Source organism: Telopea speciosissima, chromosome 8 (assembly GCF_018873765.1).
Source record: "Telopea speciosissima isolate NSW1024214 ecotype Mountain lineage chromosome 8, Tspe_v1, whole genome shotgun sequence".
NCBI classification, from domain to species: Eukaryota; Viridiplantae; Streptophyta; class Magnoliopsida; order Proteales; family Proteaceae; genus Telopea; species Telopea speciosissima.
Window position 1 is genome coordinate 50,534,110 of NC_057923.1, and position 144,179 is coordinate 50,678,288.

The 144,179-nt window shown below is 40.2% G+C and overlaps 6 protein-coding genes across 13 annotated transcripts; 3 read left to right on the plus strand and 3 right to left on the minus strand.

Moving 5' to 3' along the window:
• Window positions 1–3,604: 3,604 nt before the first annotated feature.
• Window positions 3,605–58,198, minus strand: LOC122672759 (phosphoinositide phosphatase SAC8). 5 transcript variants are annotated; one of them, XM_043870238.1, is made up of 20 exons: window positions 57,930–58,198; window positions 24,713–24,787; window positions 22,881–23,008; window positions 22,700–22,791; window positions 22,492–22,549; window positions 22,128–22,184; window positions 22,009–22,042; window positions 21,549–21,629; window positions 21,341–21,447; window positions 15,909–15,995; window positions 15,751–15,828; window positions 9,475–9,539; window positions 5,422–5,520; window positions 5,210–5,309; window positions 4,744–4,852; window positions 4,577–4,649; window positions 4,259–4,352; window positions 4,085–4,171; window positions 3,926–3,992; window positions 3,605–3,843 (listed from the first exon to the last, which is right to left on the minus strand). In XM_043870238.1, exons 1-20 carry the CDS (start codon window positions 58,078–58,080, stop codon window positions 3,716–3,718), a joined length of 1,770 nt encoding a protein of 589 aa, XP_043726173.1. In that variant the 5' UTR covers window positions 58,081–58,198; the 3' UTR covers window positions 3,605–3,715. The 5 variants fall into 5 exon arrangements, 4 of the variants coding, with proteins under 4 accessions (XP_043726173.1, XP_043726172.1, XP_043726176.1 ...); XM_043870237.1 differs by lacking the exon at window positions 57,930–58,198 and adding an exon at window positions 43,557–43,851; XM_043870239.1 differs by lacking the exons at window positions 3,926–3,992; window positions 57,930–58,198 and adding an exon at window positions 43,557–43,852 and having other exon boundaries at window positions 3,630–3,843.
• LOC122672760 (gibberellin 2-beta-dioxygenase 8-like) lies at window positions 46,416–73,528 on the plus strand. 3 transcript variants are annotated; one of them, XM_043870244.1, is made up of 5 exons: window positions 46,416–46,892; window positions 63,697–64,018; window positions 64,142–64,349; window positions 72,613–72,622; window positions 73,518–73,528. In XM_043870244.1, coding segments are annotated over exons 1-5 (990 nt in total). In that variant the 5' UTR covers window positions 46,416–46,443; the 3' UTR covers window positions 73,519–73,528. The 3 variants fall into 3 exon arrangements, with proteins under 3 accessions (XP_043726179.1, XP_043726177.1, XP_043726178.1); XM_043870242.1 differs by lacking the exon at window positions 46,416–46,892 and adding an exon at window positions 60,769–61,283; XM_043870243.1 differs by lacking the exons at window positions 46,416–46,892; window positions 72,613–72,622; window positions 73,518–73,528 and adding an exon at window positions 60,769–61,283 and having other exon boundaries at window positions 64,142–64,360.
• A 16,025-nt stretch (window positions 73,529–89,553) lies between these two features.
• On the minus strand, window positions 89,554–91,701 carry LOC122672403 (pentatricopeptide repeat-containing protein At1g09820). The gene has a single exon (XM_043869884.1). It carries the CDS (start codon window positions 91,699–91,701, stop codon window positions 89,890–89,892), a length of 1,812 nt encoding a protein of 603 aa, XP_043725819.1. The 3' UTR covers window positions 89,554–89,889.
• A 12,325-nt stretch (window positions 91,702–104,026) lies between these two features.
• LOC122671078 (protein PMR5-like) lies at window positions 104,027–108,729 on the plus strand. The gene is made up of 5 exons (XM_043868174.1): window positions 104,027–104,405; window positions 104,493–104,664; window positions 104,750–104,928; window positions 105,715–105,873; window positions 108,395–108,729. Exons 1-5 carry the CDS (start codon window positions 104,065–104,067, stop codon window positions 108,696–108,698), a joined length of 1,155 nt encoding a protein of 384 aa, XP_043724109.1. The 5' UTR covers window positions 104,027–104,064; the 3' UTR covers window positions 108,699–108,729.
• Window positions 108,730–113,235: 4,506 nt separating this feature from the next.
• Window positions 113,236–115,491, plus strand: LOC122671077 (protein trichome birefringence-like 3). 2 transcript variants are annotated; one of them, XM_043868172.1, is made up of 6 exons: window positions 113,236–113,514; window positions 113,609–113,858; window positions 113,959–114,130; window positions 114,358–114,557; window positions 114,695–114,853; window positions 115,089–115,491. In XM_043868172.1, exons 1-6 carry the CDS (start codon window positions 113,334–113,336, stop codon window positions 115,420–115,422), a joined length of 1,296 nt encoding a protein of 431 aa, XP_043724107.1. In that variant the 5' UTR covers window positions 113,236–113,333; the 3' UTR covers window positions 115,423–115,491. The 2 variants fall into 2 exon arrangements, with proteins under 2 accessions (XP_043724107.1, XP_043724108.1); XM_043868173.1 differs by having other exon boundaries at window positions 113,357–113,514; window positions 113,617–113,858.
• On the minus strand, window positions 115,439–119,649 carry LOC122671076 (asparagine synthetase [glutamine-hydrolyzing]). The gene is made up of 13 exons (XM_043868171.1): window positions 119,536–119,649; window positions 118,938–119,076; window positions 118,733–118,828; window positions 118,155–118,296; window positions 117,875–118,065; window positions 117,327–117,488; window positions 117,151–117,231; window positions 116,807–117,028; window positions 116,522–116,656; window positions 116,317–116,397; window positions 116,151–116,237; window positions 115,955–116,062; window positions 115,439–115,872 (listed from the first exon to the last, which is right to left on the minus strand). Exons 1-13 carry the CDS (start codon window positions 119,613–119,615, stop codon window positions 115,624–115,626), a joined length of 1,773 nt encoding a protein of 590 aa, XP_043724106.1. The 5' UTR covers window positions 119,616–119,649; the 3' UTR covers window positions 115,439–115,623.
• Window positions 119,650–144,179: the final 24,530 nt, after the last annotated feature.

Sequence of the window (144,179 nt, forward strand, 5' to 3'; positions counted from 1 at the left end):
TGCGTTTTATTTTTTCATGTTTGCACATTCATCCCAACAATCCCCACGTGGCCACTAGTAAGAAAACCACGTTCATAAGGCTTCCTTTGGAAGGCAAAGATAGATCGTAGTTCGGGTGAGGCCCAAAATTTGTAGGCAGATAGATCTTAAGATCCCTTACTCAAATGTAAAGTTACAGCCCAATCGAAAATTTTTCAGGTGGCCAAAAATAGGTTTTGAAGAATCTATGATTACAAAAGAGTGCATAGTAATTAGAAATACCAATTTTAAGAAAAAGTGGAGTCATTTTTAGTAGAAATGCATCCATGGAAGTTAAAAATATGGTGTATTCTAGTTTGGGGGTTAAAGCTATTAGTGATGGACCAATTTATCTAGGTAGCCCTATATTTTTCAACATCATAAATCTAATACTTAGTACTTAGGATCAGATTCTTAAGAGTGTTAAATCTAAGTTAGGTATGTGGAAGATTCCTTTACTTTCTCAAGCGGGCTTTGGTGCCATGGTAGAGGTTGCTCCATTGTGACCAAGTGGTCACGGGTTCGAGTTTGGAAACAACCTCTCTATGAAAGCAGGGGTAAGGCTGCGTACATTGTGGCTCTCCCTAGACCCCGCAATGGCGGGAACCTCGTGCACTAGGTACAAAAAAAAAATTCTTCCTAATAAATTATGTGACATCTTAAACTTTATCATGACGATTTCTTACTAACCCCTCTGGTTTATTGGTTAGAATTTTGAAGGCTATGTATTTCCGGAATAATAGACTACTTGAGCCCTCTACTTTGATTAAAAAATGGTGTGTTGTTTCGAATAATTTATTTAGAGTGCTGGCAATCTTAAAGCAGTTGGTATGTTGAAGGGTTAAGGATGATTCTAATATTTCTACAGGGCATGATTCTAAGATGAGTGAGTTAATTCATAACGGTTACTCGAGCACCTTAACTGCTTCTTTCTTCCCTACTCAAGTTGCAAATGTTATCTAACTTATTCTTTCAAATGGGCAACCTTTCCAAGATTATTGGACATGTCCTTTTATTAGGAATTTGATAAATCATTCACTACTAGGGTGGCTACTAAATTGTTAACTCAATTCCAAAGGAATACAGTCAATCGATATCCTAGCCAATCGAAGGGGATATGGGGCCGGAATACTCCTAATAACCCCGGAAGATTTTTATCTCCCTTTTGCTTTCTGATTAGAATTCCCATGTACTAACAACATCGCAGAGTACGAAGCATGTGTTATTGGCCTGGAGGCCGCCATGGCATTGGGAATCAAGAAGTTGGAAGTTTATGGGGATTCGTCATTCGTAATCTGTCAAACTCAAGGGCAATGGAAAATGAAAGATGAAAAGCTGAAACCCTATCAGGAAAACTTGGAAGGGATAATAAGATTTTTTGAAGAAATCACATTTGAATATTTGCCAAGAGTCAACAACAGATTTGCAGACGCTTTGGCCACCCTCGCCTCAATGGTTGAATGCAACTCAGATACCTGGATCTGACCATTTCTAGTAGACAAAAGATGCGAGCCGGCGTATGAAGAATCAGTGAATGTCTTGACAGGCAATGGAAAACTATGGTTCACACCCATAATTGACTTCATCAGGTCTGGAATTTTATCTAGAATATGAAAATCCTCCTTATATTTAAAAAAAAATAAAAATTTGATGCAAGGTTCTTATTGGTGCTGTTAATATTAGAAAGAATCTATCTCATTTCATAAATTTGGATCCAATATGTATGTTTTATAATAAGGAATTAGAATTTGACTCGCATTTGTTTCTCTCATGTGAATTATCTATAAGAATATGGGCCGCATGGCCATTAGGAATTCGTTTGGAGTCTCTCTAAGGTTTTTCAATCTTTGGTCTAGTTGAATCTCTTTTACTTAATTTATTTATTTTTAACCCGAATATTACCTGGGACCCGGGCCAGCCCCTAGAATTTTATTAAAAAATAATCAATGAATAAAAAATACAAAAAGGGGGGGGGGATGTACCACCTTACCCCAACCCATAGGAGCAGAACTCTCACCTCAACTTTGAATCCGACCCCTACAAACCAAGAAACAATCAAAACAGAACCTACTTCCCTAAAACTGGCAGTCCTGTCCTGTCTTCTAGTAGATTTCGCTGCAGATCCCCAAGGAGCTGGTTGCCAACGTGGTAACTGATGGAAGAACAAGTATCACAGGCAAGGTTGGCCATCCAGTCCGCCACCCTGTTACTCTCCATGTTCACAAAGGTAATCACAGCCCGAGTAGAAGTAATTAAGGCCAAAACTTCCTAAAAACAATATCATTCCCTCTAGAGATTACACCTCTTATGGTTAACCATTCTGACAGTGGAAGCAGAGTTAGAATTAACCACAACATCAGCAAGGCCCAAATCAAGACACAACTTCAACCCATCTCTCAAAGCCCTCATTTCAGCCAAAGAATTAGTGCACTCACCATAGAAAACAGAGAAAACTGCCAAAGTAACACCCTCCTTGTCCCTGATGACCCCTCCATCTACAAGCACCATCCACATTAAACTTCACCGAGACGAATGGGGGGCAACAAAAAACAGGAATAGGTCGTTGCAGCCGGACTGGAGGAGCCGATAGACCAAAAATCTGCAGAATTAAGCCATCTCTATGGGAATTTGTCCTGCCAACAATCCCTTCCTTGGATGGCTCGCGGAATCACCTCGCAAGAGGTAGGTCTTAGGTTCAAGTTTTAGGGTTTGACTTCTCTTTTACTTAATTCATCCATGTCTAAATCTAAGAAACATATGATTATGTCCATTTCTGCTATCACATTTTAATTATATTTGGAAGTTCCATAATAAGTGTATTTTCCATCATGTTAAACCCAATCCTTTATCTATTGTTCATATTGTATCCAGAGGGGCTTATGACTTGAATATCTTAACCCCAGCTATGTCTGATCCATTTTGAAACCCTGGATGACCATGTCTTAACCCCAGTGTGTGTGGTTTATATTTTTGGGACAATTTCCTAGATCTACGAGATAAGAAAAAGAATTACAAAACCAGTAGGTTAGAAGACTAAGTGTAAAACAAAGTCAAACCTAGTTGGTTGGGGGAGGGGGGTTAATGCTGGCAGCAGAAGTGCTAGTTGCAAAGAAAGAGATCTGGCATGCTCACATTCAACAATATACTATATGATTATAAGACAATTTGATATTTTCCTAGATCTACGAGACACGAAAAAGAATTACAAAACCAGTAGGTTACAAGACTAAGTGTAAAACAAAGTCAAACCTAGTTGGTTGGGGGAGGGGGTTAATGCTGGCAGCAGAAGTGCTAGTTGCAAAGAAAGAGATCTGGCATGCTCAGATTCAACAATATACTATATGATTATAAGACAATTTGATATTTTCCTAGATCTACGAGATAAGAAAAAGAATTACAAAACCAGTAGGTTACAAGACTAAGTGTAAAACAAAGTCAAACCTAGTTGGTTGGGGGAGGGGGGTTATGTAATATTTTCTCTGTTTTTGTTTTTTGGTTGGGGAAGGGGGCTTAATGCTGGCAGCAGAAGTGCTAGTTGCAAAGAAAGAGATCTGGCATGCTCAGATTCAACAATATACTATATGAGTATAAGACAATTTGATATCATATGCTTTGTACACATTTGTAGTGATTATTTCTCAGTTCTAGATGATACATCTCACTTCAGATAACAGTTACAGTTAAATACCTAATTAATTCACAAAAGGCCACACAACCTAGGCCTGGAGCAGAGCTGCCTTCCATTAGCTTTAACCACAACCACCACTCCAGCCGTCAAACCAGCCCAAAGTACAGAAGATACAAAATGTTGCGCATTTCGCCCGCCTGAAAATTTAGAAAACGTGAAAACCTCGTTAATCAGTTACTAGCGTATAACATTTACGAAGATAACAGAGAACTACAATACCTTGATTAAGGGTGAAGGATGTCAGTGTAAGACCCCCAACTAATAAAGCTGATGCAACTGGGAGATACTGCAGTTTTGGTTCACCCATAAAAATTGATCAGGAGTAATGCAGTGGGGTACGGAAAGACCAACAAAATTTCAAACAAGGACATTTCATACCGAGAATGATTCAAATTCATTCATCTGGAATGGGGAAGGACCATTAAAATTGACAGTGTAGTGGCCGCTGATAAGATCCATTGCATCCTGTAAAACATTGGGCTATGGCTCATAAAAATAAAACTGAGATGTTTTGTAGGTAATAAAATATTGCATAATGTTCTGGAGACCTGCCTGTCGTATGCCATCATGAAAATTATTCAAGTAATATCGTGACAGACCAGTCATCCCATCTTTAATAAGCCCAAGCAGAGTCTGCCTGCCAAATCTGCAACATTACAGATTCAAGAGCTTAGTGAAAGGGTTAATCTGGCAGTACCCATTTTTTGATAGACTGATAGACAACAACAGAAAAATTCATCAAACTATAATGAACAAAAGAGGTATGAATCAAAATTGATGAACAAATTAATTCACAATCTATTCTACAAGAAATATGAGTGAATATTGCTGGAACTATATTAATAGTTATAAATGGATGATAAGGGTTACCTCACGAAGTCACTCTTCATGGCATGTGTCCCAGAATACTCCAGGCTTATCTCATCTCCTTGTTCAACCCATACTATTCGATTGAAATTTCCACAATAAGGTAGAAAGTGCAATTACAAAGGCAGCTTTTTTAATAGCATAAACCAAAAACTTGAAAGGTTGCTTACTTGTCTTGAACTTTTCATAAATTTCACAGAACTTGGATATGCACTCAGTGGAAGAAAGTGCACCTATCTTTCGCAGCTGTGAGTTTAGTGATTCTCGAGCTAGGTAAATCTGGGGAAGTGTTTAGGTGACATGTGTAAGATGATCCGACGAAAGTACAGATACAGCATACCTCACTTCAAAATGAAATTGCAATCTTAAAAGAGTAATATAAAACCCTTGCCAGGTAGACTACTGTTTTACAAATGATGTTCCCTAAGCCAGAGATTAACCAAATGAGATAATTGTACCATCTGACTAGTGTCTAGTTTGGACAATTTCAAGTCTACCAATGGTTGGATGCCCCATATATTGATACATAAACACATAATGTTGTCCTTATAGAGGTTTGGATAGAAGAATTCACATGAAAACAGAAGGATCAAAGAATAATAAATCCATAAAATTGCAGAAGATAATAAAGAATACCTGGGTAACATTGGTTCGATCCAGGCAATCTATACAGTTAACCCTAACAATTCCTTTCTGCTCAGCTAGTATTTCTCCTTCTGAGTCAACAAGGCAGTATCTGCACAGCTCAAACATTAGTAAATTAAAAGCAGCATTATTCATAACAATTATACCTCACCTATTGCCATTTAACACACAGGAAATGCTAAAAAATTAGTTTCATATATTACCCTTGCTTTTCGAAGTCCTTGGAGATTTGATCATAGAGAAGTTGTAAATTATCAAGGTTTGAATTGCCGCAATGATGATGAAAGTCAAAAGAAACATATCTGCAAATGTAAGCTAAAAAAAAAACTAAGCTCTTTCAAATAATCCCCCGACTTCTGAGGGAGAAAACAGGACAAATAGAATCCAAAATGTTAGTTTGATTTTGTAATAGTGCAACAAAAATTAATTTACATCCTTATGTCAAAATTATTTAATAGGTAAAACAAAGAATGGAAAACTGAGAACTGCCATGAAATTCTACAGTTTGTATTGTTTCAAATAATTAACAGGATCATGCTTGGGAGGAGGAATAGAAACCACCTGAACCCTTCTCCACCCAGGGCCTACCCAGGGCCTCCTTCTCCCTATCCCTGAACCTAAGCCTTGGTCTTCCCTCTTCTCATCCCAAAACCCCTCCTCCCGTGACAGCTTTCCCCTTCATTTTGTCCCTCCTACTTTCATCAATGGCTCCAAGGCAGCCCACTACGAAGCTGAACTCCTCCTTCACGAAGCTAAGAAATGGGATCATTGTCTAGTGGGACACTTTATGGGTACTCGACCCCCCTTCCCCCTTGTAAAAGCTTCTATTTCGAAGCAATGGAAAACTAAGGGTCGTTTTGATACATACCTGCTAGACAATGGGTTCTTTATCTTCAAGTTTGCTGAAGACGAAGACAAAAACAGAGTTTTGGCTGGAGGTCCCTAGAACGTTGGAAGAAAACCCCTCTTTCTCCGGCAATGGAACCGCTATCTCTAGCTGAATCGACTCGACCTCAGCTCTCTTCCGCTCTGGATCTCTCTCCCTGGGCTCCCATTGCATTTCTGGCGTGAGGAAGGTCTTAGTGTAATTGGCTCGGTCCTTGGAAACCCTCTCTATTCCGATGGCAGGGCAAAACTCCAGGATTGCCTCGCTTTCTCTAGAATCTGTGTGGAAGTTCCGGCGGATTTTCCCCTGCCAGCTTCCTTCCTTGTTGTTGACGATGAAGGGTTCTCCTTCAACCAGGCTGTTCACTAGACTGGACTCCCCTGCAGTGCTTATCTTGCAAGGTCTTTGGCCACTTGACCGGAAAATGCCCTGATGCTGGGAGTGAAGCCAATGCTGAAGCTTATGCTGATCTGCCTTCTTCCATCAAAGGTCCAACCCCTGCCATGGAGCTGCAAAATCCTCCAGTCGAAGCCTCTGCTTCTCTTCCGGCAGTTTCCGAGCACCGCAGCCCTAGTCGTGGCCGGAGAAGAAGGCGCCATCAAAATTCTCGCCGGAAGAAGCTCCCGGCTTCGATCTCTCCCTGTCGTCCTATTCCCACTGAGCAATTGGTCTCCCCTGCTACCGCAGTCTCAAACCGATTCTCTCTCCTCCAGACTGCCTCCCTCTGCATTGATGCAGCCTTCCCCTCCCCCGATGAGCTAGCCTCTTCCCTGCTGGTCTCCTCTGACCCTTCGCCTGCTGTGCAAGTCTCCATTGCCGAGCCTGCTGAGCCTACTGCCCCAAAGTCTGTCCCTTTACACCTCGGTATCTCCTCCTTCCTAAAATCGAAGTCTAAAGGATTCTTAACCCTTACACCTTCTCTCCCCTCGATTCCCCCTTCCAACGTCGTGATCCCCACTTTATCCACTCCCTCTCCTTTATCCATTACCTCTACAGCCCAGCCCATCTCCTGTCCCTCTTCAGTTGGCCCATTTGGTTCTAATGGGCTAGCTCCCTTTCCTGTATCCTCTTCCTCTCTGGTTCTAATGGGCCAGCTCCCTTCATGCTTTCCGTCGCCATAACCCCAGCTCCCGTCCTTTCCCTAAGAAGCGTCCCTACCTTTCTTACTCCCTGCCTGTCCGGAGTTGAATTCACCTTTCAAGTTGGATATCAGAAATTCCGCTCTTAGTGGTGAGCCTATTGACCCAAGTTAGTTGGCCTTCTTTGAGCTGGGCTTGGTTCCTTGGATTGCCTAACGTGTTTTCCTTTTGTGCGCTTTTTGGGTAGGGCTTTGGCCCTTTGTATTGTCCCTGCTTTTTGGTAGGACTTAGTATTGGATTTTGGCTTGTATCTTCCCCCCCCCCCCCCCCCTTTTCTTTCTTTGGTAATTGAATTATTTATTCATCCAAAAAATATTTTTAATTGACAGCTCCCAGGCCTACAATTTTTTAAAACCACTGAATGAAATTGCTTGTTGGTGGAGATACGAGAGTGATCAAATCATGCATCCATGCCCTACAGTGACTCCAATCATTGACACTTTGGAGTTCAAGATAAAGACAAATGCAAACAGGTTAACGAGGCTGAGAGCAGCCACTTTGTGCAAAAATGCTAAGGGTTAGGACCATCTTCAAACCACGACTCCCAGGATGCTGTAAAAGTGGGAATTGCACAATGTTGTGGCCTTCTGTATCATCTATGAAATGAATTCAACAGTTGGTTTCTGTTGAAATTTTGTATCTTTTGGATTGATGTCCTCAACTTAGTAGCCTTAAATGAAGATTCTGATTGTGCTTGACAGCACTATTCATACAGAGAATCTGTTCAAATACTTTCCATGTTTTACGATCAGGATTAAGTCCCTCACAGGAATAAATTAGGCTCCGATCACCATACCCCTATCATCTCTGAATGCAACAACGATTCCTCAAGGACCAGAGTTACCAAGTGAACCACCATCAAACTTGAGCTTCACAAACTTGGGTCTCCACTAAGAAACACTATCATGCACAAGATGGTAGGAAACACGGAGGGACACTGTTGATGTATACATTTACGCTGCCCTTCCCTAACAGTTCCGAGCTTTTAGGTGAAACAGTAGCAAACATGGTATCGGAGCAGGGAGGTCTAGTGTTCGACTCCTGGGAAGTGCATCAGAAGAGTTTTCCTGACATTTCTTCTCCCACGGAGCAGCGCGAAGGAAATGCCATGTGAGTGGTCCATGTGCAAGGACCATGGGATCTTGGCCTACGCATGCGGGGGAGTGTTTCTGTATACATATGTGCTGCCCTTCCCCAACAGTTCGAACTTTTAGGTGAAACGGTAGCGAACAGACACTAATCATGATGAATAAGCTAAGCAGAAACCTCTCTAAACAACACATCAGCACCTAGCCAAGGTGTCCACTGAGCTGAAATCTAACCAATCACATGAGAAGTCATGCTCACCCTGTCGTGGAACAGTCTAGGCTTCTGGTCCTCCCCAAAAGTCCAAAAACATGGTAACAAGAAAACACCTCCATTTAGTATATGCCCCTCAACCCAACAAGAGGAACTTGCCAAATCCACATTATAGAAACAACTTAAATAGTAAACTGATCCAGATAAACAAAGGAAACATCGATGCTCAAAGAAAAATAAAAAGAGAAGCAGATGGTCAACTAATTTCATGGTCCTCTTTGACAGGAGACTGACAGAAGGAAGAAGACACTAATCCAAACATTTCACTGGAGAATATCACAAGTATCAACCTTCTTGTAAGCCCCTTACAAAGTGAGTGAGTTTCCCACTACTCTTTTGATGTTTAAACTCATGATGAAAGAGGTAAGAAAATAAGAATCGCTTTGCAAACTCTCATGACCTTTGGGATTGATAAGCGAGACCAATCAACTGGTGATGCTGATGACCCCAATGGATCCAAGGTTTTCTTTTGGTTCATCCTGTTTCTGTGGTTGTACGTACATTCTCTATCAACCTATACCAGACTTTGTATGACATTCCTCATCACCTAAAGCTTTTCAAATGCATTAACATGACTCTCACCAAGGGCAGCCCAGCTCGGTTTATCCGTTTGAATGTTTAGTAAATATGCTGATAAAAAAAAAGGCAAACCCAGAGTCCCACACAAATATGAAGCAACTCCATCAAGTCAGGACCAACTAGTACCACCATCAAAACCTTGACATTCAATACCAATAACAAACTCTTTAGTCCTATGAATATTACCCATATCGTGTTACCCAACACTGAGATGAAACTAATAAATAAAAATAGAGAGAGAGACGAGAGAGAGAGAATGAAACATGCACCTAAGTATGTACATGAAAATTCACCTCACACGGGGAAGCTTTTGCACCTCAGCAGAAAACGCCATACTTAATTGACCTTCATCACCATGCTACAGTAGTAAGAAAATAATGAAAGATAAAAGATTAACAAGAAAAGAAAAATAATGGTGTGAAAATCAATCAAGAAAATTATGATAAAAGCTCATCAAAGCAAAAATTCAATTTAATCTAACAAGTAATCTCGAACAGCCACAAAAAATAGTACTTATAGACTAAGCAAAAGCACATATAAAGCTTGGTCCTGACATAAACCCCAACAATGAGGATATTGCAATCAAAATCATGGTGACATGTTGACAATTTCATGGTGATACAAAGCTGGACAGAGTTGTGAGGATGAGTCACAAGTAAGGTTATAAAATTAGTGAAACTAATTAGAATCCCAAAATTGCAGTCTGTTAGTTATATGTCCAGAATACCGTAGGGGTATTCTGGACCTTTCTTCTTTCTTAGTTGTGTTTATTATTTCGTTTTAGTCCCACATTGATTTTGTAATCTTTTTTATTCATTCATTATGATTATAAATAGAAGTGCTTGGTGATCACATTGATTATCCAAGTCTTACCTTAATTCAGTCCTCTCTATATGGTATCAGAGCAGAATTCGAATTAGGGCCACCCATCATTAAATCTCAATCTCTCTTCTCTCTCCATCTCTCTCAGATTTCTCCTCTCCTTCCTCTCTCTTCTCCCTTGTTCTGTATTGTCACATAGGGCAGCACTGATGAGGTGATCATACGATCCAGCTGCTGCCCCCATTACCTCATGAATGATATTTAATTTTTCTCGATAAGAACCAGCCATTGCAGCCTGCAGAAATTGGAGCTTCAGTTTTTTTTTTGGGATTGCTTCTACTACTCATACAAGGAATCAACTCCACTTTTGAAGACCACAACCTGCTGGCAGTATTCCCTATTGGTTCAAGTTCTTATCTCAGTTTTACAGCACTGTTTCAAGACCTCCTAGGATCGATCTTCATCAAATCAGGGTTTTTTTTCACCCTGACAATTGTCGATCTAGGGGATTGGGCTCTCTATTAGTTCTGATTTTTTGCATGCTTCTTCTCCACTTATAAGGAGTCATTCGAATGCTCTTTGGGCCTCCACAGTTCTGGTTTTTTGTGAAGACTCCTTGAGATCGATTTCACCATCATCAGGGTTTTTTTCAAAACCCTGACAACTATCGATCTTAGGGATTGCTGCTGATTATTGGATCTGTTTGTTTTTAGGGTTATTTCCTCCATTCTAAGGGCTATATTGACTTCAGTTGGGGTTATAATTCTGCAGTTTGGTGCCTTCTTATTCCCTTCATCAATCTCAACAAATCAGGGTTTTTTTCAAAACCCTGACCAATATCAATATAGGGATCCTACCTTGCTGCTGTTTCTGATTTTTTGGGAGCTCATTCAGCCCAGTATTTGAAGACATTAGTGGACTTCTCTGCTGCCAGTATGGGTGATTCAGCCAACTCCACAGCTACTTCGGATCATGATGGCAACAACAAGACAGAATATCACAGTTTTCCACCTAACCCTATTAAACTGGATGGCTCAAATTACCTTCTATGGTCCAGATCACCCTCCATTGCCATTGCTGGCTGTGGTCTCACCGACCATATTGATGGCACTAGTGTGAAACCCAGTGATAAAGGCCCTGCTCAGACTAAGTGGCTTGCCAATAATGGTGTTCTCATGTCATACCTAATAGGCTCTATGACTTCAAAGTTACAGCATAATTTTCTTCTTTTAAATACTGCCGACCAGATTTGGGATGCTTGCAAGGAAACCTACGGGCAGCTTGGCAACGATGCCCAAGTCTATGAACTTCGACAGAAGGTACTTCACACTACTCAGGGAGATCTTTCTGTTTCCAAATACTATGCTACTCTCTGCAGTCTATGGCAACAGTTGGACCACTTCTCTGATTTTCACCCTACTACAATTGATGACATTGCTTCCTATAGGAAGCATGTGGATAAGATTAGGGTCTATGATTTTCTAGCTGGTTTGAATGTGGAATATGATCCCATTCGTGTTCAAGTGTTGGGCCATAAGCCTTTTCCCACACTTGAACAATCTTATGCATTGGTTTCATCTGAGGAGAACCGTAGGGCTGCCATGTTGCACCCTCCTATTACTGACAGATCTGCTCTCAAGGCTGCTGCTACTCCCACTCCTGCACTTAGTTATACTGCTTCTCTTGGTGATTCTACTACAGGGACTGTTGTTTGTGAGCACTATCACAAACCATATCACACCAAGGAGAAGTGTTGGAAACTTCATGGGAAACCAACTGACTTTGAAGCAAAAAGGGCTGCCAAGACCAAGACAAAGATAAAGACCAAGGCTCATCAGACTGAGACTATTACTACAGCCCCTACTACTGACACTGTCTATCCCAGGATGATCTACAGGCACTCCTACGTATGCTGAGGTCTTCCGCTGCTACTGCCTCTACTACATCTGCTACTGCCAATTCTTCCGCTCATTCAGGTTCACACTTTGCCCGGTCAGGTATTCCTTTTGGAGGTCATTGTGTTTCTATAGCCTCCCATCCTTGGATCATAAATTCTGGGGCTACAGATCATATGACCGGTTCCTCTAGTTTGTTTCATAGATATTCTCCTACTTCTAGGAAGGACAAGGTCAAGGTAGCTGATGGTTCCCTGTCATCTATTTCTGGAAAGGGAATCATCAACTGCACTTCCTCTCTTCCATTAACTTCTGTTTTGCACATTCCTAATTTTACTACTAACCTTCTTTCCATTAGTAGTATTACTCGTGATCTTAACTGCAAAGTTACTTTCTTTCCTTCTCATTGTGTGTTTCAGGATCTGGCCTCTGGGAAGACGATTGGATTGGGTAAAGTGCACGGTGGGCTGTACCTGCTTGATGATGGTCGCTTCTCTCCACCACCATTACCTTCTCCACTATACCAGAACTCCATGGTCTTTTCTGAACTCTACCAGTGGCACCCTAGGTTAGGTCACCCCCCTTTATGAATTTTAGCACATTTATTTCCTAGTTTGGTCACCCTACATACTAAGGATGACTTTTTTTGTGAAGCGTGTGTTCTGGCCAAACAGAAACGTTCAAATTATCCTATTTCAAATAAAAGAAGTTCTTCTTGTTTTCAGTTAGTGCATTCTGATGTTTGGGGCCTTAATCGTAAACCCTCTATTTCTGGCCATTAGTGGTTTGTATCTTTCATTGATTGTCATTCTAGGAACACATGGGTCTATCTCTTGCACACAAAAAATCAAGTTTTTTCATGCTTTCAACACTTTCATAAAATGGTCCAAACTCAGTTCCAAGCTACTCTCAAAATATTGAGAAGTGATAATGGAATAGAGTATAAAGAATCACAATTTCAAAAATATTTGGCTGACCATGGAATCATTCATCAGACTAGTTGTGTTGATACCCGTGCCCAGAATGGTGTGGCAGAAAGAAAAAACCACCACTTGTTAGAAATGGCCAGAGCATTAATGTTTGCGAGGAATGTCCCGTCCCAATATTGGGGGGATGCGGTTATCACGGCAGCCTATCTTATCAATAGGCTGCCATCTCGGGTACTTCACTCCCGTAGCCCCTCTGATGTTTTAATTGGTAATTCCTCCTTTATTGTGCCTCCCAAGGTGTTTGGTTGTGTGTGTTATGCTCGAGATACTAAATCTCCCAGCAAACTTGAACCTCGGGGACTCCGTTGTATTTTCTTGGGTTATTCTCCAAACCAGAAAGACTATGAATGTTACCACCCCCCCTTCCCGCCGTACCATGGTTAGCATGGATGTTGTTTTCCATGAGTCCCTTTCTTATTATTCTTCGCCACCTCTTCAGGGGGAGAATGCTGGTGAAGATGTGGCTTTCGAGATTCCTCTACCTGAGGAGCCTCTGGCTGCCCAACCCTCTTTACCACCCACGGCTGCTGTCCAGCCCCTTTTGGATGCTGCCCATCCTACTTTGGAGACTTCCCAACAACCTCTGGTTGTTCCTCCCTCACCTAATGGGAATCCTTTATAGGGGGAGACCATAGAAAATAGTGTTGTTAATATTCCTACTTAGGGGGAGCAGACTCCGGTCCAGAGAACTATTGGTGAATTTCAGAAGAGAATTGACAACTCCAACATGGTCACCTATACAAGGGGAAGATCCACAAGAAGGCATTGCATCCCACTATAGCACTAGTACCCATCCAATTGCCGGCTCCAGACACAGATCCTACATCTCCTGGTAATCCATCTCCTTCCGACCTACCTATTGCACTTCGCAAAGGTACTAAGACTTGCACTTTACATCTCATATTTCATTTTGTTTCGTATAACTCTCTTTCTCCCTCTTTTCGTGCATTTGTATCTTCTCTTTCCTCTGTTTCGGTTCCTAGAAATTGGCAGGAAGCTTCTATAGATGGAAAGTGGAAGACAACACTGTTGAAAGAAATGAGAGCACTACACAAAAATAATACGTGGGATCTTGTGGCTCTTCCTCCAGGGAAAAAACCAGTGGGTTGTAGATGGGTCTTCGTAGTTAAACAGAAGGATGATGGTTCGATGGACAGGTATAAGGCACGTTTGGTTGCAAAGGGGTTCACTCAAACTTATGGAATTGACTATCAGGAGACCTTTGCACCAGTGGCAAAGCTCAACACCGTCAAGGTGTTATTATCTTGTGCTGCAAATCTTGGGTGGGATCTTCAGCAGTTAGATGTCAAAAATGCCTTTCTCCATGGGGAGCTTGAGGAGGAGGTATATATGGACATTCCACTTGGTTTCTCTGATGACAGGACTAAGGGCAAGGTTTGTAAATTGAAGCGTGCCCTTTATGGCTTGAAGTAGTCACCCAGGGCCTGGTTTGGCAGATTTCATGAGACTATGATTTCAGCAGGTTACAAGCAGAGCAATGCTGATCACACTTTGTTTATCAGACGACTTGGTGATAAGGTTACTCTTCTCATAGTCTATGTGGATGATATTGTGATCACTGGTAATGATGATACTGCAATCAGGGATTTGAAAATTCTCCTTGGCCGTGAGTTTGAGGTCAAAGATCTTGGTCCCCTAAAATATCTTTTAGGGATAGAAGTTGCTCAATCTTCAAAGGGCATCTTTCTTTCTCAAAGAAAATATGTCCTTGATCTATTGACTGAGACAGGGCTACTTGGTTGTCATCCTTCAGATACTCCTATGGAAGCTACTACAAAACTTAGGGAGAAAGAGGGTGAGCCGGTTGACAAGGGTGCCTATCAACGGTTAGTTGGCAAACTAATCTACCTTTCCCACACACGCCCTGACATTGCAGTTGCTGTGAGTTTGGTGAGTCAGTTCATGCATGATCCATATTCCTCTCATATGGATGCGGTCCGTCGTATTTTGAGGTATTTGAAGTCTGCTCCAGGAAAGGGAATTCTTCTATCTGCCAATGGTCACTTGAAGGTTGAAGCCTATACGATGCCGATTGGGCTGGTTCTCCTGACAGAAATCTATCTCGCACTCTTGTTCCTTTGTGGGTGGATACCTTGTCACATGGCAGAGCAAAAAGCAGAATGTTGTGGCGAGGTCTAGTGCTGAAGCCGAGTTCCGCACAATGGCACAAGGAATTTGTGAACTTCTGTGGCTTAGAGGATTATTGCAGGATATTGGTGTTGCTGTCCATCTTCCAATGCACAATAAAGCAGTCATTAGCATTGCTCATAACCCTGTCCAGCATGATCGTACTAAACATGTGGAGGTTGACCGACATTTCATCAAGGAGAAGCCTGAAGCTGGCCTCGTCTGTGTTCCCTTTGTGAAGTCTACTGATCAGCTAGCTGATGTGTTCACTAAGGGATTCAGTAGCAAGCTGTTTCATCCTATCTTAGTCAAGTTGGGCATACATGATATATATGCTCCAACTTGAGGAGGAGTGTTAGTTATATGTCCAGAATACCGTAGGGGTATTCTGGACCTTTCTTCTTTCTTAGTTGTGTTTATTATTTCGTTTTAGTCCCACATTGATTTTGTAATCTTTTTTATTCATTCATTATGATTATAAATAGAAGTGCTTGGTGATCACATTGATTATCCAAGTCTTACCCTAATTCAATCCTCTCTACACAGTCCTTCACTGTAGAAACCATAGTCAGATGTCATTCCTTTTCTTCAAAAAAATTAGAAAATATGGAAAGGCTTGACATAGACAACATATGCACGTGAAAATATGATGAAATTTAAGGCCAGGTTTCTTGATGAAGTATGATGCAATTTAATACGGCAGACAGATCCTTACGTTATCAGTTAGATCCACAACCATGACTTCTCCATATCGTTGTGTAAGATCATGAAAATGGCGCTCCACAACCTTGGGCTAAAAGTGAAAGAAATGCATAAATATACTTGGATGATCATCATGAAAACCAGTGGACAAAGAGCTAGGAGTTTACATACTGTGTCTTCATGATTAATTATTTTAAGCCGTGGCTTATAGCTCAGATCCACAATTTGCTCCCAAAGAAGTGGAATTGAACCTCGAATCTGCAAACAGATAATCAAGCATTCAACATTAATTTTATATGAATGTAAACAAAACAGAATTTCAATCTGTATATACACTTGAAAAAAAAGTTGAATATGCAGCCGTTCTCAACTTCTCATTGGATAAAGTAGGCATGACATAATATCAGATCAAGCTTCACATATACGATTGGTGTGATCAAACCATACAAATAACGAAGACATGAAATATTACTATCAATAAAGAGATCATTTCAATTATGGTACAAATTCCAGATCAAAATTCAGAAAATTCTGTAGGTCAAAGTTTAAAAAATAGATTTATGAAGCAAATCAAGAATTATTAGTCTTGCTATCATTAATTGCACAAAATTATAAAAGGTTATTGTTTAAAGCAATCATAAAATCGACTTGAAACCCAGGAAAAAAAAAAAAAAAGGAAAGGAAAATGATGGATACTAAAGCAGTACTTTCTTGAAAATAGATCAGAGCAGTGTCAAAAGCTTTGAAGGAGACATCTGAAATGAACACCATTAAGCTACAAGACCACAATCCATGGACCATACATTAATCCAGAAGAAATAATTCAGAGCCAGATGAACTAAGCAAATTAATGCATTTATCTCATCCAGTAATGTAGCAGCCATGGACCAACGTGTTCCACCAAAAAAAAAAGGAGCACCAAATTGACAAAAAATAACCATACAAACAAACTTTCATAGCCATCTATGCTATCAATGTTATCAATGAATAAGGAAAATACATAGGACTGGAATTACTTCATCTGATTTAACCAAAAGCCACAATTTAACTTTCCAGCTCTCCAATGCGCATAAAAAGGAGATGAGATTCAATGATCTCCCTCCCTCCCTCTCTCCAAACACCTCTAAAGCTTGGAAACCACTTATTGTCAGTAACTAAACCAAATGCTTCTCCAGTAAAATTTGACATGCATTTTTGTGATTGGCAAGGGTATTTCAATCATCTATTGGGAATTTAGCAGGAAGGATTATGTCCCCCCCCCCCCCCCCCAAAACACCCACCCCCCCCCCCCCCCCCCCCCCCCCCCCCCCCCCCCCCCCCCCCCCCCCCCCCCCCCCCCCCCCCCCCCCCCCCCCCCCCCCCCCCCCCCCCCCCCCCCCCAACCCCACCCCCCCCCCCCCCCCCCCCCCCCCCCCCCCCCCCCCCCCCCCCCCCCCCCCCCCCCCCCCCCCCCACCCCCCCCCCCCCCCCCCACCCCCCCCCCCCCCCCCCCCCCCCCCCCCCCCCCCCCCCCCCCCCCCCCCCCCCCCCCCCCCCCCCCCCCCCCCCCCCCCCCCCCCCCCCCCCCCCCCCCCCCCCCCAACCCCCCCCCCCCCCCCCCCCCCCCCCCCCCCCCCCCCCCCCCCCCCCCCCCCCCCCCCCCCCCCCCCCCCCCCCCCCCCCCCCCCCCCCCCCCCCCCCCCCCCCCCCCACCCCCCACCCCCCCCCCCCCCCCCCCCCCCCCCCCCCCCCCCCCCCCCCCCCCCCCCCCCCCCCCCCCCCCCCCCCCCCCCCCCCCCCCCCCCCCCCCCCACCCCCCCCCCCCCCCCCCCCCCCCCCCCCCCCCCCCCCCCCCCCCCCCCCCCCCCCCCCCCCCCCCCCCCCCCCCCCCCCCCCCCCCCCCCCCCCCCCCCCCCCCCCCCCCCCCCCCCCCCCCCCCCCCCCCCCCCCCCCCCCCCCCCCCCCCCCCCCCCCCCCCCCCCCCCCCCCCCCCCCCCCCCCCCCCCCCCCCCCCCCCCCCCCCCCCCCCCCCCCCCCCCCCCCCCCCCCCCCCCCCCCCCCCCCCCCCCAGTCTCCATCATACTTGCAAACCAGTTATAGAAATTATGCAATAAACTGGGATGAAAATAACGCATTATAGTACTATTTGAAAGCAGTATTGATTTGGCTTTCAAAGTTGAGTTGGATTGAGCTTTTAAGGATAATATATTTTGGAAAGCAAGAGATATTGATAACAGAATCAGTCCTATCAGCTACATCATTGTAGCAGGAATTTGATATAAGAAATTTATAATTGCTGTTTGTTAAGAAGAAAATATTGCAGGGGTTATTTGCAATTAAAATTTATTGACAGGGGCTCATGTGCTAATAGTTTTAAGTCAGGGGTTCTACTTGTAGTTACTGGTTTTATTATATCTTATAAATATATATGGGGAATAGGATGCTAGCACATCTTGTACTAGGCGTGGTGACCACGCCTAGACATATAACCGCCTTGGGGCGCCTGGAATTTCTGCCTTTACATGGGGGCAAGGCAGTCATTTCCAGACACCCCAAGGCAGTTATGTGTCTAGGTGTGGTCACCACGCCTAGAGCATGACCGGGTAGCATTCTTTCATATATATATATATATATATGATTAGCAACGGATTTGGGCATTCTGAACCCTAACGATCTGCAGTCTTTCCCTCCTTATTTTCTTCTTCTTTTTCCTCTTCTTTCTTTCCCCTTTTGTGGTCCTAAATACTCTTCAAGTGTACCAGCGTCATTCTAAGGTGCCAGGTAAAGCTATGTCGTTGCAGTTCTGTCCACTGTCCGCTTCCTTATCTGGAGCTCCACCACCTCCTCTGTGACATGTTGTTTTACTTGTGTCTCTTTGCTACTCGCTCATGTACTCAAACATCATTTGTTTCTTATCCTATTGATAACTTTATCTGTATCCCATCTCCTATCTTCACTTTGTACATTTGCTTTGGCCTTGTCTATGGTTTCTGTTCTCAAAATCTATCAAGAGGCTCATTCTCAACCTGATGGAAGATACATATGGATGTTGAGATAGAGATACTCCAGTCATGAGACATAGGATCTGGTTGTGTTGCCTCCAGGTAAGGAACTTGTGACGTGTCATTGGGTGTATGACATTATGTATAATCCTGGTAGCACTATTAAGTGTTTCAAAGCTCGGCTGGTTGCCAAAGGATACGCTCAAACATATATTGATTATTTTGAGACTTTTTCTATTATTGTTTGTCTTCATTCTGTGGGTGTTCTTATCTCTCTTCTGGTGAATCTTGATTGGCCTTTATATTAGCTTGAGATCAAGAATGTGTTTCTTTATGGCGATTTGCATAAAGGGGTTTATATGAAGCAACCTTCTGATCAAGTTCCTCAGGAGAAGAATGCACAAAAAGTTTGTAAGCTTCACAAGGCCAGTCATGGTCTGAAGCAAAATTGAAAGGCCTGATTTGACAAATTTAGCAAAGTTGTTAGTTATGGGTTTACACAATGTTATTTTGACCATTCCATCTTTGTTCGTCACCAGAATTCCAAGATGATAGTGTTAGTTGTGTATGTTGATGACATATCATCTGTAGTAAAGACTTAGCAAGTAGTGAGCAAGTCAAAGTATATCTGTAGAAACACTTTCAGATGAAAGATTTGGGAGCTCTCAGATACTTTCAGAGAATTGAAGTTGTTTGAAGCATGATGGGTACCGGTTTATCTCAGAGGAAGTATGTGCTAGATCTCCTTGCTGAGACCAGAATGTTGGCTTCTAAACCTGATGATACTCCAATGGATCCTCACCTGAAGCTTAGGGTTTAATGATTTTGAAAGCACAGGTATCGAAGGTTGATTGGTAAGCTTATCTACATTACAGTCACCAGGGTTGACCTATCGTTTGCAGTTGAAGCTATAGTTAGTTTATGGAAAGTCCAAAGCAGATTCACTAGTAGCGTATTTTGAGGTGTAATGCCCCAAGAAAATTGCATAGTACCGGCCAGACTGGGAGATCAGTGAGGTGTCCTCACCAAGAGATGGCTTAGTATTAGTGGGTTTGGGAGATCGGTGAGGGGGATGCAAACTTAGTCCCACATCGGCTAGGGAGGGAGAACCTGTGCTATTGATAAAGAGTAGCCTCCTCTACTTGATATGACGTGTTTTAAAGCCGTGAGGCCCATTGGGCCAAAGCGGACAATATCACGCCAAGAGATGGGCTGGGTCGTTAGATGAGGTATCTCAAGGGTGCTCTAGGGAAGGTTTTGTTTACAAACCTCATTACACATTGATATTGTAGAATATTCTGATGTTGACTAGGATGGAGTTGAAAGTGATAGGAGGTCTATAACCTACTGTACTTTTATTGGTGGTAATCCGGTCACTTGGAGAAGTAAGAAGTATACTAAATTTAGAGCTGAAGTACTTTCTTGAAAACCATGCATAAGAGACAGTTGTTAGACAAAACAGTAGATTAGCTTAAAGCTATATTATATCTTTTTTCTGCCACAAGCAGGTTTTTCATTTTAATCTATAATATGACAAAGAAGAGAAATAGATTTTAAGGTTTTATTATTTCCATCTCTAAACAAGTCAAAAATGATTACGTTTAAGCTTTATAAACATTTTGCCACAACAAATGTTGGTTTCCATAGGATGCTAGGCATCCACTTTTATTTGCATTGAACCATCTAATGCAAACAATCATTTAACTAAAACAAGGAATCCAAATTGGAAGAAGCCAAAAAAAAAAAAAAATACAATAGCTTGATTCCCATGAAACTCCAAAGGTTAAAATTATGAAACCTGACCGCCTCACACAACTCTAAATAAGAATATACTAAACAAGTGTTACTAAATAGAGACCAAAATATCTATTGAAATCTGTTGCAAAATAGCAAATCCAAACATATCTAGGGGAAGGAATCAGTTCTGTTTTTTCAAATCTACTAAGAATCCAAAACCAAAATTGATAAAATAGATAACAATAAGAATGCAGTGGAAATTGTGGTATTAATTCATTCACCTTTTCATGGTAAAAAAGGATATATAATATATATTAAACCAATGTTCTAGATGATTACCAAGTAAGAGGTGCAACACATGCAAATTAGGCAGATGCTTGAAATTTCAGAAAGAAGCATGAAAATTATGAGACTGATTAAAGAAATAATTAGAAAGAATGCAGAAAATAGAATAAGAACGGGGAGGGGTTGCAGAGATTTCAATTTGTGTTTAACAATCCATCTATCTATCCATAAATGGATCTTAAATTCATGAATTGATTACAAGATAGATGTTACTTGTCATTATTAAGGTCAAGGCATAAATATATGCCAATTTTATATTGCAACCAAAATTAGGCTCTACTAAGTGTCACGAATGGTCTGCTATTTGTCTTTGACTTCATGTTTAAGATATACTGATTAAAGTTACATGCACCACTTCCCTAAGTATTGATATCGCATTCCAATATGCACAATCCTACCATAGATATAGTCAATCATAAGTACATTTCATATCTGTAATCAAGAAATTAGTAATAAAAGTTCCACTGCAGAGATTTTATTCTAAGGTAATAATATTAAAACATGAAAGTAACAAGTGGAAATCAGAAAATGCAATAATACCAGCAAAAACGAGGATTTGAAACCTTCCAACTCCAGCAATTGCTCAGTCTCAATAAAATTAGCAGCATCTCCTTCAAGGTTAGCTCCTCTTCTCCACATCCTTGTTCCTAAGTTCAACCATATCATGATATCAAAACAAACTCAAATTAGCTTCCAAAAAATAAGCATATTACAAAAACATGCATCAATTTTCCCTAGAGCATCATACCTAAACGCCGAGTACACCTTCTTGAGATCAAAGTAATTTTTGCTGGAGCATCTTTAAGCGTGAACTGTACAGTCTGAAAGCCTAAGGCTTGGTTAAGTGACAAAAATCCATATAATTGATGAAACTAAACAGCTTTTTGGATGTACTTCAGCCTCTGAATCAAATTTTAACTTCAGTCCCACGTTTGGTCATAGCTGAAACCACATATTTTATCTGATCTAGATTGAAATCATGTAATAGATATATATGATCTTAGTCAATTCCAGCTGATATCAATAAATATTTCACCTTTTATCAGTGCCAAAGCTCAAATATTTCAAGATTTTGAAATTTGTGGACATTTCTACCATTTTCTAAACAAAATAATATGTATGCAGATGCACCCACATGCGCGTGTGCCCTGTGCACCCACACACACACACACATAGAGAGAGAGAGAGAGAGAGGGGGGGTAGGATACTCCCTTGTACCAAAGGAATGATAAATGGATCAAGCTGCAGCAAGAAAAATCATGGCACATTAGTAATGGAAAAGGATTATCATATGTCAAATAATATATGCTCAAAAACAACATCTAACCTTACACTCAATAAGCTCTTCCAACAAATTTTTGTTCCAAACAAAGCGAGGGTCAGCCTGGAAGGTAAATATATATTTAGAACCTCAAAAATATGTAATGTACTCCAATCACAGAAAATGAAGTAAGCAATAGAAAAACATCTGACTCAAAATTAAGCATCCAAAAATTAAATGGGACATCAGACTACAAATTAAGCATAAGTATGCAGCAATTCAGAAAGACAAGAAAATTCTTAGTTAAGAAATACAAGAACATCATAACCCAACTTACCTGCTTAGCTAAGAGGTTTCACAGTGAAATGTGTTTTTTTTTTTTTAAAAAAAATGGGTTAAGAAATACAAGAAAAATCATCACCCAACTCACTCGCTTCCAAAGTGGTTTGTTTGCCCTCTCGTCAGTTAATTTGACTGTTCTTTGTATGCTGGTGGACATGATCAGAAGATCTTGACAACATTAGGCTTGACATAAAAATCAGCTTATCTCTCAGATAATAATCGCAGTAAAGCACAATATACTGTTCTATAAAGCATGATTTATTGCAAAAACCTTCTGCACAGGTACGGGTACTTACTTCAATGTTAGATCAATTTCATATGAATAATACAAGCCTGGAGTGGATTCCACAGTTCGCAACAGAGACATGAAGTAAGCCTCATCCCTTTTCTGCTCAAAATGATGCCAAGTTCACAGGCTGATAACTTAGAAAAAAAAATTTCGTGTTACACAAGTTTAATGGTTTGAAGAAACCTTACTTCTTGAGAAGTTGAAAGCTTCAAAGCCTCATTACAGGACAGAAACTTCATTGCCGTAATTCGGAAAATGGGGAAACCAAGATAAGTGCCAGCTTCCGTTCTAGAAGTAATTATAAGTACATATGTTCCTGTAACAAAAGTACTAGGATCAATCTCAGATGTTTCCATCTCTACAAATGATTTGAATCCCCATGAAGCAGAAGTTTTCCATAATATTCTGCCACCAGATTATCTCAAGCTGTGAAAGGATTTGGAAGCATCCAAATCCTACATAAACTCACCGATAAAGGTCAAAAACCATCTTTTATGGTAGAGACGCCTGCAGCGATTACCTCCTTGCTATGTTCCCGCCCAGACTATATTTATCAGAAGGAGGTGCATTTATTGCAACTACAGAAAACCCCATATCTTTCCCATCATAGTTGTCAAGGCATCGCCTAGGCGTCCAGGCGCCTTTGTCACGCCTTAAATTCTGGTGTCGCCTTGGTTTCTGACCCCCTCACTCGCCTAGGCGCCTTGACAACTATGTTTTCCATATCAACAGAGTAAAACTAATCACACAATTCTTGATTGGGAATTGAAGCCAAAAGGACATTCTTATTTTCTATATTGTTATTAGTTGATTTATTTTCGAATTTGGAAATTGCATTGAAATCATCAACAACCACCCCAATGGGACCTGTGTGATAAATCAAATCAAAATGCCATCACAAAAATTGGCCATGACAAAACTCCACTAAGCCTCTTCCCAACTAAATGAGTTGGCTACACGGACCTTGTTTTGCTATTCAACTCCACTCAAAGCCATATTTGTTTTCAAACCTCCATGATGCAAGTCCTTTTTTCACCAATTTTTTCCCAATTCATTTTAGGCCTTCAACTTGCTCATATAGCTCCATCACCAAATAATATCACTCTTCCTTCCTGGTGTATTCAGAGACCCTTATTGCACATGACCATGTCAGCTCAAACAGCTTTCACTCAATCTATCATGTATTGGAGGTTTAGAGCTACTCCTAAATTACCTCTAATGCGTTCGTTCCTTATTTTAATTTTCTAGTTTTACCACTCATCCATCTCAACATTCTCATCTTAGCTACATTAATTTTATTAATATGCTTTCCTTACCAAATAACATTCATCTCCATACATCACTAATGATCTTATAGCTGTCATGTAAAATTTCCTGTTAGTTTGAGGGGAATGCATCAAGTACACAACACTCTAGTAGCAGCTCTGCTTCATCCAGTTTGCTCTAATATTACTTAAAAGAGTCTACAATTGAGGTACATATTCCTAGCCCAGTTTGTCTAGCGGACCAGAACTAATGCACTTTAACCATCGTCCCCTGTATCCAGGCCAATTAAGCAGGTTTCAGTTTCACTTGTCCCTTCTAATGACCAAGTTAGGGTTTGTTATGTCGTCCATATAGGCATACAACTAGCTCAGCCTGTTCAAACACAATAAGATTGTATTTTTCAATGCAGCCACCTATTCTGCTCTAACCTAGCCCAATTAATAAAGAGAGTGGTAGTTTGCCTTTACTGGCCCATTTAAAAAACAGTGGGCAAGTGTTGGCTTATTACCTGTATTACCAAACCAGCCTACCCGCCACCCCCAGTTTACACTGAACTACTTTAAGGTATCATTCCATAATAAGGAGCATTACTATGTACTTACCATGAACATAAACAAAACACTTCCTTTTCCACAATACTTGCATTAAAAAGGTCAATTGAATTCCATACCAGAAGAAAACATACCATCATTCTTCTCTTAAATTGAAAACAGGGAAAGATTTACCTAATCTACTTCATCCCACAAAAATCTACCTGCAAGTAATTGTATTGTTCCGACCACACCATAAATTTTAGAAACTTTAGAAGGACTTCCAGAACATGAATCACCTGCATCAATTAATCAGAAGCCAATCAGTGCTTCCCATGACAAAGATACTAAAATTCTGTAGGCTTAAGTATTTAGGTTTCTAATGTGCTAAAATATGGAAAAAAGAATTCAAGAACAGTGCCCAGAATATTTGCATGGTGCAGTTAGATTGTTTCTACTTGAGATCTATTTTCATTGAGTAGTTTTGGTTCATTAAATCTGTTGACTAACTGTTTATGTTCACATTTGAAGTGCAAGTCAACAAAGTTCTATAAACTCAACAAACTTACAAGACAAAACTGCTTATAGTTTTGTACAAACTAGGACATGCTCTTGTGATTACATTTCTCATCTTACTATCCTTTTACCGCTTCTTTTAGTCATGCGGTGGGAAACTACAGGCTCTTTCAAGACTCCAAAAGGTGGATCACCTAAATCTCTTCACCAGGTGTAATCTCCTATTTCAGTCACATGAGGGGATGATGCGGCCAATACAGACCATGCACTAGACAGATTACCTTTGCATTGGCCGTTCCAGTTTCCCTCTCTTCAACTACATGCCACCATAGATTAGGCTTGTTAAGACTTCAGTTATATGTGTGGCAACATTTAGTATCTATGGCGACCCTTCACCATACTTGGTGATGTTTAGTATTCTTGAAGTGTATGGTGTAAAGTTAATATCAGTTTAATATTCTTGTAATTGTATTCTGAGTTATTGAATCATAACCTAATCAATATAAGTAAAGCTGTACCCTACCCATGATTGTACACACAAGGCATACTGTGGGATAGGGTTTTTATCTCCTATGGTTCTCTCTCTCTTTTCTCTTCTCCTTCTTCTTCACGTGCAGGTATTGATCTCATCTTGCTTGATATTGTCACTTGATATCAGAGCAGGTTTGATCGATACTTGTGCAATCCCTATTTTCTGTTTTGAGAGTTTCTTCAAGTTTCTTCTGTTTCTTGGTGGGCAGCACCCTATGCTGCAAGTCTGCAACTATCTTCTTAAATCCTTGTGGAGAACCATGGAAGAATGGGGTTTATATGTGATTACTGTTGCTGTTGAATACAAGCACCAATGGGTGCAGATCTTACATGTTGCAGCTCCCCTGTTTTGCGCAAAAACCTGCTGCTACAGTCGATGACTGGTTTCTACTACTGAAGAGTAATTCTGGCCTACTGGTTGTGTGATAAAAATTCCTGTGGCACCATCTGTGTTTGACTCCAGTGTGGTAATATCCTTCCATACTACAGGACCTATGCGCAATGTTCTTTCTGCAGGTTTACTACCTTGCAGGACTCTGTTTTGATGATTTTCTCACTGGTTATGGTGATCTTTGTTGATATCCTTATATGCTGTTGATGTTGATCAGTTGATAGCATTGCTGAATATACAATCACCCATCTGTTTCATGCCCTATTGGAGCTTCAGGCACCCCTGTTTTTGGGGTTGTTTTCTGCACCTGAAAATTGGAGCATCATTGAGATACTTTGCGGTTTATTTTACCTCCTTATACACGTATATATCATTGTTAGGTCTTCATATTCCCTTTTCTTTTTTTTTTTTTTTTTGACAAAAGACTGCATATTTAAAACAAAAAGGTTACATATTTTTGTACATATAAGTGGTAATGTCACACCACTTAATTGTTATATTAGTAAAGTTCCCAGCAAACTCAAAAAAACTAGTTATAATATTCCATGGGACTGGGGTTAGAGAACTAGGGCTGAACATATCATATAGGTTTTTGTTGCAGCACCAAACATCTTTTAAGAGTATATTTTCTTTCTTTGCTCTCCTCCATCCTTGTATGATACCATACATCTCCGCTTCCATAGCATCATGAGTTGGCAGCTGACCTGTATGTTAAGAATAGTTGTATCAGGGGTATATATGTACATAACCCCTACTTATGTACTCTATGTTTCATTTGTATTAGGCCAAGGGCCTCAGTGTAATTATACATTCTTTTCAATATAAGCTTGTTAGTCTCTAGTTTTGAGACATAACAGATTTACCCCAAGAATCGTGTTTGAACTCTTGGCTCTCTTGGAGTTTTTTCCTTTCTTCTTCATCTACTCTAAAACCTAACATGGTATCAGAGCTGTTTGTTCCTGGAGTTTGAAGGTGTTTGAAGGTTGCTTGGAAGGCTAGGGCTAGCCTTCATCTCCTGGTTTCTGCTGGTACTTGAAGGTAACCTTATGGTATCTTCACAAAGCTGTTTCTTGTTTGTTTGACATCCAAATGGAGAGCAACCAGAGGCTGTAGCTTCGTTTGAAAGTCCCTTTTCTTCTCTTTGGATCATCTCAAGCCTATTTGAAGCATCAAAGGGTAGAAGCTGAAGTTCGGCCAGACCTGTTCTGCAATTTTTTCCGTCAGCTGGGGTTCTTGAAGTGACAAAGCTCATCAGTAGAGCTTTGTTGGTTGTTTTTTCTGGGCTACTTGGCATCGTTTTTTGCTGAAGAAGGTTTGTCTTTGTCATTCCGCTGCAGTTTGATGATTGTTTGAAGTTTTACAGGCCTTTTTCAGTTCTTGCCTCTGTTTTTTGACTGCTGTATTTGAGGAGAGCTGTTGTTTGGACCCTTCAAGTGTTTGATTTGGGGTCAATATGGGTGACAAAAATGTTGAAACAGACCTGCCTTTATCTGCAGACCCTACGGCTGCATCCTCCCCAGTCCTTTCATATGAGAACCCCAATGTGCAGCTTCCCATTGTCAAGTTGGACAATACCAATTACCTTGATTGGTCCCGATCCATGAAATTGATTCTTCGTTGTAGGGGGAAGATGGGGTACATAAATGGTAGCATCAAAGTTCCCCTTCCTACCAAGCAAGGATATCCCAAATGGGACACTGAGAATTCTCTTGTGATGGCTTGGCTTCTTTTCTGCATGAAGCCTGAGATTGCCAGGAGGTTTATGGGCAAAGAGACTGCCAAGGCCATTTGGGATAGTGTGGCTCGTATCTTTGATAGAGTTGGGGACTCTACAAAGGTGTACCAACTTCTCCAACAGATTGTCAGCCTGCGTCAGGGTGATAGAAGCATTTCTGATTACTATAGTCTTGTCGTGGGCCTGTGGGCGGAGTATGATCATTATAGAGATCTTCAGTTGTGTCCTGAGGATGAGGTCAAGGTGCACCGGTTGTTTGAGAAAGAGAGGGTCCAATTTCTTCTTGGCGGCCTTAACTCTGAATTTGAACCTTTTAGAGTACAAATCCTTGGCCGACCAAGTCTTCCCTCACTGGAGGAGGTTTGTGGCTATCTACAGAGTGAGGAGACCCGTAGGGGTGCCATGGGGACTACTCCTAACTCCACTGTTGAGCATTCTGCTATTATTTCTTCCACCCCTCAGGACTCCATTAAGGGAGCTGATAAGGGGGCTGCTAAGGGCTCTACAAAGGGCCAATTCCTCTGTGGCCATTGTGGCAAATCTAGGCATACAAAGGATTTTTGCTGGGATCTTCATGGGAAGCCTTCTCCTGGTTCCTCAGGGGGACTGAAGGGACAGCGGAAGAAGGGGCCTAAGGCTCATGTTGGGGTCACTGAAGCTGATTCATCTTCCCTATCCAAAGAAGACATTGCTGCCTTTCGTCGAATTGTAGCTCACCTGGATGGGTCCTCTGCTACTCCTACTTCCACGGCCCTGTAGGCCTCTTCCTCCTCCGGCACCATACCTTGGGTCCTTCTCCTCTATCTCTGGTAAGGGAGATATCCGGGTTACACCTTGTTTACCCTTGAAGTCAGTCTTTCATGTTCCCAACTTTGCTACTAACCTTCTTTCAGTTAGCCAATTGACTAAATCCTAGAACTGCTTTGTCACCTTCATCCCTACTCATTGTCTCTTTCAGGATTTGGTGACGAGGAGGGTGATTGGCAGTGGTCGTGAAACTAATGGCTTATATATTTTGGAGACTGGTGCTTCCCCTGTTGTGCAAGCTCAATCCTATGTTTGTGGGCAAGGAGGTGGATGTACTCAGAAGGATATTTTGCTGTGGCATCGTCGTTTGGGCCACCCTTCTTTTTTTGTTATGAGGAAACTGTTGCCTCACTTATTTTCTTCTTTTCCTGTCACTCATGTTTTTCATTGTGAACCTTGTCTATTTGCCAAAAGTTGTAAAATCAGTTTATGCATGCACCCAAGATGGGACATCTTGATGTAGTTTATAGGATTCTTAGGTATTTGAAGTCATGTCCTGGAAAGGGTCTTCTCTTCTCTAGGAATAATCAATTAAGAATCGAAGTTTATACAGATGTTGATTGGGCCGGGTCTATTTCGGATAGAAGGTCCACTTCTGGATACTGTACTTTTGTTGGGGGAAACTTAGTCACCTGGAGAAGTAAGAAGCAACCTGTGGTAGCAAGGTCAAGTGCTGAAGCAGAGTTTAGAGCCTGGCTCATGGTGTGTGTGAAATCTTGTGGTTGAAGAAACTTGTTCAAGAATTGGGGTTTGAGACAACTAAGCCTATGAGTCTATACTGCGATAACAAGGCAGCCATCAGTATTGCTCACAATCCGGTTCAACATGACCGGACAAAGCATGTTGAGGTTGATAGACACTCTAGGATAAAAGGTCCATCTGGCTTTCATATTCTTTCTATTGAGGATTGTGCTAGTATCTTTTTTTGGGTGACTCTAAACCTGTTGTGGACAATGTTAATATCCAAAAAACTTCCATTAAGCTCAATGGAGCTTCTAATTACTTGTTTAGGCCCAGACAGTTAAGGTCTACATTAATACTACAAGCAAACTTAAGTATCTTACCCGCACCTCCATCTTCTAATTCAAAAGAGTGTGATGAATGGATGCGTGAAAACGACACCATTTTGGTATGGTTGTGAAAGATCTTCAATTCTAAGCAGGGAGACAAATATGTTGGTGAATATTATAGTGCCCTTAAAGGGATGTGGGAGCAACTTAACGTTTATCAACTTGTTGAAGACACAGAGAACTGAGTTTCAGGTTGCTAAATTCTTCTATGGGTTAAACTCTGATATACAATCTGTTAAAGATCAATTACTTGTTGGGGAGAAAGTACCTTCTATGAATGAGGTTTTTTGTCATATTCAGCATGTTGTCTCTCCCTCTCATACCAAAGTTGACTCCTCTTCCTCTTCTAAAGAAAGCTCTCAATTTGTTGCTGGTCGTGATCGTGGTAGCTTTCCTGAAAGAGGTCGTGGTTCAGGGGGAGAACGTGGACATGGTGGAGGATGTGTGATGGACAGCAGACAAACCAGACTGACGGTAGTGCACACATTGTGGCAAATCTAATCATACAGTTGACTATTGTAAGGCAAAACATGATAAATTAGCATGGACTCAACGATTGGCCAATACAGCAATGTTTGAGGGGAGTACTAATGTGGAGTCATCTGGCCACTTCATCTGGAGCTAATTCTTCAAGTTCTTTCTCTGGTGATGACTTGGTCACTCATTATTGAAATGTGCCCAGCAGCTTGAGTCATCCACCTCCACATCTATTACTAAACAGACACATAAAGGTACCACTGCACTTCTTACCACCTAATCTCCTATCTCTTAGGTCATTGATTCAGGTGCATCTAACCATATGATAGGCTAACCAAAAAACAAAAAACCATATGACAGGTAAGTCTAATTTGTTTTCTTCATTTTATAAGGCCCCTCATCCCTCACACATTATTCTTGCTAATGGGTCCTTTACCCAAGTAACCTGACATAGTGTAGCCTCACCTACTTCATCCATGTCTCTATCATCTGTTCTGCATGTACCCCAGTTACCTTTAAACCTTCTGTTTGTTAGTCAGCTCACAAAATCACTAGACTATTCTATTATTGAAAGAATAAGAACAGGTTTTGAATGTATGATAGACCAAGTCAGCGTATAATCAAAGGATAAGGAACACTCATTTGAACTAATTTGAATTCCTTATATCTCTCACCCAAACCTTATCCACCTGTAACAGTCCTACCTTATCTACTTGTAACAGTCTCTATCAGATTGTAACGTTTACTCTTGAATCTCTCTATAAATACAATACTATTGCTCACCGTAAAGGTAAGCTTTCACATTCAAAACCTGTTCTTATTCTTTCATGGTATCAGAGCGAGGTTTTGAATGTGAAAGCTTACCTCTACAGTGAGCAATAGTATTGTATTTATAGAGAGATTCAAGAGTAAACGTTACAAGCTGATAGAGACTGTTACAAGTAGATAAGGTAGGACTGTTACAGGTGGATAAGGTTTGGGTGAGAGATATAAGGAATTCAAATTAGTTCAAATGAGTGTTCCTTATCCTTTGATTATACGCTGACTTGGTCTATCAATTATTTTGTATCCTTCTCATTTTGTTTTCCACGATCTTCAGACAAAGAAGAAGAAAGGTAGAGGGCTTGAGAAGAATGGGTTGTACCATTTCGATGGTGATATGTCTTCTAAAGCTGCTGTTACTACTGCTAGTGGCATTCTCGATTGGGTCACTTGTCGTTGTCCAAACTTTAACAAATGGTTACTGGTTGCAAGTCGGTGTCTCATCTTGAATGTGAAGCCTAAGAATTCGGGAAGCATCATTTGTCCTTTCCTCCCTGTAGTGAATTTAGGAATCAATCTTTATTTTCTTTAGTGCACTCTAACATTAGGGGTCCTTGTCCTGTTCAAAGTCGGTCAAGGCATATGACAGGCTCGAATGGAGTTTCCTTTCCTCGGTGCTTGCTAGATTCGGGTTTGCAGAAGCATGGATTGACTTAGTAAGGAAAACAGTGGATAACTGCTGGTTCTCTGTAGTGCTGGGGGGTCAAGCAACGGGTTTTTTCAAGTCTACTAGGGGGGTGCGTCAGGGGGATCCCCTATCCCCGGCTCTGTTTATTCTCACTGAGGAGGTTCTTAGTAGGGGCATCTCAAAGCTGTTCTCTGAAGGCCGGGCTGTCTATTATTCGCTCCCACGGGGATGTCCTGGCATCTCCCACTATCTCTATGCGGATGACACCATTATCTTCACCAGGGGTTAAAATCTTCTCTTAAGCAGATCATTGGCTCTATTTCCAGTTATGAGGGTTCTTCTAGTGCAGCTAGTCAACAAGCAGAAAAGCTGTTTCGTGGAGGGGGACAAGGTTTCAGGGGCTAGAGCACGGTTGGTTGGTGCGGTCACGGATTTCCCTAGGCGAAGCTTCCCTCTAACCTACCTGGGGGCACCTCTTCACACGGGCCGGCTGAAGGGCTGTTTCTTTGATGATTTGATTGGGAAGTTGAGGAGAAGGGTGGCCGGGTGGAAGGCCAAGCTACTATCGTCGGGAGGGCGTGTCACTCTGCTTCGCCATATGTTGTCGTCTATTCCCCTTCATGTGCTTGCTACTTTGGCGCCTCCAAAGAAGGTTTTTCGACGGATCTATGGTATTCTCGTAGACTTCTTATGGGGTAACTCGGAATGGGGAAAACGAAGGCACTGGGTGAGTTGGAAGAAGGTGTGCAGACCACTGGAGGGTGGTTTAGGGATTAGATTGCTTGAAGAGGTTGGCCTTGCTCTTAGGCTGAAAGGCCTATGGAGGGTCATGTCGCAACACTTGCTTTGGAGGGAGTTTCTCACGGCCAAACTGTTGAAAAACTGTCATCTTGCTTTGGTTTTCTCTCATGGGGGAGGTTCAAAATCATGGAGGAATACCTTGGCTTGCAAGGACATCCTGCTGTCCAGGGCGAGGTGGCTCATTGGTACAGGAGATATTTTATTCTGGTTGGATGATTGGGCAGGAAAGGGGCCGCTGATGGATCATGTGGATAATGCGCTCCAGGTTGACACCTCCCTTCAAGTAAAGGATGTGTTGGGGGCGGACAGCAGCTGGAACCAAGCAGCCATTGGCCAGATTGATGCAGATGAGATTAGACAAGGGATACTCCAGGGCGGCTATATGATTTTAGGGAAGCCAGACAGGCTGGTTTGGACCCCTGCTAGTGATGGCGTCTTCTCTGTGAAATCTTTGTGGAACGAGCTGAGAGGACGCTCTCCCGAGTGTGGCTATTCCAGATGGATTTGGAATCAGACGCTGCCAACAAAAATTGGATTCTTTATGTGGCAGCTCTTTAATGGTGCGATTCCCACAGACGAATCGGTGAAGAAGGTTGGTATTCCTCTGGTGTCGAAGTGCAACTGCTGTGGGAGCCCAAGATGTGAGTCGACAGATCACTGCCTTGTATTTGGTGGGACTGCTACTAGGCTGTGGAGCTTTTTCTCGGGGATCTTTGATGTCCCAGTTGTTTTAGCACAGGATGTCAGAAGCCGGATTTTGTTGTGGCAAGAATCGGCTAGTTGTTATAGCCTTGTGGCCTACATTGCTGGGCTTCTGCCCTCTTTGATCGTGTGGGAACTTTGGAAGGAAAGGTGCAACAGAAGACACGGGGAACGGATGAGGTCAGCTAGGGGTGTCATTGGCGGCATTATGGCTTGGGTAAGATGTCTGCCTTTGCCCTCCAAGCTTGGCAAAAGCTCTTCGATGAGGGAACAGAAAATTCTTGCAATTCTTGGAATTGCAGCCCCACCAGCTAGGATTGGCAGGCCTATCCCGGTTTACCGGTGCCCCCCATTTGTGTCACTGAAGTTGAACGTGGATGGAGCATGTAGGGGTAATCCAGGCGAAGGGGGGGGAGGAGGAATCATAAGGGACAGCGAAGGGGTGGTCATAGCTGCCTTCGCTAATTTCTATGGTCCTTGTACGAACTAAATTGCTGAGCTACGGGCTATGAGAGATGGACTAAAGCTATGTCAAGAGCTGGGCCTTGCAGGAATGGCAATTAACTCAGACTCTATCTCCACCGTGCACATGTTTAATCTCAGAAGATGTGGATTATGGAAAGGGTGGTACTGGTTTCACGAGTCCATGGAGCTGATCGAGTTGATAAATCCTAGCATCTCTTTTGCTTATAGGGAAAGTAATACAGTTGCGGACTGGCTGGCAAACCATACGTGCAATGTCAGGCAGTCCTTCACTGTTGGTCAAGGCGATTTGCCACAGGGAGATTTGCTACGTATTTTAAGGGAGGATAGGGCTGGTTTGCCTGTGCTCAGGCAGTAGTGCATTTTGATTCTTTATTATTTTTGTTTTCTGGGTAAGGGGTAAGGCGGCATGTCCCCCCCCTTGGATTCATTTATTCTTTTTGGATCTTAATAAAATTCTAGGGGCTGCCCCGGGTCCCAGAGAATATTCGGGTTAAAAAAAAAAAAAAAAAAAAAAAGTCGGTCTAGTTTAAGGTATTTTGTTACTTTTATTGATGATCACTCTCACCTGACTTGGTTGTACTTACTGAAAGATCGTTCAAAATATTTATGTCTTTAAATCATTTTATAATGAAATAAAAACTCAATTTGATGCTTCTATTAAAATTTCCCGTTCAGATAATGCTTTGGAATTTACTCAAAATGCTATTTATTATTTTTGTTCTGATCATGGTATGATACATCAAACTAGTTGCACCTATATCCCTTAACAAAACGGTCTAGCTGAAAGAAAGAATAAGCATTTGTTAGAAGATGCTCGTTATTATTTCACATGAATGTTCCAAAATTTTTTTTTTTTTTTTTTTTTTGGGGGGGGGGGGGGGTTTGTCCTTTTAATTGCATGTTATCTAATTAATCACATGCCTTCATCTGTTTTAAATAATAAATCTCTTGTTGGTGTGGTTTTTCCACACTCACTATTCGAGATTGGGAAAAATATGGAATTGTGTCAAATACGACACAGACCCTCTTTATTTATAATATGGAGAGGAATATTCTAGAATAGGATACAAGATAGTTTTATCCCTACTAGGCAATTCTACCCTTGTACCCATTTACAATACTCCCCCTCAAGTTGGTGCATAGATATCACACATGCCCAACTTGGAAACAATTGAATGAAATATCCTAACACTAAGTCCCTTAGTAAATACATCAGCTAACTGATCATGAGAAGGGACAAAGGGAACACAAATAAGACCAGACTCAAGCTTCTCCTTGATGAAGTGATGGTCAATCTCCACATGTTTAGTCTTATCATGTTGAATTGGATTATGGGCAATGCTGATGGCAGATTTACTATCGCAGTAGAGCATCATAGGAAGAGTTACAAGGACAGCCAGATCAAGTAGAAGCCCATGGAGCCATAAGAGCTCACAAATGCCATGTGCCATAGCACGAAATTCTGTTTCAGTACTGGAATGAGCCACAACAGCCTGCTTCTTGCTTCTCCGAGTAACAAGGTTACCACCCACAAAGGTACCACAACCTGTGGTAGACCGACGATCATCAGGAGAGCCAACCCAATCAGCATTAGTAGAAGCCTCAACTCGAAGATGATGATGAGGAGAGAAAAGGATCCCACGGCCTAGAGCAGACTTCAAGTAACGGAGAATACGATGAACTACTTCCATATGTGTGGAATATAGATCATGCATATACTGATTGACCAAGCTGATAGCATAAGCAACGTTAGGACGGGTATAAGCAAGATAAATCAACCAACCAATCAAACGTTGATATCTTCCCTTATCCACAGGCTCACTTTCTTTGCTCAGGAGATGAACATTTTGTTGGAGTTGTTAGAATATCTTGTGTAGGGGTAGTTCTGTCATTGTCATGTTATAAGACATGACCACGTTGTATTTTTCTTGTTCTTATTTTATTTCCCTTTACCTCCCTAGGGAGGCCTGTGTAATTTGGAAGAGATTATTAATGAAGTAATATGTGTGTTGAGAATAACCAACACACAATCGATTCTCCCATCTTCTTCTTTTCCCTCCTTCTTCTTCTTGCTGTAAATCTCATCTCTCTTACTAGATTCGATCCATCTTTAAGTTCCAACTTGGTATCAAAGCAAAACAATCTGGTTTGAGAGTTGACTAAGCTTTGCTGTCTTGTTCTTCACCTCTCTTTGGAACCCTAAGAGGACAAAGGGGTTCCATTAGAGGCTGTACTATGTGAAGTATACACATACTACACTATTTGGTGGTTCATTCTTCAAACCCACACACCATGGATGGAGTTTAGTGGCTGTTGTTGAAGATTGAAGCTCTTACAGCCACCCAGTTTTTTCCGCTAGCTGAAGGAGTGGTTCTCCTATTTCTCCCTCATCTTCTCATCTTTTGGGAAGAGGTTTGCTGCTTATGGATCGCCTAGGGGTACTCTTTTAAACCCCCTACCACTCGGTTGAAGAAAGAACCTGTTTGAGGAGCATAGCTCCAAACTGTGACACTCTCAAGGTACCGCCAGCTCTGTTTTTTGTCTCTGGTTTGTTTTTTTTTTAAGCTCAGTATATTGGATGTATGTTGGTGTATACGAATGGAGATGTTTGTTCCTTTTACACCTATTGTTGCTATGGACTGAAGGTTATTGGGTATTAGAGCAGTTTGGTTGATGCTATCCAAGCCTTTACTCCCTATACACTTGCTGTTTTTTGGTATTGGTTCTCTGTTTGGTTGATTTGGCTGTTTGGGGACTTGTTTGCTGGTCTGCCTACTTTGTTTGGGTTGAGGGTACTCCCCATTTGAGCAGTCCACTATTGTTTGTTGAAGTGTCTGCCCATTATGTCTACTGTGTCTGGACAAGATTCTGAGGTCAGTGGACCAACTACAGCTGGCAGCCTAAGTAGTGGATTCCCAACCATGGCTTCCTTTGATAACCCCAACACCCAAATCTCTATTGTGAAGTTGGACAATACCAACTACTTGGATTGGTCTCGATCTGTGAAGTTGTCTCTACGCAGTAGGGGAAAGTTGGGCTACATTACTGGGTCTATCACAGCTCCTGCTACAATTGATCTAGGCTATCTCAAGTGGGAGACTGAGAACTCCACTGTCAGGACTTGGTTGATATTCTCCATGAAACCTGAGATAGGTAGGAGATTTATGAGTAAGGAGACTGCGAAAGATATTTGGGACAGTGTCTCCAAAGTTTTTGATAGAGTTGGAGATGCGACAAAGGTGTATCAAATTCTCCAAAAGATCATCCATATGAAAGAGGGTGATAGGAGTATATCTGAGTACTACAACTCTGTTATTAGGTTGTGGGAGGAATATGATCACTATAACAACCTCCAGTTGTCCAACTCTGATGATCAGGCAAAGGTCTATACGAGTCAAGAAAAGGAAAGGATCCTTATTTTGCTTGGAGGTCTTAACCCAGAGTATGAACCTCTTCGCCTACAAATCTTAGGAAGATATCCCTTTCCATCTCTGGATGAAGTGTGCAGCTACTTGCAAAATGAGGAAACCAAGAGAACCACTATGGATATTGCACCATCAACAGAGAGATCTGCTCTTGTTTCCAGTTCCCACAGAGACTGGAAAAGTGGGGGGAAAGGCCAAGGGCTACCTCGTGGAGATCACCGTGAGAGATACAAATGTGATCATTGTGGCAAGCTTGGACACACCAAGGACAGGTGTTGGGATCTTCATGGACAGCCCCCTGGTATGCGTGGTAGTTCATCTAGTGCCCGTGGAGGAAAGCGAGGGGGAGCTAGGGCTCACTCTGTGACATCTGAGTCTAGGCCACTTGGACACCAGCCGGCTCCTGATTCCCTCTCACAGGATGATATTGCAGCCCTCCGTCGGCTGATGTCTCACCTTGGAGCGTCTGCTACTGGTTCTACCTCTGGAGGATCTACTACTTCTGCCTCAGCTCTGCAGGTCTCATCTGCCCCTCCTACTGCACCCACTTAGATTATTGACTCTGGAGCCTCTGATCACATGACTGGTATGTAACAGTACTATGATTCCTACTCCATTTGCTCTGGCCGGGACAAGGTAAGGGTTGCTGATGGTTCCTTTTCTTTTGTCTCTGGTAAGGGTAATGTGCGAGTTACTCCTTCTATTTCCCTTGAGTCTGTCCTTCATGTTCCTGATTTTGCTACTAACCTATTATCAGTGAGTCACCTAACCAAATCCTTACATTGTTGTGTCACTTTCTTTCCTTCCTACTGTGTCTTTCAGGATTTGGAGACAAAGAGGGTTGGAGTCTGTAATGCTTTGGCATCAGCGTTTGGGTCATCCCTCTTTTGTTGTTATGAGGAGACAGTTACCCCACTTGTTTACTTCTTTCCCTTCATCTTATGTTTTTCAGTGTGAATCTTGTATTTTTGCTAAACATTGTCGCACATCTTATCCTTATCGTGGTAATAGATCTACTGCACCTTTTTCCCTTGTTCATACTGATGTTTGGGGGCCTTCTCCTACTACTTCTTTATCTAGATTTCGTTACTTTGTTTCATTTGTGGATGACTATTCTTGGTCTACTTGGACTGTTTTATTGAAACAAAAGAGTGATGTTTGTGATGCTTTTAAGGATTTTTATCAATTTATTAGTACTCAGTTTGGTACCCGCATTCAAATTGTTAGGTCTGATAAGGGGGGTGAGTACATGTATGGGGGGCTCCAACAGTTCTTTACTGATAATGGCATCCTCCATCAGCTGGCTTGTGTTGACACCCCACAACAAAATGGGGTGGCTGAGCACAAAAATCGCCATTTGCTGGAAATCACCAGGGGTCTTCTCTTTTGTATGCAAGTGCCAAAGACCTTCTGGGCTAATGCACTTCTTACCGTTGCATTTCTTATTAACCGGATGCCAACTTCACTCCTTGGCTCCAAATCTCCCTTGGCTCTTCTTTCTCCTCAATCCTCAACTTTCTCCTTGCCTCCGAGAGTCTTTGGTTGTGTTTGTTATGTTCATGTTAACAAATCAGCCCGTACCAAGCTTGACCCCAAAGCTCTCAAGTGCATCTTCTTGGGTTACTCTGATTCAACCAAAGGGTATAAGTGCTACCATCCTCCTTCCCGAAGGCGACTTCTCTCCAAAGATGCCAGCTTCTTTAAGTCTATCCCTTATTTTTCTTCCCCTCAACATTCTGCTGGGGAGAGTACTAGCATGAATGAATGCGATGTCATTCCCTTTCTATCTCCCTCGCCTACCTCCACTTCCCCATTCCTATTTGATATTGGAAAGTACAAAGAAGTGGATGTTGTTGATGATGCTGATGCTGATGGTGTTGTTGATATTGATGCTAGTAGTGGTGGTGATGCTAGCAGGCAAAAAGAATACAAGGGAATAAGATTCAAAGAAGATGGTGTATTCACAAGAGGTAAATGCTTGTTGAAGGGAAAAGGGAAGCAACCATGGTATAAGCAACCCTGCCAAAACTCCTCTTTGGATCCACATCCTCAGTCTCATCCTCCTCAGTCAGGTAAGTCCTCTCCTTCTGAATTAGATCTTCCCATTGCTATGAGAAAGGGGAAGAGAGCCTGTGCTAACCCCATAGCCCAGTTTGTTTCCTATGACTCCATTTCTCCTACAGGTATTGTTTTTTCCACTGTCCTTGAGTCTTCTTCTATTCCCAAAAATGTCACAGAAGCCTTATCTGATCCAAAATGGATGCAAGCAATGACTGAGGAAATGGTAGCTCTAGAGAAGAACAATACTTGGACACTAGTTGATCTTCCCAGGGGGAGAACTCCAGTTGGATGCAAATGGGTTTATACAGTCAAGTATAGATCCGATGGTACAGTGGAGAGGACAAAGCTAGGCTGGTTACAAAAGGGTATAGTCAGGTGTATGGCATTGACTACTAGGAGACTTTTGCCCCCGTAGCCAAGCATAACTCAATCAGGGTTCTTCTTTCAGTGGCAGCCAATAAAGATTGGCCAATGTACCAATTAGATGTGAAGAATTCATTTCTTCATGGAGATTTAGCAGAGGAAGTATACATGCAGCCTCCACCTGGTTTTAAGTGTCCCTCAGCTGAAGGGAAAGTGTGTCTCTTAAAGAAGGCTCTCTATGGCCTCAAGTAGTCTCCTGAGGCCTGGTTTGAGAGATTTAGACAAGCCATCCTGAAGAATGGGTATTATCAGAATCAAGCTGACCAAACCTTGTTTATCAGGAGAGGTAATGGTACAGTTACAACTCTCATTGTCTATGTTGATGACATTGTGGTGACTGGGAATGATGTTGCTAAGATAAACTGATTGAAGTCTTATCTAGCTAGGTAGTTTGAGTTCAAAGACCTTGGACTCTTGAAATACTTCTTGGGTATTGAAGTATCTAGATCAAGGAAAGGGATCAACATTTGCCAAAGGAAATTTGTCTTGGATCTTTTGAAAGAGACAGGGATGATGGGGTCCAAACCAGCCACTTCCCCCATTGATCCGAATCATAAACTTGGTGATGAATGTGGTTCTTCTCTTATAGATGCAAGCAAGTACCAAAGGTTAGTTGGGAAACTAATCTATCTCTCCTTGACTCGACCAGACATCTCTTATGCAGTTGGAGTGGTGAGTCAGTTCATGCATGCTCCCAGAAGTGGACATCTGGATGCCTTGTATCGCATCATTAGATACTTGAAATCCTGTCCAGGAAAATGTCTTCTATTTGCCAGGCATGACCATTTGCAGATTGAAGGCTACACAGATGCTGATTGGGCTAGTTCGGTTTCTGACAGGAGATCTACTTCTGGGTACTGTACCTTTGTGGGTGGTAATCTAGTTACCTGGAGGAGTAAGAAACAACCAGTTGTAGCTAGATCCAGCGCAGAGGCCGAGTTTAGAGCCATGGCCCATGGAGTATGTGAGCTTATATGGCTGAAAAGGCTTCTTCAAGACTTGAGCTTTGAAACTGAAGGGCTAATGAGACTTTATTGTGACAACAAAGCTGCCACAAGCATTGCCCATAATCCGGTTTAACATGATCGAACCAAGCATATTGAGGTTGATTGTCACTTCATCAAAGAGAAGCTGGATTCTAGGTGCATTTGTACTCCCTTTGTGAAGACAGGTGATCAAGTAGCAGATATCTTCACTAAGGTCTCACTCCTAGTCTATTTAGTACCCTATTGTGCAAGCTGGGAATGTATGACATTTATTCTCCAACTTGAGGGGGAGTGTTGAAGTTGTTAGAATATCTTGTGTAGGGGTAGTTCTGTCATTGTCATGTTATAAGACATGACCAAGTTGTATTTTTCTTGTTCTTATTTTATTTCCCTTTACCTCCCTAGGGAGGCCTGTGTAATTTGGAAGAGATTATTAATGAAGTAATATGTGTGTTGAGAATAACTCAACACACAATCGATTCTCCCATCCTCTTCTCTTCTTCTTCTCTTCTCTTCCCTCCTTCTTCTTCTTGTTGTAAATCTCATCTCTCTTACTAGATTCGATCCATCTTTAAGTTCCAACTCATTTGCATCAATAGGAGTGTCAGCCGGTTTGCAGCCCAAAAGTCTTGTCTCAGACAGAAGGTCAAGAGTATATTTCCTCTGAGACAAGAAGATACCTCGAGTAGACCTAGCTACCTCGATGCCAAGGAAATAACAAAGTTGTCCCAAGTTTTTGTTTTCAAATTCATTACCCAAGTAGCTCTTGAGGCAAGTAATCTCATCAACATCATCATCGGTGACAACAATATCATCAACATAAACAATCAAAACAGCAATCTTACCAGCAGATCGCTTGATGAACAGTATGTGGTCAGCATCCTTTGGGTGTAACCAACTGACACCATAGCCCAGTGAAACCTCCCAAACCAGGCACGAGATGACTGCTTCAATCCATATAAGGCACGTTTCAGCTTGCACACATTTCCCTGAGTCTTAGGAGAATCAAAAACTAGTGGGACATCCATATATGCCTCTTCTTTAATTTCCCTATGAAGAAAGGCATTTTTTACATCTAGTTGTTATAACAACAACAATTCACCCTTATCTCAACTAAATGGGGTCGGCTGCAAGGATCCTTGCAAAGACAAAATATCATTAAAAAAAAAAAGGAAAAGGAAAGGAGCACAACAACTCAACAATATCCCACCTAAATGGGGTCGGCTACATGGATCCTTGCCCTCCACTCAGCTCTATTCGAGATCATACTTGAGACAAGGCCTAAACTATACATATCTTTCCTCAGTACTTCTCCTAGAGTTATTTTAGGCCTGTCCCTAGCTCTTTTAGAACCTTCAATCTGAATCAAATCACTCCTCCATACTGGTGCATCCCAAGGCCTCCATTGAACATGGCCATATCACCTCAAACAACTATCACGGAACTTATCATGTATCGGGGCAACTCCCAAATTTGCTATAATAAGGCCATTCCTTACTTATATCCTTACTAGTCTTGCCACACATCCATCCCAACATCCTCATCTTTACTACACTTAGTTTATCTATATGACGCTTCTTAACTACCCAACATTCCGCCCCATACATTATAGCCAGTGATACGACTCTCCAATAGAATTTTCCTTTAAGCTTTAAAGGAATACGTTGATCACACAACACTTCGGATGCACCTCTCCACTTCATCCGGCCCACTTTAATTCTCTGTGAAACATCATACTCTATATCACATTATTTATTTATGGTTGACCCCAGAGATCTAAGACAATTACTTTGTTGTATCTCTCTCTCTCCTCAATTTTCAAGACTTTGTTATCTGTCTTAGTTGAACTAAAGTTACACACCATATATTCCGTCTTTGTTTTACTTATCTTAAAACTTCTTGATTTCAAGGTTGATCTCCATAACTCCAACTTACCGTTAATCCCTACATTTGTCTCATCTACCAAAACAATATCATTAGTAAAAAATATGCACCAAGGAACCTCATCTTGAATGTTCCTGGTTAAATCATCCATGATAAGCACAAACACCGAATTGTAATTGGGAATTCACTACACCACGTCATCATAAATATCTTTAATTATATCCACATACTTACTCGACACCCTTCGCTTCTCTAAAACGTGCCAAATGAACTCCCTAGGGATTCTGTCGTAGGCTTTTTCTAGATCAATAAAGACCATATGGAGACCCTTCGTGCAACCTCTAGGTCTTTCCATGAGCCTCTTAAGTAAGTAGATCATTTTTGTCGCTAACTACCTAACATAAAACCAAATTGGTTCTCTGAGATAGCAGTTCTCTTCTCGGATGGGCTTCAATAATCTTCTCTCATAATTTCATAGTATGACTCATTAGTTTTATGCCTCTATAGTTGTTGCAACTCTAAAGTTTGAACATCATCTTTACTTTTGTAGATTGGAACCACAATGCTTCTCCTCCATTCATCTGGCATCTTTCTTGTGCTCAAAATCTTGTTAAACAAATTGGTTAACCAAGATAAACCACATAATCCTAAGCTCTTCCACATTTCTATTGGAACCCCATCTGGGCCTGATGCCTTGCCTACTTTCATCTTTCTTATGGCTTCTTTAACTTCGGATATAGTAACCTTTCGGCAAGTGGTGTCATGATGAGTAATGCAGTCTTCCGAGCCACTATTACTTGAAATGACTAACTCATGTAGTCAGCGACATGATTTATTGTTATATATCTTTACATTGGTTGCAGATAAATTGACTATGTGTCTATGGGACGAGCCCTCATTTTGTACGTTGTTTGTTGTTTGTATACTTTAGATTCATGGGATGAGGTAGAAGGCAGTTATCGAGTTAGAACTGAGGGATACTTGAAAATCAAAAGGTATTTAACATAAGCCGAACTATAATGAAATATTGGAGCGAACTCGAGAGGCCTGATTCTTATGCAATACAATTCTCTGAATGATTATTACTTGAAATCACCATAGAAGACACCATCATATCACGAAGAGACACGAAAATTAGGAATAAAATATAAATCAGTTGAACTTGACGAGACATTCATGCGACTGAGATTCGACAATTATTCGAATTTGAAAGTTTCAGTTTCGAGATCGTATTCATTAGGGCAAAGATTGAATGTAGCACGCAATAAACGAAACCCAAAGAGAGAGAGAGAGAGATAGAGAAATATCAGACGAAGCTCTAACCAATTTGGGTGTCAATACTGCCATTAGAACGACCAATGGAGAAAGCTTGGTTGGTAGAATCCAAAGATCTAATCAAGAACTTATCAGGGAACTCCAGCAACTCCATCTGTTCGCATAGCTTGACTGTCCCTGAGGGCACTCGATTTTCCATTTCTCTCTTCCACGTCGTTGAATCACAGAAAGTAAATCAAAATCAGCTGAAAAACCTATCAAAAACTTTTGAACTCGAGCTCTGCAACAATTGTCAAACAAGGGAGGAGAACACTTGAACAACTCCAAGGATTCAATTCTAACGGTATTTTGTCTATACGACGTTAATAACCCTTAGGTCGTTTAACTAGTTTCTGTGTTGGTTGTTTGAATAACAGCCAAATCATCCTCTATTCATAAACAATTTATTTTCCCCTTTGTCAAAGGACAATTCAGTGAACAGTCAACCATTGATGATAACCTAATCAAGGTGGCTCATCTCATGTTTTTCATATGCTGTGATGATATGGCAAAGTCCGAGAGTTGGACAACTAGGGCCTGTATGGTATCCTTCTAAAAAAACATTTCTAATGTTTTTTGTGTTTCTGGGGACAGAAATGGAACAGATTATGTATGTGTTGTCTCATCCGTTTTTGTGTTTTTTTTTGTGGACGAACTGTGGTTCTAGCATGGTTTTGAGAAACACCAAAATGATGTCTGTATAATTGAGAATCATTTTTATTGGTAAACTTCTATGGTTGAGAATCAATTCTACCAAAACAAGGTGAAACAAAACACCGACTTAAGTAGCACAGGGGCATTGATGGAATTTACCATCAAAACATAACATGAGAGTAATACATAACCTAAATCGATAGGGAAAAAGTTCTCTGTCAGGGAGTGTGGCCTACGCCAGCACTCCCATGAGTCTATCTCTCTCCTCCCCATGTGAAAAGACACCTCTGCCCCCATGTTTTAAGGAGGAGAGAGATAGACACAAGGGAGTGCTGACGTAGGCCACACTCCCGTGCAGAAAACTACTTCCCAAATCGATATTTCTTTTTTGGAATCACACAAAAAGGGACTTCGCCCGACCTCTAAACCTCTCTCATAGCTTCACACAAAGTCCTCTGCAATCATCTTCTCTGGAATCTTACAACTGAGGGGTTCGGTCGACCTCTGCAACTCTGCTCCATCGACGGCGACTATCTGCTCCACCATTGGCAACTCTCTACAACCTTTTTCTTGTGACCTCTACAACTCTGGTCTTTGGAAACACGTCTACTCCACCATCAGCAACTCTCTACAACCTTTTTCTTGCAACCTCTACAACTTTGGTCTTTGGAAACACCTCTGCTCCACCATCAGCGACTCTCTACAATCTTCTTCTTGCGACCTCTGCAATTCTGGTCTTTGGAAACATCTCTGCTCCACTGTCAACGACTCTCTGCAACCTATCGACTCGTCCCCAAAGTGTGAAGTATAACACATTCTTCTCACAATTTTCTTACTTGGATTTAGGGTGTACGAACCCTATTCTGTCAATTTGGGAAATCAAAGGATTAATTTAGGGTTTAACAAACCTTACTTGATAATTTATCAATCCTTTAACCATCCCTTGATTTGGACCTCCTAAAACATGGATAAAAGGTGGATGGATCCCAAATTTGGGCCTAGGGACTAAAGGATGGCAAAAGGGGGCTCACACGTGGGGACACAAGCAAAGAGGAAAACTGAGCCCAAGATGCGTATCTCGAGATTAAGGGGTACTCTTTTCGAGGAAATAGAGGGACCCCAAATTTTTTGCGGCGCTGCGGATTTCTCCATACACCAAATCCGAAAATGGATCAGAATTTTGGGTTTTTTTTGGACTTTTTGGTCATTTTTCATAGGGTTTTTTTTTTAGGCTCTTTTCATGAATGAAGCTCCAATGTTGTTTGTGTCCAGTTGTCGTTATTGCCGTGGGTGGGTGATGATTTTCAACGTCCACAATACCCAAAAAATTGGTGATGGTGGTGCAGGTAGAGGCAGTAGTGGTGGCCGGTGGTGATGGTGGTGGTGGTGGTGGTGGTGGTGGAGGTGGAGGCGGTGGTGGAAGTGGTGGTGGAGGTGTTAGCAGTGGTAGTGGTGGAGGAGGTGGCGGCAGTGGTGATGGTGGTGGTTGAATTTCATTGGAGGTGGTGTTTTATTTTTCAACAAAAACAAAAGAGGTGTTTTATTTTGAACATGAAATTACTGCCCATCAAATTAACCATGGGTTCATTAAAGAACAACTCCCCTCTTATTTTTGAGATAGAAAAGCTTCAAATTGGAGTTTTTTTTTTTTTTTTTTCTTTCTCAGCAGCTTTTTTGTCCCGGTTTATTCTCTGGAACAAAAAAATGAATCAGTGTTAACAAACCGATATCTATTCTTTTTATTCCCAAGGAATTAAAAAAAATAGAGAAATTTCACTAAAAAAAATAAAAAAATAGAGAAATAGAAATGTTATCATGCAGGTTTATTATCTTCTGACTGATGTCACATAATATATGGAACTCTTTTTATATTTTTGAGCTTTTGAAATCATAGTCCCAAACAATTTCCTTCTTGGTGATTTCTCTGCTTAACAAGCTTGAAATCAAAGCAAGCAACCTTGAAAACAATATTTTATCTTTAGTTTAATGCTTAATTTTATCTTCTCTATGGTAATTATCGTTTTAGATGAGTTTGATCTATGACACTCATGTGGGACCCATGTAAGAGAAGGAGTGGGTCCCACAAAAATAACCGTCCAAATTTATACCCCTTTATAAAAGACCACAGAAGTCAGACCCAAGTCCATCAGACAGATCTTGCTCCGCTCCGTCGTCGTTGACATTTCATCCATATCCCCATCCCATCTCCGGCGAAAAAGAAGAAGAAGAAGAAGAGAGAAACATGTCGGAACAGGATTTCTCATCTTACCCTCCTTTCTTTATCCAGCCAAGCGAGTCAGCTCGAACAGTCGAACAGGCCGAATTGTTCCCACCGATCTTGGATGAGTCGGATCTTCTCCCCTGCATAGATCTACAGAAGCTGAACCCGGAGGAGATTGGAAAGGCTTGTAGGGACTGGGGCATGTTCCGATTGGTCAACCATGGAATCCCAATGGAGCTCACGGCCCAGCTTCAAGAGGAGTCGAAGAAGCTCTTCTCTCTCCCCTTTGCATCTAAGAAGGCCAGGATCCAAAGCCCATTGTCCTACTTTTGGGGTACACCTGCCCTTACTCCCAATGGAGTGGTCATAACAAAAGAAGTCCAGAACGTGAATAGGATGGAGGGTATCTTTACGATTCTGAACCAACTGCCTCAAATGCTAGGAGATGATCCTATGTTGCACTCTTTCAGGTATTTGGATTCTTAATTGTATCCCTAGCTATCATTTTCTTCTTTGGGGGGTGGGGGATGTTATTGTCATTTCCATGCACATGCACAACGGTTGTGCATACAAACTTTGGTTATTATATATTTGGGAAAAGGATCTGGACATCATCCGGCTGGGGAGGAGCTCAATCCACACGCCATTGCACTGGGATGCATGCTGCAGTGTGGATCGGAGCTCCCTAGCCACACGATGTGCGATGGACACCGTTCGGTGCACAAGTGCATTGGAGAGGAGCCAAAGGCTTCTTTTATGGGGCGCAGTTCTCTGTGCTGCAGTGCAGCCTATGCCTAGGCACATGGGGGTGGGTACAATGACCACACTGCCCCCTGCACAAACTGCCCATCTGCCTGGGCGCAGGCTGCACTGCGGCACAGAGAACATTCTCCCTTCTTTTATATCCTTCTCACATAATAAATAGTGAGGCCCCTAATTATGCAGGTCTCATGTGGACTAAATATTAATGATACCGTTTTCCAATCCTTCATTGGTGTAATGTGTAGATTCCTTTTACACTACCCTTGTAAGGAACCTTCTCCAAATACGTACCGCCCTTGTATAGATTCCTTTATACCCTTCTCACAATGTGCACATCTAGGCACATCATGTGACGATTGGAAAAATTCGCAAGATTGGAACTTGTCATTAATCTAATGGCCCTCCTTGAATGTGTGACTTTGCAACCAAGGATTGCTCAGTAGAGAACTAGAAAACATTGTTACACCTGAGCCCCCCATGAACCCTTAAATATAGAATCTTGAGTATAAAATTTGGTTTTAGTTTTTCTTCTTCGAAGGAATGATGATATGACTTTATGATTGGACTCCGGACGGAAAGAGTAAATGTTATCATTAACGTTCACCTCACCGTTATTGGTAAAGATCCAAAATATCTTTCTCCGACCAACTTTGAGGGTTAGATCTTGTAGAAGAAGAGATTCTCTCTTCACCATGAGTTAAGAGAAACAGGGTGATATCCCCATCATGAACTTGGATGAACGCTTCAATGAGCCAAGTCATTTTTTTTGTTTTTTGTGTGTGTGTATATATATATATATATGAGAGAGAGAGAGAGAGAGAGAGAGAGAGAGAGAGTTCTTTATGAAATGGATTGGCTCCTCACAAACAAACAATAGAGATCATTTAAGGAGTAGATAGGATGGGATGTTACATCCTATCTGCCATGAATATATGCTTAAAAATTGTATATGCATAAATAATATTAAGGTTTAAGGATCCAACAGGCATATAATTTGAAGGCTTTTCAATATACCTCTATAATTATCAGTTTAGCATATGATAATTGTATTCATGAACATGTTGATTACATTATCATTTAATCATGATTTAAATTAATTAAATTTTTTTATCCATGTGAATTTATAATGTCTTACAAATTGTTTGAAAATTTGATTTCCTCTTAGTTTTGTTAGTTCATTAGCATCAATTAGAGAGGAAAAGGGAAGAGGGTGAAAGTGGAGAATCCGGATCAGCTACCCACATGGGGACGGGTGGGGATAGATTTGACCCCTCCATGGGGTGTGGGTCCCACACCCCATGGAGGGTTCAGATCTGTCCCCACCCGTCTCCATGTGGGTAGTAGATTTGAACTCAAAGAGGATCAGAGATGCCATACATGGTGGGTTATATAAATTAACAAGATGCAACACCAAACTTGACATAGGATTTCCATCTTCAAAAGTTAATTATATATAGATAAGAACTGTAAAGGCTCAACCAAAAAAATAAAAAAACTATAAAGGCTTCTAGCTGGGCCTAAGTAGATGACTTTTCTAGTATAATATGGGAAAAAGATCTCTACTTGGTGCTATTTCCTACACCCTCTCAAATTAAGGATACCGTGAAATGATGTCTCTGCCGCCTTGGGTAGATACCCAGGCATACTCACCCATTGACCCAAACGCTTGTGTAGAGACCATGCGACCAAGAAGAGATCTCTTGTCCATATAATATTGATACATTTTCACAAAAAGATGTTTATTTGACTAGTGGATTAGAAATTCTTCATAGTTTACTGACCTTATTTTGCCAGGTGTTGCTAATTCAATTACTTTAACTGTTGGATAGATGAGATATCTTTTGAATTGACCTTATTTAACGCATTTACATTTGCTTGAAATTAAAAAAAATGTCAAATGTGTCCTATGTGCGGTTCACGTATATAGAGTATATACCGATAAGAGAGCATAATAATCCTACTTTCATGTGGTACATATCCTAATTAACGTATAACCATATAGAATCAATTGTTTATGTTGAAACAGTTCCTATGCAAAAAACTACAACCCCTTTCATTTCATGTTTATTCTTTATTATTATTATTATTTTGGGAAAAAGATCTCTACTTAATTGGTGGTGTTTCCTATGCCCTCTCACAGGGCGCCGTGAAACAACGCCTTTTACCCTTAAGTAGATACCCAAGCGTGCTCTCCCATTGGCCCAGATGCTTGTTTGTGTAGAGACCATAAGACCAAGTAGAGATCTCTTGCCTACTATTTTTCATTCAGAATTTTGTGCCATTTAAAACCCGAACTGTCTGTTTCTATTTTTTTGGCCGCTCTTTTTTTGAACTTACTACTTCCACCACAGCTGTTTATTGGAGGAATATGGGAGGCACATGGCTCGACTGGGTCGATGCCTATTCAAAGCTCTAAGGAAGAACGTGGGCATGGATCCAACATTATCTCAAACCTATCTATCCACTACCTTCAGTGCTCCGAACCCAACAAAGCAGAAGGGCTTGGTGCCCACACCGATAGTACTGTCCTCTCTATATTGAATCAGAATGAAGTTGGAGGCTTACAAATCTGCAAAGATGATAGGTGGATGGAATTAAGGCCAATCACCAACACCCTCATCGTTAACATTGGTGACATGTTTCAGGTGCGCTAGCTTAGATAAATCTCACACCACTTTTAAGAATAAAAAAAAGAATGTACCCAATGCACGAGGCTCACACCGCCTTTTAAGAATCTTGTAATGCAGGCGATGAGCAACGATGAAGATAAGAGTGCGAAGCATAAAGTGATGAACAAACGAGAGGAGAGGATCTCAATATTCTATTTCGTGTTCCCTGAGGGCGATGGTGTAATTCACAACACAAAATATAAGCCCTTCACTTACAAGGACTTTCGAGCACAGGTGCAAGAAGACTTGAAGACCATCATTGGTTTCAAGGTAGGGCTTCAGCGATTCAGTCTTACATAATGTAAGTAGAGCATGTATGTTCCGTGTCTAATGGGGTTCGATCTAGTGTATGAACGTTAGATTGGGTCAGCTTTGTATGGAATAGGTTAAAGGGCTTGATTTAACGTGTTTCATCAGCTCTGGAGCTTTTGACGTGTCAATCAAGTACCTAACAGAGTCTCAATTTATGTTTTTAGTAGCACATCACCCTCAATAAAGTAGGATTAAAGGGATAGCCATGGGAAATAAATCGACGCAAGATCTGTAAATTTGTGGTTGTCATCGGATTGGAATCTGATGGCCATGAAGCATTTCAACCATACTGAATGAATGGAGAATTAGCTGTAATTTCACCTATGATGGAGTTTCAAGTCCTTTGATGAAACGGTAAAGGTTGCTCCATTGGGATCAAGTGGTCATAGGTTTGTCTGAAAACAACCTTTTTGCGAAAGCAAGGGTAAAGCTGCGTAAATTATGACCCTCCACAGACTCCACAATGGCAAGAACCTTGTGCACAGGATACACTCTTTTTTTATTTAGTTTTGGAAAAATCATGTTGAATGTTGTAATCTATTAATTTTCTAGTGTTAGAAAAAGGGAAGTTCTTTATGTTTTGGCAAAGAAAAAGCAAAGTACGTTATTTTTCTTTTCATCTTTATGGATTCTTTTCTCATCCCACTTTAGAGTTTAGAGTGCAAATCCAATTTTGGGGGCTAACTGATACTATTCCATATAAGTGAGAAGTCATAAAAAAGCTGATAAGTTAGCTCCCAAGTAACCAACATATTTATATAAAAGGGTTGGAATTCTTCACATGTCCTCTTGGAACACGGGGGAGGTTCAACCGGTTCAACTGAATGGTCTAACCCGAATCTCAAGATCTTGGAGAAAACCCTAATATATAGGAAATGAAAAGGACAACTAGCTTCAAGTCCATACTCCATAGTAAGGATCCAGCAGGTTTAACGCATATATGGTTTCAAGTATTAGGATTAGATAGGAAAGATCAGGCAATCTTGATTGGGCTGGATTGGAATCGGCAGCGCCTGATCTGACCTGTGACACCAAGTTCTGAACATGGAAGGCAATAGCCAAACACATAACCCAATTTAGTTGTTAAGGGAAAAGAAAGCTGCCAAACTGCGTAACGCCAGACACAGGAAGGGCGACATGATCACTCCACAACCCACGTAAAATGAAAAATCCAATCCACATCAGCTGATCATGCACATATGGAATCCAAGCTAGAGAGCTGAGTGGATTCCAGATGTGCGTCAACTGGCATACGAGAAATGGTTCTTGTACGTATAAGAACCTGATCCAGTCTCTTTAAAAGGGAAAGGGAAACTAAAAGGGAAAAGGGGGTGGAGTCCGGATCAGGTCCCCCACATGGGGACGATGGGGGGACAGATCTAGACCCTCCATGGGGTGTGGGACCCACCTCTGGTGTGTAGGGCCCACACTCTCCATTGATCCAAACTCAAGCAAACGCCACATTGACATTGTGCATATCTTTATGAAATTCCCCAGCTGAAACCTTAATTAACTCATTCACTTGAGATTAATTTCTTTGATGGTTACAAAATTTTGAAGATGGAACTAAATTAGTGTTACCATCTGCAAATGCTTCTCAAATAACACCAAAACAATTAAATTGGTAATTAATAGGGGAACAATATTATCAAAAACTTGTCTTTATCTAATAGTCAGATTCTTAGTTATTGAAAAATCCCACATGAAGTAGGAAACCAAGAACTGGGAATGGATTGGAAATTCTCGAAGGATATCAGAACAATAATCCTTTTTGAGGAATTTGAATATGTGCTTGCTTACCACCGTTAGCTGACTTATAAAAACGACTAATATATTGTATTCTTCTTAAGAAGCCTCTAATTGCTTTCTAGTTTTAGGTGGTGGCATTCCATAATTGCCTTTATTTTAGTAGGCTATACGTATATTCCTATCCGACTCACCATGAATCCTAGAAGTTTTCCCACGATAGCGCCAAACAGACATTTTTGAGGATTTAATCTTACTTTCTACTCTTTTGATTCTTGCATAGAATTTTCTCAAAGCCTCTATGTGACATTCTCGCTCTTTGGATTTGACTATCATGCCATCCACATGTGCCTCCACTTCTTTGTGCCTAAGATCATGGATGATGGTAGTAGCTTCTCTCTATTAGGTTGCTCCTGCATTTTTCAAGCCAAAGGGTATTTCTTTATCCCACTGGGTGATATAGGACGTTTTTTTCATGCCCTTAGGAACTACTTTGATTAGATTATATCCCAAGAATCCGTCCATGAATGACAGGAGGGCATATCTTGTGGAAACAAATCCTAAGCTGCCTATATTAATAAGAGGTACAAGTAACAACACAATAGTTCGTGCTCACTCCCATAGCCTTAGGGCATAGTATCCGAATCAGTATTTGGTGGCAGTATCAATTACCACCGATACTAATCGTTAATGCTTTGAATTGGAACCGGATTGTCCCTATTCCTAATCATTTCTTCATATTCCAACATGAATTGGACCGATTTTTAAGCCAAATCCCGATTCCAAAGCTAATCCAATTTTCACATCAAAATAGCTTAGAAACAGAATCTTGAAATCTTGATTACTGTATCTATCTTGGAGAATCTACAACGGTAATATCCTTCGATCAAAAGCTGATAAGAAGAGGGCACCAGGAGCAGGTAACTCTTGGTTTCTATCTCTCTCTCTCTTTGGTTTTCGTTTTCTCTGTCTATTGTATTAGAAACTAGAATCGGACTACTCTCCCATCTGGTTTCATACATTCAAATTTCTGGGTTTGCATTCTCCAACTAGGATACTTCATGGGTTTCTGAGTTTGGTTTTCGATTTCTCTGTTCTTTGTGGTAGAAACAGAGGAGTGACGACGAAGCACTCAGTAGAGGAATCTAAGAAGAAGGAGAAGAAGCTGGTTTTAGCTTGTGAGAAGCGGCAAAAAGTTTCCTTTCTAAAGAGAACAGAGGGTTTGAAGAAGAAGCTGTGTGAGCTCATTGTACCTGAATCTCAACCTGGGAATGGTCAATGTTCTTCAGGTGAGCCCATTATTTGGCCGGAGAATCAGGGTGAAATTTTGCGTCTTATACAACCATACACTAGCATAGATCATGGGAAACGAAGGAAACACATTTCTTTCTATTATGTGTTTGAAGGAAGATCAAAAGAAGACAAGGTTTGGATAAAAAAAAAAAGAAGACAAGTAGCATAGAGAAGGGCCAAGCTACAAAGAAACCGAAATTCAATGTGGGGGAGCCTCCACGATTTACTTTATTTATAATATGGCTTTATGCCAAATCCTAATACAAATTAATGACTTCTCCTTCACAAAATCGTGGAAGGGAAGGAATTAAAACTAAAACTAATAACTTAAACAGTAAAAAGACCTATTTAACCTTACTAACTTAAGTTAAAAGACATCTAACTTAAAACAACTAATTTAAAAAAAGATTCCATACTAGCCAATAGGATTTAAGGACCTATTAACCAATAGGAACACTTCACTTAAATTAGACCAATTGAACCAACTGGGTGCAACCAATTCTAAACCGGTTCAATCTAAAAACAAAAAAAATAAACTAAGTATGGAGAATAACCAGCAAATAAACCTACTCTACGGCTCCCTAATCAAGCCCTAAGTTTAGGACTTCCTCTTCTTCTTCTTCTTCTTTCATCCTGCTTGGAGCTGCATCAACTCTCCCTGTCTTCAAAGCATTCATCTCTCATGAATGGTTGGAGATCACAGAATAGTCTTCCAAATTAGGATCAAGTTTCTTGAGTTCTTCTTCAGCGGATGGTTCAAGCTTGTATGCGGACAGCAGCTCTTTGACGAATGAAGAAGGCTGGAACTCTGGCTGGGCAACAGCCTCTTGAAGGATCACATGAACACCTCTAGGATCATTACCTTCGTCTTTAAGATAAGCAGCCACATCGTCATCATCATTAGGAGGAAGTTCAAGGAAATGAATTTCGCCCTGGTCTTCACCTTCACCTTGAACTCCTTCCTTTTCAGCAATGTTGACAGACTTCTTCTTGTGTGGGAAGTCCAAAGCAATATGCCCCTTGTCTTAATAGTAATAACAAGTGAAAGGGTCATTTCGGCCCATAGGAGCTTTGCCCTTATCATCCACACGTGGGGGAACAGCAGGGCGAGAGGTGCTGCTTATAAAGGAACCTTGTTTTGAGGTGCTAGTGTTGATGTAGGCCAGCTTGGAAGTAGAACCCGGTTGTTCACTTGAAGCTAATAGCTCCTCTGCTTTCAAGGCCTTCTCAAAACAATCTTGAATGTCTGCAACGTCAACCACCCCAATTGCCTGGTTGATCTCACTTGACAAACCCAACCTGAACCGAGAAAGCATTTGGATGCCCTCCTCCCTAATGCCAGTGTGAGAAGAAAGAGCATTGAATTGCCTCATGTACTCAGTTACAGTCATGGTTCCTTAGCAGAGGGAGTTGAATTGATCCTGTAGCTGAGATCTGAAGTGCCTTGGCAAGTATTGCTTAGTCAGGTCGTATTTCATGTCTTCCCAAGTGCGGGGTGTAGTACCATTAAAGTCCATCTGTCTTTCAATGGTTCTCCACCACTCGTGTACTAGCCCGACAAGTTTAGCATGGACTAACTTCATTTTCCTCTCTTCAGACAAATCATACCAGTCGAAGTAATCATCTATTGCAGCAAGCCAGTCATAAAATACCTGGGGGTCAGGGTGACCATTGAATTCTTTTAGCTCAAGCTTCACCTTTTGGTTGTCTGTATAGCACCGATTAGGGCCCTGGTCTCCAGTGAAGTAGGACCTCATATACTCCTCAAAAGTAGGCTAGCGAGCTCTGTCTCTGTCTTGGTTTTCTCTATCTCTATCTCTGTAGCCTCGGTGGTGATCTCTGTGTTCCAGGGAAGGCTCACAGGCATCTCTAGATCTGTCCCAACGATCTCTGTAATGATCTCTACCATCCCTGTCATCTTGGTCAGCTCTGAATCTGTCCCTGTGACCTATGTGTCCATCTCTATAACCCCTGTAGTCATCTCTGGGGCTCCCATCTCTGTCAGGCAGCCTCTGTACCACTGAATGGAGTTGGTACCTGTCTTCTTCCATGGGCAGGTTGCTGTCCCTATCAGGAGGGATTCTTCGTCCTTCCAAGTGTTGCAATCTGGTCATGATTGCATCAGTTGTAGCTTTTTGGTCAGCAGTAAATTTTTTGAACATCTCTAACATTGGTACCATAGGGTCGGGTGGTTGTGGCAGACCGGATTGCCATGTTCATCCATGGCCTTGATACCAAGTTAATGTAGCCCTAAATAGGAGACAAAATCCCACTAGAGGCCAAGCAATAGGATCTAATAAGGTTGCTTGTTGGTTGGGTAGAATTAGGGTTTTTAGGTTAAATTCTAGGGTTAGGTATGGGAAATGGGGCAATGTATATCTGATTTTAACAGGCAGGCTTTGGGAAAGATATTAAAACAGATTTTAATAATTTTTGAATCAAAATTCAATTTCCAAAATTTTTAGGGTTAGGGTTTGGGTTTTAGGGAAGCAGCCAAGTAGTCAAACTAGGGTTTATAAAGAGAATCTGACCTAGGGATTAGGGTCAAGTGCTCAGATGTGTAGGAGGGAGGTTCGAGTGAAAGGGGCTTGGATTTGAATGGCTGAAAGTATGAGATCGGGATTCTAGGGTTTGGGGTTTTAATAGGGTTTTATAGAACTACGGTTTGAGTGAGAATTTGGGACAACAGTTCAGTTCGAGTGCAGGACTGGTGGAGGGGAAGCTGTGATCAGAATTTGGTAAGATTCTAATAAGGGGTTGTTGTTGGATCAGGCTTAGATGATCTAGGGTTTTAAAAATTCAAACAAAAAATAAGAGGGATCGAATGGGGGGAAGAAGAATGGATGGAACAAAAAATTAAACTTCAAACTTATAGCAGGAATCCACCGACAGCAACTTGAAAATTGAGGGAACCTCCCGATCTTCTCGATGCAAGGAGTTGCAGGAATCCACCCATCCTATCCACCTTGAGATCCACAAGGATATCACTCACAAAGGAACAACAGCAGCAATCGGCAGCAGTAACAGTCTTTTTTTTTCAAAATTCAATGTGGGGGAGCCTCCACGATTTACTTTATTTATAATATGGCTTTATGCCAAATCCTAAAACATATTAATGACTTCTCCTTCACAAAATCGTGGAAGGGAAGGAATTAAAACTAAAACTAATAACTAAAACAGTAAAAAGACCTATTTAACCTACTAACTTAAGTTAAAAGACATCTAACTTAGAACAACTAATTTAAAAGAAGATTCCATACTAGCCAATAGGATTTAAGGACCTATTAACCAATAGGAACACTTCACTTAAATTAGACCAATTGAACCACTTGGGTGCAACCAATTCTAAACTGGTTCAATCTAAAAATAGGAAAATAAACTAAGAATGGAGAATAACCAACAAATAAACATACTCTACGGCTCCCTAATCAAGCCCTAAGTTCAGGACTTCTCCATCTTCTTCTTCCTACTTGGAGCTGCATCACTAACCCTAGAATTTAGCCTAAAAAACCTAATTCTGCCCATTCGAACCAGCAGTCCTTTTTTTATCCTATTGCTTGGCCTCTGGTGGGATTTTCCTCTTATCTAGAGCTACATTACCACGTCATAATAAATATCTTTAATTATATCCACATACTTACTCGACACCCTTCGCTTCTCTAAAATGTGCCAAATGAACTCCCTAGGGATTCTGTCGTAGGCTTTTTCTAGATCAATAAAGACCATATGGAGACCCTTCTTGCAACCTCTAGGTCTTTCCATGAGCCTCTTAAGTAAGTAGATAATTTCTGTCGCTAATCTACCTAACATAAAACCAAATTGGTTCTCTGAGATAGCAGTTCTCTTCTCGGATGGGCTTCAATAATCTTCTCCCATAATTTCATAGTATGACTCATTATTTTTATGCCTCTATAGTTGTTGCAACTCTGAAGTCTGAACATCATCTTTATTTTTGTAGATTGGAACCACAATGCTTCTCCTCCATTCATCTGGCATCTTTCTTGTGCTCAAAATCTTGTTAAACAGATTGGTTAACCAAGATGAACCACATAATCCCAAGCTCTTCCACATTTCTATTGGAACCCCATCTGGGCCTGATGCCTTGCCTACGTTCATCTTTCTTATTGCTTCTTTAACTTCGGATATAGTAACCTTTCGGCGAGTGGTGTCTTGATGAGTAATGCAGTCTTCCAAGCCACTATTACTTGAAATGACTAACTCATGTAGTCAGTGACATGATTTATTGTTATATATCTTTACATTGGTTGCAGATAAATTGACTATGTGTCTACGGGACGAGCCCTCATTTTGTACGTTGTTTGTTGTTTGTATACTTTAGATTCATGGGATGAGGTAGAAGGCAGTTATCAAGTTAGAACTGAGGAAGACTTGAAAATCAAAAGGTATTTAACATAAGCCGAACTATAATGAAATATTTGAGCGAACTCGAGAGGCTTGATTCTTATGCAATACAATTCTCTGAATGATTATTACTTGAAATTACCACAGAAGACACCATTATATCACGAAGAGACATGAAAATTAGGAATAAAATATATATCAGTTGAACTTGACGAGACATTCATGCGTCTGAGATTCAACAATTATGCGAATTTGAAAATTTCAGTTTCGAGATCGTATTCATTAGGGCAAAGATTGAATGTGGCATGCAATAAACGAAACCCAAAGAGAGAGAGAGAGAGAAATATCAAACGAAGCTCTAACCAATTTGGGTGTCAATACTGCCATTAGAACGACCAATGGAGAAAGCTTGGTTGGGAGAATCCAAAGATCTAATCAAGAACTTATCAGGGAACTCCAGCAACTCCATCTGTTCGCATAGCTTGGCTGTCCCTGAGGGCACTCGATTTTCCATTCTCTCTTCCACGTCGTTGAATCACAGAAAGTAAATCAAAATCAGCTGAAAAACCTAGCAGAAACTTTTGAACTCGAGCTCTGCAACAATTGTCAAACAAGGGAGGAGAGGACTTGAACAACTCCAAGGATTCAATTCTAACGGTATTTTGTCTATACGACGTTAATAACCCTTAGGTCGTTTAAATAGTTTCTGTGTTGGTTGTTTGAATAACAGCCAAATCATCCTCTATTCATAAACAAATTTTTTTTCCCTTTGTCAAAGGAAAATTCAGTGATCAGTCAACCATTGATGATAACCTTATCAAGGTGGCTCATCTCATTTTTTCATATGCTGTGATGATATGGCAAAGTCTGAGAGTTGGATAACTAGGGCTTGTATGGTATCCTTCTAAAAAAACATTTCTAATGTTTATTGTGTTTCTGGGGATAGAAATGGCACAGATTATGTATGTGTTGTCTCATCCGTTTTTGTGTTTTTTTTTGGACGAACTATGGTTCTAGCATGGTTTTGAGAAATACCAAAATGATGTTTGTATAATTGAGAATCATTTTTATTGGTAAACTTCTATAGTTGAGAATCAATTCTACCAAAACAAGGTGAAACAAAACACTGACTTAAGTAGCATAGGGGCATTGATGGAATTTACCATCAAAACATAACATGAGAGTAATACATAACCTAAATCGATATTTCTTTTTTGCAATCACACAAAAATGGACTTCGCCCGACCTCTGCAACTCTCTCATAGCTTCACACAAAGTTCTCTGCAATCATCTTCTCTGGAATCGTACAACTGAGGGGTTCGGTCGACCTCTGCAACTCTAGTCTTTGGAAAGACCTTTGCTCCACCGTCAGCAACTTTGCAATTGTCTTATTGTGACCTCTGCAACTCTGCTCCATCGTCGGTGACTATCTACTCCACCGTTGGCAACTCTCTACAACCTTTTTCTTGCGACCTCTGCAACTCTAGTCTTTGGAAACACTTCTACTCCACCGTCAGCGACTCTCTACAACCTTTTTCTTGCAACCTTAGCAACTCTAGTCTTTGGAAACACCTCTGCTCCACCATCAACGACTCTCTACAACCTTCTTCTTGCAACCTCTGCAACTCTGGTCTTTGGAAACATCTCTGCTCCACTGTCAATGACTCTTTGCAACCTTTCGACTTGTCCCCAAAGTATGAACTATAACACATTCTTCTCACGATTTTCTTACTTGGATTTAGGGTTTACGAACCATATTCTGTGGATTTGGGAAATCAGAGGATTAATTTAGGGTTCAACAAACCTTACTTGATAATTTATCAATCCCTTAACCATCCCTTGATTTGGACCTCCTAAAACATGGATAAAAGATGGATGGATCCCAAATTTGGGCCTAGGGACTAAAGGATGGCAAAAGGGGGCTCACACGTGGGGACACAAGCAAAGAGGAAAACGGAGCCCAAGATGCGTCTCTCGAGATTAAGCGGTACTCTTTTCGAGGTGGGGTCCCTCTATTTATTGGGGGACCCCAAATTTTTTGCGGCGTTGTGGATTTCTCCATACACCAAATCCGAAAATGGATCAGAATTTTGGGTTTTTTTGGGACTTTTTGGTTATTTTTCATAGGATTTTTTTTTTAGGCTCTTGTCATGAGTGAAGCTCCAATGTTGTCTGTGTCCAGTTGTCGTTATTACCGTGACTGGGTGATGATTTTTAGCGTCCACAATACCCAAAAAATTGGTGGTGGTGGTGGTGGTGGTGGTGCAGGTAGAGGTAGTGGTGGTGGTGGTGATGGTGATGGTGGAGGTGCAGGTAGAGGGTGGTGGTGGAGGTGTTAGCAGTGGCAGTGGTGGAGGAGGTGGCGGCGGTGGTGATGGTGGTGGTTGAATTTCATTGGAGGTGATGTTTTATTTTTCAACAAAAACAAAAAAGAGGTGTTTTATTTTGAACATGAAATTACTGTTTTGCCCATCAAATTAACCATGGGTTCATTAAAGAACAACTCCCTTCTTATTTCTGGGATAGAAAAACTTCAAATAAGATTTTTTTTTTAAATTTTTTATTTCTCAGCAACTTTTTTGTCTCGATTTATTCTCTGGAACAAAAAAATGATTCAATGTTAACAAATCGATATCTATTCTTTTTTTTTTTCCAAGGAATTAAAAAAGGGAAAAAGTTCTCTGTCCGGGAGTGCTGGCGTAGGGTCCGGGAGTGTGGCCTACGCCAGCACTCCCATGAGTCTATCTCTCTCCTCCCCTTGTGAAAAGACACCTCTACCCTTTTGTTTTAAGGAGGAGAGAGATAGACATATGGGAGTGCTGGCATAGGCCACACTCCCATACAGAAAACTGCTACCCATATAATAGAGAAATAGAAATGTTATCATGCAGGTTTATTATCGTCTGACCGACGTCACATAATATATGGAACTCTTTTTATATTTTTGAGCTTTTGAAATCATATTCCCAAACAATTTCCTTCTTGGTGATTTCTCTGCTTAACAAGCTTGCAATCAAAGCAAGCAACCTTGAAAACAATATTTTATCTTTAGTTTAATGCTTAATTTTATATTCTCTTTGGTAATTATCGTTTTAGATGAGTTTGATCTATGACACTCATGTGGGACCCAAATCTGAACTCCATAATAAAAGACCTCAGAATTCAGACCCCAAGTCCATCACACAGATCTTGCTCCGCTGTGTCGTCGTTGACATTCCATCCATATCCCCATCCCATCTCCGGCGAAAAAGAAGAAGAAGAGAGAAACATGTCTGGACAGGACCTCTCATCTTACCCTCTGCTCTTTTTCCAGCCAAGCGAGTCAGCTCAAACAGTCGAACCGGCCGAATCGTTCCCACCGATCTTGGATGAGTCGGATCTTCTCCCCTGCATAGATCTACAGAAGCTGAACCCGGTGGAGATTGGAAAGGCTTGTAGGGACTGGGGCATGTTCCGATTGGTCAACCATGGAATCCCAATGGAGCTCACGGCCCAGCTTCAAGAGGAGTCGAAGAAGCTCTTCTCTCTCCCCTTTGAATCTAAGAAGGCCAGGATCCAAAGCCCATTGTCCTACTTTTGGGGTACACCTGCCCTTACTCCCAATGGAGTGGTCATAACAAAAGAAGTCCAGAACGTGAATAGGATGGAGGGTATCTTTACGATTCTGAACCAACTGCCTCAAATGCTAGGAGATGATCCTGTGTTGCACTCTTTCAGGTATTTGGATTCTTAATTGTGTCCCTAGCTATCATTTTCTTCTTTTGGGGGTGGGGGATGTTATTGTCATTTCCATGCACATGCACAACGGTTGTGCATACAACCTTTGGGCATTATATATTTGGGAAAAGAAAGCATGCGCCGGCGCGCGGCCCTTTACATATTCTTTTAAGAGAATGTTTTCTGTGCAGCAGCGTTGGCTGCGCCCAGGCACATGGGTTTGCCACTCAGGGGGGCAGGGTGGTCATTGCACCCACCCCAATGTGTCTGGGCGCAGGCTGCGCTGCTGCACAGAAAACAACGCCCCTATTCTTGTATATCCTTCTAGTGAGGCCCCTAATTATGTATGTCCCATATATGTAGACTTCATATTAATGATACCATTTTCCAGTCCTTCATTGGTGTAACGTGTAGATTCGTTATACACTATCCTTGTTAGAAACCTTCTCCAAATACGCACTGTCCTTGTATAGATTCCTTTATATCCTTCTCACAATGTGCACATCTAGGCACATCATGTGACGATTGGAAAAATTCGCAAGATTGGAACTTGTCATTAATCTAATGGCCCTCCTTGAACGTGTGACTTTGCAACCAAGGATTGCTCAGTAGAGAACTAGAAAACATTGTTAAACCTGAGCTTGCACCCATGAACCCTTAAATATAGAATCTTGAGTATAAAATTTGGTTTTAGCTTTTCTTCTCGGAAGGAATGATGATATGATTTTATGATTGGACTCCGGAAGGAAAGAGTGAATGTTATCATTAACTTTCACCTCATCATTATTATTAAAGATCCAAAATATCTTTCTCCGACCAACTTTGAGGGTTAGATCTTGTAAAAGAAGAGATTCTCTCTTCACCATGGGTTAAGAGAAAAGGGGTGATATCCTCCATCATGAACTTAGTCAACGTGGATGAATGCTTCAATGAGCTAGGTCATTTTGTTTGTGTGTGTGTGTATGTATATATATAAGAGAGAGAAGAGAGAGAGAGAGAGAGAGAGAGTTCTTTATGAAATGGATTGTCGCCTCCTCACAAACAAACAATAGAGATAATTTAAGGAGTAGCTAGCTAGGATGGGATGTTACATCCTTTCTGCCATGAATATATGCTTAAAATTTGTATATGCATAAATAATATCAAGGTTTAAAGATCTGACACGCATAGAATTTGAAGGCTTTTCAATATACCTCTATAACTACCAGTTTAGCATATGATAATTGAATTCATGAACATGTTGATCACATTATCATTTAATCATGATTTAAATTAATTAAATTTTTTTATCCATGTGAATTTATAATGTCTTACAAATTGTTTGAAAAGGTGATTTCCTCTTAGTTTTGTTAGATCATTATCATCTATATAAAAAATATATATATATATATATATATTGTTCAATTTTGAAAAACAAGGACTTTTAGAGAGAAAAAGGAAAGAGGGTGAAAGAGGCTCAGAGATGCCATACATGGTGAGTTATATAAATTAACAAGATGCAACACCAAACTTAACATAGGATTCCCATCTCTTCAAAAGTTAATTATATATAGATAAGAACTGTAAAGGCTTCTAGCTGGGCCTAAGTAGATGACTTTTCTTATGTATATAATATGGGAAAAAGATCTCTACTTGGTGCTATTTTCTACACCCTCTCAAATTAAGGATATAGTGAAATGATGTCTCTGTCGCCCTGGGTAGATACCCAGGCATGCTCACCCATTGACCCAGATGCTTGTGTAGAGACCATGCGATCAAGTAGAGATCTCTTGTCCATATAATATTGGTACATTTTCACAAAAAGGTGTTTATTTGATTGGTGGATTAGAAAATCTTCATAGTTTACTGACCTTATTTTGCCACGTGTTGCTAATTCAATTACTTTAACTGTTGGATAGATGAGATATCTTTTGAATTGGCCTTATTTAACGCATTTACGTTTGTTTGAAATTAAAAAAAATGTCATATGTGTCCTATGTGCAGTTCACGTATATAGAGTATATACTGATAAGAAAGCATAATAATCCTACTTTCATGTGGTACATATCCTAATTAACGTATAACCATATAAAATCAATTGTTTATGTTGAAATAGTTCCTATGCAAAAAACTATAACCCCTTTCATTTCATGTTTATTCTTTATTATTATTATTTTGGGAAAAAGATCTTTACTTAATTGGTGGTGTTTCCTACACTCTCTCTCAAGGCACCATGAAAAAACGCCTTTACCCCCTAAGTAGACACCCAGGTGTGCTCTCCCATTGGCTCAGGTGCTTGTGTAGAAACCATGCAACCAAGTGGAGATCTCTTGCCTACGATTTTTCCTTCAGAATTTTGTGCCGTTTAAAACCCTAACCATTTGTTTCTATTTTTTTTGCCGCTCTTTTTTTTAACTTACTACTTCCACCACAGGAGTTTATTGGAGGAATATGGGAGGCACATGGCTCGACTGGGTCGATGCCTATTCGAAGCTCTAAGGAAGAACGTAGGCATGGATCCAACATTATCTCAATCGTATCTATCCGAATCCACTGGGACGTTTCGGGTTTACCGCTACCTTCAGTGCTCCGAACCCAACAAAGCAGAAGGACTTGGTGCCCACACCGATAGCACTGTCCTCTCTATATTGAATCAGAATGAAGTTGGAGGCTTACAGATCTGCAAAGATGATAGGTGGATGGAAATAAGGCCAATCACCAACACCCTCATCGTTAACATTGGTGACATGTTTCAGGTACGCTAGCTTAGATAAATTTCACACCACTTTTTAAAAATAAAAAAAGGACGTACCCAGTGCATGAGGCTCACACCACCTTTTAAGAATCTTGTAATTTATTTTTAAGTATCATGTGGGCAGGTGATGAGCAACGATGAATATAAGAGTGTGAAACATAGAGTGATGAACAAACGAGAGGAAAGGATCTCAATATGCTATTTCGTGTTCCCTGAGGGCGATGGTGTAATTCACAGCACAAAATATAAGCCCTTCACTTACAAGGACTTCAGAGCACAGGTGCAAGAAGACTTGAAGACCATTGGTTTCAAGGTAGGGCTCCAGCGATTCAGTCATACATAATGTAAGTAGAGCATGTACGTTCTATGTCTAATGGGGTTCGATCTAGTGTATGAGCGTCAGATTGGGTCAGCTTTATTTGGTATAGGTTAAAGGGCTTGGTTTAATGTGTTCCATCAGCTCTTGAGCTTTTGACGTGTCAATCAAGTACCTAACAAAGTCTCAATTTATGTTTTTAGTAGCACATCACCCTCAATAAAGTAGGATTAAAGGGATAGCCATGGGAAATAAATCGACGCAAGATCTATAAATTTGTGGTTGTCAACCATCGGATTGGAATCTGATGGCCATGAAGCATTTCAACCATACTGAATGGAGAATCAGCTGTAATTTCACCTATGATATATGGAGTTTCAAGTCCTTTGATGAAAAGGTAAAGGTTGCTCCATTGGGACCAAGTGGTCATAGGTTTGTCTGAAAATAGTCTTTCTGCAAAAGCAGGGATAAAGCTGCATAAATTATATATGATCCTCCATAGACCCCACAATGGCAAGAGCCTTGTGCACTGGATACACTCTTTTTTTATTTAGTTTTGGAAAAATCATGTTGTATGTTGTAATCTATTAAATTTTCTAGTGTTAGAAAAAGGGAAGTTCATGTTTTGGCAAAGAAAAACGCAAAGTACATTACTTTTCTTTTCATCTTTATGGATTCTTTTCTCATCCCACTTTAGAGTTTAGAGTGCAAGTCCAATTTTGGGGGCTAAATGATACTATTTCATATAAATGAGAAGTCATAAAAAGCTGATAAGTTAGCTCAAGTAACCAACATATTTATATAAAAAGGGTTGGAATTCTTCACATGTCCTCCTGGAACACAGGGGAGGTTCAACTGAATGGTCTAACTCGAATCTCAAAATCTTGGAGAGAACCCTAATATAGGAAACGAAAAGGACAGCTAGCTTCAAGTCCATACTCCATAGTAGTAAGGATCCAGCAGGTTTAATGCATATATGGTTTCAAGTATTAGGATTAGATAGGAAAGATCATCCAATCTAGATTGGGCCGGATTGGAATCGGCAGTGCCTGATCTGACTTGTGACACCAAGCTCTGAACATGGAAGGCAATAGCCAAACACATAACCCAATTTAATTGTGTTGGTGAGAAAAATCGTAATACTCACACACAGGGGCACATGCATGTGGTGCAAATAGCACGGGCGTGCCAGAACCTTTGCGCAAGTTCAAACGAGGCTGATACAGCCTGTCTTAGCTTCCAACCAGGACGAAACGACCTGCTCTAACTGACGAACCGGCCCGTTCTAACTTTCGACCAGGACGAAACGGCCTGTTCTAAATGACTAAATGGCCTGTTGTAACTTCCAGCCAGGCCAAAACAGCCTATTCTGACTTCTAACCAGGATGAGAAGGGGATCCTTCCGTGCCTGAGTAGCTCTAAGGTCTTTTGGGTAAAAGAAAATCGCGATGGACGAAGCAAAGGAAGAAGAATTGATAATCAAATTGCTTACTTGCAATCTATATCTGATTGGAGTCAGTACAACTTGTGAAATCCGACGTTGATGAGGTTTACAACTTGGTGTTTACACTACAACTATTCTACGACCAAATAGCATAATCTCCCAAAGACAGATTTGATGAAGCTTCCACAACTTTGCTAGCCATGGATTGATGGAGCTTGCAACTTGATGCTAATGGTCGTCTTCTGAAACACGGGCCAAAAGACAAGAATGCTAGAGTTATTCTCCAAGCATCTCCCAAAAATGGTTTCGATAAAGCTTCCACAACTCTGTCAGCCACGGACTGATGAAGCTTGCAACTTGATGATGATGGTTGTCTTTTAAAACACGGGCCAAAAGACATGGTTACTAGAGTTATTCTCCAAGCAAGACCTACATGAATGCCCCTTGAAACACAAGCTAATGAGGCATTGGTGGCTGGAAGCCAACTCCAACAAAAATTACAGGGAAAGATGAAAGACTACATCTTGAAACATAAAAACGGAAAAGATAAAATAAAGATAAAGACTCTTGTCTAAAGTGTGTTGTTGATCCGTTGGGTGTCCTTCTCTTTTGCTTGGCTTTTGTCTTATATAGAAGACATTCACTTGGTAATTCCCATAACCAACCCTTCCACCTCCTTCCTTGTATTGGGGCCACTTTCATTCCAAAGTGCTAATCTCTTGCGCCATGTGGCCATGTGGGGTTTGTAACCTCCCACCATCTATAGTCATGGCAGGTCCCACCTTTCCACTTTGTTATTCAAATTTAAAAGGGTAACTCTTTGATGGCAGCGTGCAATGCACGGCCCTATGGCACGTATAAACCCCGTTTCTCTCTGTCCCATACTTCCCAGCCTCAATCAATGCTTGCCATGTGTCCCATCAGGCCTGTATTACTTCTAACCGCCTGTAGCCATGGTGGGCCCCACCTCACACTGCGTTCTCACATCTCTTGGGCGATTTCCCTCTTCTTCCAGTATTCTCTGAGCACCTACCACGTGGTTCAGCCTCTGGGCGGATGAGGTAGGATCGTGCCCAAGTGGGTCACATCCATACAACTTCTAGCTTGGCTATCCATCTTGGATCCCCGATCCGGCCTAATCTGGGCTGACGGTTTTTAGGAGCAAACAAATTGCTAAGGGAAAAGAAAGCTGCCAAGCTGCATAACGCCCAGACACACACAGGAAGGGCGACATGACCACCCCACAGCCCACGTGAAATGAAAAATCCAATCCACGTCAGCTGATGCACATATGGAATCCAAGCTAGAGAGCGAGTGGATTCCATATGTGCGTCAACTGGCATACGAGAAATGGTTCTTGTACGTATGAGAACCTGATCCAACCTCTTTAAAAGGGGGAAGGCGGGAAACGAAAAGGGAAAAGGGGGTGGAGTCCGGATCAGGAGGTCCCCCACATAGGGGACGATGGGGGACAGATCTAAACCTTCCATGGGGTGTGGGACCCACCTTTGGTGTGTAGGGCCCACACTCTCCATTGATCCAAACTCAAGCAAACGCCACATTGACATTGTTTATATCTTTATGAAATTCCCCAGCTGAAACCTTAATTTTCTCATTCACATGAGATTTCTTAGATGGTCACAAATTTTTGAAGATGGAACTGAATTAGTGTTACCATCTGCAAATGCTTCTCAAATAACACAAAAAAAATTAAATTGGTAAATTAACAGGGGAACAATATATCAGAAACTTGTCTTTATCTAATGGTTGATCAGATTCTTAGTTACTGAAAAATCCCATATGAAGTAGGAAACCAAGAACTGGGAATGGATCAGAAATTCTCAAAGGATATCAAAACAGTAATCCTTTTTGAGGAACTTGAATATTGTATTCTTCCTAAGAAGCCTCTAAATTCCTTTCTAGTTTTAGGTGGTGGCATTCCATAATTGCCTTTATTTTAGCCAGTAGGTACTTATATTCCTATCCGACTCACCATGAATCCTAGAAGTTTTCCCACGATAGCACCAAATAGACATTTTTGAGGATTTAATCTTACTTTTTGCTCTTTTGATTCTTGTAAAGAATTTTTTTCAAAGCCTTTATGTGACATTCTCGTTCTTTGGATTTGACTATCATGCCATCCACATATGCCTCCACTTCCTTGTGCCTAAGATCATGGAGGATGGTAGTAGCTTCTCTCTATTAGGTTGCTCTTTTATTTTTCAAGCCAAAGGGCATTTCTTTATCCCACTGGGTGATACAGGACGTTTTCTTCATGTCCTTAAGAGCCACTTTGATTAGATTATATCCCAAGAATTTGTCCATGAATGACAGGATGGCATGCATGTCTTGTGGAGTTGTCCACCAAAGTTTCTATGTGTGGTAGGGGGAATTCGTCCTCAGACTTGCTTTGTTTAAGACCTTGAAGTTCACACACATCTTAGACAACCATCTTTTTTTGAAACACACACAATCTTGGCCAACCATTCTGGGTATTCAGTGACCTCTAAGAAGCCAACATTGAGTTGTTCCAGAAGTTTGATGGCTAAAGGAGTAAGACAATTAAGCATGGAGAGTTGAATTACATTAGCTAGACAAAAACAATTCCATGGAGAGCAACAAAGAGGAGGACCGAGTTCAACTTGGGGAGTATACCATTATACTATAAAGAACGGTGATCGGATGATCTGCAAGATTCAACAAACGTCTCTTATATAGACGAAGCCGGACTAGCCGGACTTAACAGCCTTTGAAATCCGCTAGACACAACTTACAAGGTTCGCTTACAACCACAAGATAAAAAAGCAAACTTACAAGAAAGCAAAAACTTACAACCACATAATAAAAAGTAAACAACTTTACTTTAGATAGCCAACCGACAGCTTGTCACAAGATATTGCAATGCTAATCCGAATCAGATGAGTGTGTACGAGCTTCTAGGTAATGATTTACTTTTTGTGTTCCACATGTTGCATCATGATATGGTGAATGACAGGATGGTGGAGATGATTGGAATTGACATCCCATGCTGTGTGAGTGGTATTGATAAGGATGGGAGGTATGGTGGCGGGGTCCACCTGGTATTCTGTGCACATGGTGTGCATGAAATGTTTCCATCGCTCTTTGGTGTCATCATTGGTGTCGCGGTGAGCGAATAGGTCATCATCAGAAGTTCTAAGAATGGAAAAGGTGGGGCTGTAGGCGATAAGATGATGGTCTAGGATGGGGGGTTCAACAAGAGCTGGATAGATATGATCAATAGGGCGGTGAAACAGGATGGTGACAAAGAGATGATCACGGGGTAGACTAGACAGGAGATTGATCCAATGAGGTATAGGAGCAAATAGCTGGAGAAATCTGGCGAAGTGGGATGGAACAACAAGATGAAAAAGGATATTGGTTTTGGATGGGACACGGTATACTGAAGAGGTTTGCCTGAGGTAATGGATGAGGGCATGAACCGAGAAACACATAGCGATCTTATGGACTACCAGAAGGTGCCAAAAGAATACTATAAATTCTTTCTCAAAGCTGAAGTAGTGGGTGATGGTGAATAGGGTAAGATAAGGATAATCTGGATGGCAAACTTGCCAATCATAGGTAAGGCCATATTTATGGGTAAGGACTGGTAGGAGGGATTGATAGGTTTGGGTTCTGTAGCTGGTCATTGTTCTTCCTGAAATATCAGAATAAATTTCAAGGGGAAGGGTTGGTAATAAAGAGGTGAGGTCAGGGGCTGAGGGTGGAGATGGCTGTCTTGAGGGACCTGGGTCTTGAGACTGGGAACTTGAGGGTCGAGATCTGGCTGAAGGCCAGAGGGGCATACAAAGTATGGGGATGGTAGAGTGGATGGGGATCTTGGTGTGTGACAAGAAATCTGCCAAAACATTTTCTTTTCCTTTAATATGTTTGACCTTGAATGACCATTGCGAGAACCATTGTGCCCATCTGAGAAGTTGTCGTTCAGGGAGAACCCTTTGGTTAAATTGGTGTATTCTGGGAAAAGATGACATATCCATTTCAATCTGGAAGGTGTGGCCAATGAGTTAAAACTGGAATTTTTCAATGCCTCTACGGACTGCCAATATTTCTTTGAAAGTGGAATGGTAATGTCATTCAGCGGGCTTGAACTGTTCACTTCTGTATCCACACACCTTTCTAGTTCCAGTAGGGAGTTCTTCTAGCAACACTGCTACCCATTGGTCATCACTAGCATCTATCTGGAGAATGCGGAGTCCAATTGAAGGAATCTGGAGAGAAGGCAATTTTTGGGCTATCTGTTTGAGTGCCTGCACTACCTGAGTATGCTCAGAAGACCAGGGGGTGGGGTCTGTTTGAGGAGCTTGTTTAGTGGTCCTGTGTACCGAGTTTGATTAGGGATAAACTCAGTCATGTAGTTAATAATTCCAAGGAATCGTTGGAGCTGAGTATAGTGAACGGACCATCTGAAAACTATAGGAGAGATTTGCCAATGTGCGGCTGGAGATCATAAGTACCATTGGCAATGGTAACTCCAAGAAAGTCAACTCTAGGAATTCCAATTTTCATCTTCTTGGCAGAGAGCATGATGCCATATTGGATGGTGATGTCAAGAAACTGGGATAGAAGTTGATGGTGTTCTTCCTCTGTCTTGGAAAAGAGGAGGATATCATCTATATAAATGAGAGCTTGCTTCTGGATGGGTGCATAAATGTGCATCATTGTCTTTTGGAAAAAGAGAGGGGGCGACCTTGAGACCAAATGGCATAACATTCCAATGAAAATGGTGGTCAGGGATGCAAAATCCCATTTTGGGATGATCTTCTGGGAAGATGCCTAGTTGCCAAAATCCTGCCTTTAGGTCGAATTTACTGAAAACTGCAGCTCCAACAAGTTGAAGCATGAGAGCTGGCCGAGTTGGTAATAGGAATTTATCGTCGGCCAGGAAAGCATTAAGAGGCTAATAGTTGATGACAAGGCAAAGTTTCCCACGAGTTTGTTCAGCTCGTTTGTTGACATAAAAAGCTTCGCATGCCCATGGGGATGAAGTAGGTTCAATGAGTCCTTGGGCCTGTAAAAGGGTGACTTCTTCCTGAGCCAGGGCAAGATGGTCTGGATTCATTCCAGCATGACTAGCTTTAGTAGGATTGGCGTCTTCATTCTTTTTGAAAGGAAGCTTGATGAAAAACTGGGAGTTCTGCCATAATGGGTGGTCACACTTTTAAAGGAATGCTGTGTGAGAGTCAGCACAATAGTGAGAACTCAGCCGGTGCTTTGTATCTGCAAAAGGAATTGTGAGAAAGAGATTGGAAACAGTAGTCCAAGGAAGAAACTGCTTCTTGTAGGTCAGGCCTTTGGCATTCCATTGTAAGGAAGAAAAACGACTGAGGAGGTCAAAACCAATAAGGGCATCACGACCGAGGAGGGAGGATCCTAAGACTCTGTGGTTGATGGTTAAAGTAGGAAAAATTTTGAACTTGACAGGGGCCTTTGAAATGAGGTCGACGGCAAAGGTTTTGCCATCTGCTACAGTGAAGTACTGCTTATACGGTTTCCAATATGAGGAGGGTAAAACATGTGGGGCTAAGATGGTCATAGTGGCGCCGGTATCAAAATAGCCTATGATCTTAATCGGGCGGTCCCATGAAGTGGGGACGATGTACAAAGGGGCCAGGGGGAGAGAAACCTTAGTGGTTGGTAGGGTAGGTAAGGGTGAGGATGATAAAGGGTAGACAGGTTCAAATCCGTCGGACCCGGGGTCTGAATCAGATTCGGTGTCCGAGAACTGTTCTTCTAGAGCGAAGAGGAGATCTGGTGAAAAATCCTCATCAATAGAGTAAAGGGACTCTATGTCTGCATCTGGATCATCTGTGGCAGCAAATTGGGCCAGCATATGCAAGAGGTTTGCCTTTTTCTGTCTATCAGGGAAATTCTTGGCAAAATGGCCTTTCTTTCCACAAGAGAAGCATTTATCAGAAGTTTTTCCTCTAAGCTTCTTGCGTTTGAAATTCTTATAACGCTTGCCTTTTTGTTGCCTGTGAGGCGGACGAGGGCGACGATGCCTGTGGGAAGTGGACCTGGTTCTGCGAAAACGAGCAATGTGAGATTGCTTCTTCGTGGGGCAATTGCAGATCTGGTCCTTGCAATTGATCTTTAAATAAGAATTGTCACAAGTGTCTTTTAAATTTTCAGTAGTCTTTTCCCATGTCTTGAAGAACTGTTGTTGGTCACAAAGCTTCTGGAGAGCTGTTTGAATTTCTTGGTATAATTGACCAAGGGTGACCTGATGCAACTGCAAATTTTGGATATGCAGATTTTTTAGGGCATCCTTTCCCAAAGGGTCGGGGAAGAAATTGAGAAAGACCTGCTTCATATTTACATCATCAATTCCGCCGAGAATATAAAACCGATCCACCATACGAGTGAAGTGTCTTTCCAAATCTATCTTTTTGAAAGAACAAAATTTCATCTGGAAATATTCTTCATGGCCCTTGATTCTGTTGCTATCAAAAGGACCTATGAATTCATTATAGAGTTGAAAGACAAATTCATCGACTCCAAGTTGTACCCATTGTAACTGGCGGTACTAACCAAGGGACATGTACCATTCATGGAGAGTGCCATGTGTCCGGGCTAAAAATTTAGTAATAGCCGTTCAAGGGGTAACACCTTCTTGAAGCAATTCAACAGTCAACCAGGCATGAAATTCTGAAATTTTATTGGGCCATTGGTGAAATGGAGTTCCATCAAAGGTGAACAACTGCTTGGGATCCTGGTTCTAGAAAGGCTGATATTTTGGAAGGGGAACATGGTGAGGGGTATTATCCTGGGGAGTGTTTTCTCCTTCATCTGAAAGGGGTTCCATAGTAACATCAGTTCCTTGTTAGTTCTGGTGATGGTGCTAATCCTGATCAGCTGCTTCGGTCGGGAAGACTGGGTGAAAATCTTCAGATCCAAGGAAGGATATAGATAAGTCGGAACCAGAGTCGGTGAGATCCTATAATGAGAGTACAGGGATCTTATGGTTGGAGGTGGAGTAAAGCTGTTTGAGAAAGGTACTCAATGGGTTGGTGTTGGTTAATGGGAGTAATGGAGAACATGCCGACTGAGTGGATTGTGATTTGGCGGGAGGAATATAGGGGACAAACTGAGGGGGTCGTGAAGTGCTGGGATGAGTGGGTTGGAAAGTAGGTTTAGAATAAGATTGGTATGGCCTGAGGGGATCCAGTGGATTGTGTTGTGGTTGTCACGGAGGTGAGGTCTGCGACATAGATCTGGAAGAGGTTGACGAGGAACGTGAGGACTTCCTTTGGCCCAAACGTCTCTGGTCTTGCTGTAACTCCTTTAGTAGTTCTGTCGGAAAACTATGATGCGGAGGTGAAGCCGCATATTCAATGATAGGAGGGAATTCTGGATAATAAGAACCATGAGATGGATGAAGTGGAGCTTGAGCCCAACTGAGTTGTTCTTCCAATCTGATCTTTTCCTTTTCTCTCGAAGAGATGAGAGTGGATGCATAAGCGACATCCTTAACGGTGGTTGCAATATGGATGAGCTTTTGGTGCAGAGCATCAATTTTTCCTTTAAGATATGCAACATCTAATTCTTGCTTTTGTAAGGTCAATATGTTATGCTCCTTATGAGCCACAATCTTCTGAAGATACTGATTCTGAACTATGGCATTCTCAGTTTGCCAGTTAAGCTGAGCCTCAACACAAGTGTTCTTGGGTCTCTGCCCATTATGATCAACTGTCTTGGGAGGAGTGACCTTCCATCGTTGCATGCGCTGGTCAAGGTCTTCATAATCAACAGCAGCAGGGAAATTCTTGCTGATGGAAGGCGAACCACCACCACCGCCAATACCCAACATATAACAAGGCGTTGGTGGGTTGGTGGAAAAGGAGGTTCCTGAGGGGCACATCGGGAAGGCGGGGGTGCCGGAGGAACCGGTGGAGAGCAGCAACCTAATAAACAGGGTTTGCTGTTGCCATACTCAACAATAAACTGGTACTTGCCGGGATTGTCTCCAAGGGGGCCAACATTTGGGCAACCTTGCTGGTAGCGTTGCCATAGGGGATCTAGAGACTTCTTTTTCTGGGACTTCCGTTGCCGAGAGGTTTCATCATCATCGTTAGACTGAGTGCAGTCAGGACAATCGTAGATGTTGAACCATTTGTGTCCTGTAGAGCCCTAAAATTGGTAGACAGGATTCCCGTGTCTGTCAAAAGAAGTGATCGGCACTTGGGGTAGTCTAGCTAGAAGCTTTATAGGAAAAAGGGGAGTAACTGGGGCCATGTCTGTCGGCTTGGGAAAAGTGACCTAAGTTCTGCATGCTTCAAGACTCTTGTAAGTGGGATCTGTTTATACAAGCGGGGGAGTCGCTGTTTCAGTAAATCTGGACTCATATGCTGTGATCCATGAGTCTGGGACAAGCTTAACAAGATCTGAGCGGCTCAACTGTCTGGGAACATGAGTCACAGTAGGAGTTCTGTTGGAGTCAATGTGAAGAAATAGGGCAGATTCATTACTGGTGTGGCCAGTATGAAGGTCAAAAGCATGGTTTTGAAGCCGATAGCAAATTTGGTAGTGCAGGGTAGCAACTATTGCATATTCAACTTGGGGTGCGCTAGTGATGTGAACTAGGAACTGCCATGCCGTAGGAAGATTGGGATCCATCAAGGAAACATTGTAGTTAGGGTACAAGGTGTAGAAGACTGTACCATCATTCAGAGTAGTCTGAACATTGGTAATGGTCGCATGCGGATACTACTTAAATCTGGTGTCTAGGAAATCCAGCTTCATTGCCATAGGGAGGCCTTTGCGGCTATGCAAAGTGAGAGTCATCTTGATAGCTCCAAGGTGGAGATGGGTGTAACCCAATGCAAGCCATTGGCGGATGAGATCCGGAGGAATCTCAATTGAAAAATGTTGTTCAGCTCCAGAGGCAGTGACTTGGTTCTGAGAAAAAGGTGAAGCTTGGACATACTCCTTAAGGCCAGAAGTCTTCTTAGGGGCAAGAAGAGTCTTAAACTTTTTTATAATAGAAGTTGGGTTTTGAGGGAAAACATCATAGGGATTGATAATCGGGAAGTTAGTTGTATGAATCTGTTGATCAGCTGGTGTGTAGCTAATCTCATAAAGATAGTCTACTTTAGCTGCATGGGACTGAGGAAATGTAACTGAAGAAGAACTAGGAACAGAAGATCGAGAAGATCTAGAAAACGAGGTTCGGGGTGGTTCCAAAGCCATATGAGAGATGTTAAAAGATCACTTGCTTAAGGAAGATACTCGTCCTGAACGAAAATCTGAAGAAGATGCTTACAAAATAACGAAGCTACTAAGAACCTGTATCTATGCACACAGAAGGTATTCCGAGCCAACAACTAGGACAAAACATGACATTCAGCCTATATCCCAAACCATGCTCAAGGACTGTTATCTGGGCACACATACACAGGAAACAGTAGACGACTCTGACAGCAACCTATTCTGATAGAGAAGTTTCGACGAAGCGGCAACTCTAGAGCATACTTAGGAAGAGACGCAATATTATCTTCTTAAAAATCCATTACAGGTTTCTGTTACTTTGCTTTAGGCCCACCACGCAAGGGACAAAACTTATCCTCTCAAAGTAATTTTGGTTCTATAAGAAAGCTCATTCAATTACTTCACAACTAGGTAGGACAGTGGGAGCAAGGTTCAAAATCCAGGTATCAGACTCAGCATCGGTCATTGGCAAAACCTTTTCAGATCGGAATCGGATCGGTACAAATCGGTCAGGATTGGTCAAAAAATCTCCAAACTGTTTTTTTTTTTTTATGGATTGGGTCATGTATCGACCAAAATTGGTGGGTGTTTCGATCTCGAAATCGGATCGACCAATATTATCCGGATCGGATCGGTCAATATCGATTGGTATCGATCAATATCGATCAATATTAGTCAAGATAATATAAAAAAATAAAAATAAAAACTTAAAAACTTTGAAAAAATAAAAAAATATTCAGTCTAATCGGTCAAGGATCGGATTGGATCGGATCGGCCAATCCAAGGAATGATCCAATCAAACCTTTCCGTATTGGTCAAATCTTGGGATCAGCCTCGACCGATACGATCCGATCCGGCCGATATCGGCCAATCCGATCCGAGATTAAGAACCATGAGTGGGAGAGGAACATATCCTATAAGTAGTAGTCCCAAATAAGAGAAAAAAAGGCTGAAGTAGTATTGGTTATTGATTTCTAACAAAGAGGGGGAAAAAAAAGGCACACCCAGTGCACGAGGTTCCCGCTACTGCAGGTGTAGGGTCTAAGGAGGAGCATATGTATGCATCCTTACCCCCGTTTCACGGAGAGGCTGCTTCCTGATTCGAACCCACGACCATCAAGTTGCAATAGAACTACCTTATCATTGCGCCGAAACCTGCCAACCTGCTCTCCAAAATAATGAAGGTTTTAAATCTAGGGTTAGGATTAAAGATCAGATTGGGTTTTATGATTTATACTATACGAGAGTAAGAATAAAACAGATATGTTGATTTACAAAAAACAGTGTGTGATAGCTTAAAAAACGAAGAAAGAACAAAGAAGAAAATAGAAGAAGGGGAGGAGAAAGGAAAACCAATATTAGAAAAATAAAAGAATGATATAACCCAAAAACTAGATAAGCAGCCTTACTCTTTGTTTGGCAGAGAGGCCTGTTTCCAGAAACTCGAACCCATGATCATTTGGTCACAATGGAGCAATCTAACGGTTGCACCAAGGTCCACCCTTTGTTTTATTGCCATTCTTGAAATATTTAATCGTCTCGTTAAATTTCTCTAAACATGTCATCCCAAACAAAGTTTTTTAGGGTTAGAATAGTAAAGAAAGTGTCATTGTGGGTCCTACTATTTATTATGTGAGAAGAGTATAAAGGAATCTATATAAGGGCGGTGTAGACTTCATTTTCCTTAGTTTATAATAACTATTAGGGAGAGGCTTTTCTAAGCGAAAGACAGAGACTAGCTCATTCACTCATTGATAAGGTGCACAAAATGGTATTGTAAATGGGAGGTAGCGAAGTCATTTTAGGCGTAATACCCATGCACACGTAGTCGCCCAATTTTGTCGCAGAGTTTCCCAATTGCTTTTCCACAATGTGCCAATTGGGTTTGATATGATATTATAAGTAGGGTTTAGATACTTGACCTTCTAAATGACATCTCTATAGATGTATATAGAATTTGACACTTTTTTAATTTCTTTTTTGTCTTGTTCTCAAAAGTTCTTTACATTACCAGTATAAAAGAGTTTTCAAAAATAATTTGAAAGTAATTTATCATTATTATGTCATTATCAAAACTATCATTGTTACGCATATTTTTTGTGTACTTGTGTGAAATGACAGTATTTACCCTCATTGAAAGAAAAAAAGTGTTATACTAAAAAAGACAAAAAAAAAAAAAATTACAAATTAATTTTTTTTGGATAGAAAATTACAAATTAATTGACACCTTAGGAATGTCAATAAGAAAACCCCATTAGATAAACTCACATAACATGTGAATGATGCCATTCACAAGCCACGGCCAACATAATGGGATCATTTTGCATTGGGGAACACCTGAAAATAAGGGAATGAAAAATAAATTTTATATAGAATAAAAGTAAAAATACAAAGGGGAAAGTCCAAGACATGCTTTCTTTACATTTTATAGTGTTGGGTAATCAAATTAGATATATAGTTATTTAGGGGCTGTCTTACTTCACCCATGGCGAAGGAGGTATTTCTTCACCATGAGTCATGATAGGGTAGGACGAATGTCAATAATGTGGGGATAAATAATTTAAATATTCATCATATAGAGAGAATAATAATGGTGATCAAATCGTGGGTTTTCCTTTTCTTAGCGATGAAGGAAAATCTCCTCACTATTTTAAAGATCACCTATTTGTTTACTGGTTGGAATTACATGATTCACCATTGATTATTCTTTCCTTTACATCTTTCTATTTTATTTTAGAGAAAATTTCACGGACACCCCCTATAAATATACAATATATCATGGACACCCCAAACCTTATCAAAATATCAGACACCCTTTATTTTATGATTTTATTTCAACTTAGTCCACTCCGTTAGGTCTGTGTAGTTAAGTCACTGTTAATTCTTTTATAATGACGAAATTATCCTTACCACAAAATGAACTTCCCATAATACCTTAAGGGTAAAACCCCAAATACAAACACCATTCTCTCTTCATCGTTTTCACTGGGCAGGAGGAAGAAGCAAGAACATGGAACTTCTCAACCTGCAATCGATGCCATTTTTTGACCCATTTCCATGCTCTGAAGGCGGGAAGGAAGAACACCAAGACAAACTCCATAGTTTTAGATAAGAGACACGAAAAAGATGGTGATCACTGACTGGCATTGATGGCATGTCTTCCCCTTAATCAGATCATATTAATTTACGCTTACCATCTTTCCCATATCCATCCACAAAAAGAGTCCAAGGTGTTTCACACGTAGCCAACAGCTTCCTGTGCTCTTCACCATAAATTTCTGGCTTTACACCTTCTCCAACCCAAGTTTCCTTATCGATTTGCCCTTTTTGTACGCATGGAGTTCTGAGTTGCTAATAGGAGCTACATTCTGCAACCTAATACCAGAAAGCAACCCAATATGAAAACTGCAACACTAGTAACTCAGAACAAATGCAATCCGCCCCAAATATTTCAGTATTAAGCAAAGAGAACCCACAAATTTCAGTAATCTTGTCCAGACAAAATGAAGCATATTAATGTAAAGATTAGGTCATTGGTAGTATCCATTGCTGCCTTTTGGATTGGTCATCCCTAAATTTTTGTTGGGACATCCATCCCCTGAAACATTACCATGTTCTCCATTTCTTATCTGTCTTTTGTAGTGTTTTAGGCTAAAACTTGAATTGTTATCAAGTGCAGAAGAGGTCAAAATGACTTTTTTCAGTGGATTAGTGAAAAACTCCATTGAAACATAGTAAATTCTCACCACCACCACCACCATCACAACACCCCAAGAATATTATTTCTTTATTTTTTGTTTTGGTATTCAGTCTAGAATAAGAACACCTACTATGTTTAGTCATTTTCTTCGTCTCTCTTTTAAAAATTTGAAGTCACATTTCAAAATCACTGGATTGGATCCAGGGTAAAAAATCACAATATTGACCAATGGACCTTCGACAAATTTGGCGAATATTATTCTTTTTTGATGAGCTCCGTGATTCAGGTAAGCTTTTTGTTCTCTTGCAGTCTCATAGATCATAGAAAAGATTCGATACTCAATACAGAAACATGATAAGATAAAATATATATATACTCAATACAGAAACATGACAAGATAAAATATATATATACGCCAGTGAAAAATCTGGTATGCTCATTGAATAAATTTTTTCACAAGATTTATTTTCAATTTCTTTCATAAGAAAAGGCATTCTCATTGTGAAGTGCATTCTTTTTAGAATTCTCGTATGTGGTGATTATTTGGTCTGTTAGCTTCCTTATAGCAAGCACATATTAGAACATATTGTTCAGAAGAATTCTACTTTTTAGGAGGAGTAAACCAAGACCTGCACAATTGAACTGTTAAGCTCAAGGCTGGTGGATGATACCTTCAACAGTTCAATAGAAACTGCAGTTGGGCAAAATAACAATTGGGGATCATCATTTGTAGCCCTCTGCATGCCTTCAAGTTGTGTGTGTATCTTTTGTCCTCATCAAGGCTAGTAGTATAGTGTGACTCTCTTAGTTCATCCTAGCTACCTGTAACTAGGACACTATTAAACTTCTTTGCTAATTTCTACTGTGTCAATTCCTTAATGGATTTAAGGCCCAGAAAATTTCCCTAGTGGGTGGGTATGATGCAGAACTTCAACCTCAAGAGTAATAGTCCTGACAGAGTTGAGGTATGGTGATGACCATGCCCAAGAATATGCTGTTGTGAAGAATTGGTTTAGGAGTGGAGAAATTACATAAAATTATCGAAAAACATTAAAAAGAAAGAAAAAAAAAAAACGAATTTATGGACTCAAGTAAGTATCAATTCACCAACTCTACTTCAAATCAGATCTATAAATGCCTTAAAATCCCTTTTAGTTGAGAATCCAACTCAATAAGAAAGTATTGCTTTATGTGCATAACTTGAGAGTGCTCCTAGTGTTATAATCAAATTAGCAGGCCCCCACATACAGCATATGCTTCCTTTAACTTCCACTTCCAACATCTTCAAATTTGGTGCTGAGTTCTACTTCAACAATTTGAAAATGATAAGTGACATCTGATGATCAGATTAAAAAAAAAAAGTCTAGCTCAAAGCAAAACAGTGCATGCAGAGATGAACTTGGAATCCTTCTTTGGGGTTACATCAATCCTGCTCTTATGCCACTATACAAGGTCACGAATTCTATTAAAGCATGCATGTATGTTATTATTTCTTCCTCCTACGACCATGCCCTTTGTTGGCCTACTTGTATCTTGTTTCTAATTCTATTGCAGAATATATACATAGTAGGGGAAAGCATCAGCTATGACAATATGGATCATGGAAATGTCTTCATGGTTCCTTCAAACAAGTATGCAGAATTAAACATGTTTCTTGACAATTTGGCTGCAAAGATGGTCTTTAATTCGGAACTCAACATCATACTCATCCCCATTGCATTAAATAGAAAGAAAATTCTTTGGTAAGATTCTAGTAAGAGGGACTTGCAATGGTTCAGGTGTTTATTTACTTTTGTCCAGAGGAGTGGGCTCCTACTACCATATTTACATTTGGTGGATTTCAGATTTTAAATCACAGTCTTGAATAGCTGAATGAAATAAAAAAGTTCCCACTTGAATTTGTACTTAGCTTGTCTGAATGAAAATGCTCCCAATTCATTCATTCTCAAAGTAGAGCATCATATCTCATGATCTCACATCATCTAGTAAAAATCATTCAACTTAAACCAAAGCCTAGAAGGAGGGCTCTGGTATCTTTTTCAAATGTAGGCTATCTACCTTTGAATCCCCTTAAATGATGACACACAGACTGAAACAATTAACCACTGCTTGCCTATCAGAATATTCAGTTGATCCTCTTTCTGCCGCTATCTCTTCCTTTCCTTGTATAGATAATTGTGTCTTCTCGTATTCTTTCTTTTTTGAGCAATAAAGTACCCTTCCCAAAAAAAAAATTTATCCCCCCTCACGTAGGGATGACGCAAAAGACCCTTGAAACTGGTTATCATCAAGGAAAGATTGTTGTCATTTCTAGTTATCAGAGGTGGAGGTGTTTATGATATGTGTTCTTTCAAGTATTTTGGCAGGGGGAGCCATGGTCAAGAAAAAAAAAAAACAGGCTTAAGAAGTGAAAAACCACTTTAGAATGGGATTTTTATCCCCTCCAGTTCTGATCCCCCAGTTCGGTGCCCAGTACCACTCTAACATGACGACACGTGGACAGTTTTGATCTAACGGTCAAGTTTGAAAATCCAATCTCTTACCTCCAAACCCTAACCCGAACTTAGCTCTCTCACCAAATTGCCCCTCACCAGTCGGCAACACCTCACTGCTCCTCTCCTCTCTCACTCCATGCGACGGTGAAAGTATTCTAGGAGATGGCGACGGCACACACCCTGCTGCTGCTCTCATCTACTCTCCTCTCTCACTCACCCTACTGCTGCTGCTGCTGTTGCTGTGATCCGGTGTACTCACCCTGACCTGAATCTCTATCCTCAAGTACCCGATGTGAGAATTAGATTTTTATCCCCCCAAATCACTGCTCCCCTGATTTCTTTTTCTTCGTGAAATAAAAAAAAAATTGATGAATTTCTTTTTTGGATTCCTGTAGGCTATTGGAGATTTGGAGAGTCTGAACAAGGTAAACACTTGAACGACCCCTGTTCCCGCTCTGCTCAGATGATTTGACTCAGTTGTCTCAGCTCTATCTCATCTTACCAGCACATTAGACACCACTCTACAGGTAAGTTTCTTCCTTGATTTTTTATTTCAGTCTCCTCTCTGTTTCTTCTGTCTCCCATAAATTCAGTTCAGATCTTGTATGGAAATGGGAATTTGTTTAATGGTACTCCATGTGATGTTCTTGGTCTGTTGGTTAGCCAAATGAGAAACCTCTATGCGAATTTCTTTTGCTGAACAAGTCCTGTGTATCCTAAAGGAAGTAGTATTACTGTTCTTGTTGTTTTCCTCATTATTACTATTTTCTATTGTTCTAATCGATGAGATAAGCTATTGGAATTTGAATTTGCAGGAGCTAAAATCCTAAAAGTTTAGGTCCAATTTCTGATTCAATTTCATGTAATTATTGAACTGACAATTAAGGAGTTATTCTGAGTGGCAATTTGCTGATCCGAATCCAGCAAATCTCCACATGTTGATCTGAGTCAGGGTCATACGATAGGTAGATTTTAATAAAGATAGAGCTCCAAAACTGAGAGAGAATTTATGTCAATTGAAAGGTAGATTTTAATATTGAACTGTGGTGGTGTTGGTGGATTTTAGTATCTCTAGACATTGAAATTTGAATTGTTTTTTCCCCTATTTGTTCTTTTCATCATTCCATGTTGTGTGATTCATTAAATTTTTATTATAGACCTTTAAGTAACATGGTTTATGGAGGTAGGTGAGTCTTTAGCTCAAAAAGGAAGAGCACCTGGGTTTGTTCCCAGGAGATGATCGTTCGAACCCATCAGGACTCGTACAGCCTTTCCCATTTGAAATTAAGGAGTAGGATTAGTTTCTTATTTTGCATGATCAGCCTTTTCAATCTTAACTGTGGTGAGGTTATTTTCTCTTTGTGTAGCTCATCTAATCCATGTTAGTAATCACCTGTCTGTCGCAATTTGAAGCATGAGTGCCTGTTATAGATGGTTGACTTGTTACGTCTAGTAAACCATTTGCTATATGAAGGTGTGTATCCATGCCAATTTTCTTGGACATGTACTTGGAAGTGCATATTCTGATCCAAAACTATGATAACCCTTAAATTTTGTGTGTCCAACATTATTGATGCTCAGTTTGTAATTAGACAAATCATGATAAAAGTCAAAGAGATGAAGGCAATATAACTTCCTCTGGAATTTTCTCCAAAGTCTTAGCACGTGTGAATGAAAACAACAAGGAGCCTGCTTGTGGACAAAAATCTGTTTTAGACATCTTATTCATCCATGCAATTCTTGGATTTAACTGAATTGATCTTTTTCATGTTACCTCTTTCCACATGGTATTACATACTTCAGGATAGAAACAGATTCTCCTACTGTTTCTATGAGATCTGAAAGCTACTTTATGCTGTCATTTCAGCTGATTGTGATGCTTTTGTGGTTAGGAGAGACTGACCAAGGCCATGGGTGAAAGGCCTAGATCATTTCCCCCTTCTTCCCTCCCCTTATCTTCTATCCTTTCTCTTTTTTAGTTTCTATTTTCAACACTGTTACAAGGACTGATATGTGAAGACTCCAAAGTCTTAGCACGTGTGAATGAAAACAACAAGGAGCCTGCTTGTGGACAAAAATCTGTTTTAGACATCTTATTCATCCATGCAATTCTTGGATTTAACTGAATTGATCTTTTTCATGTTACCTCTTTCCACATGGTATTACATACTTCAGGATAGAAACAGATTCTCCTACTGTTTCTATGAGATCTGAAAGCTACTTTATGCTGTCATTTCAGCTGATTGTGATGCTTTTGTGGTTAGGAGAGACTGACCAAGGCCATGGGTGAAAGGCCTAGATCATTTCCCCCTTCTTCCCTCCCCTTATCTTCTATCCTTTCTCTTTTTTAGTTTCTATTTTCAACACTGTTACAAGGACTGATATGTGAAGCATCGAACCATCTCTTCATCACTGTTGTTGCTGTTGTTTGTTCACTTGAAGAGTGTTCCATTGATCCACCAACAGAAGCTGTGATTGAAGTCTTCCTCCAACCTTGCGGGACTGCCTGTTGGTCTCCTACTGCAGCAACCTTCAGGCCACTATAACTCCAGTTGTACCCGACAGATCCATCCCATATTTCCTATATAATTCCCATCCTTTCTTTACCCAACTTGATAATCAAGTTTCTCTATTGATGACTAACCTAGATTACAGAACAATAGCATGTCAAAAGGGAATGAAGCAACATTATCTTAAATTTGGGCCAAACAAAAATCTATGAGTCATGCTAACAAGTTACGTAAGTATTCACTTCAAGACAAGAAATTAATAAAGAACCTACTGATGAATACATGAGAGTCTTAATCCACCATCTCTTGGGAACATACCCAGGTGATCTTCCTTTTTGAGCTAAAGACTCACCTACCCACCATAAACCATATTGGTTTAATCCAATATTAAAAAAATGATAGATAGAGAAAGAGTAGTTCAGATTTTAGAGAAGCATGGAAGTAACAGCTGAAGACAAAAAAAACTCACAGCTACAAATACAAAAGCTAATCACTAATCAGATCATATCAAGATTATACTTCAAAAACCCAACTAGAATTGCCATTCAGAATAACTCCTTAATTGTCAGTTTAATAATTACATGAAATTGAATCAGAAATTGGACTTAAGCTTTTGGGCTTTTAGCTCCTACAGATTCAAATTCCAATAGCTTATCCCACTGAATAGAACAAGAGAAAATAGTAATAATATGGAAAACAACAAGAGCAGCAGTACCACTTTGTTTAGAATACACAGGACTTGTTCATCAAAAGAAATTCGCAGAGTGGTTTCTCATTTGGCTAACCAACAAACTAAGAACATTCATCACATAGAGCACCACTAAACAAATAAAAGAATATATCTGTAAGATTAATTGAAATTCTCATTTCTATACAAGACCTGAACTGATTTTATGGGAGACAGAAGAAAGAGAAAGGATACTGAAATAAAAAATCGAGGAAGAAGCTTACCTGCAGAGTGGTGTCTAATGTGGTGGTCAGATGAGATAGAGAAGAGGCAACGGAGTCAAATCCTCTGAGCAGAGCGGGAACAGGGGTCGCTCAAGTGTTTACCATGTTCAGACTTTCCAATAGCCTACAGAAATCCAAAGAGAAGTTCATAAAAAATAAAAAAAATTATTTCACAAAGAAAAAGAAATGGGGGGAGCAGTGATTTGGGGGGGGGGGGGAATCTGATTCTCACATCAGGTACTTGAGGATAGAGATTCAGCTCAGAGTGAGTACACCGGATCACAGCAGCAGCAGGGTGAGTGAGAGAGGAGAGTAGATGAGAGCAGCAGCAGCATGAACGAGAGGAGAGTAGATGAGAGCAGCAGCAGCAGCGTGAGATCAGCAGGGTGTGTACCGTCACTGTCACCTGGAGTGAGAGAGGAGAGGAGCGATGAGGGGCTGCTGGTGGGTGAGAGGGGCGATTTGGTGAGAGTGCTAAGTTTGGGTTAGGGCTTGGGGATAAGAGATTGGATTTTCAAACTTGACCGTAAGATCAAAACTGTCCACATGTAGTCAAAGCGAGCCAAAGTGAAGTCCTGTCCTCTGATGTGATGCAGTGATTTAAATGGGGATTGGGGAGAAGCACAAGTTGTACCAAACGCGCCTGCAACAAGCAGGTAAGGTATGCCTGTTTTCCCTCTTCCAAATATTTCAGCCTTTCTTTTGTAGGGTGGGGTTGACAATGGTTGCCCCAATGAAACACGACAAGGGGGACATGTTGGAATTCTCACCATTTTCCAATTCAATTTAGGATTAAAATCCTCACCAATTCCTTGATCACGAGTGTGGTGCAGTTCGAGGTTGAGAGGTTGATACATGGCAGGCGCAGCATCCAATGGCTTTTGCCAGGTGTCGAGCTCTCAGCCCCAAACTGCACTACACTGCACTTTTAGGGAATTGGAGAGGATTTTTTTTCCTTCAAATTAACCATTGTAATTGATACACTATTGCTCTTTCACCTGCTTAAACAACGTGAAAAAAAAAACCCCAAAGAAAGGAAGGGGGAGGAGAAACCAACCGCAGTAGAAAGATAAAGCAAGAACTTCCAACCTTTTTCTTTTTAACACCCCCCTTGGTGGTTAGTCAATTCAAGTGTGTTTCAAGGATGGTCAGTTCAAGTGTGTTTTAAGGATAGACAATTGCACAACTCTTGAAGCAACCCTGAGCAACTCACATTTTTAACCTTATAATGAAAAACAAAATTCCATATAGTCAAAGTTTTAAGTATAAAACCGTATCCGCTGATACTAATAAATATATATTGTACTTTTACGATACCAATATGATACCTTAAAAAAGTTATCCACTGTATCAGGTCAATACGTGACTCGATATGGATGAAATATATTGATACGCTTGATATATTTCTTATGAACTACAGAACACAATCTGTGACTGCAAAACACTTATCAAGAGCTCCCATAAGGCATCCTAACCTTTTTTTTTTTTTTTTGGGCAAACTCAACTTGATCTTCGCTACTATTGGAAAAAGCGACTCTAGTAATGTCGATTTCATCATGATGCAGATGCACTTCCTTGGACCGGTCCAATCCTTTGGAGAACCCAAATGGATATTTTTCTTTATTAGGTTGGCCTTGAATCTAAGATAAGGGTGTTAAACGGTTTCGTTTTGGTGTAAACGGTTTCAACAGTTTTGGTTTTAAATAGCTTTTAACGGTTCTAAATAGTTTTAAACAAAAATTTTTTAATTATATTCAAACTAGTTTCTCTTTTAAATTTTTTTATTGAAATAGATGTAAACATAACATTGAATTGAATTGGTTATTGTTAATTTTTCATACGTATTTTTATGATAATTGTATGGTTATAATTGTTTATATATTTTATTTTTTATTCAAAAGGTTTGAGTGCCTATTAATTTTTTGGTGGGATTTTTTCTTACCATAGTTGTTTATTTTAGCCATGAATGACTTGACTTACTATATATACATATATATATAGTAATCGGTTTCAAACGGTTTACCATTGGTTTAAATGGTTCGGAGTAAACCGTTTAACTAAACGGTCTCAAATTAGAAACCAAAAGCGAACCATTTACTAAAAGGTTTCACGGTTTTGGTTTAAATTGTTTGGTTCGGTTTCGGTAAACAGTCTCTGTTTGGTTTTGACACCCTTAATCTAAGAATGGATCCTCTGCATGTACGTGCACATACATGTGAGAGGCAACCACATGTCCATTTTGTTTCCATAAAGACCTCTCACCTTGTAACTAGCAATAATGGGACAGAAGGTTGCTTCTTGCATGTAAATACACCTGCCCATATGTGCAGTGGAACTGAACTTTTGTAATCTTTTATTTTGATAGATTTAAATTACGTAAGAATTCTTTCTTAATTTGTTAGTTTCTTATTTTAATTGGGTTTCTATTTCTATACAAGGGAGTTTTCTTTATATTGACAATGTAATACCATAGAAGATATTTCATCCTAAAAAAAAAACCATAGAAGATAGATTGAAAGTTGAGTCTTTTATGTCTGCGTGGCCAGTGAGCGTGTGCACTCTCCCTGACCGTCCCCACCTCTTCTCCCTCCTCTTTCTTCAATTTCATCTTTTTTGTTCTGCTATTATTCTGTTTTATAGTCTCTGATACTGCTGCTGTCAACATTTACCAGACTGTTTTAAGGGAGTGATTGATCTCCCTGGCATTCATTGGGTTTGATAGTTTGTATGATCTAGCTTCATAGGCAAAAGTTGAAGTATGTTGGTGGGTGAGATGACGGCTTGAGAAGAGACTGGATTTGAAGATGTTGTTGAAGAATCGGAAGCCATTTGGGATTTGGAAATTGACATTAGTCAATGGTGACTGATACCATGCAAGGATAAGTGTTTGGATTATTCTAATTGCCCATGATCTTAGGATGGGGATTAGAGTGTAACAACTCTTTAAAATTTGAACTAATGAGACTCGGTCATAGCCTTATCTTCATTTTGAATTTGAACTGAAGTTCTATTCGTATCTAGACTCTTATTCTTGATAACCTGAAATTAGGGACATGAGTTCCCCTATCCTGGGCGACTTTAATCCCTAGGACCTTGCTCCCTACATCATTTTCTTTTGGAGATTAGAATTTGCAACTGAAACTGAACATTGTGCTACAGTGACTGCAGAGATGTTCCACCAAGATGAGTTCCTTTAAATCCAAAACACAGAAAGATAAAGAATGACAATTGACAAATATATCCCTAGGACAATTCTATCCTTGTACCCGTTTTACAACACTCCCTGATACTGATACATTCAACCTTGAATATAACTCCTCTAAACTCTTACTCTTCCAATGGTTCTATAATCTATACCCATTATAACTAGAAGGTTTCTCCAGTTCTTTGCTAATATGGGCCAAATTCCTGGAAATTAGAAATGCCCAGAAAATATCATACTTATGAAGCAAAGACATGGAAGCATGCATATAAATGTGGAAAATATACTGGATTAATCATTCGAATTAGAAATGTGAAATCATTCTTAAGAGTGTCATTTACCCTAACCTAGAGAAGGTCATAAAACAAGGAGTCATGCTAGCAGTTCAGACATGCATATATTCAAATTATTTATCATTAACTTCCATTTCCTGAAATCCACATATAAGAAATTCCAAACATGTTAGAATCTAGAACACAGCACAATGGCTAATAGACTAACTGCGTATGAGCAAAATTTAGCAGGCAGAGTCTAATGATAAGTCATACACAAAATTTGATGTAGGGGAGCTTTAAATAAAATAAAAAAGGAAATCAGCACTCTCTTAAGCATTTCCGCATAAAACATTATTGGTTAGATTAGTTAGACCCACAAATTAGACGTTGTTGACACCATGTAGCTGAGATTTTCCTGAATTCCTGGGCTATCCCCCTTCCTCTTACTTTCATTTTTCATTTTTCATTTTTCATTTTCTATGTCTCACTTTTCTTATCTCATTTCTTCATCCCTCTTACTTTCCTTTCCTTACTTTGTTTCCAAAGGATACATGGAGCTGACCCCATTTAGTTGGGATAAGACTGAGTTGTTGTAGTTAGAACCACTAAGCGGAATAAGATGAAAATTTTAATTGCTCTGATTAATTAAAGATCACGAAGGAAGCAGTCCTAAGGAATTAAATTCTAATCCCATAGCTACAGCTAGTTTAGAACCAGTCAAATTCAGCACCATAAGTAAGTGTTCAAATACGAGTTCTTTTTTTTTTTTTTGGGTTGACAAATAACTTTATTGAAGGAAAAAGAGCTTTACATGACCACTACAACCCAAAACAGCAGCGGGCCTAAAGCCACCCATAACCAACAACAAAAAGAAAATTTAAAAATATTGGAGAAGCAAAATTTTAAAAAACAAACTCAGTTATTACAACGGGTATTTATTTTTGGAGCACCATCTTGGCCTCATTAAATCTTGCTTGGCAAGGAGATCCATTTGCAGATCCAGACATACAATGCAATGAGCAATTCACTTGAGAAGCAAGAAACTTTATTTGACTTAGGATGTGGGTAAATCTCCAGGAACGATCTTCACAAGAAGTGATGCATGCAATGAGCATATCACTATCACCTTCAACCGTAGTGTTATTGGCTCTTCTTATTCACAAACTCCAAGCCTAACGAAGAGAAAGCGACTCTGCTTGCATAGGCCGCCTCCCTTATAGGGCCCAAGTAAACCCTCTGGATAGCGCCCGAACCGGACCTGGGGTACCCCTCCCAACAGACCATGGTTCCCTAGGAAACGCTCACTGAAGTTCAGCTTTCACTTCCCAATTTGGAGGGGGGTGATTATAAGTCCCTCATCTACTCCCCAACTCCAACAGAAACTGATATTTACTCCAATCTCCAAATAGATTATCCACCATAGCCCAATGAGCTCCTCTTGTTATGATGTTGTCAATAACAAACCTTTACTTTAAAGCCTCATGCATTCAACTTCTCCCAAATACACCAGAGTATTGCCAACAAGGCGGCCCTCCATACAAACCGACCACTCTCCCCAAATGGATAACAAAACCACAACAGCCCCCCTACGTCCCCCAGGGAAAGTTCAGTCCCAATGAAACAGCTTCAAAAGAAGGATGGTTTATAAATGAAGTTTAATAAGAAGTCATTTATATATCTTTATAGTTTGATAAATAGGTGATACAAATTCTTCTTTATCCTTTGATAAACTGCTAAGAAGCATCACTGCATAGATGTCCCTCTATGTCCGGAACAAAACCTTTATCCATCATTTCCTCTCTTACTATCTCATAAGTTACACGATTTGGGATTAATCCCTTTTCCAACATCTCGTTAAGAAGCCCATTTGCTTCTTCCAATTTATCCCTTTGACAGAGGCCCCTAATCAAGACATTGTATGTTACAACATTTGCCCTCATACCTACCTTCTCCATTTGTGTCCTCAAGTTCAAAGCTGCCTTCAGGTTTCCCTCCCTACAGAACCCATCCATCAAAGTATTGTAGGTCACGTGACTTGGTCTCACACCCATGTCAAACATTTCATGCAACAGCTTAACTGCCTTTCTTGACTCCCTTTCCCTACACAGTGCACCAATCAATATATTATAGGTCACAAGATCAGCTGGCACACCCTTGTCTGCCATTTCATCCAGAAGCTTGCTAGCCCCCTCCATGTTTTGTTCTCCACAAAAGCCAGCAATCAAGCAATTATAAGTTGAAACGTTGGGCTGGACCTCCCTTTCTAACATCAAATCACGCAATCTAATTGCTTCTTCCATTTCGCCGAACTTGCAATATGCATCAATCAGAGTGTTGAATGTGATGGCATTTGGAAACAGACCTTGATCAGTTATACTACTGAATAACACCTTAGCTTCCGTAAACATTCTTTTTTTAGAAAACCCATTGATAAGTGAATTATATGTAACAATGCTTGACTTCAAATTCAAACCCATCATTTCATTTTGCAAACTAAGAGCTTCATCAAGCTTGCCTTCGTTGCAAAGACCATTGATGATAGAATTATATGTGATCACATTTGGTTTCAAATCCTGCCTCTTCATCTCCTCAAATAATTTCATTGCTGCAGACATATTCTCATCCTTGCAATACCCATCAATTAGAATGTTGAAAGTTGTCTCATTTGGGCAGATTTTACTTGATACCATCTCTTTCAAAAGGGCATCTGCTTTGTACATTTTGCCCACCCTACCCGTCTTGCAGTATCCATTAATAAGTGTATTATATGTGATTACGGATGGTGAACATCCCCAGCATTTCATGTCCTCGACCAGATCCCTTGCCTTCTGCAATTTTCCAGTCTTACAAAGACCATTGATCAAAGTATTAAAAGTAATAGAATTAGGGGTAATCCTTCGCCTAATCATCTCCTTAAACATAGTCTCCACAGTTGCAACCTTATGTTCCTTGATCAGAGCATTCAACAAAGGATTACACGAAAGAATAGATAACCTAAAATCATAATCCCATGCACGCTGAAAAGCTTCTAAGGCAGAATTCAACTTTGAATTTTTCACATAAGCCAATATCAACATATCAACAATGATCATCGAATTGGAACGAAAGCCATTACTCAATACTGCAATCATATGGAAGAAAGAAACATTGGAGTGCCTCTCACTCTTAACAAAAGAATTGAGTAATGACCTAATTTCCCCATATTTCTTTGCATTTGCCAGCAAGTGCAGTAATCTACAACAGTAATCAAGACAGTACGAGAGTCTAAATTCTTTCTCTGACCACCGAAAATAACTAATGACAATCTCTGGTTCTGCTTCTGATTCAAACAAAAGTTGCAGAAATCTGTTGGGATTTGTTTCTTTAACTAGGCTTCTCAAGTCACGCCAATGTTGTTTTCTCACGAGTTCAGAAACCCAGGATTGATTAAACCCATCTGAGTCAAGACTTTTGTCACTCAAGTATGAATAAGAAAATCTTCTGGGAGGACGATGATTGAGTACAGAAGCTCTAACTATAGACCGACAACGAAATGGAAAGCTCATTGTACATCAATTTTTTTCCATAATGAGAAATGGAATGCCAGAAAAAGGTGAAATCCAATCGGAAAAGGAACACAGTAGTGGCAAATGCACCTTTCCAAAAAAAAAAAAAAAAACCTTGAACGAGGTATTCAACTCCAGGGATGAATCGAAAAATAAATCTATATGGGTTCTACACTTCTACCTCCTATTTTTTATGAAGAGAATGAATTTTTTATCGAAGGATCAGACAAAAAAAAAAAAGGGCCCGGATCTCCTGCGGGAATGATTTGGAAGGTCCAAAACGAGGGTTTCGAAGCTAATCAGGAGAAACTCAATCGGACAAATCAACATAACACTCTGGTACACACTTAAGAACTCAGAAATCAAGCGTAGCACAGAATTTCATTAGAGTGAGATTAAGAAAATGAAACATATCATATCGACTTCCTACACAATTTAAAAACTGAGAAATGAGGAGAAACTCTCGAGTGTAGATACCTGATTCAGACTGCAGCAGTAATGAACACTCCACCGGCAGCAAAAGTTTGAACTTAACAAAAGGGGATGGAATTTAGCATAGCACAGAGAAAACTGAAAGGTTTCGTCGTCTTATTTTTAGAAACATCATCTCTTCCACCGTTGGTGTAGAACCGTATAGGCTAGAAGGGTTTTTTTTTTTTTTTTTTTTTTTTTTTTTTTTAAATTTTTTTTGTATCACGTTCATGTATGTGAACGTACGATAACGGTTCACAGCCATTCAGATGGAATCCACTCCATGTGGGTCCCACAGAGTGGATTCATCTGAACGTGAACCGTTCTTGTACCTGAACGTGATCCTGGAGACACAGGGGGCAAATGCAATTTTTATCCAGTCCTGTTCCCTGCCCGAACAAGACCGCCCAGTTCCCTCATAGGGGGCGTGAAATGACGACTTAACCTCCCTTAGGCAGTGTGTTCGGGTAGGGGGTTAGGTCGTTATTTTGCACTCCTATTCGGGCAGGGAACAGGAGACGAAAACGATTCAAGGCAAATGACCACCCTACCATACCATGAAAGACAGACATGATCGCCCGCTTGATTCTCCCGTGTGTGCTTCCATTAGCTCTGCACGCACAAGGATCACGCTCCCCCACAAGAGACACTTCCCCTTATGAAATATAACAAGTCTACCTAACTTCTATATTTTTTTTTGGACAAGGTTGGGCACACCACTGGTTTTCTGGAGTTAGTAGCTACGCTCAATGGAGAGTGTGGGATGGCGAGGGCAGATGTGGCCGGAACATTCCTATTGGGACTGGACTCTGCACAAGGCAAGGAAACCATCTACATGGAACATTCCTATTGGGATTGTACTCTGCACAAGGCAAAGAAACTATCTACATGGAACCTTTCCTACCAAGACTCTACTCGCATATCCGCTTCCATTCAGGACTCCTATAAATATTCACCTTCATTTTAGGGATCTTCTATTAAGAATCAAACTTCTCCACCGTCTATCTTATAAGTCAGGAGGTAAACCACAAGGTACATGAAATTCAATGGCACGCACAAATTTCCCCAAGTTATTGCTCTTTCAACATCCCAACTGTTGCATTGAGTTTTGACTTAAGCATCAGAGAGTCTTCCTAGGTGTCCACTCCGGTCCTTTGTGTTGTTCACATTTTGGTCTACTGTGTGCAAATCTCCGCGTTGGTGTAGATTTCAACAGCAACAATTACTAGAAAGTTTCTCCAGTTCTTTGCTAATATGGGCTAAATTCCTGAAAATAAAAAAATACCCAGAAAATATCATACCTCTTATGAAGCAGAGACATGGAAGCATGCATATGAATATTGAAAATATACTGGATTAATCATTCGAATTAGAAATGTGAAATCATTCTTAAGAGTGTTATTTACCCTAAAGTGGAGAAAGTCATAAAATAAGGAGTCATGCTAGCAGTTTAGACATACATATATTCCAATCTATTATCATTAACGTCCATTTCCTTGAGAAGTAAGGCAGAAACAGAGATAGTTGGTTTTTTTTGCTGGAATTAGTCAAGCTCAAAAGGACCATCTCCCGATTTCCGAGCTATGGTACCTTAACAAAGATGCTCCTAGGATGATGCTGACTCCTTCTATGGAATCCTGGCCATCACATTTCTTGCCCACCCTACTTAATATTTTGCCCAACATTTTGGCTTTGACTATGTTACATTATCCTGATGATCTGTTGGTTTTAATCATGCAGCATTTAGCTTTATGCATTCTCCTTGAAAAACAATCTGTATTAAATACTCTAATGTAAATCTTTTTTAATTAATTTAAGTTTCCTTTTCTTTCCAAAAAAAAATTTCCATTTTTTGAAATCTACAAATTAGAAATTCCAAACATGTTAGAATCTAGGACACAGCACGATGGCCAATAGACTAGCTGCATATGAGCAAAAATTAGTAGGCAAAGTCTCATGATAAGCCATACATAAAATTTAATGTAGGGACATTTAAATAAAATGAAAAAGAAAATCAACAGTCTTTTAAGCATTTCTGCATAGAACACTATTGGTTAGATTAGTTAGAACCACAAAGCGAAATCAAATGCAAATTTTAATTGCTCTTATTAATTAGAGGTCATGAAAGAAGCAAACCCAAGGAATTAAATTCTAATCCTATAGCTAAAGCTAGTTCAGAACCAGTCAAATTCAGCACCATAAGTATCTTCAATAGTAAACATGGACTCCCTCTCAAGTCCACTATACTCTACAGTTCTAGAAGCTAGTTGTTTCTCAAGATCACTTGTAACCTTCTTAGACTCTTTAGCTTGCCCCTTGTGCATTTTGGTAGCCTCTCCAAACTCACCCACCTCTATCTCTCCAATAATAATCTTTCTAGTGTTTTACGTCCCTTAAGTAAATTAAGCAACCTTCACTTGTTACGCCTCCATACCAATGAAATCAGTGGTAAGATTCTTTAGAAATCGGGAGTATGACAAATCTGGTTAAATTATCAATGGGTTGGAATAAATTCACTGGTAAGATCCCCTCTATCGTTGCTAATTTAAGCAACCGTGAATATCTATACCTCCATGACAATGAACTTAGTGGTTCAATACCTTCTGGAATTGCAGATATGGAAAATCTAATTGACTTAGAGCTAGAGCACAACAACCTCAGCGGTCCAATCCCTCATTCTCTGGCTAATCTAAATAAACTAGAGAATCTCTATTTGTACGAGAATTAATTATCTGGTCCAGTGCCTTCATAAATTGGAGATCTGGAAAATCTTGTTGACTTGGAGCTTTCTCACAACAAACTCAGTGGTCCAATCTCTAATTCTCTGGATAATTTAAGTAAACTAGAGTGCTCTATTTGTTTGAGAATCAATAACCTAGTTTAGTGCTTTCAGAAATTGGAGATTGAAATATGGTTTACTTGGTGCTACCTCAAAATAAACTCAATGGTCTGATCCCTTATTCTCTGGATAATTTAAGTAGACTAGAGAAGCTTTTTTTGTTTGACAACCAATTATCTGGTCTAATGCCTTAAAAATTTGGAGATATTGAAAATCTCTTTTACTTGTAACTAAATCACAACAATCTCAACAGTCAATCAAGTTTTGAAGAGATCTTATGCAGCCTCCCGTTCTTCATCCTGAGTATACTCTTTCTTGTGGAAGAAAAAATAATCATGAATCACGTGACTGCAAGAACCCTTCTTTATAATACTTATAGTACTCTCCCAAAACCCTAACACACTTCCACAATGGGTTTAGGCTAACGCATCTTAATAACCGGGTGACACGCTTGAACTAACACATGTATTAGGATTCTCATCTAAAGACCGGACCCAGTAATTAATTAAACCCATTAATTTCAATTTTGAAAATTCTTACAATCTCCCACTTGGGCTAGATTGATTATAGAGTCCATATCCATCGATGTGGCCATGGAATCCCTCTGCATCTATATGTCACTACACTTTGATTTATTCAACAAATCATATCATGTTGAACAACAGTAGAAGATACACATTAGTATACAACATACAACTTTCTGTCATTAAGAACAGGGCACACTTGTCAAATAAGCCACTTTGAGATATATAATCATGAAGTTAAAACTTCATATAGGTCCTATACCTGATTGTGAAATCGAGGTGCCTTAAAATAACCTTATAGGCATACACTTTGATATTAACGGCAAACCGCCATAACCTTGGGTTAATATCGAACTTTGGCAGACCACCTTGTAACTTTGGCTAAATACCGCCATATAATATATTAGAAAAAAAAAATTTGAATTCAATTAACAACATATGTGCTAAATCCAAGGAAAACAATATGTGCAAATAATTATGCTCATATAAATGTTCAACATGATAAATAGAAAAGGAAAAATACAGGACTCCCACTAAGCAAGCATGTCATAAGACTCGATAATACCCATACAAAGAAATGTGTTTCTTGAACACTCTCATTGGCAAAGCCTTTGTTAAAGGATCTACCAACATGTTGTCAGTCACAATGTACTCCACAATAATCTATCTTTCGTTGACCTTTTCTCTTACCACAAGATACTTGATCTCAATGTGCTTGGAACCGCCACACTTCTTGTTGTTCTTGGAGAAGAAAACAACAGAGATATTATCACAATATATCATTGTGGGTCTGACAATTGAATCTACAACTTTCAACTTTGAGATGAAATCCCTGAGCCAAATAACCTGCTTGGTAGTCTCAAAGAGGGCTACAAACTTTGTTTGCATGGTTGAAGATGCCAAGATAGACTGCTTTGCACTCTTTCAAGAAATGGCACCACTTGCCTTCTTGAAAATGTATCTAGAAGTGGATGTCTTGTCATCAGTGCAACCTCCATAATCAGCATCAGAATACCCAACAACCTCAAGAGTGTCACTCCTACTTAATACAAGCATATGATCCTTGGTCTTCTGCAAATATCTCATGACCTTCTTTGCTGCTGTCGAATGTGCTAACTAACCTAACATTAGACTGAAATCGCCCTAGAACACTGATTGCAAAGGCTATATCTGGGCAAGTACAAACCTGTGCATACATCAAGCTCCCTACCGGAGAAGCATAGGACTTGTCAGCCATCGAACTCTTCTTAACATCATTTCTAGGGCATTTTTGCTTGTTTAGTCTGTCCCTTTTGCTGATTGGTATATCACCAACTGAACAAGTAAACATGTTGAACCGCTTGAGGACCCGTTCAATGTAAGCTTTCTGTGACAGCTCTAGAAATCTATATTTTCTATCGTGCTCGATCTCAACACCAAGAATAAAACTGGCCTCCACCCATGTCCTTCATTTCAAAACTTGTAGACATGAAACGTTTTTTCACAAGTAACAATGCCATGTTACTGTTTACTAGTAAAATGTCATCAACATATAGCACCAGAATGATAAATTTACTTCCACTGACCTTCAGATATATGCAATGATCCACATGATTTTCAGAAAACCTAAATGACACAATCACCTCATGAAATTTAAGGTACCTCTGTTTGAGGCTTGTTTCAAACCATATATGAACTTGTTCAGCTTGCAAAATTTTCTCTCACTTCCTGCTTAGGCTGGATCATATAAACATCTTCAACAAGATTTTCATTCAAGAAGGCAGTTTTGACATTCATCTGGTGCAACTCTAGGTCAGAATGAGCTACAAGTTCCATGATGACCCTAGAAGAATCTTTTATACAGACTATGGAAAAGGTTTCATTGAAATCAACGAATTCCTTCTGTGTAAAACCCTTTGCTACCAACCTGGCCTTGTAGCGTTCAACTTTACCTTGAGAATCAATCTTAGTTTTGTACACCCATTTGGAGCCTATGGATGCACAACCCTCTAGAAGATCAAACAAATCTCAAACCTTGTTATTATTCATAGACAATAACTCGTCTTGCATAGCCTCCAACTATTTCTGAGAATTCGAACTATTGATAGCTTACTGGAAACTGGTTGGATCCTCCTCTTGCCCAATATCAAAATCACCTTTTGTCAGGTATAGTATATAATCAGATCCAATAGCAGGCCTACGGGGTCTATTAGACCTTTTCAAATCCTCCTATGGCTGAACTGGATCAATAGGGTCAATAGGTGCTACTGGCTCAACAATCATCTCATCAGCTAGTTCAGGTACTATATCATCAACAGGTGAAATATCAACAACAGTAGCAGGTAGCTGAAAGTTGATACTGGGCACTACATCAAAAACAATAATGCGGTCTTCATCAAACTCCAGATCACGAGGCTTATGAAGCTCATCACCATTCTTAATAAACTTGGCATGACTGGTTTCCACAATTATATTTATCGAACTAGAGCAATAGAATTTGTAACCCTTAGATCTCTCAGGATACCCCATAAAGAAGCAGCTAATTGTCCTAGAGTCCAACAGCTTCTCACATAGGTTTTATAACCTTGCTTCAGCTTTACAACCTCAGACATGCAAGTGGTTGGGACTATGTTTTATGCCAGTCCAAAGTTCAAAAGGGGTCTTTGGAACTGACTTATTGGGCACTCTGTTTAGAATGTAAATTGTTGTCTTGATTGCTTCCCCCATAGAGACTCTGGAAGACTGGTGTTACTAATCATGTTTCTCATCATGTCTTTCAGAGTGTGATTCCTCCTTTTTGCTACGTCATTCTGTTGTGGTGTACCTGGCATAGAATATTGTGCAATAATGTTGTGTTCCTATAAGTATTTGGCAAAGGGTCCAAGAAGTTGGGATGAATCTCCATGCTTGCCATAATACTCTCCTTCTCTGTCAGACCTCACCATCTTAATTTTCTTTGACAAAATATTTTCAACTTCTGTTTTGTAAATCATGAAGGCATCCAAAGAATTTGACTTCTCATAAATGAGATAGAGGTACCCATAATATGAGAAATCATCAATAAATGTAATAAAATACCATACGACCACTTAGTGTTGGAGTAGGAAATGGGTGACTAATGTCGTGTGTGTATCAACTTAAGCAAATCATTACTACTAGCTGCCTTCATCTTCCTGGTTTTGGTCATCTTTCCCTTCATGCAGTCTACACAATCATGCAAATCTTAAAAATCCAATGGTCTAAGAATCTCATCTCTGACCAACCTCTTCATCCTTTGTACCGATATATGACCCAAACGTCTATGCCATAACATAGAAGAACACTCATCAAGCATGGAACTCTTAGAGCCAATATTTAAAACTAATTGAGAGTCACTATTCAATTTATAAAGCCCATCAACAAGACTACCATCCATTGCCAATCACAACAGAATAATGTAATAAATTGAAGCAATCTCTATTAAAATTAAAAAAGTATCCAACTCTTGAAAGTTTAGAAACAAAAATCAAAATTTTCCTCATGGAGGGAGCAAACACAATGTCTTCTAAATAAAAAAATAAGTCATTCAAATAAATTCTAACTACTCCTATAGCATCAACAACGACCTCCACTCTATTCCCTCCGAACACTGCCACCTCATCCTTATTTGGTATCTTCCTTTTGATGAACCCCTGCAAGGAATGAGTGATATGAATAGAGGAGCTAGAATCAATCCACCATGAATCCATAGGAGCATCAATATTAAATATTCAAAATAAACAAGAGACAATTGAGTACAGAATCCTTCTTACTGCCAACCAAGACTGCTGCTCTACAATTCTTCTTCATGTGCCCCTTTTTATGATACCAGAAACACTCCAAGCTGCCCATATCCTTTTGTCCTCCATTAGGGTGATCCTCTGAGGTGCTTAGTCTCTGTTTGACTTGTCATAAGTAAGGATGTCAAACGGTGCAGTTCTGGTTCGGTGCATATTTTGCAAGGTAGAAATCAAAACCGCACCGGATAAGAATCACCCAAAGTCATAATCGTTTTATATGTGGTACGGTTTTAGTGGTTTCTATTCGGTTTTCTTTATTCAGTTTACATGCGGTTCGTAATACCGGTGTCACCTTTGTACCCTTTAATTTATTTTCTATATCCATGTTGTGTGGGAGAAATTATATTGTTTCATACACATCTAACTCTAGCTAATTATGACACCCTTAGTCACAAGGCCTGAACCTGCCTTTCTTTGCAAACCTCTTCTTGTTTCTGCAGGGTCCAACAGCCTTATGAATAGTAGCATTTGCACTCTCAATTTTCTTCTTGTCCTTTCTGTTATTCTCTTCCTGTGTGCAAATGGAGATAAGTTCTTTCATGGTCCACTTTTTCCCCCAAAGTATTATAGGTGGTCTTCAGGGTCTCATACTGCTCTAGAGGGATTTGAGAGTAAGGTGGATCAGAAAGTCATTGTCCAAACTAGTCCCAAGATCCTTTAATTTCTTTGCAATGGAAGCTATTTCAAGTATTTATTCCCTCACACTTCCATTGCCATCAAACCTTGCTGAGAGAAGGTAATTCATCAATTCTCTTTTCTCAGCTTTTTGGGAAACCTCAAATACCTTAATGGCAACCAAATATTTTGTGGCAGTGTCCATATTCTCCACACTATCCTTCATAGTCTCAGGGATGGACCTTTTCATCAATATCATACATTTCTTATTAGCTGTTTTCCTTTTTTTTTTTTTTTCAGCTTCTGTTTTTCCTCTGTAGTGCTAGTAGCAATAACTATGGGCTTAGTCTCTCTAATAGCTAAGTCCAACTCCATCAAACAAAGGGCCACATCTAGGTCCTCTTTCGATTTCTTGTAGTTGTCCCCAGATAGGACATGAACAATGGAGAGAATGTTACCCTGAATAGACATCCTGGAGACAGTATAACCAAGATAAATACATGCATAAAGACTATGGGAGCATAACTTGGGTACGATATAAACATACCAAATTCCACGGGGTAATACCCTCACTAGAGTTTCGTATTATACCCAATACACTACTAAAATTTTGACCGCATCAATGGCCCAGGAGACACAACCCCTACTTTACACAGCTACGACTGTGAGGGTACTACAACACCCAACTTTAGACACAACAATTGTCAAGGATCTATACCCCTAATTTATCCAGCACAAGTCCAAGAGGGCACTACAATGCCAGGCTTTATGTAGCTACAACTACAAGGGAGCTACAACGCCTAGTGCTGTTTAAATGCAATTGGACAACTTAGTAAACGAATTTGGGCTTATAAAATGCCTAACAAATGTTCCCTTTCTAGTCTATGTATTCAACAGTCTAAACCTAGAACTAGCATATGAATATGGATACATAGAATACAAATGACAAAGCCAAGATTTAATGCTTATAACCCCTCTTATTTTGTTCCTAGTATCTAGAGAAGCTCTGAATAGGTGAGCTTCACAAGAGATGCACTTGTAGTGGAAGTCTCTTCTTCTCTCTTCTTGTGTAGGCTTATGGAGGCTCGCAAGGTCTTCAACAATGGAGTTGCAGAGGGCAGAGTAGGGGGTGGGCATAGGGCGACCATAGACTACTAGGGGGAATACAAGAGGAGAGGGGAGGGTACTAGGGATAATCTAGGGATTTTAAAATACCAAGGGAGGAGGAGAGAGATGGAACTTATATTTTATGGGGAATTAGAAAAGAAGTTTAGGAGGATAGGGGACTTTGAGTAAATTTAGGTTGAATAAAGAGAAGTGATAGTAATGAATTGAGATCCTCTACACTTACGTTCACATGTACATTTTAGGTATCAACACCTGCCCCTTTATTGCCATTCAAAGGGAGAAGAGTATTTATTAAAACAAAACGGAGGCACATGAATCAGAGTACGTCCGGTTCAACTCCTCGTACGAGGAGGGAGTTGCTTCTCGTTGTACGTTGGTTACCTGCCATATGTACACCACAAAACAAATACTTGTTCTTCCGTTTTTCTTCTTTATGAATTTTTTTTATTTATTAATTTTCCTATTGTTGTTTCGTGCATAATTGGAAAACCAGATTTTCTGACCCGACTCATCTTTTAGAAAACCTAGTGACTCGGCTTGGCAGCTTTCTTTTTCCTAGCAAAAAGTGCAGCAACCTCTAAAACCTCTGAGAAGTGGAATGATTCGCCAATCTTCATTGCTCACTCGGTTAGTTGGGAAGCTTCAAGCAGACCATACTACCGATTCTGCTAATGTATGGTGTTTTTTGCTTCTGGTTGAGCTTTTGAGCCTCAACATCTGATCTATCTCTTGTACATATTTTCACTATTTTAATATACTTGCTAACCTTTTAGCAAAAAAAGTGTTAGAAAAAGGGAAGTTCTTTTTGTTTTGGTAAAGAAAAAGCAAACTACATTACTTTTCTTTTCATCTTTGTGGATTCTTTTCTCATCCCACTTTAGAGTTTAGAGTACCAAGTCCAATTTTGGGGGTTAAATGATATTAGTCCATATAAAGGAGAAGTCATATAAAAGGGTTGGAATTCTTCACATGTCCACCTAGAACATGAGGCAGGTTCAACCGGTTCAACTGAATGGTCTAACCCAAGCCTCAAAATCTTGGAGAAAACCCTAATCTAGGAAACAAAAAGGACAACTAGCTTCAAATCCATACTCCATAGTAAGGATCCAGCAGATTTAATGCATATATGGTTTCAAGTACTAGGATTAGATAGGAAAGATCAGGCAATCTAGATTGGGCTGGATTGGAATTGGCAGTGCCTGATCTGAACTGTGACACCAAGTTCTGAACATGGAAGGCAATAGCCAAACACATAACCCAATTTAATTGTTAAGGGAAAAGAAAGCTGCCAAGCTGCGTAGCACCAGACAGGAAGGGCGACATGACCACCTCACAGCCCACGTGAAATGAAAAATCCAATCCACGTGAGATGATGCACATATGGAATCCAAGAGAGCGAGTGGGTTCCATATGTGCGTCAACTGGCATATGAGAAAATGGTTCTTGTATGAGAGAACCCGATCCAGCCTCTTTAAAAGAGGAGGGAAACGGAAAGGGAAAGGGGGTGGAGTCCGGATCAGGTTTCCACATGGGGACAGATCTGGACCCCCCATGGGGTGTGAGACCCACCTCTTGTGTGTAGGACGCACACTCCATTGATCCAAACTCAAGGGGGGTGCCCTACAGATCCGACTCCTCTCTAGCGCACCCATGAATTAGACGATGTCTGGGCACCCCTAGAGGTCGACATGTGGTCGAGCTGTCGTTCAAACAGTGAGGATGGATGTACACATCTGAGCATGGTGCACATGCGATGGAGAGAAGGATTTTCAGCTCAGATGTGCGTACATATCCATCCTCACCGTTCGAACGACACCTGGGCCTCGTGTCGACCTTTGGGGGTGCGTTGCGCCGGACATGGAAAAATTTTTGCTGCTAAACTTGTAGCAGGAATGTTCCTGCTACAAGGCTGACATCCAAGGAAATGGAATAATTAACTTCCCATTTGAGTTCATAAATATCCGCCTAGGTTTTAGTATTTTTTTAAAATACCCTTTAAGATCCCATTTCCTTGACTGCCAGCCAGCATAGCAGCAAAATTTCATCCGCCGGACATCGTACAACTCGGGGGATTGCATAGGAGAGGAGCTCAATCCATGCCCCATGGTACAAGGTGAAGACATGAGAATCCATAAACTTGTTAAAGCATGTACTCTACCGACAACACACCAACCAACTGTGTCAATGAGAGTTAAAAGCACCAATAAAGGAGGAGGTGCTCGATGTCTCTTCGTTTCTTCTCCCTCGTTCTTTCTTTGTAATTGCCAAGTTTACAGAATCCTTCCTCCTTCCTGCCTCTTCTAAAATAGAGTATTACAGTTCACACACCTCAAGCAGGACAAAACCTAAAAAGAGAAAAATCACAAAACCCTCCACATTCACCACCTACAGTGGCTCACCCAAAATCTCTACTCTGGTTTTGGGTTATTAATTAAACTGAACCGAAAAGAGTCTGGTTCCTTTTTTCCGGCTTAACATCGATCTGGTTCGGTCCAGTTTTTAACCCTTTGTTTTGCTGAAGTCAACCCATTCCTGATTAACACAGTTAACACTCTTAGGTTAATTTTGTTTAATCAAATTTCTTACCTCCCCCACTGCTCAACCCAAACTGGTTCAACCCGGCCAGAATTTTATCAAAGAAACCATTCCAGCCACCCAATCCAAAAAGCTAAGACCAATCTAAACCAGCCCATGCTATCGAATCCAATAGCTCAATCTGGAATTGGGCAAATAGTTATTAGCCCCAAACCAAACTGGCCGAGCCATTTCCGGCCACGTCTATAGCTCAGGCTCTCAGCACCACCAATATATCCAATGGCTCTCAGGTTCACGTGAATACTTACTGTAGCTATCCATCTTCACATGCACGACCCTACTAGAAGAAATAAAGCATCCCTTCCCCCTTTCCTCTCTCTCTTTCTCTCTCTCTCTATTGTGCAAACTCTGCTTCTCTTTTTCTTATTCTGTGTAATCTTTCTTTCTTTCTCCAATGTCTCTTCTTGCCTTTCCCTCTTCTTATTATGGAATTGGGTTTTGTTTTATAATTCTGTATTTGATTCAGGTTTTTACCCAAACAGCTTCATCAGCTCTACTGGTAGGATTGAAGAACCACCATATGACCCATCATTTCAGGAAATCACAACCCATTGAAGCCAATAAAACCACCTGCAACTTGTTCGTCGGGAGCTGGGTTCGTGATGATTCTTACCTAACCTATGACTCTTCCTCATGTCCTATCATTGACCCAGGTTTCAATTGCCAGATGAATGGTCGACCTGATACAGATTATCTCAGATATCGATGGAAACCCATGAATTGTGAGCTCCCCAGGTACATACCCATTACAAATAATTCTTTCTCTGTTCTACTCTGTTCTTCTCTGTTTTCTCTGGTTAATTAAAATGGTGGAATTAGCAGGTTCAGTGGGCTTGATTTTCTGATGAAGATGAGAGGGAAGACTGTGATGTTCGTGGGTGATTCACTGGGTCGTAACCAATGGGAGTCTTTGATTTGTATGATTTCCATTTCGGTGCCACAGTCACCTACCCAATTGCTCAGGGCAGATCCTCTGTACACGTTCAAGTTCTTGGTGAGTAGTAATTTTTATTAAGGGTCGAACACCATATGAGAGTGTATTAAATTAGTATTTAATATGTATTTGTGTACATGTACAGGAATACGGAGTGTCGGTGTTGTTCTATAGAGCACCGTATTTGGTGGATATAGATATGGTTCAAGGGAAGCGAATTCTGCGGTTGGAGGATATCTCAGGCAATGCTAATACTTGGAGAGGTGTTGATGTCTTGTCGTTTAATTCTGGCCACTGGTGGCTTCACAAGGGTTCTCTTCAAGGGTTTGTATACTTTTCTTTGGGAAAAAGAATTCTGTCCGGGAGTGCTGGCGTAGGCCAGCACTCCCATGAATCTCCTCCCTATATGAATAGACACTTTTGTCCTTTGTTTTGAGATGGACACATTGGAGCGCAGGTCACACTCCTATACAGAAAATTACTTCCCATTTTCTTTTTCTTTTATTGAAAAAGGTTATATGCATAGTAGTGCATTGGGCATCCATTGGGCATAAATGCTAGAAAATTATCTCCTCCAGTTCTCTGTCCGGCCCAGTTCTCCCAGTGCCTGTAATAAGGGGGGTGGACCCCACCCAGGCAGGGTGTTCGGGCAGGGGTAGGGTGGTCATTGCACCCTCTTATTACAGGCACTGGGGGAACCGGGCCGGGAGCACAAGACCATTGTTAGTCCCAAAATTTTCATTTCTTATTATTGTCACTTAACAGATTCAGCTTGCCTTAATTATGCAAGTGTAGGAAAATCAGGTCTTTTTTTTTCTTCTTTCTCCCTTTGTTTGATCAATATATAATTAAGGGGAAGAGTTCTCTTTGGGGGAGCGTGGCCCATGTGCAAGTGCAAGGGCTAATGAGAATGTGTGTGTAAGCATTATGCGGGTGGGATTTCTGTCTTTCATAGAGGGAGGAGTGGTCATTTCACCCTTTCTATGTTTGGGCGTGAGTGGTACATTCCCCCACACGAAACTTTTCTCCTATAATTAATAATAGAAGTAGTAGAAAACATAACATAAGTGAGAAGAGGGAGAGAAACTAATAATATGTTGTATGATGCAGGTGGGACTACATGGAATCAGGAGGGACATTGTATCAAGATATGGACCGGTTTGTGGCATTTGAGAGGGGATTGAGAACATGGGCTAGCTGGGTTGACACCAATATTGATCCAACCAAGACCCGGGTCTTCTTCCAGGGCATCTCTCCTACACATTATAAGTAACTTCTTAATCCCCTCTTTTATCTTACCTTCTTTATCCGTTTCTCCATTAATTAATGCCTAATTGGCATTTTAACTTGAACTTATAAATGCTTGTTAATGTGAGTTTATAGTTGGGCTCATTAAACTCTTAATAAGAGTTTTCATAAAAATAAGCCCAAAAAGGGGAAACGAACATTAACCGGTCGTGTGGTTCTTGTGTCCAGACACCACAGGAGTGCATAAAATTAAAAATCCATCCAAATCAAGATCAATATCTGCTCCATTTCCCTGTCCGGTCCATTTCCCCAAGTTCCTCTAATAGAGGGTAGAAATGACCACCCTACCCCCTGCTTGGGTGGGGTCCCCCACTCCCCCCCTTTGAGAGGGACTTGGGGAATTGGACCAGACAGGAAATAGAGTAAATAATTTTTCATCCAAACCAATGCCACATACACTCTTATTTGCTCCATGCTGGTGCAGGGGCTACACAACCAGATAACATTCTCTTGCCCAAAAAAAAAATCACCCTCTTTAAAAGAGTTTTGGGAGAATGTTATCTGTGTTGGGGGTGCAGGCTGCACCCAGACATATGGGAGTGGGTGCAATGACCACCCTGCCCCCCTAAGTGGCAGGCCCATGTGTCTGGGCGTAGCCTTCGTTGTGGCACAGAGAACATGAGCCCAAGAGTTTTATACCCAAAACAACCCTCTTAAGAAGAATTTTATACCTAAAACAACCCTCTTGGTGGTCTATGAATGATTGTGTGTAGTGTGTGGTAGTGGAGTAGTTAACCCATACCCACATGGATGGGGGTTGTGCTTAGGTGATCAGTATGGGGAAGAGTGGTTGAGATGGGGAACTGCCCTTAGCTAGTTGCCTATGTACATAAGCTGGCTTCCAATAATTGGAAAAGCCAAAACCAAAAAAAGGTGTTCCAAACTTTTGTTACAAGTCTTTCCATTTCGTGATAGAAGGTGGGGCTGAAGCTCAATCTTTTCTGACGTAACCCTCACAATAAAGATTATGTCCTCTACCTACCTTTGCTCCCATCTTGCATCTCCTTTTCTTCTCATGGAGTTTAAGTACTAAGAGTGGGCCATGGATAGATGGTGTGAACATAGAAGCCCACCTAGAAAGACTTAGTACCGTTAAAAGTCTCTTTTTATTTTTCTATTGGGTCAATGTTCTATGTGGGGGAGCGTTGTCCTTATGCGTGCATAGGGGCCAATAAGAGCATGCAAGTTGGCATTAGGAGGTGGGATTTTCGCCTTTCATGGGAGGGGGCTGTCATTTTGCCCCCCTCCATGTCTGGGTGTGGGTGGTACACAGTCCAAAGAAATATCTTCATTTTTTTTTTGGAAAAAGAATGCTACCTGGTGGCATAGCTCATGTAACCAAACATAGGTCGTGCAAAAATACCACACTACCGACTACCCCCTATGAAATAAAAAATTGCATCTATGTTAACATTTCTGCTTATATTCTCATTGACCCGTGTATTGATGCAGACGCTACACAATCAGACGACGATCTCTTGCCCTTTTTTGTAAAGGGCCAAGCTTTTGATCAGTTGTAAATTGTAATGTTTTTTGGTAAAGTTGATCGGTTGTAATCATACATTGATCAAGTGACCCTGGTTGTTGGTTTGGTAGACTTTGACTTTATTTGGTTCACCCAACCCTATCAAAAGACACTGGTCTTTCATCGTTAGTCCCTCGTGACAATCAATAATTGGAAAGAAAAGGAAGGCTTTCTTTTTCGGGACTTAGGTTTTTCTCCCCATGAAAGATGATTCATTCACTATCTTAGGATTCACAAACCTCTCCTAGGGTCTTAGTATGTTCCTAAAATACCCTTCCGCCCTCTCCCGCCCGATGTGAGATCCCATTCATCACGGGTAGGTAAGACTTTAGAGGTACTCTTGTTTTGTGCGTCCACCATCGCCCCTTGAAAATTTGTCATCATTCACCGATTCACGTGTACTCCTGTAGTATATAAATCTACAAAAAAAGAAAAAAAAATTTCCCTCCTTTTCTCCCGTAGTCTATGCCGAGGGCAATCTTGTCATTCTGAATTATCTTAAGGCCTACCTTTTCTCCAGTAAAGAATGTTAGAAGTTAGAAACCTAACTCAAATTATTTTGTCGGTGGTGACATTTAGCTGGCCTTCCACTATCATTTGGGTTTCGGCGCCTAATGGGACATTTTTTGCTTTATTTAGATGTGCTAACAGTGCATGTGTTCGGTTAAAAATAACACAACCATGTGATGTGCGGGAACAATACATTTTGCATCGTTGTTTATGTGGGGCCCATTTTTTATTAGAGGAAAAAGGGACCCACTAAACGTGTAGCCTGTAGTTGATTGAGCCCAATCCAATGGATTTCTGGGTCATCCTACTGTGAATGGGCTTGAACTGGGCTCGACCTTATAAGCCTATCTTGTGCTCAATCATATGGGCTTGGGCCTGGGCCTGGACTTGGACTTTAATTTAGTTGGTTCAGTAGTTCTAACTTTTTGGGTTTTTTGAATGATGCAGTCCAAGTGAATGGAACAGTGGTGGTGCTCCATCGGCTTCGAAGAATTGTTACGGTGAGACGATGCCGCTGAGTGGTGGAACGTATCCGGGGCCATATCCGGATCAAATGAAGGTGGTTCAGGGTGTATTGGGAGATATGCAAACCCCAGTGAATCTGCTAGACATCACGATGTTGTCTCTGCTTAGAAAAGATGGGCACCCATCCATCTATAGTCCAGACCACACCACAGACTGTAGTCATTGGTGCCTACCAGGCCTACCTGATACTTGGAACCAACTTTTCTACACATCTTTGTTCTTTTAATGCAATAGTTCTTAATTCTTTCTATTTCTGTTTAAGAGCTTTAATTAGCTAGTGAAGTGATTCTCTCTCATTTGTAATTTTGTATCCAATTTAGAGAGAGAGAGAGAGAGAGAGAGAGAGAGAGAGCAACTTCCAACCTAACCCTCCTCATATGAGGGTCTAATTTAAGGGTGTCAATTTGGTACTGAAACTGTTTACCGGATTAGTACTGTATCGCATATAATTCAATATGGTATCGGTATAGGAAAATGGTATACATACCGAATAAAACCATATATCAAACCGATATTATACGGTACGATTTGGTATGGGAAAGTGGTATCATACTCAATACGGTACAATATCGATATGGGGTGTTTAGCTTCGATATCGTACCAAATACCAGATAGCGTACCGATTGATACCATTAGGTCTACTTAGGCCCAATTTGTTTTCTATGAAAAATGTTTTTTAGGAAATTCTTTAAAAGAAAGAAAATTACTAGAGTTGGAAAGAGAAAATATTTTATTAAAATTCATCAAAAAATTTGTGATGATACAATTGCTTATTGTGGAAGATACTGCCTGCTTTAAAGGTGTCAATTGCAAACAAAAATTATTTACAAAAATCGAATTGAATCTTTTAAATCAGAGTTGATAAATTGTTTATAATTGGTTTGGTTTTGAACTTTTGATTTAAAAATAAAATCACTTATTAAATAATTTGATTTGATTTTGAATTGGTAAACCATTGGTTTGAACCGATTAAACCCGGTTAGAACTAGTATGCTATTTAATCAATTATACATACTAAATCGATTAAAATACTAGTTAGTCTCATCATTCTTTATACGCTTTCTAGCGGATTTACATCGTTAAAAATAATTTAATTATTTTTTTAATTTTAAGTTACAAATTGAGCCTAGATGTTGTGGTTCAAGCCAACAAAATTAAGTGCATTCCCAATTGGGCCCAATATTGTTAACTTGAATCGAGTCAATCAACAACAAAACCAAAATCGATAAAACCATTTAACTGACACTTTTTAAAACCCATTTAACCAAAACTATTTATTAATTGGTTTTGATTTGGAAAATTGGAACCATTTTAGTAACGTTCGGTTTCTGATTTTTTTTCTTTTTTTGGTGCGAATAAAATTCGGTTTCTGATTTCAACCTTGAACAAAATCGGAACCAAACCGCATTACATTGTTGAATTCTTTTCCTAAATCAGCCATTCCCAAATATGATTCCATGTTGTTTTTTCACTGAAAAAAGAAAAAGAATGAATAAGAGTAAATCAATATTAGGGTTTCTTTTCTTTTTCCTTTTTTGGGATACACTAATCCTCCATCTTACCCTGAGATTTTAATCCTCTCCAATTTCTAAAAGTGTGCAGTGCGGCAGTGTGGACATTTTGACAACTCTGAGCTCGGATTGTTGGATGTCCGAGCTCCGAGCTCTAAACTGTCAGGTATTGACATCTCCACCTAGCAGTCTAGCACTGTCGTACTGCACACTTGTAGGGAATTGGAGAGAATAATGTTCCTCGAACCCTGATGTTGTAGAGGAGTAGGATCTAAAACAGTGGTCATTATAAGAATAGAATATTCCAAAGCATTTGCTTACGAAATAATTTGAACTAATTTTGCCTTTTGAGTTGAAAAACCTATTCACATGATTATTAGTTGACATTCCATTCACTTTTAGAGGCATTTTAGGGAGAGAAAATTTTCATCGATTCATCACATTGAAGGATTTTATTCGATTACCGTGGTCTCACGCTCTATAGACCACCATGGATTTTGGAGTCCAGAGCAGAAAACTTTTCTCCTTCTTTTAAAAAACAAAGTAAAATTTATAAGAATGCAATAGGAAACATAATATTTTTGAAAATGAAAATTTTAATTTAATTTTTTCTGAAAATGATGATTTCAACCATGCAGCAAATTATGGTCATTTAATATATGGATAGATTTTTCCTAAAAATGGTAATAACTTGGTCAACCACGCAGTCAAATTGTGGGGGTACCCTGGTCAACCACGCAATCCTATTGAATGTTGTGGGAAGTACCACTCTCATTGTATGATTCATAATTTCTTCAACGACCACCTTCCTCTTGTTTAGTATTAGTAGGGTTTTTCTTTACCAAAAAAAAAAGAGTATTAGTAGGGTTTTTTTCTTTTCTTCTTCTTTTTTTTTTTTTTTTTTTCAATTTCCCACTTTAAATAAAGTAATTGGTCTCTCTCAGTTCCATTTAATTTCTGGATTATGAATTGGTTGCCATTAAAAGAAATAAAAAAGGTTGACTCTTCAATTTGCTAAAATAAAAGAAGGGAGAAAGAACGTCACCTGGTCGCTTAAAAATGCTGCCCCTGCATCCTGACACAAGGGTGTACAAAATGACCATTATATCCCTGGTCATTTTCGAGATTTCAAGGGTGTAGCGATCATTTAATGCACCCTTGTGTCAAGGCACAGGGGTGGTGTTTGGCACAACCGTCATACCCCTTCTTGTTGTTTAATAATAGTAGTTTTTTTTTAAAAAAAAATTTCTGCTCTCTCATTTCTATTTAATTTTCAGATTATGAAACTGATTATCCTTGGGCCCCACCTCTCAAAAGAAAAAAAAATAAAAAAGAGGTTGATTTTTTAATTTGCTAAAATAAAAGAAGGGAGAAGGAACCCCACCCGGTCGTGCGTCTGGGCGTGTACTTGCACCCAGACACAATTTGGTGCAAAATGACCAACACACCTTCACCTTTCCATGGGGGCGGACAATCATTTCACGCCCAGCTATGTCTGACCACAGGTATATGCCCAGACACACAGCTGGGTGCTGTTCTTTCTCCCACAAAAGAAATTGATGGTTAAGAAAAAGGAAAAGTTTTCCTTCACCCTATGGTGAAGAATTCACCCACAGATCTAAGGTTACCATTATTCCCCCTTATATGTTTGAGGTTCGAAATTCTTTCATGATCCTCAAGACCCCCATCCCAATGTAACAATGACCATTGGTGAAAGAATTCCTCCTTTACCATGATTTAATAAAAACTTGGTTGTAAGAAAAACGCCAAACTTTGAGTAATTTTAAACCATTGAAAATATAAATTGAAAACAAACAATTCAAGGCAAGTCATATAAATTGAATTAGGGCCCTAAATCGAGTTGCTAGAACCGCATTCAAGATCTATATCACTAGTCCAGCATTGAAAGAAAGACCAAAATTCTCTTGGTGAAGAGAAAATCTTTTCATCTGAACCCTTTGATTAGCACAGAGAATGGTAGTTTTGACGGATACTATAGAGGGAGGTAGTTAATGACGACATAAGAGTTTAACCATAATCCCACATCACAAGTCTACTCCATAGGTATAAGAAAAACTATTCCTGAAGCCTGTTTATGTTTTAAGTTCCAGCTAAGGCTTAGCTTCCTTGGGCCTGGAATTTTATGACCATCATAGGCCTCAACGTCTGAACCAAACTTGCCATGGCTTAAACATGTGGCTCTGTTTGGTTGCAAGGAAAGTGGGGAAAGGGAAGGGAAGTGAATGGAATTGAAATATTTGATTTTCTGTAAAATACATTTCACTTCCTAAAGAAATATTTGTATGTTTCTTCCAATCAAACACCAAAATTGACAAAAAAATATTGCATTTCCCTTGCAACAACACAGAGCCGTAGGGCTACTCTCCACACTATCGAATTCCAGGCCCAAACCCAACTCAAGGAAAGGCATGCTTTACCTTTCTTTTTTTGGTAAACTCATGTTTTACCCTTCATAAGATACTAGTAAAGCAGGGTCATTAAGAGTTTCAATTCCTAATGTCTATGCTGGGCTCATCATTATCAGCTAAGTCATTTCATAAAGACCTCTCCAATGTAATTGATACCCTAATATCTATCCAATCAAAGATCACACATGATTTGTTATTGTTAATTATGTGTAACAGTTATAACAGCAAATCTTTTCTGGTTTTGCAAGTCATTTACAATAATTATGCCATATGTGTAAGAAAAGAGAGAGAAAGGGCACTATCACTTTCTGTTAGTTGGGCCTTCTTGTTCTCTTGTGCTTGTTCTCTCTCGGGGTGGGAGGTGGGGTGAAGAGTTGATAGAAAATTAGAAAACAGAGTTCCGGTCAGTCTTCTCAGATCCTGGGTTTTGAAGAGTACCCATATTGAATTTGATGGATTTAAACTGGTTCAAGAACAAGAACAATTAAGCTCAGAAGATTTGTGGGATAACATCCCAACTTTAGCTGACAAGTTGGGTTTTGCCCAAGACAGAACCAGGAAATTCTGGTCGGTTTGTTGCGTCTGAAACTGGATCTACACTTGCCAATCCTTGATGATGGCACAACTGTTGGATCATATTGTAGGAGTTTCCATCCATGTAGGGTCTATTAAGAACCTAAAGATGTAAGCTTTCCACCTTCCCCTACCTCCCAGCACTTTATAAACACCTTCATGGATGGCTGTAACTTTACTCCAACTCAAGACATATAAAATAATTCCCAAGACACTACTATACTCTCATCCTTCATCATTTTCTTCTGCTCTATTTTCTATTTAGTTCTCTTAATCATTCATCTCTTCAGGAATATACTCTCTCACTTTGAAATAGACTGCACTTGTTCCTTCACTTTCCACAGGAAAATGCAGGTTGATAAAATGAAGCCTCTACGATCGAAACTGCCACTATCCATTGTCGCAGTCGGGGTCTGTGCCTTCGCATTCATTGCTGTCCTGTACATTGAGGATGCTGGATATCTAAAATTCATGGCAAAATCTTGTTCTAAACAGGAACCCATATCCCATTCTCATGGGTCAAAGAGTGGTACTCATAGTTATGCTTCCTCTTTTATTGAATCTTCTTTTTCTTCTTTGTGATTTTGATGTTGTTTCTAATATTTGTACTCTTTCATGTTCAGGGGAAAAGAATGTCAGCTCATCTGTGGAAGAAGATCTTCTTGAAGACGTCGATGGAGATAAGGAAGAATTTGATCCAAACAATTGCAGGATTTTCAAGGGGAAGTGGGTGTTCAACACTTCAATTGAGCCTTTATACTCTGATACAACTTGCCCATATCTGGATAGGCAAGTTTCTTGTGTGAAGAATGGAAGGCCAGATTCCGACTATCGTTACTGGGAATGGCAGCCTGATGACTGCATTTTACCGAGGTTGAGATTACTTGTTTTGTATATTGATAATGTGACTCCAAATCTGATTGAACGAGTTTGTGTATGATTAAAAATTTACACTTAATGGCTTCGCTTTCAGGTTTGATCCCATTGGTGCTCTTGAGAAACTCAGAGGGAAGAGATTGATGTTTGTTGGGGACTCACTACAAAGAGGTCAGTGGCAATCCTTTGTTTGCATGGTTGAGTCTTCTATACCACCAGACCAGAAGTCCATGCATCGAGGTCGGTCTCACTCTGTTTTCAAAGCTAAGGTAATGGCTTCACTTTCAGATTTGATATCATTCTATTCAATCTAGACTATGTTTAAGGTGGCTTGAAGTAGATTTATTGAGTTTGATACATAGAAGGGAAGAGATGTTGAAGGTATTACAGCAAAAACTGGGTTTCTACAATCAGTAAAGAGAGTAATGTTTCACTATGCATTATGTACTTAGGACAGGCTTCTATGGTTAAGCTAATAGTTATCTTCATTCTACAGGAATACAATGCATCCATCGAGTTTTACTGGGCTCCCTTCCTTGTAGAGTCCAATTCCGATCGCCCTATCAAAGCAGATCCCAATGACAGAATTCTGAGAGTCGACTCGGTGTTTAAGCATGCCAAATACTGGGTTGGAGTGGACATACTTGTATTTAACTCATACGTTTGGTGGATGAGTGGTCTAAAGATCAAGTCACTGTAAGTTCTAACTCTGAATCCAGCCAAAAACAGAAGTGAATTTTTGACAGGTTATGGTAATCCTTGAACTGTTTCATGTAGCTGATGTCTAAAGAAGAAAAGCTACCTTCTAAGGTACCCTGTTTAATTGTGCACAGATGGGGTTCCTTTGCAAATGGAGAAGATGGATTTGAGGAGTTGGACGCACCCGTTGCTTATAGGATTGCCTTGAAGACGTGGGCGAATTGGGTTGATTCTACCATTGATCCGAACAAGACCCGGCTCTTCTTCACTACTATGTCCCCTACACACATGAGGTCCTTCTACTTTCCCTTTCCCTTACAAATTGCAGCACAGTGAGTGCTTCTGGTGGGGTTTTATTAGCCCCGTACAGCTTGGTCTGATTTGATACAGTAGTGTATGTAGGAAGGCTAATATGGGACAATACTATGGACAGACTATAGAGAGTGTTGTGAGACCCATTTAGTTCCTCATGATCATGTGAACTTTAATTGGTAAGGTTTGATTATGACCAAACATTGCTCATTGCAGGAGTGCAGATTGGCACAATAAGAAGGGAATTCGATGCTACAACGAAACTCAACCCGTGATGGAGAAGAGATTCTGGGGAAGTGGTGCTGACCGACGGATAATGGATGTGGTGGCCGGTATAGCAGAGAGAATGACGGTCCCTGTGTCATTCATCAACATAACACAGCTCTCAGATTACCGAAAAGATGGCCATACATCAGTTTACACTGAAACCGGAGGAGAATTATTAACAGATGAGCAAAAGGCCGACCCATTAACCTTTGCAGATTGCATACATTGGTGTTTACCAGGAGTGCCAGATACATGGAACAGAATGTTTTATGCATATTTGTAACCAAGAGAGATAAGGACAAGAACTACTGTTATTCAACTACAATTCATCAACTACATAGATTCTTTTGGTGCTATTGCACAACTTTTCCTTCTCATACATTGGAAAATTAGATTCACAGATCAAATAAACAAAAAACTTCTGAACAAACTGCTTCACTAACTACAGATTCCCATAGAAATTATTCTTCCTTAGGCAAATATATTAGCTTCGGATTGTGAGACCTGGAGCAGTCACTTCCACCATCCTGGGAATATCATTAATGATTTTAGCTGGGACATTTGCAACCCCAATTGCATTGGGTAACTGCTGCTCATAAGCAGAGGTATGGACTCCCAATGCAGCTCTGCCCGAAGGGTCAAGATTGTTTGACCAAGTTGCATCCCACTCAATAGCTTTGGCAGTACTGCAAGCCACACTTGGGCCTCCTGGGACAGTCATTCGTGCAGAATTCTGCAAAGCCATAAGGTGAGAAATCAGTACTACTCTTTTTCATTCTTATTAGAACAATTCAGCTGTGGATTTTAATGGCTACCTGAGGGAAGAACCTCTCAAAGATCATTCTGTAGTAGTAAGCCTCCTTTGTGGAAGGTGTGTTATGAGGATATATATTCCTTGCATTAAGCATCATTCTATCCGAGACCTGTTAGAGGAAGAAGAGAATTTAGACAGGGCTAAACAGATATTTTTTTTGGGGGCGGGGGAGAGAGAGAGAGAGAGAGAGAGAGTACATGCTCGGCAGCATGAGCCTTAAGCCCATCGATCCAACTGTAGCCAACACCATCGCTGAATTGCTCCTTCTGCCTATAGAGAATATGCTGCATAACAATGACAAACTATGTTAATAATAGGTGTGATTAAGCGCAAAAAGTCCATAAGCCGATAATTATGGTAGACCTTTGGCAGATAAGGATGTTCTTCATCATCAAAGGCCTTCCTGAGAACCCACTTCTCAATCCTTCCCTGATCCCGATTTATCTATACAAATTAGGAAAAGTCAGAAAAATCCACTAAAGGAAATTTAAAAAATTTGAAGTACATATGCAGAAAAGGGTAGGTTATGGAATCCGAATTAACATGTGCACAATCTCCAACTACGTACCATCTTCCACTCAGGATCAATACTCATTGCGACATTGATGAATTCCTTGTCCAAGAAAGGGACCCGAGCTTCTAAACCCCAAGCTGAAGTTGCTTTATTAGCTCTCAAGCAATCGTATTGGTGAAGGGCCTTTATCTGTGATTGAAAGCAAATTTTAGAGAGTAAGTAATCTCTAAATTTCAAACCGAAATTGGAAAGGTCAAAACAGTTTCTTGTCATATCTTCTGATTTCATAAGATTAATTCACAATGATGAGAAATTTCCAAGGCAAACAGCATAAATTACCTTGTGGCATGTCTCACGATGGAACTCTTCCTCGTTTGGTGCCTTATGAAAATACAAGTATCCACCAAAGATCTCATCAGAGCCCTCTCCGGAAATCACCATCTTAACTCCCAACGATTTAATCTTGCGGGACATCAGAAACATAGGGGTGCTTGCCCTAATTGTGGTCACATCATACGTTTCAATGTGGTAGATGACATCCTCAATTGCATCAATACCATCCTGCCACATGCCCAAGGGGAAAAAAGAAGCTTGATATTTAGGGTTGATCTGAAGTGATAAAGAGAATACCAACATCCTTCTCATTTAACTTGAGAGGATTGATAATAATTTCAAGTCAATACCTGAACAGTGAAGTGAAATTCATGATGAATGGTCCCCAAATAATCAGCAACCTCTTTTCCAGCCTTCAAATCAGGGGAGCCCTAAACAACACAGGGGACAAATTAATCTGAGAAACTAACTCAAAATAGAAAAAGATATAGATTGCAAGTCCAGATCATGAAAACTTAGAACTGACCTCAAGGCCAACACAGAAGGAATGAAGTTGTGCTCCCCATTGTTTGGCAGCCTTTGTCCCAGCAAAATAGCGAGCAGTAATGGAGGCAACTAATGATGAATCAAGGCCCCCTGATAATAGAACTCCAAATGGTACATCAGTCATGAGCCTCTTAATTACAGCCTGCAAGATTTCAAGTAACATGTAAGGGATAATTCTTGCAAGAAATTAATATCTTCTTGAGAGGTTCATGGCCACTTCATCTAATCAAAGATTGAAGGTCAAGTACATATATACATTTCTATTTAATATGAATGAGTACTTCTCCATAAAAGAAATAGAAGGTGAGGTGTATAATCAGTAATTTTGAATATGAAATGTTAATCAGCTATTTTGTTCCTGGTCTCTAAGATCTATCTGCATCTCTAGGTGTATGTGAAGGTGAAAACACTTTATAAGGGTAAAGTTCTTCACTTCTTCTAGAAAAATACAATGAATTTTCTAACAAAAATCATGATTTTTTAACAAATAGTTCTTGCAACTTAAGGATCCTAGTTCAGTAATCTCACACTTTCAAAGGCCCTTCTGAGGACTAGTGGCTCATATGGAGTTGATGGAATAGCCTCTGAGAACCAGGGGGGATTGTACCATCTTCGCATCCCACCTGCCTTGCTTGAATACAAATGACCAGGAGGGAAGCACTCAAAATGTTCACAGTCATCATTAAGTGCTTTCATTTCGGATGCAATCCAAATTGAGCCTGAAGAGCAGGGAAATGGAAATGAATGAGAAAGATATTCAAATCTATAATAAGAAATGTTTCTACATAGACAAGGAAATGAGATTTACCATCGAGTCCCCAACCAATGTAGAGGGAAGTAATCCCAATGGCATCTCGAGCAACAATGAAGCTGTTATCGCGGGTGTCCAGCAACACAAATGAGAACATTCCATCCAACATGTCCACAAATTCTTCACCATACTCTTCGTACTATCAAAGAAAGATGAAGAACCAGTTACAATCTTATGATCCAACAACCATCTAAATTTGTGAAGCAGTTCAAACCTTAAAAATAAGGAGGAAATGAAATTTACGTGGAAGTCTTCGGACATCTAATCAGAATCCTAAGATTGTAATCGTTTCCTAAATTTTAAATGTGGTGAACAAGCAGGGGATTAGTATTTTCTGTTGAATAGATAGCAGGGGAGGAATGATTTCCCATACCCATTTCCAAAGGAGCTCTCCAGATAGTAAAAATGAAATTACAGAGGCAAAAGAAAATTAAGTACCTTGTTTCATTTCTGAAATTAACTATTTAATTATGTCCAATACCAGAGATAATCCACAATCAATTAAGAGACAGTTATACTGAAATTTCTGGAGTTTCAGAAATCTACAGTTCTGGAAAGGGAAGAAGAAAGCTCACCAGATGGGCTATAACATCACAATCACTACCAGTCCTGAACTTGTGGTTAGGCAAGCTCTTTCTCAGCTTTTCATGGTTGTATATCTCACCATTAACCTGCTCAACCACAATTTTCTTAACCAATTAGTATCTTTTTTCATTTTTACTGAAAGATCTTACAAGTACTTAGTCTTAAAAAAAAAATAATTAAAGTTGGTAGTCCCACCGTTACAACAATTGCCTTGTCTTCATTGAAGAGAGGCTGATCCCCAGAAGTGGGGTCGATTATAGCTAATCGTTGATGAGACAAAAAACAGTCTCCATGCTGGTAAAGCCCACTCCAGTCTGGCCCTCTATGTTTCAATCTGAAAAACAATCAAAATTTGCTGATTTAAGAAAACTCATTACCAAACTAAAAGAATTTCTAAATTCTCTTTTCATAAACTGCTCAACTACATGTTAATTACAAAACAGTGTTTAAATTAAACACAATTGATAATAGGAACTACCACCAGGACCCACAATTAAGGAGGGTAAAAAGAATTATATGGGTTTACAAATAAAACGCACATTAGAACTTGACATTGATGAATAAGTACCCTAAAAAAAAAAAAAATTTAACTGATAAACTTCTTTAGGGTAAAGAAGTATGCAAAATCCATATAGAAATTTTTTTTATTTTGTTATTTGTATGTGTCGATCCTTTCAATGTTTCTACCACATACTCTTTACTTTAAAAGGGATTTTTAAGGAAAAGAAACAATGGAGGAAAGAACTTGCAGATACGCAAGGTAAAACAGAAAAAGAAGAAAGGGTTAATTTGCCTGCGAGAAAGCTCGAGCACTCGAACCCTTTTCGCTTGTGAATCATCAGGACAACCCAGAACTGCAAGTATTCCACACATGGTTGATGATTCCTCTCTTTTTCTCTCTCTGGATGATTGGAAGAAGAAGAAGTAGAAGATGAAAATGGATAAAGAAAAGAGCTGAAAGGAAGGAGAAGCGAAGAAGTTGGTGGCAATAAGAACATCAAACTGAAAAACAGAGATAACATCCAACGTCTCAATGTGGTGGGTATTTATAGAATATTGGAAGCGAGGGAGGTGGGGCCCACAATGGCCTTTAATAGAATAGAAATAGGTTAAGTTAAGCGGCGGCGTTATATCGCGTCAAGTGTCGTTGCGTCTTCCGTTCACCGCTTAATCCTCCAATCCTTTGGGGCCCACTGCCTCTCTTTCTCTTCTTTCAAAGTCTATTTCACCACGTGTCATTCTCTGGTTCGTTTAAACTCCTCAGATTTCTCTTATTCCTTCAAAACTTCCACCGTTTTTTTACCATGTGATTTATATCTTTCTTATCCGTTTCATTAATGACTCAGCAACGAAAGCCCCCCAGAGTCAAAGTCATCTTCTTTCACAGTTTTCTATCAAAAACAAAAAATCTTCCTTCACAGTTTCACAATTCTCCAGCCTTCCACGTGGATTTAATATGGATAACATTTTTTAATCTTATTTTTTAAATAAACCCACGAGGCCATGACTTGACGAGAAATAGTTATGTCCTACATTCACTAATTTCTTTAAAAGAAACATAAATTATTTTCACTTTGATTTAACTTTTTAATTTAATACATCTTAGATTATCTAAGGAGTAGATATATTAATGGATTGAATTTCCCTACATCCCAAGGTGAAGGTAGAATCTCTTAATCCATGGGTTATAGAGAAGGCAAAGGAAATTATGACATCCTAATGGTTAGATTCTCTTCACCAATATGAAGAAAAACTCTCTTATTAATTAAAGTTCTTTCAAAACCCATTTTAAACCATAGTGGCATTTTAGGATTAGGTAGGGTTTGGTATGCATTCTTGGAATGCATTTAGTCTATTTTGTATTCTCAAATGATAAAAATAATTGTTTTTATTATCTAAGAAAGCAAAATCGACAAATAATGCATTCTAACCACCGGCCACGGACCATCTTTTGTTTGAAAAGAAAGAATTCCCTTCATTTCTTGATCAGGGTGTTCGTAGATCAACTCTCTTACTTTGTTTACCACAATCGTTTCTCAATGGATAATGATACCTCTTTTTCATCGTCTCTAGGTGGCTGTATCGGAGTTCATAATCTAGATATGTTTGGATACAACATTCCTATTAGTAGAAAATAATTATATTTTCCTTGCAGCTAAATGGAGCACTAATTGAATAGTGGGACCTTAGAGCACCAACCAAAAAGCAAGCTTTCTTTTTTTTTTTTTTCGGAATTGGGAGTTTTTAATATATAAATTATTTTTTTAGGGAGGAAAGGAGAATAGGGAGGGGGGAAGGTACCAGTCAGGAGACTCAAACTCGAGACCTCCTGACCAAAAGCTAGCTTTCGGAGTAGCAAAAAAGGCTGGTCCAATAAGATTTCTTGTTATGGAATCTTTACCGCCTCATATCCAATAAGCCAAGAAACTAGGGGTGGCCAGTTTATGGGTTTTTTCGTTTTTTTTTTTTTTTTTTTTTTGTAAGGTTCCATTGCAATTAATCTCATTGGACTCCATGGTACACATGACAATTCCCTAAAATCTATTTCTAGTTTCTTTGTTGTTAAATTGAATTTAAGGTTAAAAGTATATAATAACTCTATTTTTTTTTTCACTTAATAACATATAATTGTCATATCCTATGTTACACAAATGATTTTTTATCAAATTTTGTTTTTTTAATTACAAAGTGATCATTATTATTTGAAGAAAAAAAAAAATATTTGAACAACCCACTTTCACAAGCTTATCAAAGTGGAACCCATCCTTATTACACGAAATGATAATATGATAATTCAGACCATTGGATAAATAGTAAAAATGATCTTAGATTGATCATGTGTCAAATCATAAAGCCTTCCATGTAGTAGCTTGCATCCTTACGCAAGTCCATGCATTATTGTGTATGTCATTTGTAGGAATATAATTACTATTGTGTATTTTCAACCAAAAAAAAAAATTTATTATCGTGTATCATCTAGAATTTCTAATTTTTCAAATCTATATTTTACCACTTGATAAACTTAAATTTTTATATGGAATTAAGAACCTTGAAATCTATCTGTCCACCAAATTAGGAACATCCAATTCTCCACGTGATAATTATTTGGCCTACCATGACTAGCTTATCAACAAATTGAAGGTCATTTTGAAAAGTTTTATCTTTATTTAAAGGGAAAGTGGATGTTACTTGGGCGAACGCGGTGTGCTACCTCTGCGTCTAGACAGTGGTGGACGAAATGATTCGCTCCCCCAAGAAATTCTGCCTTTCCATGGAGTAACGGCAATCATTTCGCCCACCCCCGTGTTTGGACACAGGGGCAACGCACCGCATGCACCCAGGTAGTGGTCTTTCTCCCTTATTTAAAATAAAGAGAAAAGAACATCATGCATTTAGTGCAGAATGTTTTCCCACGTCCTCTCACACTCTTGATATTTTCTCTCCACCCTGACATTTTTTTTGTTTTTGGTAATATTCTCTCCACCCTGACCATGTGGGTTTCCTATTGATGAAACTAGTTCATACGCTCCAATTGGTGTGACATAAGAGATTTTCCCCATTGGTGCCGTTGAGAATCCTCTCCTTTATAATAAATATTTTATAACGGAAAAGGTTCTCTAAGTTGTGAGGACTCTTTGTTTATCTCTTCTCCTCTTCATACAAAATGATCTTGTTGTCCTCCTATATACGACACTGTTTTATCATACCCCATTAATGTACTCCCCTTGCCCCCTAGTGAGAGACCCTCCCCCTTTTTTCTGTAAAATTTACACTTGTAACTGATGCGGATAGGAATGAAATTTCAAGGATTCATATTTCTTATATTTCAACTTGCAAGCATTGCAAGGGACGAAAATGATTCCTGAAGCTATGTATGGTACTGGTCTTTTGACTTAATGAATCGGATAGATTTATCCACAGTCAATCTAAACCCAAACCCGATCCAGATCCAAATCCAAACCCAAACCCAATTAGTTGATAGGTTAGAACCATGTTAGTTTAATTTTGAGGTGGAACTTGGAAGGAGTGCCCCAAAAGTTAAATAATTAGGGAATTTTAATCATCTTTTACATATTAATGATGAACACATCTATTATTATTTTATTTTTTTTTATGTTTCAATTATTCTCATACGGAAATCTTATTAAAAATATCACCAACAAACCAAACCTCAATGATTGGTCATTGGTATGTGGTCTAGCCATGTGCATGGGTATGGGCTAATGGGGGACATGAAGGACCATGGACCTTATGCCCGCCAGGCATATATCACATTAAATAATTCCTAAAAAATCACAATATTTAATATAATAATTTAAAAAATTTTATATAATAATTTCTTTCTTTCTAGCAAAAGGTTTTATGCACGGGTGTGTGTATATATATGGTCTTGTTTTCTACCGTTGGATGAGAGACGAGGGGAAAGTGTTATTATACTTCTATCACAAGAAAAGATGATATGGCCATTTCGACCATTAGACATGCGTCAAATTTATGAATCTAATTTAATCAAGTACCTCATGTATTGATATGCATGTTTTGTATATACACGCGTGTGTATTGATACTTTAGCTATTACTGTATGATCTCCCAAGCCCTAACGAAAACAACTAATTTAGATTTAAGATAAAATAAAAAAATAAAAATAAAAAAATAAAAAAAAATAAAAAATGAAAATGAACTTCATATCTATTTGTAACTTCCAAAAAAATCACAAACAGTTGCCTTATTCTAGACCATTGAGAAAGGTTTTTAATTCATTCTTTAAGTCTTTAGTCAATATGTATAATGATCTATTCTCAAGTATGAGTGATGGTTCTTAATTGTACAATTAAGAATTGATATGAAACTATACTTGGTGAAACCATATGGTTACATAGGCCCCTCAGCCTTTTTACATTATAGTTTTTTTAGATGATTACTACCTTTTCATATTATAAATAAGAGAAAATAATAGAAGACAATAAAATAGAAGATGAAGTCATGTTGATATAGTAAGATATTTAAAGATTCTCGATTGTGAATACCGCGGGGATACCCAAATGAGTTATTCAATCTTAACAAAAAATAAATAAAAAAGGGTTATTCAATCTTCTAGAGTTTTTAATGACTCGATTATGGCTGACCTAATTCATTAACAAATAGGGCTTCATAAGTATACATGATTTGAGTACATTATCTTCCAAACAGAAGGAAAAAATTGGTATTTTTTTTTTTTTTGGGTCTAAATGGTGTTGACATAATGAGGAAACCATCGTGGTTAATATTATTATATTAATTAATAATAAATTCATCTGTGTATGAATATGATCATCCAAAAATAGTGTAATGCCACCCAAAGGAGAAGTGATGAAAATAATCTCACATTGAAAAACTCTAAGACCTTGAACGCCTTCATATACTAAGTTAGGTTACTTCAACTAATAGCTTATGTTTTTTAGATGAATAAATCAACATTAATAAAAAAAAAAAAAGACTTTGCCTAACTAATAATGTAAGATTGACAAATATATTAATTTAATAAAATGATTAAAAAAGATATACTAATTTGACTAAATATAAGATTAATATTGCAAGAACATAACAAATGCATTGTGCTTACTTAACAACCGGCACTAACAAGACATTAATAGAAAGGGTTGTTAGAGAAATGACACATGGGGGCGTAGGATACCCCCAGACACATAGGGTGGATGAAATGATCACCCCGCCCCCTGAATGATAAAAATAACACACCTGTCCCACCCCATGTGTCTAGATGCAGATTGAGACCCCATGCACTCTCAAGCAGCGAACATTGGCCCCAAAAAATAATACAAGAGGAATGGGGCACAATGTTTTTACAAGTTCAATAATATACATAGGAACACAAGAATATCTCCCATTGGTGTATGTTTCCCCATCACTTATTCCCAAATTTGTGGGCTATGACTTTTCCTTGTTAATTTTTTACACCCACAAAACTTCCTTTTCTCTCATTTTTAATTAGTCAAAGTTGAGATATGGAAGAAGATGAATATGCTAAGCTTCAAAAAGATGCTTTGTTAGATGCTCCATTTTGTTTCAAGAGCCTCGCTGAACTTTTGGTGGCATGTCGTCACCTATGATTTTACTATAAACCATTAATTGTCCTCATCTTGTACTATTATTTTATTATTAATTATTAATTTTTCTTTTGAATGAAAAATATATTAAAAAAAAGAAAACAAAAATAAATCAATTGAAAAAAGAAAAAAAAAACATCAAAAGGAACAAAGGTAAAAATATAGGTCAAGAATGATTTTACAGAAAACAAAAATTAAGTTTTCCAGTTTGCTGATCGCATGTATGTATTAATCAGTAAGTCTTACTTAGCTGAACCCTATACATAGTTTCAGTAAAGATCATAACATGGTTGCGGAATAAATTACTTATGTACCCATTCAACTTGTATCGGTACAATGTATAGTCTATATGATTAATGCTAAATTAAGAGAAAGGTCATGATAAAATGTGCCCCTTACCCTTAGGATATTCGATGAGCTATGATAAGATCATCTTTTTCATTTTTTGGGTGTCTGTAAATTATTATAAACACCAACATCGCATGCACGTCATCAAGATCTTTTATCACAGTTTTTGAATTTGCAACTTGGTTAGACCAATTCTTATCTCTGCATCAACATTAAAACATAAAACATATATCTTTCTTTTACAATTAGATAGTAAATTATCCGATCTGAAATGAAACTATCCGAATTCGGATCCGATTATCTTTCTGACGAAGTCGAATATTTTTTGGAAACCAAAATTTCGTATTTGAAAACACCTAAAAGGCTTCGAAAATGGATTCAAAAACGGATCAAACATGGATTTTCGACTATCCATTTACATCCCTATTTATGACTGATATGACATCTTCGAGAAAAGAAAACTCCCACAACCCTGGCCATGGGAAAGACAATGCCCATTTGATGATTTTTAATCAAATGCACCAACGAAACTCCATTGATTGGTCGCATTCCTTAACCTCTTTGTTTTATTTTTGGGGGTCGCATTCCTTAACCTCAAATCATGTAGAATATTAGCTAAGGCAATACCTTTGACAATTTTGCCAAGCTAATGACTAAGAGTTAGATGCTGAAATTGATTGATTCTGAAGTTTGGTTTAATTTCTTAATGAATTATTTTTCTAAAAATTGGAATAATTTACACGGCACTGCAGCAATTGGGTTAAGTTCACTGATAGGGCAGACTACTGACCACAACTCATCTAAAATAATGCTCCATTATTTGAGAATAACAGTATTAACAAGTTAATAATTTACATTATAATACTACAAGTGATATTAGAGTTACCTGCTTGGAGGGCCAGCTTTAGATGTCTTGACACAGTAGGGATCGGGCTCCTCTCCATCGAGCGCCTAGCCTAAGAAGTGCCCAGTGAACATCCAACAGTTGAGCTGGCATGATCTGCATCTAGGCACACATCTCGGCGTGGATCATGCCAGCCTAGCCACTGGAGAGAGCCCAACGTTGGAGAGAAATCCAACACGACACACTAGTGTTCCAGTACAAAGTTGATGACTTTTATTCTGATTTAGAGAATGATTCAAACAAGGGAAACTATCACTTCTCTGATACATTGTCTCATTAAGAACTCTAAATATTTATGATGGTAATTAATTATGGCAAAAGTTTCCCTAGTTGGTGAAAGACACCTAATTCCACAATGTGAAAGAATCAAATGGTAAATCTTATCATTTTTTTAATTTTTGGGTGCAATTCAAGGGCCCACCAGCCATCAACCTCAACAGGACCCCACAAGGAGGCAATGAGGGGACCCACAAGGGGTCAAATATGGTACCCAAAGGCTCCACTTCTTGGAAAGCAGTTAAATGTGGACTAGGTATCGCTAAGGAGACTTGAACCACCGATCAAGCGCCTGACGCAGTTCTCCCAAGAGAGTAGCGAACCACCAGAGCAAGCCTTGGATCGACATAAATCTTATCATTGAATATTTAGAAAATGGTTTCGATAGAACACATATCAAATTTCATATCTAAATTTAATCATTTACTCTCTCTTGTAATGACATACCTTCTCATGTATGCCCATTCGCCGTTTATGTCAAATTTTTAGATTTTTCAATTATGTGTTTCATCCATAATCTACTATTTTTTGTTTAAAACTTGACATATGAGGAGAGGATCTTGAAGTCTGCATATTTATGAAATTTTACCCCAATCCAATTTTTCATGTGGCAGAAACAAGCACCCAACCATGACCTAATTGTGTAGATCACCAAACCAGAAAATCTTCTCATTAAATAGTATCAACACATTTTGGGTTAATGTTGTTTTCTATAGAATGAATTTAATAAAACTTACGTTTCAGAGGGTTTATAATTGAGCTGTTTTCTATACGTTTGTATACTATTGCATAAAAGTAAATGTTTGAACAATCATTTTTACTGTTCAAGGAGTCTCGTCCAAGCATCACAACCCATTAGTATAGAGATGAAATCGAACACTATTGTTGAACCTTAGGCATATACACAAACATTTTCTTTCTGTTTTATTTTTTAGGGAAAATGTTCTCTGTACTGGGGACGCAAGATGCGCCCAAGACACATGAGCAGTGGATTAAATGACTGCTCCACTCCTTGAACGATTGAAATGACCGCACCATCCCGGCCCATATGTCTAGGCGTAGCCTGTGCCCCCATGCGCTCCCAAGCAAACAATATCTTTTTTTTTTTTTTTTTTAATGAAAAAATAGGAAACAATTTGAATGCATTTTAATAAAGCTGCCTAATTACAGTTTATATTTCAAGATAAAAGTGGTGCCCATTGAAGGACTCGCTGATCTTCCATGGATAATGGAGTTACTAAGGAAATTCCATCCTTATCTTCTCTAAAGATTCAAACCCACCACCTTTCCATCTGTTAGATGTTATGATAGGTGTATACATTATATTTCTTGATAAGTCCCATGACTGTGGGACCTACTTTGGATTTACATCTCATGCCATTAGCCATTAAATTATATAAGGGACAGTAATAGATAAGCTTTCACTTCTCAAATGCCACAAAAATATTTTATAAATATAGAATATGGGAGAAGATGAGAAACACCCATCTCTTGGGAGACAAACCACTCCTTAATTTGTTGGCAGTGGGTCTTTTAAAGGACACTTTTGTACACAGGAATGTATGACTCCTGAGGATATGGGATAGGGATTAGGGCTTGGAAGAGGATAGGGCAGTCCCACAAGGCTTGGCTTAGAAAAATTCTTACAAAAAAATAAAAAATTGAGGAGTGAAGTCAAGGTTTTAGGTATTGGGTATCGGCATCGGGTCGGATATGGTGATGATATTGGTTGGTATTGGATAGTTTTGCATTAAAAAATATCGATAATCTAGGGTATTTTGACAATTATACCTTCATGATTGTACCGTGCATTGACCCGTTATTGGTATCGGTATCGGATGATAACAAATACGGATCGTTACATCTAAACTGAAGCTAATACCTAAAATCATGAGTTGGTTAAGGCCTAACTCCCAAGAGGTTTCAAGTTTGAGACGTCTTGTTATTTGTTTAGTTTAATTACGATCTTCTTTTCTATAGCCACTAAAGAAAATAACGGAGAAAATTGTCAGTGACCCTACTCCCAGACAAAGGGGGGCAAAATGACTGTCCCCCATAAAAAGTGGTAATGACCACCCTGTTCATGTCATTGTGCACGCTTCCATTGGCCCCACAAGCACAATGGCCTCACTCTCATACAAAGAACTCTTGCCAAATAAAAAAAAAAGGAAAACAGTTTTCTGTACGGAAGTATGGATCGTTCTCCTCTTAGGTTTCCTGCCCGGTCAGGTGGGTAAGTTTCTCTTATAGGAGGGGCGGAAATGACGACCTCACCCCCTGTCTAAACACACTGCCCGGGTAGGGTGAGGTCGTCATTTACACCCTCCTATGAGAGAAACCTGCGCACTTGATCGGACAGGGAACTTGAGAGGAGAAAAATTCACGGGAGTATCACCTATGCCAGCACTCCTATGTCTCTATCTGTCTCTTCCTTAAAACAAAAGGGTAGAGGTGTCTTTTTACATGAGGAGGAGAGAGATAGACTCATGTGAGTACTAGCGTAGGCCATCACACTTCTGAACAAAGACTTTTTTTCCAAAAAATAAAAATAAAAATTCCATATTTCACGTGTCAAGGGAAATCTCTTTCCCTCTACTTCCGTCTGCCCGGTACTGTCGTGTGCCCCCACACACAAGCACAGCAAAAAGTACCATTTCACCCTCATTCGATCAAAACGTTCAAACAAGGGTAAGACAGTACATTCCGCCTTGCTTGTGTGTGAGGCATACACGGCAATAGGAACAGAAGAAAGTAGAAGAGTCGAATTGCTCTCTCTCTACCTCATTTTCGAAGTTCGAACGCCCAAAGTTGGTTTCTACCAAAAAAATAAAAAATAAAAAAAGGAACGCCCAAAAAGTTGGTTTGGACAAGTGCGTACCGTACACACTGAGACTGACTCATTCCAAACTCCCATGATTTTAGGTAAATATCAGATTTACCCTTCCCTACTAAGAATGTGGAAGTTTTCCAAACTATCCAAATCCAACCAATGAACCCTTGACTATATCGTATTATGACTATCCAAAAGGAAAAGCATATTACCATTTTACCCAAAATAAAAACCACCCTTTATGCCAGGGAGGGTAGGGTTGTCAACCGGTCAGCTTGACCAGTTTCGGCCGAACCTAATCAATCCCCACCAATTTAAGGCCGTACATCATTCTCTTCATTTAGGCTTCGTAGACCAAGGCATTAATACTTTTCAGTTAGTTGGTTATCTGTCCATAATTGAGCTAATTGACTAGTCAGATTATAAACAGTCTGTAAACATGTTACAAATAAGTGAAATTGACTGAAAAATGCTACTCAGGCTATAACTGATCGATTATCAGTCGATCACAATTTTTGATATAGTGATCATCAGACCATTACCTTGCATTGGAAACACCTGATTATAAATAGATTGGTGCTCAAACTCAATCCCACCCAAAAAAAAAGAAAGTATAGTGATCAATAAGGTTGGTTTTTTTTTTTTGGTAAAGATCAATAAGGTTGTTAATGGTTAATATCTTTCTTCGATAGCATGTATTAGACATATATAATGAATATATAAAATCTTAAAAATGATTCATGTACATGAGATTATCTAAGTGTATTTGTTAGAACAATTAAATTTCTTTTGATTACCACATGTCTTATTCTAAAAGTTCTTTTTAGTTGCAAAGGTTTTTAAAATAAGTTGAAAGTGACTTATCATCATGTCATTCTCAAGCGTTATTCTTTATCTTGCACGTATTTTGAGTGCACATGTGAAATTATAGAATTTTACCCTCATAAAAAAAAAATGTGTGAGAACAATGATTTGTCCTCGAGATTGAAAATATCCTCTTCTTGGGAGAAAATATAAATAGTTGTCAAATAGACTAGGATTTATGACTCACATTGAATATTCATGACTCATTTCAAACTGAGGATGTGATTGTGAGAATGGGTTCGAGTCAGGTATCTACCCGTTTAAACCGTATTTTCTATTTCTTTAATATTTTCATTAAATAATAAATATCCTCAAACTAAAAAGATATGATGTTGTAATTTACATGAATAAAAACTAAACTACACAAGTAAAGGAAATAAAAAGAGACTGAAAACATACCTCAATACTTGTGTCATAAAACAAATGTTGGTATACAAAATACAACCAAACTAATTTATATCACATTGAATAATAATATTCTAATCTAAGCTATTATTTATCAGTAATACAGAAAATGAGAACACTAATTATGAGCATGTAATTTACAATAATGCCATTAAGATAAAAGAATAATTATCAATATAGATATATATAAGAAATAAAAATATGGGAGAGGGTTCTTGAGCAAGCATGGTACACTACACTTACACCCCTCTCACATTTTTTTTTAAATCTCTCTCTCTCTCTCTCTCTAATAATGAATGTGAGGAGGCCTAATGTATGCCTTAGGCTAGGAGAGCCTTTTTCCCTAAAAAATATTTAATATATGCTAATGTCAAATGCTAATTAGAGACTAATATTGACCTAATTAAATTGCCCTTCTTAATGTATAAAAACACTAAAAAATACATGAAAGTTCAAATAAAACCCGAAGATAACTTAAACTAACCATAATAATTACTAATTATCTTAGACAATAACCATTAAAATTCTAAAAAAAAATAGTATGAGAAAATGACAAAACTACAGTTACTAGCAAAACATGACCTAAAATGAAGAAAAAAAAATGAGAAACTTACCTATTCTAATATGATTAATGTAAAAAACATGGAAACATAACAAAATAAATATATTTTAAAAATTTTAAAAATTCATGTATAAAATGAACTAATTTTTCTAGATTACAAATATGCATGATATGTGGCAAATAAATGCATAATAAAATTTATAAAATTTCAAAAACATGCAAAACTTAGGGATTCTGTAGACATAATTTGATTAATTTGAGATGAAAATAAATAGAAATTTACTTAAAATAACGGATGCAAGAAAGGAACCAAAATTATAGAATATACAATTCTAAAAAATAAATTTGAAAAATAAATAAAATATTGTAAAATAATTTAAGAATCGAAGATCATGGCCTAAGCTAACTAAGAATACAAAAGTCCAAATGAAGTAAACCTGAATTGCATGAACACTCTGGCATATCACCCCTGCCTAAAAAAACAGTGGCAGTATACCTTTGCTGTCACTAGAAGAAACTAACATCGAAACAAAACAAATTAATAAACAATTAAATAAGTATGAAGAGAACTCACCTATGTAGCAGAATAACTAAGTTTAGGGGTAGAGAAAATATTTGGCTCAAATGAGATGTTTATAATGTATTGTACTAAGAGGACAAAAAAATAAGGTTACAAATCATTTGATACCTTAAGGTGTGTGAATATGAAAATCATTATATATAATGATCACAACTTTGTATTTTGAGCTTTCAAAAATCCCCTTGCATATGTGACCATGAGATCTGTATATATCTCTAGAATAGAGAAGACTAGTCATAATGTTCAACCCTAAGTGAGATGCTAGCCTCCAAATATGGACTAAAAATACAAAACTAGCCTTTCTATAAAACAATTCATAACACTGGTTTTGCAATGAGAGAAATAATAGACAATATTTTTATATTAATAAGTAAAAAATATTCTTATAAAATCCTTTTACCATATGTTTTTTGAAACTAACAGTTTATAGGTACACTTCTATAATTGTCAAGTCACTGGCGATGGAACATTAATCAATAAGATCAATACTCAACATATATGAAGTATTTTCATGGAAGGATTTTCAAGGCACATTGAGCATTAAGAGACTAGTCCTTATGTTTCACATAGTCTAATAAATTTTGACTTGCACCACCCCCCTTTTAGCACAATCCAATCAATGCACACGTAAACACATAATGTATCATGATGGATGCGGTCAAACCAACTACAAAGTGGTTCATATGGATAATCATACACAAAATCAGCCCACTAATTCAACAGACCAATCATCATGATACCATTTAATCAATTTTATAGTCATCAATTTCAAATCAACAAATGTATGGTTCATACGACAACTCTAACGGTTAGATAGATTGGGAACCAAGTAGATTAGTTAATAATATGAAGTTCTAAAAACAAATATCATTGTATATATCGACGATATATTGAATCTTTTCTTAACCGTCCAATCTTAATAAAAATTGACTGATTGATTATGTGACATAGGCACTTGGTATAATGCTTTAGGACTCAACTAACCATAATTCAATAATATGGACAATATATCAAAGAAATTAATAATAATAATAATTTAAATCCAATACAAAAAATAAACTGTCATGTGACAGTTATGTGAAGGTGGGATATGATTCTAGGTCTAGAGTCTGCCTGCCGCGTACTTTATTAACATATTAATCTTCTATATTTGTAAAGCTTTACAACTATGCAAATTTCTTATCTTGTTTAATGGTTTTCTTTTCTAACTAAAATAATAATTTATGTATCTTATTTAAAAATTAAAAATTATTGAGAAAGAAAGTGAACTCTCAAGACTATTGCCAACAAGGACTATTGTAATTGTGGACATATATATATATATATATTTTTTGACAAATTTGGAATCATATGCTTTAAGGTTCAAAAAGATGCGTTCTTAGATGCTTCATTTCATTTTGGATGAAGAGTCAAAATGAACTTCATCTGACTTGTAGATGTGATCTATAAGCCTTGTTATAGGTTTTCTCGATTTTGCTTGAGATACTTGATTTTTTTCTACTGATGACAATGCCAAAGGTGAGGATTCTAAGTTTCTTTGTTTGATACCATAAAAAAAAAACGTATCTTTGTTCTTGTATTGTCAAGGTATGCCCAATCCTATTCGTTGTAGCTCTTTTATTCTTTCCTTCTAGTTAAAAAGAATTTCAAGTTACATCATTCATTATTATTTTACTAATCACTAACTGTTAAATGCCAAACCCAACTGACCCTCATCGAGGACCTTTATCCCTTGAGGTTCGTTGATCGGTATGGTTGTGCGGTTCCTCTCATAGGAGGGCTGAAATGATCATTCCATCCCCTAATCGAACACACTACTCGGGTGGGATCCACCCCCTTTTATTAGAGGCACTAGAGAACCGTAACAGGCAGGGAAACCCTAGGTGATAAAAATTCCCCTCACCGATTAGCTACTAGCCTACAAAAAGGGCACCATTGACTCTATAAAAGCTTGTAACGATCAATGTGACAGTAAGGCATCGATGAGCATATCCTAAGCTCAGCCTTTTGGCATCTTAGGATCCATCAAAGAAATATAACTTTTATCAAATGGCCAAGGTAAAACCTTTCGGAGAGGTTTAATAATTTAATCATAATTTTAGGGGTGCAACTTGTGCCCATAGATCATATATAGTTTGAACTATCGGTTTTGAAGTTGATACTGCACAGTTTTGAAGGTGACTGATATCAATACTTGATTGATACCGTACGGTTTTTTTGTTTTTTTGTTTTTTTGTTTTTTTTTTTTATGGACAGTGGACAAGGGGTAAAATAGTTAAGAAAACCCATTTTTAAGAAAACCCATGGGTAAACATGTCCAATATGGCTGATCCATGCCAATATTGTATCGGTATCATATCAGTTTTGAACAAGGGGTAAAATAGTTAAGAAAACCCATTTTTAAGGAAACCCAGGGGTAAACTCGTCCAATATGGCTGATCCATGCCGATACCATATCGGTATCATATCAGTTTTGAAGATGATCGATACCCGATCCGATACCGTGCAGTAAAACCATGCAATGGATGTCACTTGAGCCCAGAGATCGAGGTATCGATATTGGTTTCTGTCAATATTGATATGATGCCAATCTAGATCAGCCAGTATTGATCGGTATTACTCCTAATTTTCATTAAAAATGGATTTCTCATTGGGTTGAGAAATCTTAGCCCAATGATGTTATGTAGAAGGGTGATGTGCAATTCTGACCATAAGAAAGAGAGGGTTCATTTGGATTTGTTCAATAATTTTTATAACCAAATTATTCATATGGTCCCAATTACAACCGAAGATGCCATCAAGTGGATTTCATTATCCATCGCTAGCATGTATATCATTGTGCCAATTAATTAGGCCAAACCCTAACATTATTGCTTGAGATGTGCTTGCAGATAAGATTTCAGTATACATCCATTCCACGGTCCTAAAAGTCGATTAATCTTTTGAGATTGGTGTGTGATTTGCGTGATTACACTTTCATTAAAAAAGAAAACAAAGATTTCAGTATACATCGCTAGCATGTATATCATTTTCCCAATTATGTTTTCAGAATGGATAAACGTACCTCGTAAATTCAATTATGATAGAAAGTTTAGTGTACTATTGTCCTCATCTATGAAATTTTTTTGTTTTTGTTTTTGTTTTCTTTGTCCTATCTAGACCAAATGGGCCCTATATTTTTTTTTTTGGTCAAGAGAAGGTGGAGTAACGCCTCCACCAAGCGAGCTTTATATAAATAGAGAGGAATGAACAGAGTTATCCGTCAGTAAAGAAGGATTTACAAAAAAAAGGAGGTGGATGCAACCACCAAACGTTAGAAAGCTTCAAAACTGTAGCCCCTTTTGCTAGAATATGGGCATCCCTATCTAGACCAAATGGGCCGTATATGGATTATACCATTTCTAGCATCACTATTGATGAAGTGTGGAAGATTCCTCCCACATTGGCGTTGTGGAGAATAGGGGTGTCAATGGGTCGAGTTGGGTCGGGCTGCCTAAACCCTGACCCTGACCCTGACCCTGACGCTGACCCTGACCCTACCCTGGCAGGGCCAAGAAACCCTCAACCCTGACCCGACCCTGCCAGGGTTTTCCCTGACCCTACCCGATCGGACCCTGATAGGGTCGGGCAGGGTCGGGTTGGCCCTGATTGACCCTGTCTTGACCTTGATTGATATATATCAAAGAATATATCTAAAAAAATACTGAAAAATTCTTTAAAGAAGAAGAATAAGAAGGGAAGGAGAGAGAGGGAGAGAGGGAGAGAGGGAGAGAGAGAGACTTGATCAAACCTCATTCTTTAGCTTTTGGTCAAAAGTTTTAATCAGGATCATTCATTCAACAGCCACCAGAGATTTTGACTCTTCTGGGTTATTACGAAATCATCCAGACAGGGGACCTTGGTGGCATTGAAATAAAACTATAGAAAACTGTGTTAACAGACCAAACCATTTTTGGGAAATTCCAATTTGATTTGGTTTTTAAGGCAAAAAAAATTATATCTGTGGAAAATATCAAATCTACAGTGGGTTTTACTTTTCTTAGGCTACTTGTGTTGAAAAGAAAGTTACCTTCTTTACTAATGCTAGAACTCATTGTTGGACTATATAAATCTTGGATGGACTGTACAGCTTCAATTCAACTATATTGAGCCCTTTTGTGTTTGTAATCTTTCTTTTAAGTTTGTGGGTTTCTCTCAAATGAGAGTTGCTGCTATGTCTTCTCCATCCAAGAGTGGATCCAGTTATGGTGAAGAAGATAGTGAGCTAAGAAGAGGGCCATGGACCCTTGAAGAAGACACTCTTCTCATCCAGTACATTTCTCATCATGGTGAAGGTCGTTGGAATCTATTAGCTAGATGTTCAGGTAAACAAACAAACAAACAGTTGTTATCCCAAGTCTAAAGCTAATCAAGGAATTGATCAAGACAAATAGATCACAGAGAACATGCATTCAAAGATTTAAAAAACACTAAACACAGAAGCTGATCAAGAGAGATGTATTTTCAGATCTAAGTCCACGCAAACACACAAAGACTACCCCATATGAAGTACTAGCAGCAGTGTTGCGAGGATGGGGAAAGGCCCAAATAAAAATGAAGGGATGAACATTAGAACATACCTTGATGCGAATCTAGGAAGGAGGAACCGAGGAAGAAGAAGGCTGCTAGTCGTCCTAGTCGAGCGGCGGCTTTCTCAGTTTCTCGTGGATGAAGAAGAAGAATGAAGGGTGAAATTGTGAAAACGAAAAGGGAATATGGGATTAGGGTTATCACTCTTATGGGCATTTTGGTATTTTCAGCAATATAAATGCTTATAACTAATTCAGGGTCCGGTCCGGTCCGGGCCGGATCGGACTAAGCCCGGGGTCTTATCCCCGACCCGACCCGACCCGACCCTGCCAGGGTCAGCCAAAATCTCAACTCTGACCCGCCCTTCAGGCTGGCAGATCAGGGTCGGGTCTGGGCCGGGCTCAGGGTGAGTTCGGGCCAGCCAGGCATTATTGACACCCCTAGTGGAGAATCGTCTCCCTTCAATTATTTGCCTCCCATCAGTCTCATGTATTGGCATTTGACCTTGTATTTTCAGTTGTCCAATTTTATCAACAAAAGAAAATTAGTTACCCAATGATTTTTAGGGCAAATTGCAAAGTATATCTAATCAGCTCGACCAGATAAGCTTATCTCATCGATATAAAAATCTGCCATGTGACACGTTGGATGGAGATCAAAATTTTGGACTGATGAACTTTGAGAGAGTGCATAGTAGTAGTTGAAGTACCATAGGTGTACATGGACTTACATTGGATGCATACCAATAAACGAGCAATTTGAATTTAAATCTGAAATTTGACAAGGGTTTATCTTGAGCGTCTATTGTTTGTTGTTTAGCCAACAATTTGAATTGTCACATCATTTTTCCACGTGACAAAATTAAGTGAGCCATAGAGATAAGCTTATGTACATTAAACACTGAAGTGGCAATATCCCTCTATGTAACAAATTTTTAACTATTTCTCCAAATTGTCATATATTTAGCAATTTTTAATAAGGTTCTAAAGAGTTTTATTTCATCATGTGAGCCAACTCCATTTGGACTAAAACATGACACATGAATAGGATTTTTGGCATTGGGAGCTTTTATATATATTTTACAATTTTAAGGGGGGGGAGGGAGTAAGGTACCAACCAGAAGACTCGAACTCAAGACCTCCTGGTGAGCATGGGCATGAAGCACACCATGGCTCACCAACTGCACTAGGCACACATGAATAGGATTAATTAGACTCTATTTGCTCGTAAATTTGGTCACACCTGATCTATCCTATGGCAAATATTTGGGACACCTAGGAAGGTACTCCTAGGTGGACCAATCAAGAAACCAAGGCCCATTGTTTGCCACGTGTCGTGTTGCTATTTGATACTAACCCCCACTGGTCATGCTACCAACTCAACTAGTTTGAAATTTTCATAGTAGATAAAGTCCTAAAACAAGATTGCTTTGATTGACAATTCTCAAATAGAGTTTTAAGATGATTTAGAGTTTTGAAGGAAAAAAAATAAGGTCACTTTAATTAAGGGGTCAAGTTTTCCTTCACCCACTGGCCAGAAGGAGAAAGAAAACCCTTCACCGACGGCCATCAAGTCAGGAGATATATGGTTCATACGTCAACTCTAATGGTTGGATAGATAGAGAACCAAGTGGTGGATTGGTTAATAATATTAAATTCTAAAAAAAATATAATCATATATGTCCACAATATATTGAATCTTTTCTTAATCATCCAATCTTAATCAAAATTGACTAGTATGATATCGATAATATGTCAAAGAAAATTAATAATAATAATATCATTATTACTATGATTAGAGATTAGGTGCGAAAGGTGAGATATGATTCTAGGTTTGCAGTCTGCCTGCCGCGTACTTTATTAACATATTAATCTTCTATTCTTATTTAAGTCTTATAGCTGTTGCGTCAAGAAATCGTCGAGCGGTCCTGCGAGTGCCGTCACCTGCAAGTGGACCAAGGGGTCAACAGAGAGAACCGGTGTGGTCCCGGCCTAGGGCTCTCCGATGCCAAAGTTAGATCTCCTGGCGCAAACAGATGAATAGTGATTATTCAATATGAGTTTAGATGTCCCCTGATTTTATAGATGTTCTTTCTGGATGTTGACTTTTTTGATGATAACTTTTGGATTGTGATGCTTGCTTTTGTATGTACTTGACTCTTTCTTTAGATGTTGATATGATTTGATCCTTGTCGCTTTGATATTGATTGCATTGTCTCCTGGTGATCGTTTGTGCGTTGATGCTTTCTGACCCTTGATAGTCATAGGATTTTGGTAGTGGCGTCGTGCCTTGGTGATCCTTGGACCTTGGTGGGTTAACGCCTTAGGCGTAGAGCCTCAGTGTTGGTATGACGCCTTAGGCATACAGCGTCAGTGGTGGCACGTCGCCTTAGGCATGAAGCCTTGGTGTTGGCATGTCGCCTTAGGCATGAAGCCTCAGTGTTGGCATGTTGTCTTAGGCATAAAGCCTCAATGTTGGCATGTCGCCTTAGGCATGAAGCCTCAGTGTTGGCATATCGCCTTAGGCACGAAGCCTCAGTGTTGGCATGTCGCCTTAGGCACGAAGCCTCAGTGTTGGCATGTCGCCTTAGGCACGAAGCCTCAGTGTTGGCATATCGCCTTAGGCACGAAGCCTCAGTGTTGGCATGTCGCCTTAGGCATAAAGCCTCAATATTGGCATGTCGCCTTAGGCACGAAGCCTCAGTGTTGGCATGTCGCCTTAGGCACGAAGCCTCAGTGTTGGCATATCGCCTTAGGCACGAAGCCTCGATGTTGGCATACCGCCTTAGGCACGAAGCCTCGATGTTGGCATACCGCCTTAGGCACGAAGCCTCAGTGTTGGCATACCGCCTTAGGCACGAAGCCTCGATGTTGGCATACCGCCTTAGGCACGAAGCCTCGATGTTGGCATACCGCCTTAGGCACAAAGCCTCGATGTTGGCATACCGCCTTAGGCGCGAAGCCTCAGTGTTGGCATACCGCCTTAGGCACGAAGCCTCAGTGTTGGCATACCGCCTTAGTGTAGTGGCCGTGATTCGATTGAGTGGTAGGAGAAGACAAGTATTCTTGCAACATTTCTTTATTTTGACTGAAATTCACATTGTCTTAGATGTTGTCTACTGCTACTCCTGCTGCTACTGCTTCTGTTACCACTACCACTACTCTGCTATGCTTCTACTGGTAGTACTTCTTCAGATGTTCTGAGTTCCAGGTATGGTCTACCTTTTTGCCCCCTGGAGTCTTCAAGCGGTAAGTCCCTGGGCGTATCTGCTTGGAGACTATGTAGGGTCCTTCCCAGTTGGGTGACAGCTTCCCCGCCTTCTGTGGCTGCGATGCGCTTGCCCTCCGTAGTACTAAATCTCCCTGGTGGAATAGCCTTTCCTTGACCCTGGCGTTATAGTACCGGCGAAGCGCTGTTGGTAGGCGACGTTCCTTAGTAGTGCTCTTTCGCGGACCTCATCTATAAAGTCTAGGTTCGCCGATCCATCGACATAAGTGCGTTCATTGAAGTGCAGAACCCTATGGGACATAGCGCAGACCTCTATCGGCGCCAATGCTTCAGTGCCATATGCTAGGCGGAATGGGCTCTCTCCTGTGGGCGTCCGCACTGTAGTTCGATATGCCCACAGGACGCTTGGTAGCTCTTCTACCCACTTGCCTTTGGCTCCTTCTAGCCTTTTCTTGACTCCTTCCAGTGCGTTCATTGGTGACCTCCACCTGACCATTGGCCTGTGGGTATGCTACCGACACAGGCCGATAGTCGATGTTGTAGCTGTGACAGAATGCTTGGAATTTAGGGTTGTTGAATTGTTTCCCATTGTCTGAGACGAGGATCCGTGGTACCCCGAACCTGTAGATGACGTCATCGCGGACGAACTTCTCCATCTCTGTCTCTGTTATCTTGGCCAAGGGTTTAGCTTCAACCCACTTGGTGAAGTAGTCGATCGCGACGACCAGGTACTTTCTGTTTCCTGGTGCTGCGGTGAAGTTGCCCAAGATGTCTAGTCCCCACATGGCAAAAGGTATGGGGTTGAGGATTGATGTCGACTTGGTGGCGGGTAGATGGGGTACTGGGGCGAACAACTGACATTGCTCGCACTTCTTGGCATATTGGATGGCCTCCTCTTGCATTCGTGGCCAGTATAGTCCCTGGCGGAGGATTTTGTAGGCTAGGGCTCGTCCCCCCATGTGGCTTCCATATATCCCCTCATGGACTTCGGCTAGGGCGTACTCTGCCCCCCTTGGGTCCTAGGCACCGGAGTAGTGGTGTTGTTGCCCCCGCGCAGTACCGTCTAGGACGGTGTACTTTGCAGCTCTCATCTTGATCTTCCTTGCTTCGGCCTTGTCTTCTGGTAAGACATCGTTCTGGAGGTAGTTGAGTAGAGGGTCCATCCAGCTAGGTCCCTCCGTGATCTCATTAACCTGCTTTTCCTTATACGTTGGCTCATGCAGGATCTCAACATAGACTGCGCTAGCCAAATTTCGGAGTTCCTCATTGGCTAGCCTGGATAGGGCATCAGCGGCGGCGTTCTCCTCCCTGGGAACTCGAACCATCTCAAACTTCTCGAAACCCTCGATCAATGCTTGAGCGCGTGCTAGGTATGATGCCATCCTCTCATCTTTTGCCTCATACTCTCCATTCACCTGGTTCACCACGAGCTGGGAGTCGCTCCGGGTGGATAGGTGTGTGACTTGGATGGCTTTGGCCACCCGGAGTCCTGCTAGTAATGCCTCGTACTCTGCTTCATTATTGGATGCTTGGAAGGTGAACCGCAGAGCATATTGGATACGAAATCCCTCGGGGCTGGTTAATATGAGCCCAGCGCCGCTTCTGCCGCATTGCTCGACCCGTCCACGAACATGTCCCACGATCCGTGATCCTTCTCTTCGGGCTCCCCTGTTTGTGACTCGATCTCAGACTGGGTACACTCTGCAATGAAATCTGCAAGAGCCTGGCCTTTGATGGCTGTCCTTGGTTGGAACCTGATGTCATGCTCACTTAACTCCACCGCCCATGCTATCAATCGTCCGGAGACGTCCGGCTTGTGCAATATCTTCTTCAAGGGTAGGTCTGTGAGGACTGTGATGGTATGGGCTTGGAAGTATGGTCGTAGCTTCCTGGCTGCCATTACCAATGCATAGGCTACCTTCTCGATCCTAGTGTACCTGGTCTCTGCATCGATCAGGACATGGCTGACGTAGTAGATCGGCCTCTGGACTTTGTCTTCTTCCTTTAGCAGTACTGCGCTGACCGCGACAGGGGTGGCGGCCAGGTAGAGCTGCAACTCTTCGTTAGGTTCCGGTCGCCCAAGCAAGGGTGGGCTCTCTAGGTACTCCTTCAATTCTCCGAACGCCTTTTGGCACTCTTCCGTCCATGTGAAGTCCTTAGGGCTTCGGAGGTTCTTCAATGTTTTGAAGAATGGTAAGCACTTATCACCTGATCGTGACACGAACCTGGAAAGGGCGGCGACCCTTCCATTCAACCTCTGCACTTCCCTGACCGTTCGAGGAGGTGCCATCTCTTGGATGGCCTTGATCTTGGATGGGTTAGCTTCTATTCCACGGACTGAGACCATGAACCCCAGGAATTTTCCTGATGTTACCCCGAAGGCGCACTTTGCAGGGTTTAGCTTCATCTGGTTCCTCCTCAGTACTGTGAATGCTTCCTCTAGGTCGGTCAGGTGTTGGTTGGTGTGGACGCTTTTCACAAGCATGTCATCCACATATACCTCCATGTTGCGCCCAATCTGCTCCTCGAACATCTTGTTGACCATTCTCTGGTAGGTGGCCCCTGCATTCTTTAACCCGAACGGCATGACGTTGTAGCAGTAGTTCTCTTTGTCCGTCCGGAATGCGGTGTAAGACTCGTCATCCTCATACATGAGGATCTGGTTGTATCCGGAGTAGGCGTCCATGAAACTCAGCATCTCATGGCCGGCGGTGGCGTCGATCAGTAGGTCGATCCGGGGCAGTGGGTACTCATCTTTTGGGCATGCCTTGTTCAGGTCGGTGTAGTCGACACACATCCTCCACTTCCCACTTGGCTTTGGTACCATGACCACGTTGGCGAGCCATGTTGGGAACTTCTCCTTTCTCGATGAACCCGATCGGCTTAACTTCTCGACCTCCTCCTTGATTGCCGCTTGTCGATCGAGGGCGAGTTACGTCCTGGCTGAACGGGCTTCCTGGTTGGGTCGACATGTAGTCGGTGTTCCACTATAGAACGCGGTATTCCTGGCATGTCGGAGGTCGACCATGCGAAGACATCCATGTTCGCTTGGAGGAGGTGTCCAAGCCCTTCTTTCTGTTCCTTGCTTAGCAAATGAGCCGACCTGAACGACCTTGGAGGGGTCATCCTGGCCGAGGGGCCATGGGATGAGGTCTTCCACCGGCCTTCCCCTTCTCTCTGTCAGTTCATCTCTCTGGTCACTGATCATGCTCTCTAGGCAGAGTGCCATTCCACGTGTGTTGCCATTATTCTTTTTCATGAAGGTGGCGTAGCATTCCCTTGCTTTCTTCTGATCTCCTCGGACTTCGCCTACCCCATTCTCGGTGGGGAACTTCATCTTCAGGTGAAGTGGTGATATAACTCCTCTAAGGGCTGTCAGTGATGGTCGCCCTAGGAGGCCGTTGAAGGACACCACGGACTTGACTACCATGAAATTTACCATGATGGTTACTTGTTGAGGGTGTACCCCGAAGGTGACGGGTAGCTCTATGGTACCTCTGATGGAGGCGGTGGCACCTGAGAATCCATGGAGATAAGTGGGCTCTGGTTTGAGCTGGTCGTCCCCGAACCCGAACTGTCGATAGGCGTCCAAGGAGAGTACGTCAACAGACGCCCCTGTGTCTATCGTAGCACTGTGTGCAGTCGATTGGCTACCTCCACCTGTACTACCAAGGCATCTTCATGCGGGAAGTTTAGTCCTTCCAGGTCTTCATCCGAGAAGGAGATCACCGCCTCAGTCTTGGCTATCTTGCTGGGCTTCTCTGCCACTCCCACGAACCTGGCATGAGCTTTAGCTTTTCTGGTGGACTCTTGCCCTGGTCCTCCAAGTATGGTGAGGATGGGAGGTCCCTTGGTGCCACTAGGTTCTGTGGCATCTCTCCGCTCTTCTGGGCGGTCTCTCTCTCGATCTGTTCTTCTTTCTTCTCGTCTCGGCTCCACTCTGTCTCCGTCGCGACCTCTATCTCCTTGGCCTGAGCGGTTGTCACATCTCCCCTTCACATATTTGTTCAAGCTTCCTGCTTTTACCAGTTGTTCTATCTCTCTCTTCAATTGATAGCACTCCTCTATGTCATGCCCATTCTCTTTGTGGAAGAGACAATATTTGTTAGGGTTTCGCTTCTCTGCGGCTGCTAGCATGGGTCGTGGCCAATGGAGTAGGTCACGGTCTGGATCGCATGAGTATCCGGGACTGGTGGTGTTCGATGGTGTGAACTCGGGGTGCTTGCCCTCTCGCTTCTCTCTGGGCGGCGGTCTGTCCTCCTAGATGGACGGTCGCTCTTCTCTTGTCGGCGCTCTGTCCTCGACCTCTTACTCTCGTTGCGGTCATCAGGTGCTGACCTCTTGTTGTCCTGTGGTTTGGCCTCGATTATTTTTGTTCTAGCTTGTAGTACCTCGGCCATATTTGCAAACTCGTTGCACCGCTCCAGGAGCTCTTTCATAGTCCTGGTCTCATGACGTGCCAGGTCCTTGATCAAGTCCAGGTCCCTAATACCTCCTGCTAGGGCTGCATGTTGTGTCTGGTCATCCAAGTCTCGAACCTCCAGGGACTCCTTGGTGAACCTGGTAACGTATTCCCTGAGAGATTCCCCAGGGTTCTGTACCACGTTTAGTAGATTGACGGTGGTCTTCTTCTGCTTGACGCTGCTTTGGAAACGGGTGACGAACTGTTCACATAGCTCTGCAAACGAGCATATAGATCTCGATCGTAGCCTGGAGAACCATGATGTGGCTGCTCCCTTAAGGGACGCAGGGAATGCCCGACAGGAT

Excerpts from the sequence above, each read along its gene's own strand:
- LOC122671076 (XM_043868171.1), bottom strand. The coding sequence starts at position 119,615 with ATGTGTGGAATACTTGCAGTTCTGGGTTGTCCTGATGATTCACAAGCG. Across the intron at positions 116,238-116,316 it reads AACATCCTTATCTGCCAAAG|CATATTCTCTATAGGCAGAA; the intron begins GTCTACCATAAT and ends ATTGTTATGCAG. Across the intron at positions 116,063-116,150 it reads AGGCTCATGCTGCCGAGCAT|GTCTCGGATAGAATGATGCT; the intron begins GTACTCTCTCTC and ends TTCCTCTAACAG.
- LOC122672403 (XM_043869884.1), bottom strand. The coding sequence starts at position 91,701 with ATGAGCTTTCCATTTCGTTGTCGGTCTATAGTTAGAGCTTCTGTACTC.
- LOC122672759 (XM_043870238.1), bottom strand. The coding sequence starts at position 58,080 with ATGGAAAATCGAGTGCCCTCAGGGACAGCCAAGCTATGCGAACAGATG. Across the intron at positions 9,540-15,750 it reads TTGTGGATCTAACTGATAAC|CATGGTGATGAAGGTCAATT; the intron begins GTAAGGATCTGT and ends TTACTACTGTAG. Across the intron at positions 4,353-4,576 it reads ATGAAGAGTGACTTCGTGAG|ATTTGGCAGGCAGACTCTGC; the intron begins GTAACCCTTATC and ends GTAATGTTGCAG.
- LOC122671077 (XM_043868172.1), top strand. The coding sequence starts at position 113,334 with ATGCAGGTTGATAAAATGAAGCCTCTACGATCGAAACTGCCACTATCC. Across the intron at positions 113,859-113,958 it reads GATGACTGCATTTTACCGAG|GTTTGATCCCATTGGTGCTC; the intron begins GTTGAGATTACT and ends CTTCGCTTTCAG. Across the intron at positions 114,131-114,357 it reads ACTCTGTTTTCAAAGCTAAG|GAATACAATGCATCCATCGA; the intron begins GTAATGGCTTCA and ends TTCATTCTACAG.
- LOC122672760 (XM_043870244.1), top strand. The coding sequence starts at position 46,444 with ATGTCGGAACAGGATTTCTCATCTTACCCTCCTTTCTTTATCCAGCCA. Across the intron at positions 46,893-63,696 it reads CCTATGTTGCACTCTTTCAG|GAGTTTATTGGAGGAATATG; the intron begins GTATTTGGATTC and ends CTTCCACCACAG. Across the intron at positions 64,019-64,141 it reads ACATTGGTGACATGTTTCAG|GTGATGAGCAACGATGAATA; the intron begins GTACGCTAGCTT and ends TCATGTGGGCAG.
- LOC122671078 (XM_043868174.1), top strand. The coding sequence starts at position 104,065 with ATGTCTCTTCTTGCCTTTCCCTCTTCTTATTATGGAATTGGGTTTTGT. Across the intron at positions 104,406-104,492 it reads ATGAATTGTGAGCTCCCCAG|GTTCAGTGGGCTTGATTTTC; the intron begins GTACATACCCAT and ends TGGAATTAGCAG. Across the intron at positions 104,929-105,714 it reads CACAAGGGTTCTCTTCAAGG|GTGGGACTACATGGAATCAG; the intron begins GTTTGTATACTT and ends TGTATGATGCAG.